Source organism: Parasteatoda tepidariorum, chromosome 5 (assembly GCF_043381705.1).
Source record: "Parasteatoda tepidariorum isolate YZ-2023 chromosome 5, CAS_Ptep_4.0, whole genome shotgun sequence".
NCBI lineage: Eukaryota > Metazoa > Arthropoda > Arachnida > Araneae > Theridiidae > Parasteatoda > Parasteatoda tepidariorum.
The window spans coordinates 32,912,035-33,013,362 of NC_092208.1; the positions used below are offsets into that span (position 1 = coordinate 32,912,035).

The following is a 101,328-nucleotide window of genomic DNA, read 5'->3' on the forward strand; positions in this document are numbered from 1 at the left end:
CAGCCATGTTTGTTTCAAAAAGTGTCGGAGTCGGACAAAACGGGACACTTGTGAGTTGGATAAAACGGGATAGAGTTTTTTATGTCCCGTTTTATCCACCTATTTATTTGTTGGATTATTACCTTTTAAAATAGCCATATATTAATGTAGGCCTAGGCTTTTTAAACAACTTATTTATATTAGCTATATATATTTTTGAAAAATTTAGTCTTTTTATATAGTAATGCAAAATTTGTTTATTAACGTTCATTATTAAGCATTTAATTTTCGACTCTAGGATTTCACATCTTTCTTTAGAACTAATTGTAATGTATTTCTCTGATGAAGACTTGAGCTTTTTTATGTATAAACAATATTATTAATATATTTGCATTATTTATAATTTTATATTTATATATATGCAAAAATTTAAACATTGTAAACCCTATCCCGTTTTATCCAACCCAGGTATGCTAAAACGGGATATGTAAGAGTTTCGAAATAAATTTTTTTTTCTATTTCACAGTCAGTAAAATTAGTTTAAAATATGTTTTTTGTGTGCTTCGATAAATGTTGTAGCTACAAAAAAATAATGTATGGTTTTCCTGAACAAATATTCCGTAATAAATATGAACAATAATGGTATCCCGTTTTATCCAACTCTCCCCTACAACGCTTTTTTTAAGCAAAGCGAAAAATTTTACTCAATTTTGATTACTGATTCTGAACATGAATTTCAAACCATGAATTAATATTTAAGTATATCATTCAATCAGGCATTTAATGGTCATTAATTTTTGGATTTGTAAAACAATTGTGTATGGCGAATTCTTTAGTTGCTATAAGGCGAAAACTATATAAATGCCAAAATTTTAGCAGTGTTTTAACTCTCAAAAGCTTAACTCACTTCAGAAATCTACACCAACACATATTATTCCTATTTTATTCCTATTTGGGATTCCCAAGGTGAAGTAAAATCATTTCTAGCTTTCTAAGAATTTGTACAATCCAAAGGTCTAATTTAAGTGGGCAAACAAATAGAAAAACAAAGTAAAATAATATTTTCAAGAGATTAATTTCGACAAAATTTTTGTTCATCACATAGTGAACTCTGGTTCTCAAGTGAATAATATATAACCAGTTTTTATACCACTATTTTAATTCTTACAGTTTTACAAATGGTTTACGCACTGTTATAATTTCCATTCTGAAATTACGTTAAAACACCAGCAGCAGCAAAATAAACATCCAACTAACCGCAAGTTTACGGTAATCTTTTTTTATCTAAGTGGTTTTGAAACCGTTTACAACTAATACGGTTAAAAAAAACATAAAAACAAAGCTAGATGTTTTTTTAAACCGTTTACAGCTAGTATGGTTACAAAACTAAAAAAAACGAAATTCACCTCCTGGCGCCATCTATCGTGAGCATTGGAAAATATTAGACATTTTTTGTCAAGCAAATTTACGGTGCTATCATCTATCCGTTAATGAGAGTATCGCATTCTAACAGACCAGAGTCACAAATCGGGAATGCAGGACACTGAAAACTCTTCATGTCTTGAAGGGAATGGACGAAATATTGTGTTGACCCCGCTCTGACAGTGAATGAATGAAAGATTGGCCCTATCGGCTATAATATTTTCCCATCCGGAAGGGAACAATTAGCTTTATTACATTGACCTAGTTGATGCGATAAAATCCTGGTTGTTTAATCATATTCGGTAAAATCTGCTAATAAGTGGTTTTTCTCAGAGTTAACAATTTGAATTCTCTCTTATTAGGATTAATTTCATGTTTCGTTTTAATATGGTAAAATAACAATTAAACCAATTGTCTTTTATCATTTTATCAGAGAAACAGTGTAACTAACAGTATAACGTTTAAAAAACCTTAAAAAAAACTTTAAACGTGCGTTTTTTCTTCATTTACACAGCCTTGAAACAAAATATTTAGCCCAATACTTAACTTCAATATTAAAAATACATTTATTATTACAAAACCTATTATCATGTCTACATTTATTAATTAGACATTCTCTTCTTCGTTTTTATACCTCACATTCCTCATTCATTAATTCACGTAATTTCATAATAAATATATGTATATCTTCTAATACCACAGTAAACAGATGCATTTCTTGTGCTTTTTTCTTTTACTTCCACAATAAAAAATATATTTAATTTATTGTGTGCTTTGAAAAAGTTGACATATATTTAAAGCATTTTGCATAAAAGTGTAAATTTAAAAGAATAAAACATATAACGCATTCTATTCCATTTAACTAAAAAAGTGTTTTAAAAAATCATAATGTCCTTCACTTTAAAAAAGAAAAAGATGCGTATAATTTTCCAAACGAATTCTCTCATTTAACGCATCATGAACTACTGGCTTGTTCTTTTATTAGATTTTTCAAACTATGTTTTTGTATTTTTTTTTTAAATGAACAACACAGGAATTTAATAAACCTGAACTTTTTTTCTATTCTCGATAAACATTGAATTTTTTTTGACTGCTGTTCTTTCTTGTGGTTGTCAAATTTTTATTTAAAATATCTTTTTTATTATTGAAAGTATTGTTGTACAATGAAAATAATAGCTTTTTATTCAATAATTAGGTTTAATATTAGACTGAATTGCTTATAATTTAAAATATAATGTGTATATCGATTTTTTTTTTGTAAAGGTCGAATCATATTAAACATCATATTCGTCCTTTATGTTAATATAAAAAAGTCAATAAGATCTAAAACGAAAATGCAAGTCAAAAGGAAAAAAAACAATACACAATTTTAAAATGTATCAAATATCAGACAAAAGCTAAAAGCAAATGCACCGAAACAAATCTTAACGAAATAGGCAGATAATTATAATCTTTGTTACAAATTTTTGATGTTTCAGATGAACATTCTGGTGAAGATTCTGATTAAAATTCTGATAAAAATACCTTACTGCATTTCTGGTAAAAAAAAATTATGGTTTTTGTTAATAAAACCAAAATATAAGGAATTTAAACCATTCTCTTAGAACTTTTTCCGCTCATATCATATAATTTTACTGAAAATTTCGGATTTTTCGAGAGTACATAGCTATTAATACCATACATTTAGTAATAAACTTTGAAACTGAAAAGTAAATTTAACTGAATAAATAGTTTTCATACCATGCTCTGAGCTATAATGATAAAATTACGAAATGTTACTAAATTTACCAAATTTTTCTGCATATTATAACACAATACTTTATTGCTTAATTTTCCATAATCATTACTAAAACACTTCGGTAAAAATTACGGATATTTTTGGTGTTTCCAAGTCAATGGGAACTGGAAATCTACCACTGTAACTTTTACCAAATTGTGGTAGTTTTGACCATGCATTTTTCCTTAGTGCTACTTACCACCAAGGTTCATCTTCGTAGCATTTTAATTTTGAACCCAATCCAGAAGGCAAGGGAACTCCCGCAGTGGACTGATCGTTAAGACACGGTTCCCAGCAGATCACCGAAGTCAAGCATCACTGGCTGCGGTCAGTGTGCTGGTGGGTGACCACTTGGATCAGTCTGCGTAGGGACCGAGGGTGTGCGGTATTGGTCCTCGTTAAACTGTGCTACCNCGGTTCACCTCATTGGGAGGCAGATGCTCTTTCCCCTGAACCACCACGGTTCCGATAGCCTAGAAGAATTAAGATGAACTGAATTTCATTATCGTTGCTTTTTATCAAACTCGCAGTGGATGAGACTCCAAGGAGAGCAACGCCCCCTTCTCACTATCTTCTGTCAGTCCTGTATGCCCTATAGTTTGAGACTTTAATGTCATGTGTCCTTCAGTGATAACCTTTAAGTTACTTGTACCAAACAAGCCAAAAAAAATGGCGTTTGTCTTATGGTGTAAATAGAACAGTATTCATTTCTATGTGTACTTTTGAATGGCAGCATGAATGTTATTCAGCAATTATTAAAGAATTGGTTTCGGCATCAATGATTCAAGGGCTTCAAAATATGCGGAGATGAAATATTTTGATATTGTTAGAATTTTATTCATTTTCAAACTTTCAAATGGTTTATTACTTCAATTATTATAAATGGATGCGTTTAGCCCAATACTAATTAAAATATTTTTATCGGGTACACTACATGCAAAAAAACTGGGAAATCAAATTTTTGAGATTTTGAAGAATGACGATTCACTATAATTAAAGTTACATATTGCAAAATATAATTTATTTTTCAAATAAACTCTTTTTAATATTTCTTACAAATAGATGCAAACAAATATTTGCATCTATTGCATTCATTCATTAAATTAGTCTTTTTAATTGATATTTTTTGCATCAAGTTTAAGATATATTCCGCCACATTTAATTTAAACTAGATAATTAAACAGCTAAAGGTCAGATCACGGTTTATATTTCTTTCCTCGGTTCATTTAGAAAAGTTATCAATTTACCCGCTCAACCCATTAGAGGCTTAGTTGAAGCATTAAATGGAAAAATACTCATGAGAATTTAACTCTCATTCATTCTCATTTAGAAGCTTTTCCCATGGGGTACTCATGGGTTAATAGATAGGAAACTTCAAAACACTTCCCTTCTACATATTATTAGAGAAAACTATTATAATATATTTTTCATATATTACAATAATTATACATTTATACACTTTTTTTCCAAATAAAATAGCATTTAGTTTGTATTTTGAAAATAAATTACTAATTAAACATTTACAATCTTTATGGTAGTCAGAAAATACACAAAGCTCTTTTTAAATTAATTGATCGTTATTCTTTGCTTTCAAATAAATTATAAATTGTAATTAGAAGCATAGACTAAAATTATAATTATGTAATATAATAAATATATTATTATGCATTACAATAAAAAATATAAAAACGTATAATAAATATGAAATTTCAGTAATTATTTGCTAGGCTGTAGCAAAGAAAATGCATTTGAAAGCAAATATCCCTATTCATTTTTTTTTACAATAATAAATGGGTATTATAATTTTCTGTTATTTCAAAAATTAATAGTCAACTGTCGAAATAAGCGTATATTTTAAAATGGCATTGTCCCTTCTTGATATTTTTAAAAAATTCCTTCTTCGATATAAATATTAATGTATACTTCTTTAATATATTTACTTTAATTTTGTAACAATGCACGAACACAAAAATTCTGGTAAAATTACTATACTGTATGGTAATAACATTTCTGGTAAAAAAAAAAAACAGTAATAAATTTGGTTAAAGCAAAATATACGGTATTTAAACCATTCATTTAGTAATTTTTTCGTTTATATTGTATCGGTTTACAGGTTATTTTAGTTTTTACAATAATAGCTCTTACTACCACACATTTAGTAAATAAAAAAAACTGAAAAAAAAACTGAAAGGTTTATTTAAATTTATGAATGATTTTTATGCCATGCTCTAGGGCTTGATCATAAAATTATAACATTTTATAGTATATTTTAAAAACATATTTCATTGTTAGTTTTAGCAAAGCGCTTCGGTAAAAATTACTGAGACGTTTGGTTTTACCATAGAGCCAGAAGCACGGCAAATTTTAACATATTCTGGTAGTATTGAGCATACTTTTTTCTTACTGTAACTCTATGTTATAGTTTACAGTTATCTCAAATATTATTTAATTCCGTAAAAATGAAAATGTATTTTTATATGAAGCCATTAATCATAAATTTTACACTATTTTATATATATATATATATACTGTGATTTAATTCTATTTTCTCAAAGGTATTGTTATATTGCAAAAATTAAAATATACATTTTGAAACTGAAATACCAATCGGAAACTTAGCCATCATTTCAGTATTCTGAAAGTAAATTCTCTTTTAAATTTTAATATAGTTTTGTTTTTTTTAATAAATAATCAATAGTATAATTAGTATTCAATATAAAAAAAATCTTTGTTATGCTGCAAACATAAAAATGCAAATTGAAACTTAGCTAATAATTTGAATATTTATTATATTTTTACTGTCCTGAAATTTTTTTCTCAATTAAGCATTTTAAAAATTTATTCACTTCTTGCTATATTGAAAATTAAAATTTTTTCTGTAGTATGAGTTAGTTCAGTATTTAAGTAAATCTAATATTAATATGTTTTCTGTTACCTCAATTATGCCATGTTAATGAAATTCGAGTCATTCTGTCAATATAATGTTAAGTTTTTTGTAGTTTTGTTTATGTTGTTGGTATAATTTGATATTATTCGATTATATGTACTTAACTTTAGAACAAAGTCATAATAAACTTCTAAGTATTTCGTTGTACTTTTGACAATATCTTTGCTTATAATCAAAAACCTCCGAATACCTAAACGTATAAAAACAAATTGGCTAATCTTTAAAAAAATATTGATTACAAAATGTTGACGACGACTGTAAAATAAAGAGACAGGTTGAAATGCAGTATTCAAGGGTCAAAAACGTGAATGATAATGAAAAGAAATGGCAGCTTTCATGGTAATTAATCAATGTTTACCCTCTGAGCTTCAACACTAAGTAGAAATTGTTGTTTCCTATCTGTAATTCACAGACAAAGTCATATTCCCTGAACAATCAATAACTATTTTCAACGGGTGCTTTGCCTTCTTTTTCATAGGTACTTTATCTCCCCAAATGCTCTTGGAAAGTTTGTGGAACATTCTTTTTTCTTCTTTTTTATCCCTTGGGGTGTTCCGCGCCTTATCGACTCTTGTTTATTTTGTGTGGGTGTAATGGAAGGAAGAAATTGTTGGTGTATGGATTTTTGTAAAAAGGAGAGAAGCTGGATCTTCCCAACGAATAGAATTAATTGGAAAAAAAAGGTAAAATTCATAACTTAATCATTTCATCTATCGTTCAAGATATAATATATTATACTGAAATAATAAAAGAGAAAATGAAGGATTCAATTATTTTGTTAAGGCTTGATATCATTTTATTTGCTATTCAGGTGTCATTAATTATTTTATTTTAGTCTTAAAGTTGAATAAATTTATACTTTGAGGGAGTGAAAAACTTTGAAAGGAATTGTTTTGCCTTGTAAGAATAAATAACTAAGCACAAAGAGAGTGAAAAAAATAACTTTCTAGAAAAGTGTTTGCCGATTTTCGATACTTGGCACAAGTATATGGACACAAACGAGTCTTTTTTTCATTAAAATTATTGAAAATGAATAGAAAATATTCAATAACGATGAAATTCCGGAAACTACAGCTTTATGAAAACTTGGAAAAAATTGTCAGAGTTTTGTTTATCCCATCCACTGCATTCTCCACAATTTTGACCAATTAGATCATAACATACACCTTAATTGTCAGACTTTATGTCTTTAGACGAGATTAAAACACGCAAAGAAACATTTTTTCCCGAGAAAACCCTGAAAGGTCTCAAAAAGACAGAATTTTCAAGTTGAGGGAAATATAGAGAAGTATTGTGAAACGTAATAGCTCTTGCATAATTCTATAAATAGAAGAGAGTATTGTACTTCGGCGTAAATGTTTGTACCACCTAGTATAGAAATTCCGTATTCAGTAAATGTTGTTGATAAATGTGGGAATAAATATTATCCGCTGTGTGACAACAGGCATGTGAAAAAGAAATTTTTCTGATATTTTCGCTGCTGGGTATCTTTTCAGTTGATTTGATTGGACAATAAAACCCTATAGTACTCTGCGTTTCAAAAAAGAACTAGGGTAATTAAGTGCCAAAATTTTCTCACTTAAAAAAATCAAGAGAAATAGCTTCTTTTTTGTTAGGAAAATCAAGCTAAATAAGCACCTTTTTGCAAATTCGACTAATTTCAGTAATCGAGATCAATTATTGTGTGTGCTTCGAAGCGGCAAGCATCCAACTATCGAAGAAAGGCTTGTTGGTATTGACAAGTGGCATTTGTAGCTGAAACAACAAACATTAATATATATATTTTTCTATAAACAACTGCTACTTAAAAAAGTAGAAAAATATCTTCGGCCTAAATATTTAAATTTTTGAAATATTTGAATTGTCTTACATTTGTTTTTACTTAAGATAATACAGGCTACTTGACAACTTCATTAAAAATAGCATATAACAAAATATAAATTATAATAAATTATTCAATGAGTAAAGGAATGTTACAAACAAATTAGCGACGATTAAAATTAGTGTTATATATAATGGTGGTCCAAGGTGCAATATTTGAATTATTTCATAAGCATTATTCGCTCACAAAAAATGCTTGTGCAATACTAACAAAAATTCTAAGTGATTGGGATTATCAAATTTGTAGAAAAAAAAATAAAAAGAGAAAATTAGCTCAAGGTAAGCTCAAAATTAAAATTAGCTCATATCAAATAATTAATGTGCATAACGTCTATTTCCTTCTAAAACTCGATTTAATATTATAAAAATCGCAGTAGCCCTATATTACGCTCACTCTAGTGAACGTATTTTATATTAATTTTTGATGAACTAAACTGGGAGTGATATCTGCTCTTTCTGGTAGCTTTAAAACACCCAAGCATATCAAATAATTATACAATTAAAATGAGCAATTAAGAATAATACTCAGAAAAAATATTGATCTCTGCAATAACGGAGAAAAAAAATCCGGTAAAATTTCCGTATTGTATAGTAATGACAATTCTAATAGAAAAAAAGAAGAAAAAAAAAGAAACAAATATAATTTTGGAATCAACAAACAAAATATGCGGTATTTAAACATCATTCATTCGGTAACATTTTCTTTCATATAGTCATGGTTTAAAGTAAATTCTGGATTTCTAAATTACAGTTCTTATTACCATAAATTTATGTATAAAAAAACCTGAAAAGTAAGTTTAATCGATTAAAAGGTTTTATGGTATGTTCTAAGGTATCATGTTTAAATTACCAAATTTTACAGCATTTTCCGAATTGCATCACATATTATAAAGCCATATTCTGCACTTAATTTAACCGATATCATTACCACAGAGCTTCGATAATGATTTCAAAGTCCCATATTGACGTTTCCATATTGAGCCTGAATTCTTATAATTTTGATCAGCATTCTGGCAGTTTTGACCTTGCATTTTCCCTGAGTGTTAAAATTGAAACCATTTTCTAAACACTGCGGTACTCTTACTACAGTAAACGTAAAACTAAATAAATTCTTTCGACGAACAAAAAGTTTAAAATATTGTTTATGATGTTCTATAGCTTAAAACGCCAAAGAGTACATTAAATAAATATATCAATAAAATATATTATTATGAATAATTCACAAAAATCGATATTTTACCTACAGAAAAAAAATATTATTTTCTAAGTAATTCTAAGTTCTTCTCTAAATAGAGAAAACGAAACTTTTTTTCCGAACTAAAAGGGAGAAAATATATGTTCTTTTCTACTATCCGATAGTTTGAAATAGCAAAGTATATCAAACTATTATGTCATTAAAACTTACTATATTAGATTATTCACAAAAATAAAAATTTTACCTATACTATCCCAAAAATACATATTAGGGATGTGTATACAAATGTCAACGAAATTAAATATATTACTTAACCTGTTCAACCGAATACCTACCTCGATTCTATTCCGTATGGAGGGCATTGATGTTTAATTAAAGTACTGCCTCATTCGCACGATGCTTAATTAAAATCCCGTAATATCCTCGCGCTGATTGACATTTTATCCTGGATATCTACTGTGAGCCAATGGCAATTCGGCTCAAAGTTATCCGAAACATGTTTCGACACTTATCTCTAGGACTAGTTTGAACTCGTTTGATCATTTAGCAGAATGAATTAAAGGTCCATTTACATATTTCTGATCATAGCAATGGAATATATTTTGAACATTACTGATGAGATTAATATGATTTATTTCATACGGAATTATGAGTGGTTAGTAAGAGTTCTTTTTTAGGCATATTTCTTCTGTGATTTTTGTAATAAATAATCTAGTTTACAATTGTTTCCTACTTCCTAAACAAAAGTGATTTGAAATATAAAGCGTTTTAATTTTCAAGTCACTTTTGTTTCTTTCTATTCACTCCTGGCAAGTCTTGAAATTTGGCGCTTATTTTTTGAGTACTTGAAACATGTCGACTGTTATATCTAATTTGTATATTTTTGAAGCGAATGAAGTTTTAATCAAGCAAAATATACGATATTTAAACCATTCATTTAGTAAACTTTCTGCTCATATGGTAACGGTTTAATAAAAATTCTGGTTTCCAAAATTATAGTTCCGGATCTTTCTCAGGGATAACATTAATTTACCACAGTTAAAAAAACATTAAAACAGGAAAGTAATAACTAAGATATTCCAATTTATTTATTTTTAACTCTGAGTTATCGTTTAATATCTTGAAAGGAAGAGAAATCAGTATCATTAAATTTAATTCGAATTCAGTGACTTTGTTATTGTTTCCAACAGATTTCCCCACCAGGACACATTTTCTCATGCTTAGTAGTAATTACAAGACTGAAGAGAACATTCAAACAAATAAATGTTTTTCATGCCATGATTTAAAGTATCATCCTGAAATTGCCAAATGTTACCAATATTTACCTTTTTTTCTACCTATTACATATATGGTCAAAAAAACATTTATATGCTAAAAAACATAGTTTTTTGTTAATTTTATCAAAATCATTAACAAAGGGTTTCAGTAAAAATTACCGAGATTTTGGTGTTCCTATAAATCTAGAAACATGTTAAATTTTACTATATTCTATTCTGGTAGTTTTGCCCATACTTTTTCTTCTCAGTAAACTAATTAATAAATTAAAGAAATTTTTATCCACATTTTTGAATCAAAATCCTTACTTTTTTGCATCCACGAATGAAATAAAATGAGTATAATATTAGTAGTTTGAAACATTATAATTATTATAAACATTTATAAAGATAAATGCTTATAATAATAGTTTATAATGTATAACTGCATGTTCCTTTTTAACTAACAAAAAACATATTTTAAATTCATTATTCAAACCAGTATCAGTTGACCTTAAGTTTCTAAGGAACTTACTGATTTCACTACATTGGAAAATCTCTTATTTACAAACATTATATATATATGTAACATAAAAAGCTTCTATTAATCTTTTATGTTAGTTTCTTTGCTATGAAACAACTCCTACTTTATTACTAATTAATTATTCAAATCGAAATACTTTCTGACACTTTTAATAGCTACATCCTGTTTCTAATTCTATTTTTGGCCCAACTATGCATAAATTTAAATAAAGATCTTTTTTCCTTAAGCCGTGGGAATCACTCGAGCAAGCTCATTAACAAATAGTAATTTCTAAGATTTCCCTTTATTCTCTAAATAGAGACATTTTCGGATTATTTGCAAGATTTTCCCTACCAGAAAGACTGATCCTGAATGGAGTTAACATCACTTTTCGCTGGTCTTCCATAAGAACATGATCTAAATAAAATACATCTGATTTCATTAAAATCCTGTGTCTGTTTCCCTGCTCGGTCCGACTGCATCATTTTACATATATATATATATATATAATTGTAGCGTATCTACCACTTCAAAAATACAATTCCAATTCNTATATATATATACTCGCTAATATTAGGTTTGTAAACAACTTAATTTTATTGGTCGTAAATTTACTTAATACAAATGAGATAAATTTTCTCAATTCTTTTTTTTGTTGAAAATATATCTCTTAAAAGGAAAATTTCCTTTTCGCTAGCATATTTTTAGTAAATCTAAAATACTCTATTTAGATAGGAAATTAAATAGTTAATTAAACTCTTTGCTATCATATCCTTAACCTTATAACAAATTGTCACAATCTCACGAACCACTCCCTTCATTTCACCACGTGACGTGATTTGTGGGCGGTCGTAGACCCGATACGGGTCGCATTCATTTCATCGACAATCACTTCATCGACAGACCATTTCATCGACTAGGTCATTTCGTCGACAGGCCGTTTCATCGACAGGGTCATTTCGTCGACAAGTCATTTCGTCGACAGGCATTTCATCGACAAGTCATTTCGTCGACAGGCCATTTCGCCGACAGGGTCGTTTCATTGACAGGGTAATTTCGTCGACAGGGTAATTTCGTCGACAGGGTAATTTCGGTCAGGGTAACATTTCGTCGACAACATTTCATCGACAGGATTATTTCGTCGAATGGGCCATTTCGTCGACAGCGTCATTTCGTCGACAGGGTCATTTCGTTTACTGGGTCATTTCATCGACAAGTCATTTCGCCGACAGGGTCATTTCGTCGACAGGTCATTTCGTCGACAGGTCATTTCGTCGACAGGGTCATTTCGTCGTAATTTCGTTGACAATATTAAGAAAAGGTTATTTCGTAGGCAAAGTCATGCGTAAATTTGAAACTAGTTTTATGATTTTTTACACTAGACGTTATGCCTCTTGCATTTCTTTGTAATTTAGTATATTTCTAATGAAATTTTTTAAACCTAGCCTGATGCAAAATCTTAATAGTATATTGAAGTCGCCAGGAAAGAAGCATTTTATTTGAAATTTGCCTACTCCTTTATTCACACCACGTTTCAAAAAAGAAACATTAATTGTATTTTACACATTTAAGTTGTATCACAATTTTTTTCTAGTCATATTTAACTCATTTATTTCTGAGATTAATTTTCAATGTACATTTTTGTAGATTATCATGGCGAAAGCAATTGCAATAACTATTGTGATTCATTCTTGATGTAGGGAGTGAATGACGGGTGAAATTAGGAAGGAAAAAAAGACAGCATATAATGATTCTATGAGATAATGAAACCATGTGGTCGATAGGTAATTTCAATGATAAGGTCTTTTCATTAACTGGCAATTTCAGCTGCAAAAATTCTATGTCGATAAAAAGAAAATTATACTTATATAATCCCGCCCCCCTATTGAGTAATACTCATTAATACAGTTTAAAATCTTGTCAAAAAAAAAGTAAAGGAACAAACTTGTACAATGATAACAATGGTTGTGATTACAAAGAATTTGATCCGAAAAACACAAATTTTTTAGATAGTTAGTTAGTAAAATTACTTCTTGTTTTATAAAAAAATTATATATTCCCTGTGTTTATATATTTATTTTTTCAAGCTCGGTTGATTTTCTTTTCATATGCAAGTAATCGTTAATTTTGTTACTATTGACATATTAATAAAATTTCAATATTTATATATTTTCTCTATAAAAATATCGATATAGGAAAAAACAAACTAAGTTGTATGAGTGGCTGTTGCGAACGTTGGCGAGCGAAGTAAGGAAGGGGCGGAACTTCCTATAGTATTATAAAAATCTTGAAAAATATGCATGTGGGAAAAAATAAAATGAAAATCCAACTTGGAAAACATATTGAGAAATATTGTTGATAAAAATTTTTGTTCTAACCCTCTTCCTCATGTCTTTGTCAGTTATGCTGCTGAAGAGGGAAGTTTCAGACAATTCTTGTGAAATTTAAATGAAATATTATTTGAAACAAAAATCTTATTCTCACATTTCCAGTTTATTTTATTTTTTATTTAATTAATTATTTATAACGTTTTAATGTTTAATACATAGTTTAATATGTATTTTATCCTATGTGTTCCCCCAAACATTTATAAGTTCTCTTACCTTATAAAATAAACTTTGTTAAATTACAAAAAAAAGAAGAAAAAACTCACAATGACTCCACATCCTCGGTATGCGATGCAAAAGAAATGATGTAAGAAATGGTTCCAAATCAGAGCAGGGGAGGAAACCTGTCTAATTGGTTTTTATGATTTAAAGCATTTGGAAAAAAAACGATACTTATTGCGATACAACAAATAAATTGACTTGTGAGTTTATAATTGAGGAGAGTTATCCATATGCATCTGAATTTATTCTCATTAATGTTTAATTAAAATAAGATTAGCAAACTTATTTTTTTACTCAAATATTAAAATGTTTTTCGTTTCGATTTGTCAGAGAATAAAAATGTATTTATATTAATAAAATTTGCAATGAAAGTACATATTTTAAAGAGTCTAGATCGCTAAAGAAAGTCCTTTAAAAAGTGTAATCGGAAATGGAAATGTTTTTAAAAATCATGTTTGATATGTGTACTGAAAAAGAAAAAGAAATGTTAATTTTTGTCATCGAAACGAAAAAAGTCAAATTTTGAATGTTGATAGAAGTTTATTGGAAATTTTGCCCATGTTGTTTTTGCTATGCGTGAAAATTTTTATAAATTTTTTTCTCTCTTGTAGTCCACTGAACAAACTTGATATTTTAAAAATATATAATTTTTTTATTTTCATTTTTTCTACATTTTAGTTTTGAGCCTCGTGACTTGTTCAGGCCGAAAATAATCAAAATTTTGATTGGCGATAAGTTGTGTTAATAGTGGTCAGGAAGCGTTAGAAAATTGTGTTTTCAACCTGTACAGAAAATCAGTTCAAAATTTGAGCAATTAAACTAGTCAGAAATTGGTCAAATTTTAATTGCAAGATTTTTCTTTTCTTTTTTGTAGAGTAAGAGTTATTTATTCCTACGTTTAAGTTCCAGCTTTGATTTTTTGTTCATTTTCTTCTAAACAAAATGTGTCGAATTTAAATCGTGCAAATAAAAAATGAATTAATTAATCATTTATTTATTACTATTATTATTCTTTTTAACTTATACTATTAGTATTTAATTATAATAATAACGGTATAATTCAATAATAGAATAATTTAATAGTATTAGATTACAATTTAATAATCAATACTATTATTGAATTCACTATTCATAGAAAAAACATATTTTGTGAAGAGCAAACACTAACACGCTTGCAACGTTACGCCCGTGTTTCTAAACATTTTTGGTAAGGTGAGTAGCACTTTAAATATTGTAAGAGTCTACAACCGCCTCGGTAAATATCTAAACATCATGTTTGCGTTCCCATAGTTCTTCGAACACTCGAATAGTGGTAACTAAGACTAAGTTCGATTGTTCGAATAAGCATATTCCTGTCCTAATGTTAAAGATGCTGAATAAAAAGTTTAAAATTGCTATTTAAGTGAACATTAAGAAATTACTACTCTACTATAAAAAAACCTAGAATTTTTCTTTTACTTAGGCACATATAATTATTAGGTCTATGATCATTTTCATTTCTGTGAGAATTCGAGTGAAGTCTATGTTTCTGTTAAAATGTATGTAGAAATGTTGAAAATTTTTGCAGCAATAAATTTATCTTTTCCCTCCTTGAAATAGTGCCTAAATTTTCATTGTAATATATTTTTATTACTTTTAATTCTAAGAATATCTTATTTTATTAAGTTGATTCAATATTGAAAATAATTTGATTGCTATATTAACTGTTAATAACCATAAGGAATTTTACTTTGGTATAAAAATTAAATAATAGCATTTTTCGAATTAATAATAAAAATATTTAGATTAAATCTCTAAAATAGATTCAGAATTACGCATGACACTATCAACGAAATGACCCTGTCGACGAAATGATTTGTAGACGAAATGACCCTGTCGATGAAATGACCCTGTCAACGAAATGACCCTGTCGATGAAATGACCCTGTTTACGAAAAGACGTGGCGATGAAATGATCCTGTCGATGAATAGACCCTGTTTACGAAATGACTTGTCGACGAAATGACCCTGTCGAGGAAACGGCCTGTTGACGAAAGGACCCTGTCGACGTAATGATCCTGTCGATCAAATGACCCTGTCGACGACATGACCCTGTCGATGAAATGACACTGTCGGCGAAATGACCCTGTCGACGAAATGACCCTGTCGATGAAATGACCCTGTCGACGAAATGACCTGTCGAGGAAATGACCTGTCGACGAAATGACCCTGTCGACAAAATTACTTGTCGACGAAATGACCCTGTCGATGAAATGACCCTGTTGACGAAATGGCCTCTCGACGAAACAACTCTGTCGAGGAAACGGCCTGTCGACGAAATGAACCAGACCCCCTTGATTCAGATTGCAAAAATAATATGCACAGCGTTTTCATACACAATTAAGCATGCGCATCATTTTTTGCTAATGTACGAAATCTCAATAAGTATAGCTGTCGGTGACTTCACGTGCGAAAGATAACTCTGACGGTATTGATCACAATATTACGTCACCGATGAATAACGTCGCCTATAACCATCGTTATATTTTCCTTGCTGATAATTATTTTAAACTTGATATTTGCTGAAGACTTGAAATTTAAGCTATATCTTGAGACTATATTTTAAAATATCGATTACACTTTGTTTAAAAAAATCGACTTCATGAGATATTTTTTTATATAGCTATCTACTTTACTTGTCAACAAACACATAACTGCAACATCAAAACAAAAATTAAAGAAAGAATAAAGTAGCATTAAATGTTGTATGTTGAGAATTATAAGCACGAAGAAATTCTAAAATGAGAAAGAGAAACCTATTTTTCATTCTTTTATCCAATGTATCATTTTTCAGAAAAAGTAATGGAAATATAAATGAGCTACGTGACAAAATAAGTGTAAAAAGAATTGTTCGTAATATGAGTTTTCGCGTATCAGCGGAATTTTCTAGCCATTTTAGGATGTGAAATGAAACCCAGACTTTGGGAGCTATTTATTTGAAAAAATATGTATGATATATAATTTTTTCCGAAATTGCATTCCATTTTCGGAAATACATCATTGGTAGTAAAATGATCCCATTTTCAGGAGGGAAAGATTTTTTTCGATTGTTTTTTATTTAAAAACACAAAACGTATCCGTTTCTGAAATGAAATAAAAAATTGCGTAAAAAGAAACATCATATTAATGATAATAATAATATTTATTAATAAAAAAACTGTTTTAAAAAATACTTTGAACAAAATTGACTAAAATTCATACAAAATATCGAACTCAGTGTGCATTTATGATGACATAATCAATTTTTCTCAGGAGTTCGAAATATTTTATCTTAATAGTTCAATAAGCTGCATGGAAATTATTTTATTAATTAGCATTTAGAAACTCGAGTTTTTTAATAAATTATATTGATTCTCTCTTAATTTTAAAATTATGTTAATTTTTTTACCACAACTACTGGGCACTTCCCTTTCTCGTTATTGCTCGTCAATCCGCAGACTACAAGTTTTGAGTTAGCACTTTCTTATTTCATATTAGTCTTGTTACACAGCTTTTATGCTTCTATGCTCTATTTCAAGTATACAAAATAAGCATATATATATATATATATATATATATGCTTATTTTGTATACTTGAAATAGAGCATAGAAGCATAAAAGCTGTGTAACAAGACTAATATGAAATAAGAAAGTGCTAACTCAAAACTTGTAGTCTGCGGATTGACGAGCAATAACGAGAAAGGGAAGTGCCCAGTAGTTGTGGTAAAAAAATTAACATAATTTTAAAATTAAGAGAGAATCAATATAATTTATTAAAAAACTCGAGTTTCTAAATGCTAATTAATAAAATAATTTCCATGCAGCTTATTGAACTTTTAAGATAAAATATTTCGAACTCTTGAGAAAAATTGATTATGTCATCATAAATGCACATTGAGTTCGATATTTTGTATGAATTTTAGTCAATTTTGTTCAAAGTATTTTTTAAAACAGTTTTTTTATTAATAAATATTATTATTATCATTAATATGATGTTTCTTTTTACGCAATTTTTTATTTCATTTCAGAAACGGATACGTTTTGTGTTTTTAAATAAAAAACAATCGAAAAAAATCTTTCCCTCCTGAAAATGGGATCATTTTACTACCAATGATGTATTTCCGAAAATGGAATGCAATTTCGGAAAAAATTATATATCATACATATTTTTTCAAATAAATAGCTCCCAAAGTCTGGGTTTCATTTCACATCATAAAATGGCTAGAAAATTCCGCTGATACGCGAAAACTCATATTACGAACAATTCTTTTTACACTTATTTTGTCACGTAGCTCATTTATATTTCCATTACTTTTTCTGAAAAATGATACATTGGATAAAAGAATGAAAAATAGGTTTCTCTTTCTCATTTTAAAATTTCTTCGTGCTTATAATTCTCAACATACAACATTTAATGCTACTTTATTCTTTCTTTAATTTTTGTTTTGATGTTGCAGTTATGTGTTTGTTGACAAGTAAAGTAGATAGCTATATAAAAAAATATCTCATGAAGTCGATTTTTTTAAACAAAGTGTAATCGATATTTTAAAATATAGTCTCAAGATATAGCTTAAATAAGGAGATTCATCCAAAGCATAGACCCTNAAAGCGATACTGAATATAATGTTAACTGTTCGCCTTTCTACAATGAAGCACTTCTTTTTGAAGGATGTAAGACCAGAAAAGAAATTCTTTGTTACCTACTATATTTTTGTTAAAATTAAATCCCAGTTATTTTAATCTCACTTTTTTTCTTCAAATAACTTAATATTATTTTCCATTGCTGTTGAAAATTTATTTATTTTACTCGAGATCATTATTTAGTTAGCTCGCTTCTTAAAATAAGTTGAAAATAATAGTATAAGAAAATAGTAGAAGAAATAAAATAAATAGCAAAAAACAAATAGCAATAGTTGATGTTGGCAGATATAAATCTTACTAAAGAAATCTTAATACAGATTGGAATTTATTAAAATATGAAAATTAGTTTCAAGAGAAATAAACACTGTTGCCAACTTGAACTGTTTTAATGAAATTCATTTCGCAAATAGGGAAAAGTGGGGCAGGACCGGGCAATTAATATTAGAAGGCCTGCTCGAGCTTAAATGTTCGACTTAGAAACAGTTAGAATTAATCAAGATAATCACTGTTTACTTATATACAATATGCCATTCCTGAAAAATCATAAATGTATTGCTTCATTTTAGAATTCCCCTTTAAAAATATTTAAATAAGACTGCTTTACCCTACTAGTAGGATAAGACCAGGTGCATGCATAAAATAAATGGAAAATTTAAAAATATTAGAATTTCAGGGAAAAAATAGTAGGCATCTTCATTTAATATAATGATATAAGAATATTATAAATGTACAGTGCGCCAAAAAAATGAACTACGCAGAATAACCTTTTATCTAATTATCGGATTTTTAGTAGTACTAGGCTGGGACTCAATCTTAAGGGTTCGAGGGGGGGTGCTTTAAATACGCAAATAAATAAGTGCGGACGAAATTTTTAGTTACAAAATCTGACACAAAAACGAGCTTCTTCTAAAGAAACGCATTTTTTTTTATTTTTATAATGGATCCCCCAAAATATCGAATTTTCGAATATTTAAAATTTGATTTCTTAAGATATATTCAGTGCCATAGATTATTTTGCTAAAATAATCTATTGTGCCATCTACAATTACTTATTCTAAAATGATGTAAGAAATTGTATACCACACAAGTAAAAAAGTTAAGTAAAGTAATAAATAATTACTAAAATGCACTTTTTGCTGGGAATTATCATTGGAAAAACGAATTTTATAATTGAGGGCATTTTTTTAATTCGCTTATAAAGCGCCCTATGGCGAAATACAAAAAATAAAATTAATATTAAAGGGTCTATGCTTTGGATGAATCTCCTTACCAAACTATGGCTGCCATATTTCTCAGATTTGCGTCTACCCCTTATATTTTGGGAATCAGAAATCTGAATCCGGCAAAAAAAAGGTATTCTTATTCAGAGTAAATACGCTTTTGTGTGTGATTTCTTAACTTAAAATATCGACTGCTCTTAATAATTAGTATATTTGAGGTCACCCACTTGAACCATGAACATTGAGTCATTGATTTTTGGGTCACTGTACTTCATATTTGATGTGATTATCGTCTACCTCATCTGCAATGTAACTGTCATGGGCCTAGTAAAACAATTCGAAAATATATGAATATAACGTAAGCATTTGATGTAACTCATGTGTTCTCTTATTGTCTATATCAGAAGAAATACCACTAAAGAATTTAGTTTTTTTACTACTGTTTTTATCACCCCGTTATTCCTCATATACTTCTCTTCTTGGTTTGATATTGAAAAGGTTTTTATGACCGTCATGACCAATAAACAATAAATAAGGATAGTTCTTAAAACAAAAGAGCATTAGTGATTTGACGTAGTAGAACAAACATATCTAATTAAACTGCACGTTCCGTATTACTATAAGTTTAAATTTTTCTTTCAAGTACAATCGATTGCTTTTCATTTTGTTACGATTAATGTAGCAAAACTCTCTTAAATAAAATTAAAATAACTATATATTTCATTGAAATAATTATATTTATGTTTTATTTGTTTATAAAAACTATATTTAATTATGTCTTTTATGATATATTTTAATATATTAATATGAAGCAATGAAAATAATGAGAAGCAGTCACGGGATTTGGTGAGCGAAGCGATCAAGCAACCATTATTTTATATTATATATGTAGTTATTCAAATATGTCATAAACAAAAATGTACAACTAGATAGTAGAATCAATACCACATAATCTTCCTTCTACTGTACAATTTTTGACAGCAAAGCGTAATAAATTATCTGGAATCGAGGGACAATTTAATAAAAAGTCTGATTTACTATCAGATTTCGGCCTTGCTATGATAGAAAAATATGGAATTTATTCTATTTTCTTGATTATTCTACCATTTATGTTTTATTGCTACGCATCAGAAAAAGACTGAATGGATGAAGAAGAAAAAACTAATGATCACTATTGATGGTTTTATTATGCAATGTAAATTAAAACTTATTTTTTCAAGCACTATTCGAGCTGACTGATATATATATATAATGCAGTTAAGTCATTTTACTAACACATGTGACAGTAGTAGTTAAGGATTTATTTATCTGTGCATGTTTGCATGCTTTGTTTTTCATATTTTAACTTCTTCTTTTCTTTCTTCTTATATTAGTATGCAGTACTTTATGGTTTTGTTGAGCTCTAATTATGATTTTTTTAAAAGTGGACAAAAATCTCACAGAAGTGGCATGAGTCAGGTTTAGATTGCCTTTCTGAAGGATGTTTGTCTGATCGGGTTGCATTTTTTTTCGGTCGGTACGTAACGGTACGAATTTAGTGTCTCCGTCAATGTCCTATGCAGTGAAGTCTACACACAGTTGGTTAATCTGGTACGTTTACGTGGGTAAGCATAGTGTGAACTGTAGAAGATTACTACCAAAATTGACACAGAAGTACGAGAAAACAGTGCGTGCATGCCACCGAATGTCGGGCCATCAATCATCGGATCTTCAGTAAAGACGAATCTGTTGTCGGCGGTCAGCAATAGATCGTAAGTAAGACTCTAGTGAAAAAAATTAAATTATTTTCTGTATGCTTCTATCTTAGTTTTTTTTTTCAGCAGAAATAACGCGTGACAATTGTTATGGCAACTAGAGGGAGAAAACTTCTTCCTAAATTCTTTCTTTATACAAGTGAGCATGCCACTTATCATGTTTACTTTTAGTGGCTCAAATGTATACACTGTGGAAAAATTGCAGTGCATTTTAACACTGAAAATAGTAAAACTAAGGGCAAGTCTTTGTGTTTTGCTGCACCATTTCCCTGCAACTACTTTACGCCAAAACGGATGTAGTGGAACATTAAGGATAGCTGTTGTAATCTTACAGCAAAGATAATTCCATTGCACTTCTTTTGGTGCAAAGTAGTTGTCACCGGATTTAAGGTTCAGTAGCTCTATACTTTGTAAAAATGAGATATAATACAAACAAGAATCAAAAAAGTTATTTTTATGATCGAGTTAACAAGAAGAGTAATTTATTTAGAAATGCAAGCAAGTGGCGATTCTTGAAATAAAATTGGATTGCAAAACAAGCCTGTGTGCAGCACAAGGAAACACTAAAATAAATCCTAATTAGGCTTAGTAAAACAGTAGCTGATAGAATTATATTAAGAATAATTTAATATGATTGGCAGATAAATTGTCAATGGTCATTTTGAGAACATAATTATCTTCATCAAAGAGCAACCTTATATCTTCTCATTTTCGATAATAAACAGTTTACTGACAGTTTTCACACGTACACCATTTTTTAGGCGAAAATAATTCATAAGTGTTGTAAATGCGCTTGAGTTTTATATAAGCATTCCTCATTTTTGGTGTGTCCCGCAGTGGACTGATCGTTAAGACAGGGTTCCCAGCAGATCACCGAAGTCAAGCATCACTGGCTACGGTCAGTGTGCGGGTGGGTGACCACTTGGATCAGTCTGCGTAGGGACCGAGGGTGTGCGGTATTGGTCCTCGTTAAACTGTGCTACCGTAAAGTGCTCGACTTCACGCGCAGGTTGTCGGGCTACCGAAGCGGGGGTGCCATCCCTTCCGCAGAGGATCAAAATTGTGATGGCATGTCTTCGGATCATCCTCCGGGATGTTTCCCAGACCGTCGCCAATAGCCCATTGTGCAGCTCTAGTGCGACGTAAAGTAACAACAACAACAACAACATTTTTGGTGTTTAGATTAGATTATCAAAGTGTATATGATCGCTTCATTTGGATAAAACTTGATATGTAGTATTTTCATTTGCACGATTTCTTTTCAACACCTAATTCGAAGAGGTAGTACACTACAGTTTTTACATTGTATAAAGAATTAAAACCATGCCATAATTTGACATGTCCCTTACCCTTGAATCCAGCATCCTTTGAGAGTCATCACTTTGAGTAATGAAGTTACAGTGATATTTTTAACTGAATGAAATTAAAAATTACACTATAAGTACATGCAATAGGTACATAAACTACTGTAAGCACATACAATTTCATGATTTTAATAACAATTTCAGATATAAAATTTTATTCTACATCCAATATAATCAGGACTTATAAAAAATATATAAGCTATAGTTAGTTGACAATATAGTTGTAACAATATTTTAAATTTCATTTCAAATTGAATGTTAATTTAGCTTAAAATGAATTGTCAACACGTGAAGAATACCCAATTAGATTTAAAAAATATTTACGAATTTACATTAAAACTCTATAGAAAATACGACATTATTAAACTTTATTTTGTTACACAGGATAAATTGTTATAACCTCGCTATAAGAAACAATATGCAATCCTTTTTGTCCATATTTTACTGAATAAAGTTTTCTCCAGTGTTCAAAGAATACAAATTAAGGGTGGTGATTAGGTATAACCCTATTGACAGAATCTTGATACGATTCTACGCTGGAGCCACTAGAATTCTCATATATATTTTTAAAAAGAAAAGTAGTTTCTCATGTAATTCCCATGCATGATAAATTTTGCAGTCAATATATGTTTATTTTAAGTAAATTAATCTCTAAATTCTCGTTTAATGGCAATGGAACCTTATAAAATATCAAAAAAATAAACCTCAGTTGTCGGTTTTCTAATTAATTTAACAGTTCATTAAATCTTAATTGAATTTAGGCTTATTTTAAATATTCCTTCTCCATTGTGGCTGGTGTTAATGCATTTATTCTGCACACATGCACCACGTCAGCTGTTATTAACCCCTAGAATGGTCTGTTGAGGAAATTACTTCTCCATGACTAAATTTATTGAGCATATTTTTTTTCTTTAGAAATTAGCTAATTAGTTTCGATTAGCAATTTTTTGAATAAATCTTTGAAAATGGTTGATAGACAAATTGTTATCTAATCACAAAAATAAACATTCAAGAATTCTATTTAAAATTTCACCAAAATATTTTTCATTTACTTGTGTGCAGTAAAAATTTCATAGTAAGGATTAATATGAAAATTTGTAATAACATAAGATAATTATATTATTAGTGAAACATGTAAATTGTTATATCAATAATTATGATAACAAATATGCTTTTTGTTTTCATTCATTGTAAAATGCCGTTGTCATGTATATANTATAATTTAATCATTAAAAGAATCGGTTTTAGGTCAATTTAAATGTTTATCTTGTATAGAAATCGTTTTCTAAATCTCTTAGTCCAAGTTGAAAAAGTGTATTTTAGTTAATAAATATATTTTGGTTAAAATGCTATATAATATCGTATAAATTTAGTCTGAATTTACATTAACTTCAAATTTAATTAAATTAGTATCAGTTTCAGCAATAAATAGTAGAAATTTTGTTTTAAAATAAAACTTTAAGTTATAAAGAATAACTCATTGAACTCTCTGAAAAGGTTAGTTTTGTTCAAAGAATAACCAATATTTTATTCATTTATTTTGATAATGCTTAGTGGAAGTTTTATTACATTTATTTATTTTGAACCTTACTTGAAATAGTGCCTAGCAACTTTTGATTTGAAAAATACAAAATAAACAATAAATTCGAATGAACGGAAACTACGCAGATTTTATTTCAGATAAGACAGATTCCATTTAACTTTTAACTTTCCTAAGAACTCTAGCAAGCAAAATCTCTACCTTCAAATAAAATCTCTACGGCATAAACTTGACATATATTATGCTGAAATGAAAGAAATGTAAGCAAATTGCATTCGTTAGAAAAGTTTTATAAACAGTTTAACTATTAGCATTTAAGTTTAACTATGTAGTTAAGTTTTGAATTTCCAGATGCTAAATATATTTCATACATGGAAAATGTATAGAAAGTTTATTGCACTAAGTTAATGACTATGGAGTTAAACTTCGAATTTTGATATACTCAAAGAAATTTGAATTTGAAAAATGTGTACAAATTCGTTTACACTAAGTAAATGACTTGGAATCAAAGGTTTAAATTTCCAGACACTCAAAGTACTCCTCATACGGAAAATGTATATAAAACTGTGGTTACACTAATTTGAAAAAGAAACATACTTTAATAAAACAAGCAGTCCATTTTCAAATGAAAAGTTTTTTTTGTACAAATGGTTGTGATTATTTTTTTAATGTTTTAATTGAAAAAAATAATGAAATTATAATCTATAGAAACTAGCTAGGATATAAAATTGCAATATAATAATCGCCATAGGTTTAACTACTATTTATAGCACGTTCAACACTTTCATGCCTTAATTCTTCAACATAATTAAATTTAAAAAAATCGATTGCAATATCAAAAAAAAATTTCTTTTCTTTTAATCTTAGTCAAAGATGACTAAACACAATAGAATAATACATTTCTGTTCATTGATTGAAAAAAACTAAGAATTGAGCTCTTACAAAATGTCCCAATATTCTGAGCTTTTTCTTTAAATTTATGACATATTCAACAATTTTATGTTTTTGACAATAGAAAAAGAATTGTTAGGAAAAGCATTTTCAAAACAACCAGTATCTTTTGAAAACTGTTCAGTTTAAAAAAATAGAAATAAATCATAAAGGAATTTTTGAAACATTTCTTTCTTGATTTTAAGATTGACTGTATCAATTTTCTAGTTACAAGAAAGATCTAAAAAGCATTCAATCATTTTTGTGAACAGATTCGAAGTAATTTTTTTACAATTTAGAAAAGAAAACTAATAAGCAAATTTAACACACGAGAATAATACCAAGGAAGCAACTTCATAAGATATGAAGTATCGATTTCTGGGCAAAAAAATTTATTCTGATGCTTGTCCAGCAAACCAAGTGATTCGTTGAAAAATTTTTTTAGTAAGCAAAATATTGCATAATTGCAGTCTCAAACTAATGAATGAAAAGTATTTTTTTAGTAAGATGAAACAGTTTTTTTGTTGAATAAATACACAAAAACTTATTTAGAATAATTTGTAACATAAATAACGAATAAATAGTATTAATCAAATTACTAAAAAAAAGAGAACAATGAAATAAATGTACTAATTAGATTTAAGGGAAGGCACTATTCTGAAATATTCCAAAAATCAATTTTGACCCTGATTCTGAATTATTGGATCAAGTAAATCAATAGCGAGAAAATAGCCATATTGTATCATTCAATGACGCTTAAAAGAATTGTCCAGAATTATCACGCTCACCATGACTTAAATTTGAAGGCACTGTCCAAGGAAGAACGACTTTGAAATCATAAACGGTGCAAAAGTAATATAGAGACATATGGACTATGGAACGGAGGGCTCATAATTTCTAGATAAATTTCTGAAGTTTTTTTGTTGTTTCAGTTGAGGAATTCCAGTATTGTTGTGAAACAAAATAGCACCACGAAACTAGCACGTTTCAATTCTATTGCTTTTCAGGTCTCCATTAAATTTTCCAGATTCGCACAGATTATTGACTCTACCAGGAAATTGAAAAAAAAAAAACAGAGACAATAAAATTATCAATATATAGTTTCTCGAGTTCCTCAGTTTTAGATTGATCGCAAAAACAAGTCATTGATCTGAAATATTGGTGATAAATAAGCAGTTATGGTAAATAAAATTTTTAGACTATCCTTCATAATGTTAGTCGTTTTTTGGGAGTTTTTAAGGAGAATAAAATGCAATACACGGTTACTAAAGCACTTGTGTTTAAAATTCTTGGGAGAATAAAACTATTGATCTGTACTATTAAATATAAATTACTAATTGAGCATCATATTTATACTAAACAGAAGTATAGAAGACTATTTTAGATCAAATTATAATGAAGTGATAAAATCTAATTCAATTCCTAAGAATCTTAACAATTTTTCTGAATTACCTTAAAGGAAAAAATTATCATTACACAGTTTACCATATTTTAAAATATATTCAGATACGTTAAATGTGCCTAAGCTTTTATCCATTGCATGTTGTTTGAAAAATTGGGGAAAACAGATCCCACTGTAAGATACCGCTCACTAACCCACTGACTGCCAGGATATAAATTGTTTTTTCTTTGCATAAAATAGTTATTTTTTTTCAAAAGTTGAAAGTATTTATTTAAACAGTACACGTAAAAAAAATTTAGTATGATTAACGTACCGTAAAGTAATGGCATTTTTTTAGATACACAATTATAATACTTGTGAAGAAAACCAATATACGGTATTTAAACCATTCATTTGCTAATTTTTCAACTCATACGGCAACGGTTTTTCGGAAATCCTTGTTTTCAAAATTACGCTTTTTATTACCATACATTTTGCAAAAAATACAAAACTGAAAATTAAATTTAACATTGCCATTCACTTTATCTAAGGTATCATATGAAAATTACCAAATTTTATCCCATTTATAAGATTTCATCATACATTACAAAACCATATTTCATTGTTGATTTTCAAAAATCATTTCCAAAGCATTTCGGTAAAAATTACCAACGTGATCGGTATACCTATAGAGCCAGAACACGGTTTACCATGATATGGTACTTTTGAACATGCTTTTTCTCACGTGTTAAAGCGAACTAATTATGGCAAAATAGCTGCAAGATGAAAATACGGTCCAATTGATTATTGTGTAATGTGGTATGCTTAAAATGCTCATTAATGGATATAATCAGCAATCTCAATAAGAAATACCTGAGTACTTCTTACATACATGCTCCGCGCCCAATCATTTTCCTTAAGAGATTTTATTAAGATCTACTCTACCACTAAGAGACACTTTCAGTTTTTGACATATGTTTTAAATTTCTCAAAAAATACTTCGAGGTGACGTTAGAGACGTTTAGATCAGTTAACTTCTCATACTTATGAAAACAGTTTGAACACTTAGACTTATGAAAACAGCTTTCCGAAATTTGAGGGACGGGAAATAAATTAGAAATGATTAAATAATGTCTTTGAACACACTGTGCCAGGAGCGTGCGAAGTATTATTTTCTTCATAATTATGCAGTGAATCGTATTTAGTAGTTAATGCAAAAAGTCCAATTTGAATGTCTTGAGCGATTTTTTAAGTAGCTTTTGTACTTTTTACAAGGAAAGTTTTATATGATAGGAGTTTTTTTTTCACAAATAGCATATATTGCTATTAAACTAGATTTCACAATAATGACACCTGCATTACGGTCGTGTATCAAACCCCATGTTTTCTTTCCTTATACAATCACATTTTGGTGCACAGGCGATTATTGAAAGGCTGTTATTGAATTTGCAAACGGAAATGTGCATACTCATATGATACAAAATTAAATTTCCGGAAATCCCACTTTTCTTCTGAGATTTCTTCCAAAGTTTAAAAAAGCAACTTAAAAACAATTTTTGAATTTTTTTAAATCTACAAGATATTCAAATCGTACTTTTTTAATTATCAAATATGATGTACAATGAAGTTAAGAACTTTTTTATGCTTTCCACGCATGCGCAATATGAGAGAAATTCATTAATTATTCATATCTCATACAAATTAAAATTCTCTTAATTCTCTTTATTTTCTGTCTTAAATGCTACTTAATTCATTTTGGCACTTTCGTGTTAACCAGGGTCACAGGCAAATACAACAGTTTTTAGTATGTGAGGCCATTTTTTAAAACAAAATACAACAGACACGTATAAAAATTTACTTTCAACTCGCTAAAAGAAATGTACCATTATTTATATTCCCTTTATGTAAATACCGAATATCCCAATGAATATTCTAAACGACTACATAATAGCACCCATTACATAACTATCCAGCATCATTAGATTTGTCACTAAATAGAAATCGAAAAAGCATAACTCCATCCAAATCTCTATACTTACGTCATCTTATTTCATCGTTATCATATATATTCTTTCTTTCTCAGACATTTCTATCATTTTATTAAGCATTTATTTATTCGTTCCTTCTGTTATGTTTCATCGTTGCTCTTATATTATGGCTTTGTCTTCATTTGTTCTTATTACTATCGGAAAAACTATGTGCATCGTAATAAGTATTTCGCCGTATACTTTTGGGATTTCTGGCAAATCCTTACTGTTGAAACCATACAAATAGATAGTAAGGAAAATTGTTCCTAAAATACACTAATTTGGCAGTTATAATAGATCGTTATCCGCAGTTTCTTTTCCGTTTTTTTTTTCAGTCTGAAAATTTTCCTTCCTTTTCTGTTTCATTTGTAATTTGTTTAAAACTCTTACAACTATTCTGAAGGAAATTTTTTTATTTGGATTGTATTTATCCTCTAACTAAATTGGTTTTACTATAATGTGTATTATATAAAACTAGGGTACCCCAATTCTTCCTCGCTGCACTCGTCAGCTACTTCAACTTCATTCGTATTTACTTGTGGGATGGTTTTTGATTCAAACTAGTTTCGCTCGATCATTGGATAGTTAGGTATTTTAGACATGTATTCATGATTGTTGTATAATTTTGAGAATATTAAAAGGAAGTTCCAAAAATACACAACATTTACCTCCTGTGAAACCTTAAATTTATAAACCTTTCATTCAATATATATGCCTTTTGATTTAATTTATAAGCTTTTGATTTAATTTGGGTGCGCAAAAGCGGACACCAAAAAAAAAAAAAAAAAAAAAAAAAAAAAAAAAAAAATGGTCACCCAAAATGACATTTGATCTTATGACTGTATTTTACTAAGACTCAGTACTAAGACTCAGTCTTTAGGGTTAGAGGGCCAATTGATGTATGCCAATAATTTATTGCAAACAATATTTTAAACTACAAAATCAGACACAAAACTAAACTTTCTTTGAATCAGCGAGACTTTTTTACAACTGATTTAGATTCGTGACTCTCAAACTATAAGGGTATCTGGAATCTGTAAAAAGTGTCGCAATAATTTAAGAAGTAGTGAACTTAATCTTAAATTAACTTTTTTGGGTATTTCAACTCATCTCCGGAATAATAGAAAAAAAAAATTTTTCTTCACAAAATCACAAAACTTGTTTTATCTGAGGATGATTCCACGAGAAATTTTTTGTTATTTAATTTATTAATGGTCAAAAATTTCATACCAATTCAATACAACCAATTTTATATTACGAACTGAAAATGCGTAGGGTATTGGTTGAACAGTTCTTAAGAAATGAAGATAAAAATGTTTGTAATTTATCGTTTTAAATTACGAAGTAATTATAATATAATAATTCAATTATATATATAATATACGTATAAATATTTATATGTACCTTAAATTTCAAAATTTTTTAACAACCATTAAAAAATAATTAAAAATAACTAGAAATAATACATAATTATTAAAACGTATTTTTCACATGGATTAATGTGTTTCATAATCAAGTGTATTTTTTTAAAGCTATAGCATAATATTCACAGAGTAAAATGGTCATAAAGGACACCAAAATTTCCCCTCTCTTCTGCGTTATTGGGCCTTACCTCAACTGTCGAAAGGGTGGTTTGAGGAAAATCTGATACAATTTTAAAAGCCCTTTTTACCCTAATCTAATAAAGCAGCTCCTTCATTTTTCATATTTTTTGAAAATTATTAAGCTTTCCAATAATACTATATTATCAAAAATCTGTCAAGTACATTAACTAGATTATCACGTTGAGTACAGATTTGTATAGTACATTAACTAGATTATCATGTTAAGTACAGATTTGAAAAGTACATTAATTAGATTATCATGTTAAGTACTGATTTGTAAAGTACATTAACTAGATGAGCAGTTATCAAGAAAAAACATTAACTAAAACTTTGACTTAATGGCCAGGACAAACTTAAGTCCCAAATGGCCAGGACAGATGCCTCGTAACTATTCATACCATATGCCTCAGATAACGGTTACCCCCAACCTCATATTTTGAGTGTCAAGAATTTAAATCAATCGGAAAAAATTCATATTTTATCATTGAAAGAAAGCTTTGTGTCTAATGTCGTAGATTTAGTTTTATTATGAACGGCAAAATTTCCTCTTGAAAATCCCATCATTAGATGCATTTCAATACATTTTGAAAATGAGATTGGAAAAAAATAAATCATAGAAGTTTTCCTACTGTTGTATCTCTAAATTTCAATGTTTAGAGATAGTTATAAGTCCTTTATTCCAATGTAAACTTGTAAAGCATATAAAAACCTAATAATAGGGTTAGAAAATGAGAAATAAAAAACATTGTAACAAAGCAGATACAATTCCAGGTAGATTACCAGAATTAAAAAGCTTAGATCGATGGGTCATGTATTTTTGACTGATCTCCGTCGATAAACCATATCTTTCTTCCAGTTATTTATGAAGTATTATTAAAATTTAAATATAGCTCTATATTTACATGCTATGCCCTGGTGGCTAAAGGGATAGAGCGCTCACCCCCCAACAGAGTAATCCAGGTTCAATCACAGCGATGACTTGGCGATGCGAATTCCACATCCGGCTCTAACTAAACATACGATATCTTTTACAAACAATGGAAAGCTATTTGAAATGTCAATGAAAATCACTGAAGAGAGCTTAAGTTCTCAGTGCGGAGGAAGAAAAAGAAATTGTGGAGAAACGTCGCCAAGTCTGATAACCATTTCATTATTTTATCTATCGCAACCCAGCTGTTTCGGACAATTTTGAACCCATTGACGTAACTCTATAACTAAGAGTTATATATCAGAAGCTCTAAAGTAAACGTAATGAATTTCAGAAATTGCAAGGTTCAATTAAATGTGAACGTGCGGAATTTTTTTTAGATTAAAAAAAAACACACACACATGCAATTGGAGATATCCGAAAAACATTGACAGGAAATAACGTCCTGAAAATAAGAAAAAGAAAAATACTAAAACGAAATTAAAGTTGAAGTAGTGACATACATGGTAGCTTATTCAGGGGATATTACAAAGACATTACCGTAAGCAACCATATATATATAGCATAATAAATAAAAACAAAAAAGCACGATGAAAATCAACAAGGAAAAATTACAGAACAATGAAAAAAGGCGAAAATTAAAAATAATAATAAAAATAAAATAACAAAAAACCGGAAAAAAGAAATGGACAAAAAATTGAGCACTTCTCCCACTACTGTGTTGATATATTTTGCTTTGGCCATATTGATGCAATATTAGAAAGCACTCTTTTTTGCGGATATAATTGTGTGAGCTGGTAAATAGATGTCTTTTATTTTCCGGATTTTTAAATTGTCCATTTCTTTGCCTGTTTTCTCCGGAGTTTCGTTATTTATATATATATATATATATATATACAGTTTANTGATATGCAGTATTCCATGAGGAAATGTTAAGCATATCCTTATTGATGTCCATACCTGTCAAACTAATTTAATATAGCATAAGACCAACTGTTTAGCGGAACACGTTTAATTCAAATCGTTGCGTGCATGATTTAGTTTAAAGGCACGCCTTCCATTTGCATTGAACGAAACGCATACATTAACCGGGTAAATCATTAAACTAAATTATGTTTTCCGATTCTTTATTCATTAGCAGCTAGATGTAGATTACTCTTAGATATCAAAAAGCTAATGGCATGCATTTTACGGATTTTGATTCCGAGAATTCTCTGTGCTCATAACACATTGTTCAAATGAATTTCCTAAATAAATGCACTCCCTGACTTTAAGTAATGAATTAGGAGAGTCGGGCTTATATATTTCATAGTTAGAAACAAATATTTTAAATAACATGCTAATTTAAGAGTAGTTTTAAGCAATTTTATTTCCTAAGAAATGGATAGTTATAAAATATATCTATATTTTCTCACGTTTTTGTTTTACATAAATGTCTAAATTAAAAACACACACAGTAATTAAATTGAAATAAATTCATTCTAAAACATTTTTTATGTCACACAAGTTCGTTAAATTCAAACTAAGCGTGTTTATTTCTATTTGGCTAAAACACCTTATGCGTATTATGTTACACACACTATTTGTATTAAAATATACATTATATTATACACTATATATGAGTGATACGTGAACAAAGGTTCCCAGACATACATATGTGACCCAGACATACATACGTTGTGCGTGATGACCTCCTTTTGGAGGCATCATTTCAATACGTATTTATTCTTAATGATACAAATTTATATTAAACTGTGATATGTAGTTCAAATTAACTATTGTACTTATGTATTATATTATATTATTATAGTATTATATTATATTGTATTATTATATTATATTAATATATTATATTATTATATGTAGTATATTATTTTGTGAGATGTTCAGTTACAATATCAATATTGCAAAACAAGGTTCATACTGAACTAAAAAAAATGCATGGCATATTTCCTAGCATTTAAATTAAATTATTATCACATTGAATTTTTTCTCAATGAATAAAAATCAGAAATACTGTCGGTTACATTCTTATTACAGAAACTTGAATTGAGCGCAGAATAATATCAATTTTTATGACTTCATATACATCTACCTAACATATTAGCTAAGAATTTTTAAGCTGTTACATGGTTGCCAAACGTTTTTATATTATTAAAGTTTGTTATTTTTTCCTTTAACACGTTTGAAAGCTTGAGTCTAAGATTAAAAGAGCTTTAGCAATAAAATTCACAGCATTTTTTATATTTTCAAAAATAAAATATTTTTATAGAGCTAAACACTTAGCTATACTTTTTTGGTGTACAACAAATGATTTGCAATTTGAAAAATTAAGTCAATTAAAGTTTGCTTAGATAGCGGTTCCCAATCGGAAAGCAATGTTTTATCCAAACACTTGAAGATGCTAAGATAGTGACGATTCCTGTAAATGAAACTTTTTATATATANGTCCCGTGCCTTGCTATGCACGTATAATGTTATTTTTTGTGGATATAGTGAACCAAAAAAGCGAGAAAGTTGGATATAATGAACTTTTTTCTGTCTTCGACTGATTTTTTTCTTCATTTTTTTGTAATAATTTTGAAATTTCTTCTTCAAAATTAAAACATACACCGATTTTTAAAACCATCTATAGAGGGGAATATAGCGATAAACATTTTTTCTTGTTTGCATCTTTTATCTCACTTTCCCATCCCTAAACAAACCAAGCAGATGTTTCCAACCCAGGGCAGATGATGGTGCACCTGTAAGGTGTCAGTGGGATCAATATGCATTTTCTGTCAGAGCGAATGAGGTATTATTGGTCACCACTAATATGTGTTGATAAGGCCCTCACTTCAACTCCTTTTTGCTTTCAGTTCAGTTTAAAAAAGCCTGTAAACAAGTTTCTCAAATTTAAGTATGGCGAGCAGTAAACGTACAAGTAAAACGTTCTTTATTGATGATAAAATGGGCGTAATCAGAAAAATTGGAAATGGATGCAATCAATCTGATATTTGCAGAGAATATAAACTATCCAAATCTACAGCTTGTAACATATGAAAAAATAGGCAGTTAATAATTTCTGCTCAAGAAAAAAATTTAGATGCCAGAAAAAAGTTGAGAAAAGCAGATCACAGGGATGTTGAAGAAGCATTTCTGAAGTGGTTCAGCATTAGAAGAAGCCGCAATCTCCAGTATCTAAACAAATGTCGATGGATTTGCTAAACGATTTTATGAGACTACTTTCATGTGCTAAAATGGCAGGTTAGACAGGTTTATAAAGCAGAATAACAGAAATTCAGGAAAAATTATCTGAGAGTCGGGAAGTGTTTCCATATCTGATGTTGAGGATTGCTCATCAGCTAGTGATTACAAAATCTTTTTTTGTGCGCAAGAATAATAATAAAAAAGTAACACATTTTTGGCTACTACATAATATTTTTCAGTCATTTATTTGAATAATGTGTAATAAAAGGGAGGATTTAAGGAACCATTAGTTAAATTGCCTGCATAACGGATATAGTGAACTCCCGGTTATAGTGAAGGTTCACTATAGCGGGGTTTGACTGTATTATATTATTATATTATATTATATTATCATATTATATTATTATATTATATTATTATATGTATTATATTATTTTGTGAGATGTTCAGTTACAATGTCAACATTGCGAAACAAAGTTCATAGTGAGCTAAAAATATGCATGGCATATTTCCTAGCATTAAATTATTATCACATTAGATTTGTTCTCAATGAATAAAAATCAGAAATATTATCGGTTACCTTCCTATTACAGAAACTTGAATTGAGTGCAGAATAATATCTATTTTTATGACTTCATATACATCTGCCTAACACATTAGCAAAGAATTTTTAAATTGTTACATGGTTGCCAAACGCTCTTATATTATTAAAATTTGCGATTACTTTTTTTTTCACCAGCACGTTTGAAAGCTTGAGTCTAAGATTAAAAGAGCTGTGGCAATAAAATTCACAGTATTTTTTATATTTTCAAAAATAAAATATTTTTATGGAGCTAAAAATTTAGCTATACTTTTTTGGTGTACAATAAATTGTTTACAATTTGAAAAATAAAGTCAATTAAAGCTTGCTTAGATAGTGGTTCTCAAGCGGAAAGCAATGTTTTATCGAAATTCTTAATGATGCTAAGATAGTGACGATTCCTGTAAATGAAGCTTTTCCAAATATATATATATATTCTAAAACAAATTTTATTTATATAATAAACTATATAATATTATTTATATAATTTCCATAACCTGATGCATGGCTTGAATTATAATGTCTATGTCTCTATTAACTTTAATTTAGGTATTTAAATAAATAAAAATCCAAATAGGCACATTTTCTAAACAGTGAAATAAATTCATTTCATATAAAATAGGAAAAAAGTTCCATGTTAGAGGAATGCTCTATAAGTTGAATTTACATTTTCAAGATATTGTTCACTCAAATCTATTTTACGATATATTTCATACTAGCATATATGCCAGCATATATTCTAGTTGTTTTAATTCGAAAGCTATTTCCGTTATTCGGGAAATTTTACTTTAAGGAAGTAACATTAAAAGTACAGGCTAATGAAGTTTGACGTTCAATTTATTTGATTTATGCTAAGGCTAACGTCTTTGCAAAACTTATCGCTTCTACTTGTAAAAAAAATTATTTCTACATTTAAATAGATAATAAACAGTTAACCTCCATTTATTAAACACTTTTAATGGGAATGTGAACTGTGGTGTTCGTCATGAATGCAGATTGAATGTAGAAATAAGATTAGTAATACTATTAGTATTACAATATTTTTGTAGAACAAATATTTTAACGTTATGGACAATTCTTTTATTAACTTATTAAGTATTAGTATATAGTAAGATTTTATACATTAATATATCTAAACAGTTTCCTTAGTATTGATTTTTAAACATCGCATCAATAATTTAGTAATTTACCTTAAGTACCGAATAGCTAAAATCACGAAATGAAATTTAAAAAATAAAAGGAATGTATATACACATTCAACAAATCAAATTCACTTTGTACAAGTATAAATTTAATTCCTCTAATTCAATTTGTTACAAAGTAGCGAACGATGCAAATTTCAAAATGACACATTTGAATCGTACGCTTAGAAAGAATGCATTTCCAGAGTGAAGTAATTAAAAAAAAAACTTCTTTCTTCTCTTATAATGAGACTATAAAGCTAGTGAGATTAAAACTATGCTTTATATTTTAGGTGTTATTTTTCTTTTCAATTATTTTTATGAAAGTACTTTCATTAGTATTCCTTAAAGATCCTATTTTTGCAGAATAACTATTAGTGTTTTTTCATAACTCTCAGACGATAAATAATCTATCTAACTTATTTTTCGTATGCGATAATTCAAACGTTTAAAAAAATTTATTTATTTATTTTATATTAGAAAACGATAAATAATTAAAAACGATAATTTCGGTGCCTTTTTTCAAGCGAGGTACTTTAAACTTTGTGTAGAACTGTTTATTTTTACAACTTAATAGAAATTGAGTCAAATTTACCAAAAACTTTAGATAACTTCCCAATACATTCAGGAAATAATAAGGAATAAGATTTTTACAGATATATTTTGTAAAATTTAGAATACCTTTTTTAGAAATCCAGATGAATTGTAAGTATGCTAATAATCATTTATTTTCAAACGTGCATTTTCAAAAAATGTATTTTTATTTTGATATTTTTATAAGCTGCATTAAATATAGTTGCTTCGAAATTGATGAATTCGTCATGCTTGGTAACTTCAATTTCTATCAATTGTTCTTTTTGACACTGTAAATTTAGATGATTTTGATAGAAGAAAATTTTCTCTTAAAGCATTTTATATGTGCTGTACTATGATTTGTATGTAATAAACAAATGAGTGATATTTTAAGGCCTCAATGAATGAGGTCGATCTTATTTTATTTATAACAGAAATTTATTTCAGGATATAAATTTAATATTTGATAAATTCCATTGATTAGCTGTCAAAGTTCCAATGATTTGGAATTATTTGAAGAAAAAAAAAAAAAAAGAATGATCTTGTAATTAATGTGTAAAATAATTTTACAGCGTTCTAACTAGATGGCAGCACGACTTTTTCATACTTAATGGAAGATACTAATTTGAATTACTTTTTGTATCATTTTGAAAGGGAAAAAAAATTATATTGACAGTAACATAAAAGTTTTAAGTATACTAAATTTATAAAAAGTTCTTAATTTTTCCATTTAGTTACTGGATGTCCTTTTATAAGAGTATCATGTCTTATAAAAATTAATATTAGTTTTTTTGTGAACTTTTTTTCTGTCATTCAATTATTTTGTTTGTCAACAAGTTTTTGTTTATATTTGTGGTGTTAAAACTGTGATTAAAATGAAATAAATATTTTATTTTTATTTTTGGAAATGAGAAATAATTTCTGTAGGTTGTTTTTTCCAATTTTATTTCGATTTTGTTGTAGATAAAACAACTCTGTATGTTTAAAAATCTTCTTTTTATTTAAACCCCTATAATCTTATTCTATTAAGAAAATTTCAGTATTTTTAAAAAGAAAAATAAATTAACGAAATTGTTTGCGAACTAAACTGAATTATGATTTCTCTTATCTTTTTAGTAAAAGAGATGTCGCCACTACTGTGAACACACTACAAATATAATTCAGTAGCTTGTAAATGGGCTGCTGTTTTATTTTCAATCCAGATATTCATATATTTCAAATATTGTTAAGAACAGCTGAGTCCTTCCTGGATATATTTAACCTTTTTCTAGATTTTTTTTTCAAAAAAAGGAAATGTTTCTAGTTTTTTTCATTTAGTTACTTAGTACTTTTTTAAGAGTGTTGTTGAAAGAAAATTAATGTACGTTTGAAATACGAAAAAAAAAAATAGTCTTTATGATTTTGTTGTGAATTGAAGAAAAGAGAAAACTTTCCCGCTCCTTTTGTTAAATATCTCCCTATTATTATAAATATATATTATTATTTTACATTAGTGAACTTCAGACAATGTCTAAAATTGATTTCATGTAAAATAGGTTATAATTTAATGTGAATGGGTTAGAATTTATTGTAAATTGGTTATAATTTAATAGGTTATAATTCATGCTTTGATATTTTGATTCTCTAAGACAAATTGATTACCGTAATCATAACTAGATTATGAAAAACCCTGCTAGAAAAACCATAACTAGATTATGATTATTATTACTCATAGGAAAGTTGAAATTAGGAAAAATTTGGTTTTCGAATGAATATATACCTTCATGTAAATTCATGTAAACAATTTAAAAATCAAAGTACATCCAATATTTTCATTCTTTATGCTAAATTATTACAAACGAAACTGATAAAGGGATCTTAATATTTTTTTTCTTTCAAAAGTAAAATTCTAGTTAAAGGATTTTTAGAAATCATAAGACTTTTCTTTTTTTATATTAGCTTGATATACTGTATATTACATTATGCAGAATATTTTTTCTAAATTTATTAAAGAAAAATCTTTATTCCATGTGCAGGGTGTTTCGTTTTAAAAATACAGTCTCTCTTAAGAAAATTAAATAAAAAAGTTTATTCGTAACATTTTTAAATAAAATTTGAATTTTTAGAATCTTGGTCAGGATAAAATAAAAAAAATCTACGAATTAAAAGTAGATAAGTAATATTATTACTTATTATCTTTTCACAATAGGTTTTTCAAACCAACAAGACTGATGAATGCTCATAAAGTCGATGTTTATTCATAGATTTTTCTCACAATTGAACATATACAACGCATTTTGCATGTAAATTACAGTCAAGGCCATGTAATCCAAACACAGCATTGAAAGCATACCAGTCTCGCGATTACGATTCTATCAGTTTTCAGTAGCTTCTGGAAACATTTTGGTGCATAATTATATGTATATCTCTAGATGCAATTCCTTATAGGAACGCTACACCACGGGAGAAACCGATCATGGTAAATTCTTTTTCTCCAGTACATAAATAATTAAAAAACTTAGGTATAGGCAAAGAGTCAACCATGAAGTTTATGATGCGTTTTTTTTTTTTTTAAAGTCAAAATGTGAACAAATGATATCAAGGTTAGACTTGATTACACAATAGAGAAATAATCTAGTAATAATTTGTTTGCAATTTGATGTTTTGAAAACTTGTTAGCATTTGAAACTTTATGGCTTTATCTAGGCGCATCCGAAGTAACTTTTCTGTAAACTTTAAATTTAAAATTGTAATATATAATTTAAAATTGTAATATATATAAATACTGTTACATTGAAAATGTAACAGTATTTGTCAGGAAAATTTTCTCCAGCGGTATAGCGCTCGCTTAGACTAATGCTCGAATAAAAATTGAAAACTTCGCAAACGTACTTGAACTAGGAAGAAACAAAAACGTTTACCAAAACTGTCGGATCGTTAATGAGGTAGGAGGATTAAAAACGTCAAAATAAATTGATTGCGAGATCTAATTGTTGCCATTCAACTCCGTTCTCGTGCTATCAAACTGGTTTCGTTTTTTACTGTCCATTTTTTCTCACTGATTATTCATTTAACTGCGATAGCATTTTGATACTTTTTTCTAGCCTAAATGTAATAGCTAGCTCTAAATAGCCTGGTTTTTTGTTCTGTATTGACCAAAAAAGAGCCTGTCTCAAGAAAAGGTTTATCACCAAAAAAAAAGCCTATCACTGGCCTGTAAGGAGCCTGTCACTATAGGATATTCCATATACACAGTGGATATGATAATCACCTTCCCAACGCAATGGTAACCTAACAAACCATATTGTTCAATAAACAGGTGTTTCGAAATATTAGCCATAGGATAGAAATATAGTAGTTCAATAGTCAGGGAAAAAATATGAATAATTTATTTTTAAATATTTTAGATAGGGAAGGAAGAAATGAATTTGAAATTATTCCTTTTTTGAATTTGAAATGATTTTCAAGAAAGCTGTAACAAATTAATATTTTTTTAAAAAGTACTTGATGAATCGTGTCTTAAAGTATGGTAAGAACATAAAAGGCAAAATGTCTATTTTAAAATATTAATTGGTTAGATATATATCAATAAATAATTTTTAGAGATAACATTTTAAAATTTGTTTTTCTTCACTTGCACCAGGATATAGTTAAAAAAGGAGACTCTTGCTATATATTTTACCCATGGGGTTTTTGTTCGCGTTGGTATGTAAATTTCCTTCAATCAATTAAAATGTTTTGATGAAATATCCATTTAATCGGAAGCGTAGTTAAATCATATCATTTATAAAATAACCTACATGAAATATTTTAAATTTGTTTTCGTTGTTGTATGCCATTAAGGCAAGGAGTGCAATTGTTCTTGTTTTCCAGTGACGCCCTCTATGGTCAAGAATTCGACTTCTGCCACAGCCATACGTCACACCCTTTTATAGGGTGAACCCATGGGCGGATTGTGAATTTGTGGGGCCCTGGGCTGAAACTACTTAGGGGCCCTAATAGCCATTTTGTCAAAAAACTGCTTTCTATAGTGATGTAGATAAGTATATAGAAAAAAATAGGACAATAAAATAATTTTATTTATTTATGCATACAAACAGCAACTGTGCAACATTATTGAAAAAGAAATTGACAGGTTACGTGTAGTTATGTTATATAAATTATGAAGTAACCTTTCTGCATTTTGGTGCTGCAAATTACTTTATTTGCTCATCACATTGTAAGTCCTTCGTTAAATCACAATTTATGGATAGAATTGATAAATGATTTAGTCGATGGTTCGACATTGTTGTCCTATATTTGCTTTCTATATATGACATCCTGGAGAAAGAGCGCTCCGCTTCACAGCTAGTGATTGGCAAAGTTAAAAAGATCTTTAAGATAGTATGGCAATTTAAGAAAACATCAACAAGTTTCTTTTCATAAATTAGCATAAAAGTTTCACTGCAAGAGGTGTAAGACTCTGGCTTAGACTGAAGTAAATAAGATTTTAACTGAATGCACTCAGTCACTAAATGCTCGTCTACGTCATCTGGATAACAATCAACAATATTACGTGCACTTTCCAGATCTATGTTTTCCATATTTTTGTCTTGCAAATTCATTAAAAATTTGAATTTCTTGCTATACATCTCATAGACTTGGCTCCTTTTATCTAAATCCATTATCAGCTTATCCAACGTAAGGTTTAGCGTGTCTCTTTTAAATTTTTCTGCTCCGTATACTGAGAATTTATCTGTAGACTTATCTGAAAATTTTGGAGCAATGCCTCTCTTGTTTATGTCATTGTAGTCTATTCCCACACTAGTACTTAATTTTTTAGCTTTCTCTTCGTATTCCTTTAGCTTCTGATCTGATTGGTGCCTTATGTTGCTTCTTTTAATGACACAATTAACTTGTTGCCTTCACAAATATCTAAACCAGGGCTCTGTATTTTTTTATTAACTAAATTAAATCTCCCCAAAAATTTTCCCCATAAAATAATCAAAATTGCAGTATCGAGTTCCACCATTTTATTAAATAAATTACGTGCCTCTTTCCGGAAATCATCTTTCTCATCCTAATTTTCGCTGAAACTGTCGAAAATTTTCATAATGTCATCATAATTACTTTTCAAAGCTTTGACAGCATCATAGTTACAAGACTATCTGGTCTGGCTTAAACTTTTTAACGTAAATTTGAGTTTTGTTTCTCGATTTAACAGTTCCCACCTATGGGTCGAAGTAGAAAAGAAAACGTATATTTTTTGCACTGCTCCAAAAGAGTTCACAATTTCAGTTGCAACCCTAACAGATTCTTCACCAATTAGGTTAAGGGAAAGCGCAGCACATGGCACGTAATCCGCGAATTTATTTTTTTGTTTTAGTAGTGCTTGTACACCATTGTAGTGACCCACCATATTAGCAGCGTTGTCATAAGATTGTCCCCTACAATTATCCAGTAGTAGTCCATTTGTTTCTAAAAAGTCTTGTAAAATATTAAATAAATGTAAGTCAGTATGAGAACTAATTAATTATCTGTCGTCCCATAATCTCAATTATTTCCTCACATACATTTTTAGATAAGTATGATATTATCGGTTTTGGTCGCAGCTCTCGTTGTTCAATGTGTTCACGAATGAATGGATCAAGCTCTGCCAATATCTCCAGAGCACCCATAAAATTACCATTATGTGGAAAACCAAATACTTCCTCGGAACCTCTAAAATGCTAAGCTCCTTATACTAAAAAAATTGACCACTGCAATAACCCCTTTTAGGAAATTGTGATTCTGTTTCTTTTCTTAATTGCTTCTGAAGCTGCTTGTCTAAGACAGATCTATTTTCCTTTCGTGTCAAACACATTAACACTGATTTCTTATGTTCATTAGAATTTTCTAAACAAATTCCTATGCGTTTCCAATCAGAAAATCCGGTTGTGTATTGAGAAGGGATTTTAGAAAAAAGTTTGCAAGTCAAACAAAAAACAGTACAGTCGATGTAACATTGTTCTTCACATCACATTTTAATACTTTGTAATGAGTGCAGTAATTCAAAAATTATCATTAAAAATAGATTAAAAAGTTCATTTAGTATCAAAAAAATACATTAAAAACAAAAAAAAACATGATTTATAATTCTTTTTACTTACCAACTAAGAGCAGGAAATCTATTCTTATACAGATTATGTATTTTCAATTATAAGTAAAATAAGAGAAAGGTCCGGTTTTTATAACTTTTAAGTTATCGTTTATTAGTAAACTAAACAAGTTTGTTACTTTGACAGCGAGAACAGATGTGCGGCGGCGCGGTGTAATAGACGCGAAAAAATACACTGACCAAAAACAAGCCAAAGCAAGCGTTCCTTTCGAAGACGCGCACATGCATGGGTTGATTGATCTCAGGGTCGCCAACCTTATAATGTTTTTTTTAGTATTAGATATTTTTTTAATTCAAAATATAACCTAGTGTTTTCAGTGGGGACTGGGGCCCTTTGTATCCACGGGGCCCTGGGCTGCAGCCCAAAAAGCCCTTAAGTAGATCCGCCCCTGGGTGAACCCGTTCATATATCCATTTATTCATCCACAGATCGTAATTTTGATCTGAATCAGAGAACGATCAATCTTTAATTCTGTACCGTTGGAGGTATAGTTTGTTATGGGAACATTAAGGATTTTGTGAGCCGACAGATTTAACGTGCACCAGTCGCCTTTTACTGCACGGGAAGTCTTCGGCTGGATGGATTCGAACTCCCGTTCTCAATAACGGGAGTCGAGTGTTCTGCTAACCAGGCTATCTTGGCCATTTTTTTCCTTTTATCAAGCTTTTGTTACAACCATCGGCAAACATTTAAGGAAAAATTTATTTTTAACTTCTTAGTCTTAAACATGCCTGTGTTACTCTGTATATACCTACCTAAAAACAATAAAAAGTTTGCAAAAATATGAATGAATGAATGAAAAGTGTAAAAATTAATGTTAGAACTGGACTATTGATAGTATACTAACTAGATTTACTAGTATAAAAATATTTAGAAACTAAATGAGTTGTTCATTATTGACTTCTACTCTTAAAGCGTATGCAAAACTCTATCATGCTTTCAAATGTTGCCGAATTTGAAAACTATTGCTGTAAAAATATTTTTTGTCTAAGATAGAGTTTGATGTGCCTCTTTTATAATTATGAAACAGCAGAATTGAATTGGAAATTTAAAATGATTGAAATTACGCCATCTTTTTAATATTCTCGATAAAACCATTTTAATCTCGATTGCGATCAGGCTGATCGTCAAAGAATTTTGCTGTTCTTCACTGTGATTATTGAGTTAAATGTTACTTTTACTCCAACGTGAGCTCCAAGTCGACAGTCTTGATTTTTTTTTAAAAATTTTTCTTTATTCTGAATTACGTTCTAAATTCCTCTTTGGACTTTCCACACAGAAAAGTTCAATAGTTCTTCATAATGATGTATTAAAAAAAATTTTTTAGCAAAATTTCAGTTTTTACAGCTTTTTTTCTTTAAGATACCGAAAAATGTTAATTTTTTTTTATTAATATGAGCATTTTTTCTATCAATAACATTTGCTACCCAAATCTATGATTCAAATTTATCAATTTAACATGTATTTCCTTTGAAGTGCATTCATGTGGTAATTGCTGTTCTACTAAACTTTTATTTTACTCAACTTGATCAATTTGCAGTTTTCTTTTTTTTTCTTTCATAAAAAGTGTGATTATTCTTTTTTAAAGTCATTTTCATAATTATGTTAATTTAATAACTTTTTTTTCAGTTCTCTACTATTCATTGTTTTCCTTGCACAATAAATTTCGAGCAATTTTAGCGAATTCAAATTTCTTAACACTTGATCAAAAAATACTAACAAGTATTTCCAGGTGAGCAAAACAAATGCAAGAAGTGTACTTTTTACCTAATATGGGTAGGTTATTATGTGGCTTGGTTTCCAGAAAGATAAGCTTCTGAGCTGGACACAGATAATTACACGACTAAACAGTCAGAATGACCTCAGTCAGTATGGAGTCAGAATGACCTCAAATTAAGCATGAGTAACATTTTGAATTCAATAATTCAATGAGTATTAATTATAATGTGATGCTACGAATATGCATCACACAGTTCCTATTTTTTTATATAATTTAAGTTCCAGAAAATACAGCTTTTTCTCCACTAACCCATTTCGCAATAATTCATTAAATAAGTTTCTCTTATAAACACTTAAAATGCTTGATCGTTGTTCTTGAAATAGATCACAGCACACATAATAAATATTAATTAATGAGAAACAAAGTTAACAATAGAATTAAACGGAAAAGAATATTTAAATCGTCGTAAAAAGGCAAGCTTACCACATTGTGTAGGGCACTAAAATTACTCGCTAAACGTCACAATAGGCAAAAATTATTTAAATTTAAATATCCTCTTTTATTACGATAGTTAAATAATCGATTCTATTCTGTAATGAATGACGAATACACTTTACTCACTTTTAACCCTCAATCAATCCTTCCATTTTCTAAGCATTTCTCTTTTGCTTTAAAAAAAATTAATTAATTAATAAAAAAAATTCTAAAACTGATATTTTCTATTTATTATCAACATCACCTAACCATGGTCAAACACATTTTTAGCTCTCTACCTTAAAATGGCCATAGTAGGAATGCCACGTAATTTTGAACTTGATCAGACGACGTGGATAGTGCCTGAGCTTGTACATCTGTTTTTTAAAATGAATCAGTGGCTACGAGGCATTAGTATACAGAGATCTTCTGTTATAAGATGTTCAGTAATGGTGCAAATAAGGCCGGGATAGCCTGGTTGGTAGGGCGCTGAGCCCATATCCAAGAGTCCGTGGGTTCGATCCCAGCCGGCCGAAGACTCCCCCTGTAGTAAATGGTGACTGAAGCCCGTTGAATCTGTCGACTCACAAAGTCCTCCATGTTCCCATAACAAATCATTCCTCTAGGGGTACTGATCCATCAGTATCCTTGTCTTCTGGATTGGCTCTAAATTGCAAGGCTAAGGAGTTGAACATTAGTAGTCGTAAGCCCAAAATTGGGTGGGCTGTTCAACGACGGATATAAAGAAAAATAAAATTGTGCAAATAGTGCCACGATGGCTCAGAGATCCAATGAATAACCCAGGTTCGAATCCCAGCGTTGGCTGGTTGATACGCATTCTTTTTCCGGCTCACAACGACGACAGTGCTGAAGTAAAATATCCTCAATGGTAGATGAATCATGGGTTAGACTTCCTCTACCATCGGACTTACCGAAGGAGGTTTCTTTCCAATTTTACGCAAATGTGAATTGATTTCATCAAAAAATCCTCCACAAGGCCTAGTTCGTGATATAGGAGTTCCCTTGTCTTCTGAAATGGGTTCAAAAGTACAAGCCTACGGAGTTAAACCTTAATAATCGTGTACTCAACCGACTGTCCAATGCGGGCTGTAAAACAAAATAAAAATCACACAAATAAAAGATGACTCCTATATCATCAGCAAATACCTTTTTTAAATGTATGCCTAAAACCTAGTATTTGAACAGAAAATTTTCTCCACAATAAATGCGAAAGAACATCATCAATAATACTTTATGAATATTTTTAATTATGTAGCAGTATTGTCTGCATTTCTATCTTTTCAATCGAAGGGAATCATATTTATTCCATCTGAGTACATAATACCTGCACGTGTTTCTCATTAAATAAGAAATACCATCCCCGCTCGAACAACTATCGAAGCATATCCTTAATAATTCCTCGCAGGGGCAGTGTTCCGAAAGATAGATCCAAAACAAGGACGCAATCCCGGATCGCTGCTCCATATCATGTCCCGCAATAAGGATGGCATTTGTCCTAATCTCATCGGTATGTCCACACTCGCTGCTGCTTTGTTTCGCTCCCAAATGAGATTTCTCTGACACTAATGTTAATTGCAGCCTCCGGGTACGCCCCCCGATACCACAGCATACCACTTTTATTGAGATTCCTTCATCCTTTTCCCTAGGTAATTACCGGGATTTCTCTTTTACTCCTGGAATCGGGATCATCAGAAAAGCTCTCATCGCAGTCCGAAATCGAACACTTTCTCTACAATAATTGATGTATCGATTGCGTTTGACTCCTGGTTTTTCCGACGAATTTGAAAAAAAGATTTTGAAGGCGTTATGTTTGTACTTTTAGAATCAATAGGATTTTTTATATCACAACTACAAAAGTTGCTATAAAGTATTAAGTTTCTGTCGAAAATAAGAAACATTTATTTTGCGTTGATTATCAGGGTTTTTGTTGTCTATTTCTCAAAAGTAGAAAATTTTGCAAAAAATGTCAAAAGTTAAAAATCTTTTTAACTTTTTTTTCTTCAAATTTTTCAAAAATTTTTTAATTTGACTCTTGCAAATCGAGGCGAAGTGAAGAGAATATACCTAGCTATTTGATTTAAATTAAATTTGGTTGGATAACTGTAAGCGACGTAACTCTTGTGTTGAACCAGATTGGTTTCTGAATCGATAAATGTCACGATTTACCTAAAATGACATCACTAGCAAATATCCAATTAAAATGATTTCTGCAGTTTCTTAGTACAAATTATTTAAGCAGAGAAATAAATCAGAAAATATTATGATTATATTATATCGAAAATTAATCTCTTAGCATTAAAACATGGTTATACTATCACTTTAATAATTATTTCAGTAAATATAATTTTTGTCGCTGATATTTTTAAGCTATTAGTTATTGAAGTAGACAAGAGACATTTGTATTACTCAACAGTTTTATTTTTTGCTGTCTTCTTCTAAAAAGCAGGAAACTTAGTAGTGAAAAAACTCTTTTTTCTAGAATTTTCTTTAAAATTTTGCAGTAAACTTTTAGGTAAATTGACCACTTCAGAAAATTTGTAAAAATTATTTTACCCGAGAGCTAAATGATAAAATATATTGATTATATTGACTCAAAAAACAATCTTTCATCATCAAAACATGATTTTAATAATTATTTAGGTTAATAATTTATTCCGTTTTAAAATAATATTTTCAACGTTTAACATTGATAGTTTAATGTATGTTTACAGTTGGGTACTTGCTACTCAACAAGAATTGAAGTGATCATACCAAGCCAGCTGATTTTAAACAGATTAAACTGGATGCGTGTAAGCGACGTCATGTATGAGTGTGATGGCTGATTGGCTTTTGAATCGACAAATGCCACGATTTACCATGATGTCACTTGCAGTTATCCAATTTAAAAAGGATCTTACTAATAGCTGAATTATTATTTAGAGCACTCAAACGCATATTTTCATAAATTGTTCAACACATTCGCACTTATTATTCTTATTGCATTATAAAATATTCTACTTTAAAAATTGACAAAAAATATCTTAAAAAATCACTTATTCGACTTGCTAATAAATAAATAAATGTTGTAGTTTTGTATGTCATGATGCATGGTGTTCACATGCGTTTTATACGGAAATCGAACAGTATAATGTAAATTAAAATAATATTTATGTTACCAATTTAACACAAATTTTTCTACAATAATGATTCAATAAGATACACTTGAAAAATAATCGTATTCTAACATTCTTTGATACTGTCAGTCTGTTAGTAATTGTTTAAACAAATTAATATTACACATAGTTTCAAGAATTGATAATTGAATTTTGAACTATTTCGGACCAATTTCTATAAAATTCTTTGAATTTGTCGACGTTGGAATCGAGTTTGACATGTCTGCCCTATGAATGAAAAATAGAAGAAATTTTTAAATTGAAATTCTAAATTTAAATTTCTAAAAGAAATTTTTTTTAATTGAAATTTTTTTAATTCAAATTTTAAATTGAAATTTTTAAAAGAAATTTTTTTAAATTGAAATTTCTTTTTTTATTTGTTTTATTAAACACACATACCTGTGTTTAACTCATATTTTATTTTTCAGACGGCTGTAATGAATCACAAACCTGAAAATAAAACTGACGATTGCAAGAATGAAGTAGAGACGGGACTAATGTATTACGTTCAAAGAATCAAATTAGCTGTGGCTATTGCAATAATTCAATCAACTCCAAGCGATAAAGATCCTCAACAATATGCTCTACACTTACAGCAGCAGTTTTGCAATGATATAACTGAATGGAAAGATAAATATCGACTCTTAGAGGACAAAGTGCTGGAATTAAATGAGAAATTAACAACAGCAAAACTGCAATTCAAGACCAATGAAGCATGTTTGGGATTTGATGATTGTAAGTGTTTAAATTAAATGCCAAGAGATTTTTAGTTATGAAACATTCATAGCTAAGACTTATAATAGCAGTCATGTTACCGGGATATTAATAATTGAGATTTATAATTATAATCATGTGTCCAAGAGATTATAAGGTATATTTTTATAAGCAATTCATTTCTAATTAAATAATCCTAAGAAAGTGAAGTGCTAATATATTGCCTGATTAAACACTTCATTCGCTTCAAAAATATATAAAGCGGAAATAACAGTCAACATGTTTCGAGTAAAATGTTTGTCAACACTCAAGCGTGAGAGTCTTGAAAATGGATTTGAAATATGTCTATTGTTATTTCCCTTTTATGTATTTTTAAAGTGAATGACGAATTTAACGAAGTAAATCATTGTTATTTTCTGTAATATAAATACAGTTTCCTAATAATCATGCAAGAAATATTTTCCTTAATGTGAATATCTTATAACCGTGTTTAAATAAATGAACTACGAATACCAGTGCATAAACAAAGGTTTTTGTTTTAAAAAGAATATTATTTCACCCTTTTGGTGTAAGGGATTTAATCTTCGCTCACAACAGCTTGGGTAGATTTATGATTTACTTTGTGACAGGCTCAGTATCCCAATTAAATGCACTTTCTCAGATCGCATCTAAATGGCTCAGAATATTTCGAATGTAATATTTCCGTGGATTGTAAAGATAAAATATTTAACTATTTTCTTAATATTAAACTGAGGGTTCAAAGGCCAAAAGACTTCAATAGCCGTGTGGTGTACCGTCCCTTCGAATTTGATGTTGAACAACCTCAACAATTGTGTAAAAGAACACCTTTTTTTTAAGGTTAACACAATATCGAGCTTTCATATACAATTTAATGGGTGTGATTTAATCTAAAACGCTAATAATGGGAAAAGTTTACTTTAAGCTCACACACATTCATAGCACAAGTAAAAATTTTTCGCTTCCAAAATGCTGGCGCATTTTGTATATCGCCTGTAGATAGCTTGGTTTACAATAAAATTCAAGTTTGCAAGAATTCATTGCTGTCTTCAATTATTGGTAAAGAGTTGTTCTTGATCTTTATAGAAAGATAGTTTACCTTTGAAATATGTGTGTAATAAAGGTAACTAGATTTAAAGTTACTATAAACTGTATAAAAAATTTCATAATGTCTAATTTCTATTCGTCTACGGTTCTGTTAAACCTAGTTTTAATTCATCGTAATATTTCCTCTGTGCTAGGCTTTTCTTTTATTTACAAACTAAATTTGTTTCAAGAATTAGTATGCATCCTAAATTAATGATTCTTACTTTTTAGAAATAGCTATATACTGATTCATGTATGCATCTTAAGTTACTGTAATTTTAAATATTTGTGTCACTGATTAAAAAAATAGTAGCAGCTACTATTTCGTCCTTTTACGCAACTATTTCTTCAAACCAAGTAGTGCATTCTTGGATTGTGCAAGAACATTCTTGGTAACTCACTACTTCAGGAACTATTATTGGTTCTAAGCACTTCAGTGTAAAGGAGTTTCCACCACTTTTGGTGTTGTATTAAAACTTTTTTCTGTATATCACCATCTGCTCGCTGACCTAGAGTGTATTCGGAGCATCAAGAAGGAATAATCCTAGACAGTTGTAAATATTTCATTAGTGTTTCTGAAGAGTGACGTTAACATTACATTAGTTACATTACATTGAGTAAGATGGACATTGGGATGGTTCTCTCTCTCTCTGTTATTGTGTTAAATATTACTTTTCTCCTAAAATCGATGCACTAACGCACGAATTAATTTTTGTACTTTATAAAATTTTTCATAGTTTACTAAGTAAATAATGTAAAGTAATGTGGCCACAAATTCGGAAAAAAATCCGAAGAAATTGGAGTAATAAGATAAATTTGTCAATGGAAAAATTTAATTTGTTTCGAAACTATTTAAGGTGGAAAAAAATCGACATCTTTCGAGAGCTGGAAACAATTCACTCAAGAACATAAATGTGAAAAATTAAACAAAAAAAAACCGCTGTAGCTACTTTTCTAACTTATAAAATACTTTCAAAATCTTAAATATAGAATCTCATCTATTCCTTTAAGATAGCCGTCGTGGATCAAGGGATAGAGTGCTCTCCACCCAAGGAACCGACCTTGGTACGAATCCCAGCATTGGCTGGTCAATACGAATATTACACCAGGCTCGCACCGACTACAGTACGGAGGAAGCATATCCTCAGTGTTGGATGGATCATGGGGTCGAGCCTCCTTGCTGTCAGAATAACCGTGGGTGGTTTTCCTGATTTTTCTCTCCATGTGACGCAGATGCTGTTTAGTTCAGTCAAAAAATGCTTAACGAAGGAGTTTCTCCCCATACTTGATACAGGAGTTTCTTTATCTTCTGGATTGGGTTCAAAATTACAAGGCTACGTTACTTAGTTATTTGAATCGGTAGTCATAAACTCAAAATTTGGTAGGCTGTTGAATAATGGTTGCAATATTTTTGTAAATCTTAATCTCTGAAATATATACATTTTAAACTTTCTTCCACATTATTTCAAGGGCTGAGTTTTCACGAAGTCCTACTAAATTCATAAATTTCTTGTTTGAACTTAAAGTTATTATTTATACAATAAAATGCAAATCATGATGGGAGCTGTCCATTAAAAAACTATTTTGTGATTTTCTTTAGGTAGTAACATTTTTGATGTTCCTGATACGGCTGATCCAGACATCGTTTCATATTCCATGGAATCTAAGATAAGGAATAACATGCAGTTTGTAAGTAACTTCATAATGTTGAATTCTTCAGCTGCATGTCAAAGTTTATGTAATGAAGATGTCGAAGTTTCAAGCGATGTTATTTTGAAGTCAGTAACTAATTTACTTGAAATGCTGAAAAATGAAGAGAGTTTCAAATTGGACGGAAATTTTGCAAAGCGTGCCATTACGAACATCCACAGACTTCTGACGATTCACCAGGAAGGATTTAGCGATGCAATTACTAAGATGTGCCTGTCTTTTGTTGATGATTTATTACTTGATATTTATCAGACCACCGAAATCAATAAGGTGTGCTTTAAATTGTTTTAATATAATTAATAATTTTGTATTATTTTTATAGGGTATAAATATAAAAGCGTTACTTGTTAACAGTCACTTCTGCGAACAATAATTAATACTATAGTTTTAAGTATTAACCACTGTACTCGGATATATAGTTAAGGAATATTCAAAATTTGTTGATCATTAGCTAGTTTTTAAACTGTTAGTCACATTTATGAGTATGAAACAAAAGTTAGAATTGCCCTTTCGAACTTAAAAAATTACTTATTTTAGAATAATATTTTAAAATAATACATTCCAAATATGTTCAATAATGTTTATATCTGAGAGTGGATCCAAGAGCACTCTTCTGAATTTAGACACTTCCGCTGGCCACCAAAATCCCCGGGATTCATGGTGTCAGTTATCTCCAGCGCTACTTCACACATTGATCGAATCCATGCCACGTCGTGTTTCGGCACTTCTGCGTACTCGCGGGGGCCCTACACGATATTAGGCAGGTATACCAGTTTTTTTTTGGCTCTTCAGTGTATATAATACATATATATATATATANNNTACTTATATATATATATATATATATTTAAATGCTACTTCGCTTTGCCATTTAGATATCTTTAAATTTAGGAAACATAACTCATTATTTTTGCTTTTCCTGAACTCATTTTTTATTTTAATACTTCTTACCTTTTAAATATTTCTTCTCAAGATCTTTAATTTGGAATAAAAAGCGATCATCGTATTAATAACCTTTTTACACTTTTATGTATCTCACACTTACTTCAAAATTATTTATTTGGTTTTCTAAAGTTTTTATCTTCGGTTTTTTTGTAAAGAATTTTCACAATTCCTAAGTGAATGCGAATATTATTCAGGGCAGTCTGAATTGCTTTGAAAGTTAACACTTAGCTTAGGCCCAATATCGATATCGAGTGTTGTTTTTTTTTCTTTTTTAATTCCTTGAGGAGTCGTTTAACCACCGTGATAGTGAATTTGCATTGAGGGAAAAGGAGATAAAACTAAACAAATTAGTTTTTAGACCAATGAGGTGATGATTTTTTGGATAATTTTTTATTCTGAATCGATTGAAATTAAAACCAATTCCATTGAATAAATATTTTACAATTTATGTTGTTTTCTTATGAGAAAAAGTGCAATCTGTTACTTTTACCGCGTCTAATGCTCCTGTTTTGGAAAGTAAGGCTATTAATTCTTAAGAATATTTTTCCTCTAAATTGTATGAAATATAAACCCAGTTGTATGAAAAATAAATCAAATTATTTTGATGCTAAAAAGGCTTCATGTATGGAAATACGAAGGAAAAATTATTTTTCGATGCACAAAACCGTTATACCTTTTTTTCAAACCATTAGTTTCATAAATTCAAAGAGTTTTCCTTTTACAGGCAAATGAACAGCACCATCGAAGCACTTTGATTCAGATTGTCGCAAAACATCGGAGTTTGACAATATCAGTTCTTTGCAGGCTTCTTCGAGAAATAACTGTGTATTCTGATATTTTAGAAAACATAATAGGTAAGGAAAACGATAATTTTTTGCCAAGTTTAAACGCTGAAAATTCATATTTTGTTCTGCAATCAGCAGAAGGAGTAATGGGTATTTTAAAAAAGCAGAATAGCTCAATAAATGTCTTAAAAATTCCAGATGCCTTGCTTACAGAGTGGCAAATCACTACTGAAAAATCTTTGGATGGGCTGGGAATGCATTTTCCAACATTTTCAATTTATACTTGGCATATTAAATCATTGTTAGAATCCATTATTTGCTGCGGTTTTGAAATAAATTAAAATATGCTGTTAGAATATTGCAAAGAACAATTATTGTAATATATATAATTTAGTTTAGAACTTCATTTGAATTTGCTTTTGTTTCACTTGGTGCATTATACATTTGGTAGAACTTATATTTAATTTTATAACCGTTATAAATGTTTACAAATGAAAAATCATAAGGTCTTATAAAGTTATTTTATATATATCTGAAACGCAATCTTCAATACATTATATTATAACCTTTGAATGTGTTTTGTTTATGTTCTTACTTTTGCAAGATAAAATGTTGCTGTTTATGCTCCAGACTTCCAGTTCTATGAATACACTTTGGTATTCTGTTCATGCATTAGACCGTTGTTATATCTATTATTAGTTGAGACCTTAAAAGTAACTAAATGATTCTCTTGAAATATTTCAATAAATTCTGGAATGCTTCATTTAGGAGATCTGTAAAAAATTGCCCTTCTATTATTAACGCCAATAATGCTTAATTAATTTTGGTAATAGGTAACAATTCAAATATTAAAATAAACTATGAACTAAATAAAAAAATTAATGGAGAAAAGGTACTTATTCATTTAGGTGACCCGTAAAAAAATCGCCTTTCTATTAAAAACGCCACTGATGCATAATTAATTTTGGTAATAGGTAACTATTGAAAAAAATAATAAGCCGAAATGTACTAAAAAGATTATTGAAGAAATGGTATTAATCTATTTGAAAGAAGCGTTAAAAATCACCATTCTGTTTTTATGCTAATGATGCTTAATTTTGTTAAAAGGTGCGTATTAAAATAAAAAAATGAGCTGAATGAATGATAGACAAAATTAAAATAAAATTTAAAGTATTTGTCTGTCAAAAATAACTGATGTGTGACCCTTTTGTTTCAAGCAAAACATGTAATAAAGTAGTTTCAAACATTTTCTAGTATTCCACTATCAATAATTTCAAATGCTGAACAATTGTGTTCTTGTTCAACATTTTTGATATTCATGGTTCATTGGAAGAAATGTTGGGCACCTAACTCAAATCGAAACCACATGCAGTAAGCTCTAGGAATCTTGGTAGTCAAGTGGTTAATGGTAAATCACTAAACACTACAGGCACTGTTAATGAACTACTGAAGATGAAAGAAACAGAACCGAAATGCATTTGTGCAGTATTAGAAATCATTGAAAGTGGGAAAGTACAAAACACACAGAACAAACTAGGTTACCAATTAGATATTTAACATAAAAGAAGAGTCATATTTGGAATTGACACTGAGAAAAACCGCATACATCTGCTTCTAATTTTTAAATCCATTATTGTAATATGTATAATAATTTGAAAAAATATAAATAGTGAAAGTCTGGTTTATTTGTTTTAACCCAGTATGAAAATATAAAACTAAGTTTAACACACACAATTACAATATTTTTTTAAAAGTTAAAATAGTGATACTTTTTGTTTAAAAAATCATCAACACATCAATAAAATTAGTAAATTAAGTAACAGTTTATTCTAAAGTCAATGCTCAATATAATTACTCTAGTGAACTAACCAAAAATGGACATTATAATGTATTTAGAATCTATTTGAAATGTTTATTTTTGCACTAGAAAGACTGAACATTGCTATCTACCTAGAAAGCTTGAAAGGGCAAGTTTTACCTTTCACAGATCAATTAGATCAATTAGGCATTTAAAATCTTAAAATATAATCTCAATTAGGTGAATAAAAAACATATTATAGACTTAATCATCGAAATTTCATGGTAATTTGTTAGATTTAGTTAACGAAAACACTGGCTTTCAATTAGACATATATATTAATTTTTTATGCAGGTTGAGTTTTCTTTTCTCCATAAATAATAATTATAGATATGTTTAAAAAAATTTATTTTTTTAATGAAACTGAGATACCTTATCTATACCAAGGGTTACCCTGTACCCAAAATTATCTACCTACCAAAGTAACTAAGATTCCACACTGGCTCCTCCCCTCATACTAGGTATAAGGTTCTACATACTTTTCTATAAGGTTAAGACGTAAGTAAGTAAATTAATACTTAAATTGGATCAAATTATGAAAGTCAGAAATACTGAACCCTTTCAGTAAGTTATTTCTCGAATTATAGAACAACAATAAACGAAAGAGGCCTGATATGCCCTATCCGTCTTCTTACTGTTAATATGCTCTGTTTGTATTTGATACACAAAATCCTTGGTAGATCCTGCTATTGAGTGTATTAATGAAAGAAATTGAATTTCACATATGAAATATGACTGCGAATCAAAAGATTCATTGTCGTATTTTTTTCGAAAATAATAACACTCCTTTCACGGTTAATAATAATAATAATAATAATAATAATAATAATAAACAAAACATAAATGGGTAAACCCAATAAATATAATTAAGCTACACATTCAGACCAAAAAAAATCAAACTAAAACCTCAGAAAAAAATAATAATTTGACTGTTACTCTTCTTGTAAGGCCTAACTCTTTATTCTCCCCCTTGATACCTTTCTAATCAAATTTGCTAAAATACAATCTTTCGCAAAGAACTTAGTGTCTATTTACATTACCGCTCAAAACTCCAATTTAAAGGTGATTTCCTGATATATATATTATTTTAATTGCAGTTATAAGGTTTGAAGTAATAATATTTTTATAAGGTTTAAGGTAGCAGTATATCTTTTTGAGTTTTTTTTCTTAGAGGGTTTTAAGTATATAAATTTAGCGTAATAGTTTAATTTTAATAAGTTAATTGATTTTTAACCTGGTAAGTTCAGGGTCTAGTTAGGGTTAGAGATAATGGATGGATGTCTTGCTAAGGTCGAGTGGGAAAAAATATTGTTTGTAACTTGCCACTCCAGCCAAAACCATATTCCTGATGCCTTTTGAGGAGTAAAGGATGGGGGGGGTTATGCGCTGGCATTGTATTTCCAATAATAGTCATATCATACTTATAATATTCATACCAAGGTTCTAATGTATAACTGTTTTTTTCTTCAATAATGCTTGTAATCCTTTTTTTTTCTTCTTCAATGTGTCTACTTTATATTTAAGGAATTCTATTATTTATTGTTGTATTGAAAGAAACTGAATTTTAATTTTGAAATAGGCATTTAAATATATTGAATTAATTTTGAATAAGTAAAGAATTGGTAAGTTTTTACATCTATTGAGAGCATTTCTCTTTCAATATATTCTGTTCACATTTGGTATATTCAGTTCTTAGTACATTCTTCTATTAGTTGTGGTGTTATGAAAAAAATTTATATGCATTATTAACATGATAATGTTTTAGAACAAACGTTTTGGATATAATTTGGAATAATTTATTTCAAGTCGTCCATTTATGTTCAATTATCTATTTTTTTTTGTTCTGGTATATAAATAAATAAATTAGCATAATAAGTCTAATTATATCAATGAACTCTATCATTATGTTTAAATATGCTTGAAATGCAATTTTTCAAAATGCACTTTTTTGCAAAGCACATTAAACCATTTTTATATCTAAATAATATAAGTAGCATTGAAATAAATTAAAATATACTCTTGAACTGTGAAAATGAATTTCATTTTGCAAATTTATAATTTAAAACTAACGTTCCTTACGTTATTTTAAAATCCTTACAATTTAATTATAATAAATATTACGAAATGTAAAATAAAAGTTTTTTACTCAATATATTGGTGACTGGGTGATTCTCACCTTTTACTCTAATTTTTCCATAACTGCACAGAATTTTTTTTTGTCATTGAATTTATTGGTTACTTTATTTTTTATCATTGAAGTTTATTAACTAATTAATTCCCTTACTGCTATCTTTTAAAAATAGGATTTATCAGGTTTTAACAAATATATATAAATTTAAAAATGTTTATTGAGTTTCAGAGAGTTATTTTCACGGCATGTCAGCTACGATATTTTTATTAATTAATTGCTGTAGAACTAGATACACATTTTTCTCTGTCAAATTGTTTTGCTTCTAAATTATATTAAAAGAATTTTTGGAATATTAGAACAAGGTATTATTTAATAATATTTCGCCGAAATAAATTTCTCAATTAATACTTTTTAATACTTTGCATGTCATACAGAAACGGGCCACTTATTTTTATTTCTCTATAACCGACATCAATTGCATTTAGCGTTAATTACTTTTGTTTAAATGAATGTTTGGTAAGAAATTTCGTTAAAATAAATCTTCCAGTAAGAACAGAAAAGACAGTTTGAGACTTTCAAAAATATTTTAAAAGGGGACTGAGAAAGATGCATGAGCAAAACTACCAGAATATGGTTAAGTTTACTTTGTTTCTGAGTCTATGGGAGCATCAAAAAAATTGAAAAATTTTACCTATGTGCTTTGGGCAATGATTTTGATTAAATTTATCAAAAAATATCGTTAAAATATGTTATAAAATTTAGTATATGTGGCTAAATTTGATGATTTTATTATGATTTCTTAGAGCATGACATGAAGACCATATATTCGATTAAATTTAGCTCTATATTTCCTCTTTTCAGTTTTAATTTTTTTACTTAATGTTTGTTAAGAAGGACTAAAAATTTTTTTCCGTCATTCCATTACCATATGAATGAAAAACTTACCAAATGAATGGCTTATAAATGCCAGATATTTTGGCTTTACTGCCAGAATTAAGTATATTTTACCAAAAATAATATTACCATACAATAAGGTAATGTTACCACATTTTTTCCCAGCCAGTAATTTTTATGTGTTGTCATTTTTGGGTTTTCTTTCAATCATTAATAGTATAAACTACACTATTTTTATTAATAGTATAAACTCAAAAATTTACTCTTGGAAGTTAATGAAACTAACAAACATTATGGTGTACATAATAATGCGAAAAATAACATAAAAAGTATTAACAAGACAATTAAGGTGTTACAGAAATTAGTATACATATGAAATGAATAAATCAGATGCGTCAGTTTGGAATAGAAAAAGTATGATCAGAATGGAGTATGATCAGATTTAGCTGCCCTACGGCCCATATAAAGCGATAGGTAATCCTTCAAATTATGTGGTCTACCAGTTCTGTTTCTTGAAAAACAGTTGCAAGTGTGGCAAGGGTCTGAAGAAGAGGATTGAGAGCAGCTAAACATCTTTTTAAAACTATTCAAACATGCTCGAAATTAATCAAGTCAAGTGATTGAGCTGGTGATTTTCCTCTCCATGCACCGCAAATGCGGTTTAGTTCCATCAAAAAAGTCTTCCGCGAAGGCAAATTTCTCCCAATACTTGATTCAGGAGTTCCCTTGTCTTCTGGATCGGGGTACAAAATAACAAGGCAACGAAGCTGAACGAAGCTAGTATTCGTAAGTTCAAAACTGGGACGGTTTTAAATCTTCCGGTGGCTGCTGTTAGAGAGAATATGAACTGGCTCTGAGTTATTGCAAGTTCGTATTCTTATTTGGCAACTTATTCAAATTTCATCGGGGTTGGCTTATTTTCGGGAGAGTTATTGCTATTTTGTAATTTTTCCTTTATTTATAATAACCAGTGAATATTATTCAGTCAAAGCTCTTACAAAAAAATTCGTTGTTAATAACACAAAATAAAAGTGTTTGACTTGAAAATAGAAAAACATGGAATTTAAAGTTATAAAATGTCATTATCCTGGCTGTCATTTCTCTGCCACTTGAATGCCAGAAAATATTTGCAAACTGAATAGTGTTATAAATCTCCCTGATATTAAGCATTAATTAGATTAATGATCCTTTAAAAAAATAATATTTTCACTTGTTTTTTTTCCAAGGTGCCACATTTTCCGAGAACTAATTCCGAGAATTTAGCATTTTTTAAGAATTTAGCATAATACACAGATTGTACTAAAATTTTTTAATAAAAATTTCAGAGCATTGAAAGGGATTAATGCTATAAAGCAAAACTTATAAAATAATAAGACATGCAAAATATATAGAAAAGTTTATTTAACATAGTTGATTGTTGTCTGCATATAGACGCATTACATGGCAGTTTTAATTATAAATTTTTTCCCCGATTCTATCAGGTAAAAAGGCACTTATTTAGATTTGTAAAGCTATTAAATTCTTTAAGAAAATGCGCTAGTAGACACGAGACTATTTTTTTATGATTCTTTCTCTTTTTTTTAAATTTAATATTTAGCATTTGTGTTTTTTTTTCTTGCTCTAATAAAGCTCTTCATTTTTTGTACGGTTCCCAGTGCATTATTGCAAGTTGAATAAAACAAATATCATTTTCATTTTTGAACAAGAATATCCTAATTATTAATAGCTTTATAAATATATTTTTGTGCCTACCTTTCATTAAATATATATATCCACACACACTTTTTTGAAACTGTTTTGAATGAAATGAAATAAAACTGAAAAGAAGACATTTTTATTCTCGCAAACTAAAAAAAGAAAAAAAGAAAAAGAAAAATCATAAATAAATAAAGTCATATTCTCTTAAATAAGCACTGTTATCAAAAATGCAATAAAACTCTTTGTGAGCATTACTAAATACTTTTATATGGGAAGACGAAATACTTTTCCTAAGAGAAAGAACATACTGCATTTTCATATTCTTTCTAATGAATATTCAAAGAACGTGCAAGACAAAAGCATGGACGAAGAAGTATCCTTAAACTGCTTTATTTACTAATTATATTTCGTGTTTCTTCCGCCACCGCAGAATCCCGCAGATTTCTTCTGCCATCAAATGGAGGTTTAACTTTGATGAAATCCTGGATAGTAGGAATAATACGAAGCGCCTTAGAGATTTTGTTCTGTAATTATATGAGAGCGATAGGAATGTGCAGAACACGAATATATTTAATGCTCTTTTCTGATTTAGCATATTAGATTTAGAGAAAACTTCTAGGAAATTACGTGAGGGGACGTGCACTGAGCAATGGAATGAGCGCGTATAATTAATTCAAGTAAACAAAAATGGATTATGAATTCGTGATAAATGAAATGTTAGAATTGGAGTTGTGCTTTAAACCAAATAAATAGTGTGATATATGCGGATATAAAATAAAAAAGGTTGAGCCAAAATATGCTGTTAAGCTGAAATATTTAAAAAAAACCAATGACATATAAAAAAAAACAAATTTAATATTCATGTCTCATTATTATACACTATTAAAAAAATGTCTCGGAAAAAAGGTTAAAGAATAATTTATTTAGTTTGCTCCTCTTGCAAAGATAAAATTTTGTTGTTGTTGTAGTTTCTAATGCTACTTGCCACACTAGCAAGCCTGTTTGGTGAAACCGAGCAAATTTAAGGCAGAGGGTGCGTTTCTTGTTTTTCAGTGGAGCCATCTACGGCTAAGAATTCGTCTTCAACCACACACACGTCACACCCGTTTATAGGGCGGACCCATTCATACATCCACTCATTCATCCACAGATTGTAATTCTTGACCTGGATCAGAGAACGATCGATCTCCAATCCAGTACCCCCAGAGGTATTGATTTATTATGGGAACATGATGGACTTTGCGACTCGACAGATTTAACGCGCATTAGTCACCGGTCGGCAGAGTTCGAACCCACGAACTCTCTGACATGCGCCCGCTGCCCTACTGACCAGGCTATCCCGGCCAGATAAAATTTTTAAAATACGTAGTAGGTATCCCAATTACATGATCTACAGGCTTTTAATTTCGGATTGTTAATTTTTCAACGATTCATTAAAACTGAGACATAATATTATGTATGAAATAAGATATCGAATAATGGAAAGGATAATTTTCAAATATTGACCATTGACCTTTATGTATGAAAGTGGTTTAATATCATTGTACTATCGGAGATTCGTGGCATTGGTGTTGTTAGCATAAGTCTAAGACTTCAAAACCTTTCCAAAAAGAAAGTGTCCAACAGTTTTAAATACCATGATCTGAGCTGACAATTTTCATCACCAAAAAGAGAAATTAAATGACTTGAAAATGTGGATGACAGTGTTATAAATATTGTCTAATTAAATAAGTTTTTTTTTCTTCAAAAAAGTAATTTTTATTTAATGTTTTTTTCCTCATCTGTGCTTATTCTTTTGCACATGCTTTACCCCACTATTTCAAAGATCTTTTTTTATCGATATAAATGATATATTTTTTTCCCTTTCTTCATTTACTTAAGAATGCAGTTTTCTAATTCTAGCTAAATCAATAATTATAAAAGTTTTTTAACGCCTTAAACTGTAATTATTTAACCTGGATGAACATGCTTTTTAACCACGTAAAAACACAAAGTTATACTTTCGAATAAAAAAAAAGTTTTTTTCAGGTCATTTAACATCGCAGCCATAAATCTAATAGCCTGTCTTGCTAAAAGTTTATGTAAGTAAATCCAGAAAATGGAAGTCCTAATTACTTATATAGTTATGCAAGCGTAAAGTTGTTCAGTGAGTTTCACAAAGCGTAACTAATTCAATTTTTTGCTACATTTGGGCAATTTTCTTCTTTAGTTTTTCTTAAAAACAAATATTTTTGCTTTTATGATCTCTGTAGAAGTTCTAGAAATCTCGAGTGGTTTGAAAAAGTTAAGTAAATTCCTTGTATAAAGAAAGTATTCTGATTACTCTAAGCGAAAATTAAAAAAAAAATAAGTACAGACAAAATTAAAAACGGCTCCAGCTAAATGCTTTCAATATAGTAATAAGATTTTTCAAATTTTAGTTTAAATCTTGATTTTTACTGTGGGATACTAATCATTGACAGCTAAAAAAATATCAATAGAATTATGTAAGAAATAAATAACAAAACTAAAAAAACTTGTGAGCACTATTACGGTTTTGCAATGTTTCCTACTTTCAGTGTTTAATAATTCGAAATTAAACTACGGTAGAAATTACCGACACTTCTTACCGTAAAATCCACCTTTTCCGAAACATGTTACGAAACAAAAAAAAGTAATCTGATATACCGTAATTTTTACAGTAATAGTATTTGGAGTGATTCGGAGATTTTTTAGTAAATGTTACTGTAAAAATTACGCATATTTTACAGTAAAAATGGATTTTACGGTAAAATAAATATTGCGGATGATGCACATAAAGTGCGGTATTTTTTTACAGTTATTTGATCTGAAAATTTTTACAATGAAGGAACTGTAATAAAGGTCAAGTTAATGATGAAATTTAGAAAATATGGTAAAAAATTTTTTAATGATTTTTCTGTTAGTATTTTGAGACCCATAGAACAATAGAAAACTTTTAAAGTAACTCAAATAAAAACAAAATTAAAATATAAAAGGAATTGAACAATTTTTAAAATATAATACACAATTTAAGTTGACTATAAGAGATCTTTTTAAATTGTTTTAATATACTATTCAACTGATTTAGGATATTGTTCAATTGCTTAGCTTTGGGCATGAACAATTAATTAGAATAACATAAGATAGATTACACATTATAAATCATCCTTGTAGAATGACTTTTTCTGAATTTTTTTTAATGATCCTTAAATATTAATGTTTGCGAAAAAACTTTATTTGAAAGAAGATGAGAATTTTTCGCAAAAAGCTTTAGATTCACGCATGAATATTTAATTTCATAGTTTCTAAGCGGATAAGTTATGGCGAAATTTGCCTACTCACATTTTTGACTGACGGTTTTGAAAATACATTTCTTTTTAGAAGCAGTATATGTGTGATTCTTTAAAAAGTGTCAAACTCAAGAAGGGTAAAAAATGATTTACTAAAGTATTTTTTTAAATAATTTCATAAACTTTACATATATTTGATGAAGCAAAAATTTATTATTTTAATTTGGTGAAGGGAAAGTGTAACTACTGTGCTTTTTTAGAATTTCTTAATTGTTTGTTGAAAATTTATTTCAAAATATAATTAAATAATATATAAACCTTCTGCTGTACAAAATATTAAAATATAAATATTTATTTTTATGACAATCTCAATTAGTACAGCAAAATTTTCCGACGAAACTGTATATTTTATTGCAATTTATTACCTTTATTCAACAAAAAAGTTTTATTAACTAAATTTATTCATGATTCATAAATTACAACTAGCATTTTAGTCAAATAAATTTTTAAAAAATATAACTTTTATGAATTCAAGATACATATAAAAAATATTTCTTTGATGATTACGGGCTTTGATGATTACAACTGGTACGCACGGGAGTTACCAAGAAAAAAATCGAATCAACTATTGAAACATAACAATTAAAATACAAAAAGTCAATTAAAATATCATTAAAACACAACTAGGATCAATTAACAAACATAAAACTTTATAATTTAGTAAAGATTATTATAATAGAGTGTAGTATAGAGTGTAGTAGAATATTATAATAGAGTGTACTCTACTACTTCGTGCCCCAAATCATCGTAAAAAATTTAACGTTTACGTTTTAAGTTTTCATTGTATCACTGCACTGTTTGAAATTTCACAAAAAATGGCTACATAACAATTTATTTAATTGTTATTTTACCATATTCAAACAAAACAGTCAAATAAACATGAATGTATTCAAACTTTTAACTGGGACAAATACTGTTTATTAACTGATTTCAACTAAAACGGTTAAACAGCCACAATTTTAACACACCAACTAAATCCACCTTAGTGAAATCACTTAGTTGCTAGCAGTACATCTTATAAACGAGAGGGCTAATCTGTTAATCTCATGTCCCACAGAACAGGGTTTCGTGTTCCAAATTTGACACCATAATATTTCCCCCCTTTCCTTCAAAACATGAAAAGATTCAGTGACATGCATTCCTCGATTTGGGATCCTAGGCTATTAGAATACGATACTCTCGTTCACGCATAGATGGCAGCACCATAAAATAACTGATATATGTCCACTTAAATTTCTTTTTTATGGTTTTAAAACCATGCTAGTTAATAAATAGTAAAAAAGCTATAAAAGTAAAAAATATACTTTACTGCAAACTTAATGGTTAATTGGATGGACAGACTGCTGCCGTTTATTTTACCATAACTTAGAATGAAAATTCTATCAAAGTACTTACAAGGACACACTTTACAGAAGAAAAAAAATAATAAAGCTTTTTTCATTGTTTCTTTGATGCGATTTCATATTTAAAAAGCAAAGTGTAGGGGAGAGTGGGATCAATTGTAACATTTTTTACTTAACTATTTTTAACTAACAAAAAATCCAACATATTATTAGTACTAATTGACAGACGAGTAAAGTAGACTATCTGCTGCTACTAGAAAAAAAAATACCTTATTTTAAATGTTATTATATCAGTAATTAACAATTTTTGACAGTCGTGCACTTGTTACAATTGTCCCCACTTACGGGGTCAATTGTAACAGTTCATAAATTCAACTAAAACATAGTTAATTGTACATATTATCATAGTTGTGATATATATTTTTTATTGATCAAAATAGTAGTGATATTTTAGGAGTAAAAATAATAATGAGCAGAGACCTTTTAACTTTAAGGGGTTAAAAATTTTAATTTATGCTGTGAAAGGTGACAAATAAAATAATGCACATGCAACATAATATAAATGATATAGAAAACTATTGGGGGTTCTTAAAGAGTTAAGTAAGGGTTTGTAAACATAAGATTATTTATTTTCAGCTGTTACATTCGTCCCTTTACTTATTGTTACAATCGTCCCCAAGACGCCATTTCAGCTTCATTTGTTTAAAACAATGCTAGTTAATTAACAAAACTAATCTTTTTTTTTTGAAATGTTAATTAAGGTGTCCACTTACATATTCGGTTAATAATTTTTATTTGTTTAAACAAAATTACTTTGTTACAATATAATATTCTAATACCAAAAAAAGTACTTAGGTAGCATGAAAATATCCTTTGTGGTGTAAATCTTTCAAAAGTACATAAAAATGGTTGCCAGCAGGGGTGTACATGTAGATTTATTAAATACACCTTGTGCGCCACCTAGGAACCACATCTAGAACCCGACACTCGAAATTTTTGCTCTGTTACAATTGTACCCTGTTACAATTGACCCCACTCTCCCCTACAGTAGGATTTGAAACAATGAAGCGAGAAAATAATTTTTATCACAAAAAATGCAAAGTTCCATGGTGCGAATGCTTCTAATTATAATTATAAGTGACCGTAAAATCACTATTTACCAGGACAAATTTCAGAAACACAGTAAACGATATCATTTTAAAGTGTGACGCTTGTAGAATATATTAATCTCAAGAAATGCAAATTTTCACGGTTGAAAGCATTTTTAATATTGTATTTCATTTGCCAATATTAATACTACATATCTTTTTCAGTATTATTTGTCAATATTAACACTACGAGTACATATACATTTTCTTGAGAAAAAAATTTGTTTGCTACTTTCATTAAAATTTACAATTTAGAAGTAGAGTCAGTTTAAATTACTATTTTGTGACACAAAGTGTAACTATTTATTTCAAAAAGCTGAACGCTTTGCGATGTGCAAATATTCTTAATATATTTTTTCAGTGTCACGTGTATCATTACATAATAAAATACTTTTTCTCAAATATCGCACTCAATTTTTATTGCCATTTTTAAATAAAAATACATTTCAGAAAGAAAAAAAATATGTGAAGCAGTCTGGTTTCTTAGGACAAGCGCCTTATCTGGGCGTCAGAGGAAAGTTGGCGTAGAGCTGACTCCAAAAAAATACTTTTTTGTTAGCTCAGCGTGAGCAGTCGGTCAAACGCAGACATTATCTCTCATTGCGCATGCGTTAATAACGTAAACAAATATTTATTTTGAATTTGTATTGATTTTGTTATTGTCGACCAGTGTTTTAGAGAACAAATAATGACTTTGTCCAAGAAAAAACACATTATAGCTGAGCTAAATGAAGAGTGCTATGTTTAATGAAGAAGCTATGTTTAATGTCAAAATCAACATCTTGGCTGACTTTTATGTGCTGTTGGATGTTGTCCGCCATTGCTTCTGTGGTTAACGTCACGCCGTAATCCAACTGCAGTTGAGTTGAACGGCAATTGTAGTTCAAGATGAGCGTTCGATGACGTATACTATCAAACTCACAAATGGACCAATCAGAGGTTAGCGCTGATTTCCAGCTGACGGCGTCCTGTCCTAAGAAACCAGGCCTTTTAACCAAAAATATATAAGGTTTGGCTATGGAAATACTTTGAAATTTCTTGTTGATATGGATACAAAATTATTTTTGTAAAAAAAAAAAAAAGAACTTTTCATTTAAACATATATTACACAGAGAAAAAAAATTCAGATTTACCGTAAAATAAGATGACATTTCTGGTAGAATTAAAAAACATACAGCTGGTACTAAAAATTAACGGACACAGTATTTGAACGATTCATTTCGTAATCTTTTCGTTCATATGGTGACCGTTTACCGGAAATTCAGTTTTTCAAAATTACGGTACTTATTACCACATATTTAGTAAAAGAATACAAATAGGAAAAATAAATTTAACTGAATAAATGGTTTTCAAACCGTGCACTACGGTATCATGATAAAATTATCAAAATTTTATTACATATTATATATTATTACGTTGACCTTCGCTTCGGACTTTTAAAAGTAACATATTGTCTAATTACATTAATACAATTACACACGGAGAAAAAAATCTTGTCAAATTACCATACTTGTATACAAATGACATTTCTGGCAAAAAAATAAACGAACATAATTTTGATTCTGATAATAAAACTAAAATATACAATCTCTCATTTATTAACAGTACACAGTAACTGTTCACTCATTCCTGTACCAGTTTACCGAAAATTCTAGTTTTAATAATTATAGTTCATATTACCACAAATTTATTAAAAATAACAAACTGAAAAGTTCCCCAACAAATGGATTTATTTATATTTTAAGTTATGATAAAATTGCCAAATTTTATTCCATTAACTGCCAACAGCATAGGGACAGAAACACATTATATTTTACTACATTTTGATAGTTTTGACTGCATTTTTCTTCAGTGCAGAATAAGTATGCATCAATACATTATGGTTAATGAGTTGGTTATAAGATTAACGTGTTTAAAATTCAGCATCTAATTTTCTATAACTTAAATTATCTAAATTTACTGTATTAGAGTTTTATTTATATTCCTCTAAACATTCCTTTTTCTTTTAATTTTCTCCCTTTACGTATAAACAATTTAAAAAAATATATATTTTAAACTATCAGCAAAAACTTCTTCTGCAGTTTTAAATTTTATCTACTACTAGAAGAGAAGCTAATAGAAGTGCATTAAAATTCAAGTGAAGATAATAAAAATGAAAAGACAATGAACAAAAAAAGCTAAGTGCCATAAAATTCCTTTTCTGAACTTATTAAAAAAAGAATTGTGAAGAACTTAACCCACTATTTTCAAATTACCCTAGAACAAAAGCAATTAACGGGAGCAAACAAAATCAACTCTAGGAAACAAAAATGACTCCATGCAAAATACTTTTTTTCAGATCACGGTCTTAAATTTTTAGAATTTTTTTTAGGAACATTAAGTTGTTATAAGTGAACTTCTTTATGGAACAACTGTTCTTCTTTCTTAGACTTTCCTTATCTTTTTTTTCTATTTCTGTAGAAGATACGGGAGGTAAGGTAATGCAGTGAATTGTTAGCTTAAATTTCATACAATTCTTTCTGAAAATATATTTTTTTTTAGGGTATTTCTTTTTTCTCCCTTTTTTTTTTCATTGATGTTCTAACATTTTCTTAAAGAATTCATTTAAGCTTTTGATTTAGAATTGGGCAAATATAATGGTTTTATTTTCTTTTAACATTTGTTTTAAAGTTGATATTTGACGAAATGCATAAATAATTGAAATGGTATTTTTTATTAAATTTTGACTTTTTACTGATATATAAACTGGCAAAATGGCGATATTCAACTTTATATGCTAACAAAAGGCATCCTTTCTTGTTTCTTTAAAGAATCGAATTCCAATTTTCTTGATTTCTCAAATTTCTTTTACTCTTATTTATTAAATTGTTTCAAAAATTTAAAGATAGAACAAATAAATTATATTTGCTGATAAAAAATAGGGACTGTAGGCTTAAAAAAATCAGTGGCTAATATGAAACTGTTTAATTTGTTTAAAGAAGTGTAAGATCGGAAAAAAATGCTTCGAACTTTAGGCAAATACCAAAAGCTTCTCGCAAAAAAATTGTATAGTTTCATTGGTCAAATGTATTTAAATCCTAATCAATTCGCTCGATAACTATGTTTTTTAAATAATAAAGTTTAAGACCGATATAAATTTTCGTAGTTTTAGTAGTAGTTTAAAATTTTTGTTTAGAAATTCAGTTGGTAGTGCAGATTGCATGGTATTAAAACTTTATCCCTAAAGCTAATCCATTATATTTATTTCTGGGTAATTTATTTCTAAAAAATATAGTTCATTTTACTTATTTAAATGAAGATTTTATTTAGTACATTTTATTTTGTTAAGGTAATTTTAATTAAATATATTTGCTGTACATAGATAAACAATTAGGGTGAACTGAAAAAAAGTATTTTAGGAATGTGTCTTTTTTATAATATTACACTGTTGTATGTTAACATCATCCTTGATTGGGAAAAAAATAAAATTAATAAATCTTTAATTCTTTAGATTACGCAAATTACAAAAATTTTATCAAAAGGCGAAGAAAAAGCATCAATTTGTATTATTTTTTCTTTGAAATGCAAATATTATATTTTGTTCTAAATATTGACATACTTTCTTTAAATACTCTTTCTTTATACATACTTAAAAGATATACATTCTAAAACAGTTGCTTGGTCAAGCATATGTCACAATATTTCACAAAATTAGTCAAAATTTGACTTTTGAGCTTTTTTTGATATATCTCAGAGTATTCTATTTATAGTCCAGTTTTACTACTTTAAAATAAACGTTCACTATGTATCTTTTTGCTTATAATGCAATTATAATTCACTGCATTAACAGCCCTCAAATCTGACAATCCGGAAGTTAAGATGGGCCAAAAAATTTATATTTTTGATGAGAGACATTCAATAGCAAGAAAAAATGCGTCTTTAGTTCACGTTTGACCTTCAAAGTTCGAGACAAATGTAATGAAAAAAGTCAAATTAAATTTTTTTTTATTGAAATACAAAAATAACGTTTTTTTCCAATGTCACTTTCCAATGTTGTTTTGATATCGTAAAATCTGTAAAGTTTTCAGAAATTAAGTCAAGCGTGTGATTTATTTAGGCTTTTTCCCCCATTGCAGTTTTTCTTATTTTATTTTTCAGTTTTACAATTTTTCAATGTATGTGCACTGTAGAGCTCTTCGCATAGTATCAACTTTAATTTGTCACATTAACAACCCAGAATTTGTTACGTGGGGGGTATCTGCACTCTGATCCCCCCCCCTTCTCTTCCCATCCACCATTTGCAATACATTTACAATAACAGTATGCTTTTAAGAATTTAAGAATAAGTTTCTGCTTTTCTATTAAAGTTTGAAGTTAAATGTATGACTCAATTTTGGAATTGATGATCGCGAGTATAACGTTGTTCCTACAAATCCAATGCAGCGTCTTCCCCAAATACCTTTTCAGCATATTCACTCACCAGTTGCACAACTATTTAAACAGCCTCTTTCATGAGAAATCTGAGAATTTAAATTTCGTCAGAAGTTTGATTTCTAGAAAAGACAATATGTTCTTATTGGTCACATTTCCCGTTGTTAGAAGTTGGAGAAAGTAAACACGTTGACCAAACAATAGACTCCTCATAGTTTGTAGCTTCAAAATTTAATATTGCCTCGTGCCTTCTGTAGGCAAATTCCCTAACGTATTGTCTGTAGTCTATTATCATTGCCAATAACAAGTTTTCGGAACTAGCAAAATAGGCATTTCTGAGAATCACTTGATCTGTGATTTTTAGAAGATCATCAGAGAAATGTCTTGTAGACTGTATGACTTTTAATAACTATGCAGATCCAAGTTTCACAGATTTTTTTTTTATATTGAACCATAATGGTGCATTAGTTTTACATGTATAACTTGCAAGCATCTTCATCTCCTTTGGCTTAGTTTGGGGAATATATAGCCGCAGTACACAGAAATCACTCGTTGACCAACATGAATGATTTAGAAAGCCTGTATATTCGACAACACAATGGTCGCATTTTCTTTCAGATCCCTGCGATTATCTTTCTTTTATGCACTGAGAAAATCCCATAAATACGTTTGGTCATTACTTAAGTCAGAATGACGTAAAAACTGTATACCTTACAATTCAAAATAAGTCCTAGACAGTAAAAATCCAATTATTAGATCAAGACATATTTAGGGTAGTCCATTTTTTAGAACACTGTACAATCGTTTAGTAAGTAAAAAAAAAATTTAAATTCAGCACTATGCTCGAACCTTTTTGTGATTTTGTTTCATTTTAGAACTTCTATGTTGGAAGTATTTTTGAAGGATAGTTTTTTTTAATTAATAGTTAAAAAAAAGCTTGTTTAAAACTCAAAGCGTTTAAGTAAATTATATGTAAACGCAGATTTACATTTGAAAAAAGACTAAAACGCCTGAAACTTAAATTGGAAAAAAAACTAAACACTGAAGCGTTTTTTCATTAAAAATTTTCAGACTTTTTTTCTATTACATTTTTCTTAAGGCTATAAGTTATTAAAAAGCATATTTTTTTGAAAGGATTTTTTTATTTTTTTCCCGTTTATTCTCTGGACACCTTCATACGCATGCAAATGACAAGTAAAGAAAAATGGATATGGTAAGTAGTTAGCTTAATTCCGTGCAATATTCCAGGAAAACATTTTATATGAATTTGAGAGTTATTTTTCCTTCTCTTCTTTCTTCTTGATAGCTTTAGAAATTTCTGAAAAATATCTTTTTGTAAATAGCTTGATTTTGCTTTTTGAAAAAAAATAGACTTTTGATTTTTAACTTTGATCGGGGCTTACATTTTTTTTTATCATTATTTAAAACTTTATTACATTTTCAAAGCATTATCACAGCATTTAAAATTGAGGAAAGTAAACTGAAATAAGTATCAGTTTTTCAAACAAGAATTCATTTTTAATTAAGAATTTTAGTTTACCAAATGGAAAATATTATAAAGAAAGTAGAAATCGCAATATTGCAATCTCTAGATGGCAATCACTAGCTTTAATGGGTATAAGTATAGAAATTGTACTTTTCCTATGTGAAAATCGTTGTTGTTGGTGTTGTAGTAGGCCATTGAGTCACTGGGGGTGCGATTGCTCTTATTTTCCAGTGACGCCATTTGTGGCTAAGAATTCGACTTCTGCCTCATCCATACGTCAAACCCGTTTATAGAGTGAACCATTCATACATCCATTCTTTCATTCACACATCGCAATTTTGACCTCAACAAGAGAATGATCAATCTCCAGTACCTCCAGCACCCAGTAACCCATCCAGTACCCCCAGAGGTGTAAGTTGTTATGGGAACATGGAGGACTTTGTGACCGACAGATTTAACGTGCACCAGTCATCATTTACTACACGGGGAGTCTTTAGCTGGCAGGATTTGAACTCCCGTTCACGCGACTAATAACTCTAACTCTAATTTAGGTAATTTACTGTACGGATTAGGTTTTTTTAAAAAAAAGGTGAGTATTACAATTTGCCACTTTAACTACAGCAATGAGAGCAGAGCTATAATTTTTCATCGTTTTTATCGCCATTTTTGAGAGCTCTGAACTCAATGGGATGCCTGCAAGTGACGCAATTTAAATACCTTGATCCTGATCGGCATTTGTTTACGTGAACAACTGTTCTCTCCATTCTATTTCAAGCAAGACAAGCCCGTCATGTATCGAATTCTCTTAAGTGACATATTCTATATTCTTTCACGAAGATTCCTTCATAAAATTTTCACTTCCTTTACTATGATGTTACTTAACACAAGGACAGGCCTGAAGTCATGTGGAACATAAATAAACAAATTATGCGTTGCAATTACTAGGTACACAAAATAAAAATATTTCTCAGTTTCAATAAAATACCAAAACAGACAATAAATCTAAGTTAAATAAAAGAAGTTGAAGAGAAAGATCGATTTTAACAAATTAGATGCGCTATACCGCGTTGTTTTTAATTGACTTCACGTTATTTAACATTCTAACTTACGTGGAGATACTTAGCTCAACTGTAACACGCCATCTTGTTTATAAACGACCATCTGGCGCTGAGGTCATAGGTCACGTGTCTGAGTATCAGTGATTGTCTTCTTCGATAGTTGAAAGTACCCAATTTCAAATATAAAATGCCTTTTCCGTTCAATCTAACGGTATGCTCTCCAGAAGGTCTTATGTCAGAAAAGATTCCGAATAATCACCCTGTGACTCCTTGCTTTCAAAGAAAGTCACCCTGTCGATATAATCAACCTCTTTTCACAGTTAAGAAAAGAAACTTTTATAGACTGTCGGATTATCAATCTCTTCTCACTCAAAGGGCATACCTGCCAACTTTTACGCATTTGGCGTAAAATTTTATTTTAATATTTAAAGTGGTAGTAAATATATACTATTTTTTCTTTTATAAACTTAATTTTTAAATGATTTTGATCACCACTATTTTTAAAAAACTTACGCATTTATATTAATATGAGGCTACTTTCAACGATTTCAGCTCAAGCTTTTTCAATTACAACGTGTTTCGTTGCTTAATATTGAAATTTTCATTCCATTTTAATACCACTGGGAAAAATCGTAATTGAAGGGATTAAAAGTTGGCTGGTATGAAAGGGACTTCAGTTTAAAATACGATTATTTTAAAGCCTGATGTTAAATATATACATCAAAAGCTATTTAAAAATTTAAAGCTATTTATTTTAAAATTATTAGTAATACGATAACTATGCAAAATTATTAAATAATAACCGATTTTTGTTACTACTTCAGTTTATCAATTTTGAGAAAGGAAATGAAGGCAATGTTTATGAATCTTACATTAATCAATTTTAAATAAACTCCTCTCTTTTTCACAAAGCATAATTAACTTTATATCTCATGAATAAACGTCAATTTAAAGAGGCGGATGATGATTATGAACGGAAGTGTGTTTTGTAGCATGAAAGAAAAACTAAATTGCTCCTAATTTATCACAGTTTAAAGGAAATTAATAAATAAAACTTATAAAGTTGCAGCAAACTTAAAATTTTCTTAAAAAATGAAAAGTGAAAGAAAATTCTAATCATTAATCTTTCTTGTTAAAAAAGTTTAAAAGGATGTTTATGACTGAAATCCTGAGAATGAGTTCTAAGAACTGCAATATCTCCAAAACGCTGCCTGAAACATTATTCTGAAAGGCGTGCTTTTTCTTAATGTTATTTAGTTTAAAGAATAATTTTCCGAACTGAAATTTTCTACATGGTTTTGTGTGAAGTATAAATGAGATTTAAAATATTTTTAGTAACAGAAACCTATACAGATTAGTAATTAATGAAGAATAATATTTTTAACTATTTTTAAATAAATGTAAGATGATTAATGTTTTAATATTCACTAGAAAAAAATCCTTTTTGAATTTTACGAAATAAATAAATTTCTTTTCATTTATTTTATATCTGAAAAAGAAAAGGAAAACTGTAAGAAGAAAGAAAAAAACTGAATAATTAAGTTTTAAAAAAAATTAATTGACATTTTTTTCTGTTCATTGTTGTACTTTCAAGTTTTTTTATAAAGCAAAGCAAATTAAACTTCAGACAGAACAGTTAAAACAGCTGTTCTTACTTTTTTTGTAGAAAATTAACCATCTCTTTAGTTGCAATACACGCTGTATGAGAATCTATATAATATATTTCTCTTACACGGCGACAAAAAAAAGCCTTATTACAACTCATCGAATGGCAACGCTAGAAAATCGACCAATGATTGCCTCTAAAAATGTAACATGCCAAATCTAGCTGAGATGGCTCAACATATAGCGCTTTTAAAAACGGAAACTGAAATAACCAGAGAGAGCATAAGCTAGGCAGAAGTGAGTAGTCTTTGTCGATAGATTTCTATTTTAGTATTTTGTCGAAAGCGCTTTTTTCACGAATTTATATATTACGAATTTATTTGACGATTTTTGATTTATATCAAAAATTTATTTGTTTTACTAAAATATATTTGTTTATGCAGGTTTTCCTATTGCAATTCACTTATTTCAATTTTTAATAGACTTAATTATAGCCAAAATTTTAACCTTTTTAAAGAGATATCAGTTTTAGAAATTTTATCTTAAGATTTTATACTATAGCACATTTCTAATATTCTTAACGAATTACATGTCATTTATTTGAATTCAAATTTATTTCAATGACTTAGTATTTACTAAAAGGATGTAATTTTTTTTTTAGAAAAAAGTTGTTATATGGATTTGATTGATTGTTTTGAATTCTTAGAATTTCGTGCATTTGCAATGAACCTAAGTTAGTAGCGAGCGAAGCGAGCTTGGTTTGCGAAGCAAACCATATAAGATTGCGTAGCAATTTTCGGGGGTTGGTGCGCGTTAGCGAGCAGAGGGCGCAGCCCTCTAGTACTCATATAATATACACACTACAATAATGAAAATTTAAAAAAAGCTTATAGCTATTTTTAAAAAAAGCACTTAGATATAATAAGTTGTAAAATATAAATGTAAAGAAAAATTTAAGGCTTCCCAAAACGGCAGTTTGAGGTTGACATGAGTAAACAATATACCTGAGGTAGAATATCTGCTTTTGTTTTCTACCAAATCTTAAACTTCTTCAATACTTCACCTCATCAATAAACTTCAATGTCAACTTCATTTACCCCTCATAAAATCAACCTCATGTATAGCTCAGTAATACTTTCAGGTCAGATTGGGGGAAATTATTCACACCTCAAATATACACTGGTGTGCAAAACTTAAGCAACAAGTGGTTCTGTGGCCACAGGTCCCCAACAAAGTATAAGATAGCCATGAAATTGCAGTATAATATGCACGTAATTCAGTAGAAAGATTATTTGTATGCAAATTTTAGAAGTAAAACGTCGTAGGTGATGTAAGTGTACGTAAACCTTGTGGGTCGGCGCGTGCAAATCAAAGCTGTGATAAAAGGATGAAGAGCACCGGAGTTAAAGACATTCGCTGCAAGTGCAAGTGATTTGTTTTGTGAAACATGTCTTCAAGAAATCATTTAGACGACTTTACTCGAGGAAGAATGATTGGGAAACTTGAGGAGGGGCGTAGTGTGACCAGTGTCGCCGAAGAGTTCGGGATCAACAAAAGTGTTGTTTTTCGTGCTAGGAATGCCTTTAAAACTACTGGTACAGCTGTTCGGAAGGTTGGTGGTGGCCGTCCAAGGAAAACAACACCAAGAGATGACCGTTGCATTGTCCTCCAGGCGAAAAGAAACCGTTTTCAGTCAGCGAGCGCCATATCTCAGCAACTGTGCACAGCCACAGGACGACAAGTATCAAGATTTACAGTGGCCAGACGCCTCCACAAAGGTGGCTTATTTGCTAGACGTCCTGAACGCTGCATACCTTTAAAAGTTAGCCATCGGCGGCACCGTTTAGAGTGGTGCAGAGAACACGAAACCTAGACACCTCATCAATGGAGTCGCGTCATGATAGTCAACATAATTTCTAAGAATTACGTTTAAATAAGATAAAAAAAAAAACAACTGCCAAATTATGTCTATTTTAATCAGGATCTTTGAAAACTTTGCAAAACCTTTTCTGATTTAAAAAACTATTAAAAGGTTATTATCGTCTGCATATTGTTTATTGAAATTTTATTAGCTTATGCTGAGCTGATTGCATTAAGTTAGATTTCAATCAGCCTCAAAATATCCTCAAATGTGAATAAAACAACTCCATACACATTGATTATATACCTTGGGAGAAAATCTCAAAACAACAATAGAATTAATTAATTTCTAAGTGATAAATTAATAATCAGTTAATAAAATTTCAATTTAACAACAAAGCGGAAGCAGGAAAAATTCCCAATGCTAATTCTAACACTGATTCGAATATTGATCGTTGATTGATTCAAATATTAACATCCCATAAGTGTTAATAGTTAGCTTTAGAAGCAGTGGAGTTCACCTTCTAATGAAGTGAACCAGGTTCGGTACCCAGAGTTCCGGCTGGTACAAATTCCGTATCCGGCTTGCCCCGACCACAGTGCTGACGCAAAATAGCTTCAGTGGTAGGCGGATCATAGGTTAGAATTCTTTTGCCATCAGGTTGACCTTGGCTGGTTTAGTAGTTTTCTTCTCCATGTAGCTCAAAAGTGGGTTAGTTCCAGCAAAAAGTCCTCCACGAGGGTAGCAAATCCAGGAACTCCCTTGTCTTCTGGATAAAATTACAAGGTTATGAAGTTGAACATTATTGTTGTTAAACCCAAAAAAATGGATTGGCAGTTTCAACGATGGTTAAAAAATAAAACATAATAGCGGTTTTAACATTTAATGGGCTACTATTGAGTGAAAGAAAACAAAATGAATAAAAAAAGTACACCTGCACAAGTTTAATAGAAATAAAAAGTCATGTCACCTCACAGTTTGGAGCCTCGGAAACTATCATTTCACGTTAGAATGTTCCTGGCAAATGTTTTATGCTGATTCAACCTTGCAAAAAATAGTTTATCTTACATAAACTGACAAAACACTAAATGTAGGATAACAAAATATTCCGTGTATATCTTTGTGGTTATTGTTATTTGCAATTTTTTTTATGTTCTATTCACAGTCGTAAAGTAAAAAAACCACTTTTCTTATAAAATTTCACTTAAAAGAAAAAGAACAGTTTATTTTTATTTATCCGATAAAGTAGGTTTATTTAAACATTTATAACTTTAAAAGTATTCTAACCCACTTTTATTTAATCTATTATCGCGTTAATAAAGGTAATATCATTTTGAACCGAAGTGTGCTTAACTGAAACTATAAAATTTTGAATTTTTCAAATTACGTGAACGTAATCCTATCGTCTAGACGCTATTGTCATTAATCCTATCCAAATGGTTAGTAAAGATGAAACTTTTATGGGTCACGTCTTTAGAACGAGCGGGATTTGTAGACGTAGACGCCCTACAAAGTGCTATACCTCCTATAAATCGATGGTGCTATTAAATAAGAAACAAATGAGAAAAAAATATATATATAATATGGTAAAGATTGAATATTAATAGCTAGTAATAAATCTTGATTTACTGTTTGGGTAGTTTATCACAAACACAAGAATTATTTATAAGCTATTATTGTTACATGGCAAAAAATGCTTCCTGAAAAAAAAAACATTTTGCAGATGATCAAAATAGACTCAATATTTTTTAACGATGGTAAATTTATAAGTGATCATATAAATGTAATTCTTGGAGCTGTTAGGAAGCATTACATATGTCAATTTAAAAAAAGAAATTTTTATTTTAAACATATTTACAGTCTTGAACTGTTAGCTACGTTTAATCTTTCATTTTGGTTTTAATAAATAAGTATAAATCATTACTCGTAAGAGCTAGTTGAAAAAAAAAAAACTAGGAACTAGTGAAATAATCAATAAAATCTTTAACTATATTTATCTTTTGTAGTATTTATTGATAAACTATATGGATCATTAATATTGATAAAGTGTAATAAAATTACTGATAATTATATTCCATTTACAAAAACTATGTTGATAACTATCTTCTTAACTTTAATGTATTTTTTGAGTCTTAAAAATGATAAAATGAAAAAAACAACAACAATCCTGATTCTAATAATCATTTTAAAATTCTCACAATTCTCTCTTTAAACTAAGAATGCAGTAAAAAATTAACTACGGAAACCTTTGTTATTGGAACACATAGTTAACTGACATTAACTCCAAAGCGTGTTTTTATTTATAAATTTTTTATAAGCGTATTTAGCTTCCCCTTAGAAAATTTTTGTCAGAAATATCTTCAAAAGGAAATTCGCTGCGGTCAGTAGAAGAAGTGCGTTCAAAAAATGATGAGGAGATGGTCTATCCCTTTGTGAGGAGAACGTCTCTCCTCCTCACTAAATGAATACTTGTACAAATAATTTTGAAAAAAAAATATGAAAACTTTACATCCATGAAGAAGATACTAAATCACTTCGTTTATCTTTTGAAACTTCAACTTCCTTCTGAATTATGCACTGTACATATTTAACATCTCTCTACAGAGCCATAATTTCACGTATGATAAAATATTAAACTGAGCAGACCACACACCTTATTAAAATGAGCCCTGTTATACTACTGACTTTAAAACTCTTGCTTATGAATGTATTCAAAGAACTGGGCTTTTTACAGCACAAACCGCAAGTATACACACATCATTTATCACAGCCTTTAATTGTTTCGGGAAAATGATACTGCCTGCATCATATCCTCGAAAACCTTTTACATTTTCATGCTTTTCTGCTTAAAATTCTCTTCACATTTTTCTGATGGCTATACACTATCTACCAATAAGTATTTGGACACCTATGCAAATGACTATATCTGCGGTCCTGAGATACGTCACGCCCTCCGCCGGTATATATCGTGTAGGGAACAACATCGGCATTAGTCCCATGCAAGATGCACACTGCACTATTTTGGATGACAATGTGCTTCTTACGTTGTGGCAGTTTTGCGGGATGGACTCCTGTTATGTCCAGCACAACAATGCCTGCTGTCATGTAGCGAGGGTCACCAAGGCTTGGTATGGTGCCAATGGGGTTAATCGAATGGACTGGCCTGCTCAGAGACCAGACCTGAACCCTATCGAAAGCCTCTGGGACGAGTTGGATGGCCGAACTAAGGGGTGCACTACCCATCCAAAATTGGTGAAGGAACTTACATGTCTTCTCCACGCTGAGTGGAAGAAATTACCACTAGCCGTTACACAAGGATTTGTGGAAAGTATGTCCCGGAGGATTCACGATGTAATTGCCTCTCGTGGAGGCTCCAAAAACAATTGATTATAAATAAAGTTTGTTTTTCCTTTCAATCACACGTGTCCAAAAACTTATTGGTAGATAGTGTATTATGTACATCTTGTGGTAATTTCAATGGGTCCAAAAATTTCAGTGATTTGATGAGTTTAATGTAATCTCACCTTTTTACCAGTTTTTACTATAACATGAGAAACTGACTACGTGACTGCAGGTTTCCATCAAGACGCTTAAGGAACTAACAAGAATTGGATCTTTAATTTTACTTCAATAGTGTAGCTTGATGTCTTTAAAACTTATTTGATTTTATATACCATCTTCTGTTTCATTAAAGATTAGAATGTCTTCCATGACACCATGCCTCCCTTTCAGCGCCATTGATTTCATTACACGCATTTAGTGAGCAGTACATTTTTGTGGTATTGGTAGCATCATATCATGTTTTGGAAGACCATTAGAATAATATGTAAGTTATGTAAGGCTATCATGAAAAATTCTTTAATTATACAAATAAGCTGCTTCTGTAAGTCTTAGTTTTAAATCTGTAAACTTTGCTTACTCTTTTGAATTTCGAAACAGGTCTTCTTGGGAACTAGAAAAGTGTTTGTACAGTGGGGCATATTTTCTTAATACTGCTGACACAACTCGTAGATTTGAAGTTAACCCATCGAGCACGCGATATTCTTCGAATAAAAGATCCTTTGCAAGTCAAGTTTTCTTACATATTCCTTTTTTTTCAGATGAAGCATTATATCAAACAAGGTTTAGAGTTTGTTAGACAACATTGAAAATTATTGATTCTTGATAATTCATGAGCGATAGAATCCTCTACTAACTCTAGTTTATGATTTGACTAGCGCCATGCTACTAAGTCAGGATACTTTTCAGAAACTCGGCAACTACTCCGTTGATTTTTCCCATGCTGTTTTCCAATCATATTTGAGGCTGTTTTCCAATCATATTGATGTTGTTTATAAAATCTTATTTAATGCTATTTTTAAACCATATATGATGCTAAATAAACAATCTCAAGAAGCTGAAGCGGTAAGATATTATCTGATGAAAATTTCATTCACTTCAGAAATCCTTAGTTGTTTATTTCTGAAGTGAATGAAGTTTTCATCATGCAACATATTTGACACCGTTTTTCAAGCATATTTGACATTTCTTTCCAATCATATTTGATGCTAATTTCCAAACATATTTATGTTGTTTTCATAGCCCATGTAATGATTTTTTACAATAATATTTGATGCTGTTTTCTAATAATATTTAAAGCTAAAGAAGCAATCTAAAGAAACTGAAGTGGTGAGATATTACTTGATACAAATTTTATTTACTTCAGAAATTCTTTTTTATTTTGCATTCTGAAGTGAATGACGTTTCCATCAGGTTTCATATTTGATGCTGTTTTCCAATCATGTTGATGAATTGAATCAGTGTGGGTTTTAGTAGCTTTAGGAAGTAAGAAGGGAATAGAAGAGATAGAGGGGGATAAGTAGTGGAAAGAGAAGTGAAAAAATAGTGGAAATAGTGAAAAAATAGGAGGATCCATCAATCCGTTTCTTCAACACTTCTAGAACTGTGCATATCTACATTAAATAGGTCATTTTTCAGAGTATCAAGTAGTGGTTTTGTTCGCTGGTGAAGTTATTTGCTTCATAAAATAAAAGTTTAATGTTGTTTTATCCAACTTTTCATTATGACTATTACACTCACACCAAAAAATACGTAAATATTTTCTATTTTTATGTTAGAGAAAACAAGAAAGCTATTTGTTTTTCTAACCGTTTTAAATGCTTGGTTGCTTTTCCATTAATGTTTTTCCATGTTATTGGAGACAAATGAGTGTATTGTCAAGTAAATTATGCTTTAGTTTTTTCTTTATTTCCTACCATTTTTCTTGTTATTTTACTTTCTTCCAAGCTAAGATGCATATTAATATAAAAGAAATGCGCAGTTAAATCCTTTAATTATGAAAGAGAGTTATTGCATTTTAAATATCGAATAAAATCTGTTTGATAAAATATCGCAGTTTTCTTTTCCACTTTACTGTTATAATGGAATTTATAATATGATAGAATTAAATAAACAGGAGTAAATGAAAATAAGACAAAAACACTTCTTGCTGATAGCCAAGCAGAAATCTAAGCTATAGATATAGAATTGATCAGTAAAATTTATGTTCCTACACAAATGCGCAGATTAAAAGAAAAGTTTCAAAATGCTTTCAAAAATTTAAGCAATCCATTTTTAATTCAATGAATTTTATTGATTTCATTTTTATTATCGAAAAAGACTTAACCTTTAAAACAATAAACGGCAGAGAAGTTTCTTTCATGTGATAGATAGAATATCGAACAGCAGTAAGAAAAATGAGACTGGAGTACTAAATTATGAACCATAGGGTGGTGTCGACAACTAATATTTTTTCTTTCAATGTTGCAAAAGGATACTGCAGCCTGTTGGAGGAAAGATACTAAAAAAAATCATAATAATAACGTCACAATGAACCATCCTTAAATAGTATATTTCATTGTGCAGTTCAGTTTGACCCTAAATGGATTTCAAAAGGAAGCATGTTATGTTTTGTTTGCGAGAAAAATATAATATCATACTGCAAACAATACAGGGGAATCGGGTTAAACAAATCTTGCGAATGAATGAATATCATTGAAATCTAATTCAGAAAACAATGAAATCTGCTTTTAATACAGAATTACACTCTCTGTAGGACCAAACTGCTATATTGCATCGAAATTAAAACAAAACCCTTTAATTTTAGTGTCCAGTAATAGGAATAAATTAAAAACTATTATCTCTATAATACTATTTAGAATGTCTGAAATAGGTTCAGGTGCCAATTAATTCTAAATATTGAAGTCGTGCTTTAGTTACATATTAGGGGTATGCATATATTTTCCATACATATCTTCACTTCCCATATGTTATCGCTTTTCGCTTTCCCTTGTAAACTCGGAGCATGAAAACTTGTGAATAGGGGAGAAGAGTTATATATTGCAAGGCACATTATATACAATAAGCGTGTTATAGGCTTATTTGGAACAAGTTTCCTGCACGTGTCAACAGAGAAAATTCAGTTGAACAATATATTATCTGAAATGACCTACAATAATAACTAATGCTCAGATAATGTTTCGTATAAAATATATTGGAATTGTTGCAAAACAAATTACAATAAGCAAAACAAATTTCAATGTGCAAAGCTTAATTTTCGAATTGTTAATGATAGATTGCATTTATGTATGCTATGACAAATTAATGAGAATGATATTTTGATTAAAAATAAAGTGGATATCTCTTTTCTCTATGTAGTTGAATTGCTATTTTAAATGCTATTATTTTTCATTTGACTACTTAAATCAAAGGATTATTTAATGAGAAAAAGTTACACATCATTTCTTTTCATCTTTATTAAGTTTTCAGGCAAAAACTCACTTACGCTCTAATATATATAATCTTGTAAATAAATTACTTTAGTTGCAACTGAAAAAGTTTGGTTTTATTTTCGTTGCTATACTTAATTTTAGGTACCGCAGTGGACTGATCGTTACGGCACGGTTCCGAGCAGATCACCGAAGTCAAGCATCACTGGCTACGGTCAGTGCGCGGGTGGGTGACCACTTGGATCAGTCTGCGTAAGGACAGAGTATGTGCGGTATTGGTCCTCGTTAAACTGTTCTACCGTAAAGTGCTCGACTTCGCGTGCAGGTCGTCGAACTACCGAAGCGGGAGTGCCATTCCCTCTGCAGAGGATCAAAATTGTGATGGCGTGTCTTCGTATCATTCTCAGGGGTGTTTCCCAGACCGTCACCAATATAACTTTAGTCTGAGAAGTTACATGAAAGTACTCAGAGATGGGTATCATTAAGCAACAGGGACTAAATAATTGATAAGAGAATTAAGTGGAAACTCTTCACCTTTCAAATAAATGGTAGAAATATGTGCATGTGTGGTGTTCTTGCTGGAAGATGATAAACAGTTCACTATTAACGATAAATGATTCTAGGTTGGAAACAGAGTGATGGAAAATAAAAGTTTAGCCCAGCTCAACTTCAATATTTATCCAGCCTCAAGAGGCTAAGAGGCCATTCTTACTGCATATGTTTCCTCTATTTAAGTGAGCAATGTTTTGGAACAGCATGAAAGAGAAAATCACGCACATGCATGCGATATTATATGCGTATTGGATACAGAGAAAATGGCCCCTAAGTGCCATTAATAAGTTTTTGCCACAATTCCTTCTTTTTCAGGGAATGTTTGCGTAGGCCTCAATAATTTCAGCAAGTCATTTGTGTTGTCACTAAGGCACCCCAATTCAGTTCTGTGTCATATCATTATAGAGTTAAATTGTGGCTGATTTAAATTTTGTGAAATCAAATCTCGAACGGGAAATATGGTGCTGTTAGTTATTCGAGTGGTGATATCAACCTCAAGAGATAGAGTATTAAAGTGTCGGATGGTGATGAGTAGTGCTGAGACTTCATCATAAATGCCTGTAATATTCTGGTGTATTGATTGAGGAGGGGAGGAAATGAAAACTCTTCTTTTAAAGGAATTTATGAAACATGTGGTGCCCTCTTTCGAAGCAGAGTACCTTAGCCACTAGAGAAATTAACTGCTAAGCCAAACTGTATATGACTGTAAAAGTTCGAAATCTGGAAAATTCTAGGTTTTCTTGATAAAACCTAGTACTTACAAAAGTGCCTTTGCATCTCCTATAGGGTTTTCACAAAGGTTTGGTCCCTTCTAAGATTTACCGCAATGACTTGGTAAAATACAAAAACTGAATCATATTAATGGCATACAGCAAACTTTTATTTACTAACTGGCGTCACAGGAAATTCAAGTCATGTTACAATTTTTTTTTAAAAATTATCCATAAAATGTTATAATTTTTCAAATGATCTGTGGATGTACGGCTCTCTCTATCAAAAAAGCTGTATTGTTCAAAAAGCTTATTAAATTATTTTTCCAAGTTTCTTTTTTCCTACAGAAATAATCTCATCATCCAAAAAGGAAAACTATTCTTATACTTAGTTTCTGCAAAAGTATTGCTAATATATATGAATGGTGACATTCAAAATATTTCTACATAATTTCTAAATTAAATATAGACTCCTTATAAATGAAAAAAAATATAAGAATGATATCATTTTTTGCTGGATTATGTAGTTAATTATAAATCAAAAGTTTAACCTTAAATATCTCTTACAAGTTCCGTACAACTGGATAATGTAAAAAAATAAATAAATATACAAATAAAAATGCTCATACCTATTTAATTGTACATTTGTAGGAAATCACTGAAATGACATAGAATAGTGCGAGTCTTTCATATTTTTAAATGCTTTATAAATTTCACGAAAAATGTCTTTTTATCTCTTAACTCATTATTTTAATCTTACTAACTATTGAAACCATAGCTACTCAAAGGACTATAACATATAACGTATTTATGTTTCTCTTTTGTCACATGAAACTATTTCCATTTAAGGAAACTAATTACAACTGATTTACTTAGTTATTAATTATATAGCTACTTAGAGACATCTGTTTTCATGACTATGCCGAATTCCTTAATTTAATTAATGTCCTTGGACTATAATTATCTAGATAATGAGGGCTTTTTTTCTTTTATTATTTTGAGTTAATTAGGAAACCTAAAACTGGTAACATAGTGGGAAGATTCATCCTAATGTCTCAGAATAAGGCTAAAGGAGATGCTTTATTTAAAAATAAAGAAAACTGAGGACATTAGACTATTTTAAATATTTTTACAATTTTAATATTTTAAATAAATTTCTGTCATTATAAGAGAATAAAAGATTTATCAAAATTGTGAAAAGGTGTGTCAAAATAGCTTTGAAGCAAATATATTCTAATTTAAAAAACCCCATGCAATCAGTATTGAGTATATAGTGACATGCTCAAAAGAGTCATTGACTGTATATTATAACATTTGAGAAAGGTTATAATAATATATGGCCAATTATTTATATTATTCAACTCTCCCCTGCAAATTATACCCATTTCTCTCAAAAAAGACAAACGCATACAGAGAAGACTAGGAGAGTTTTCTGGTATCATGGTATCATTGTATAGTGACATAAAACTTTCTGTCAAAAGAATACATTACGTGCTATTAGATTTATTAAGAAAGCATATATATATATATATATATATATATATATATATAAAGGGAGGAAGAAAGAGAGAGTTTATAACTTTTTTTATATTGACATTTTTTTTTTAGATTTATCGCAAGAAAGCAATTAAACAGAAAAATTTAAATTCTTCGGTAATCAAGGACCAGACAAATACGTTCCAAACTAATTAGCATATTCAACAAATATTTTCGGCCAATGAATAATTTGTCAATATTTAACTATCTTGTCTTCGTTCATCTTCCTTATCTTCAACATCTTCTTTTCGATACTCTTATTCTTCGGGCATCCAGTTTGATACTTTTATCCCTTTGACATGAACAACTCCAAAGTTCAATGAATAATAAAACAGGATATGTAAGATTGAATAGAAAAGAAAGGGAAAAGGAAAAAAAAATTGGAAACCTTACTGTTAAATCAATCACGATAAAGAAGATAAGACCGTGAGAGAAGCTACTATTTTCTGTAATTTCTTGTCCTAACTATTAACCAGTATACTTTATAAGAAAAGAAATAGTTTTGAAATACTTCTTTTAGATCCTTATTTGTAACTTTAAACAGTGAGTAGTTGAAAATAAATAATGACTCTACAAATCAAATTAAGAAATAATGTCTATAATAATTTATGTGAAAAATAGCAAGTATAGAATTAAAAAAATATCTGTACTAATTTTTTTATTTTGCATCAGAAGCAACATTAAGACATGGATTTTAAATAATGTTTTAAGCAACTACGTTTTTAAGCAACAATAAATCATATATTTTGTATGGTAAGGAATAGATAAAGATTTTATTTGGTAGGGAATAAATATTTTATTCCGTAATTAAAAGCCATGGTATTTCTCGAGGAGTTTTATATGATAAAAGCTGATGTTAAGAATATTGTGACATCTCATTGAAATATAGGTATATGTAATTTTTAAAATGATGCGAAGCAATGCAATGTCAATTATTTTATTATAAAATTAGCTTTGAATAGCTAATTCTATTCTAAGTTTAAGACTACCGATATTCAAATCCGTAGTCTCGTTAATTTGAATCCAGCCCAGAAAAAGATGAACTCCTGGATCGAATATTTTGGCCAAGTAGTCTTAATAGAGGAATGTTTGATGCAGCTAGCCTGCATTTACGTAACATAGAGAGGAAAACCTCGAAGACCCCGGCCAACAGCAAGAAGGATTCTAACTCACGATCCATCAATCACTGAAGATATTTTTTTAGCAATGTGATCGTTGTGAGTTGGGAGCAAAATTTGCATGAACCTACCACCCCTGGAATTCGAACTTGAGTCACCTCATTTGAAGGTTTTCTGGTTTCTTAAGCAGAGATCAGTTAAGTGTTAATTATTATCTCTTTTCATTTTTCTTTGATTTTGTAGTTTATTAAGACACTCCATATTAAACACTGACCGTCGTGAAAATGAGTATCTTTTTGTAACCTTGCAATAAAACCCAGCAGAACAAGAAAAAGATGAGAAAGAGAACTGCTCATCAAATAAAAAAGCGATTTGATCACATTTCATCGCAACAAACCCCAACTAATCAAGTTGTTTATACGAACATAATTTTTTATTTTATTCTCGAGGTTAATTTCTTTCATTTTAACTATCACTTCTAAAACAGAATATTAAAACAAAATTGGCAGTAGTTTTAAATTGGATAACTGCAAATGACGTCACATCGTAGGCAAATTGTGGCATCTGTCAATTCAAAAGCCAATTAGGTTCACCACGCCACTAGCATGACGTCGCTTACAAGTATCCAATTGAAACTGATTTAAATCACTTGACTCTCAAATAATAAAATTGTTCGCGTAGTGAAGTATTAAACTTAAACATTTTAATTATAATTTAAAAATAACTTCCTAGAACTGATAAATAATCGAAGTAATCTAAACATAGTTTTTTTAGTGCAACAAAATTTTTGGGGAATCTTATGAAATTGTTCTATATCTTTACATTGGAAACATTTCAAACTCTCTAAAAATAAATGAGATTTTTATCCCTAATGAAAAACATCCATTTTTAAAATATTTAATTAAATATTAAAAATACGCGTTTTGAAAGATTGAGTAGATCGCTCTGTGTGCTTTATTTAAATATTCTTCTTTAATTACATTTTTGATTGACGAAAAACTGAATTAAAATTGGTAATTGGGTTAGTAGAAAACTACTTATTTGAGGAATTATTTAAACAGCAAATATATATCCATCTGCTTTTATTCCACAAATATTTCAATTTAAAGCAGAATTAAATAAAAATATTAAAAAAACAGAAACAAATCTCATTTTAAAAGAAATCAAATTTCAATTTGCTTGGGTAATTCACGTTTTGGAATAAAGTAAGATTGACATTAATTGAAAATTCCATTTTGATAAAAATTTATGAGTTTAGTTTTCTAAAGAAAAACAGTGACTATTTTCTTTAAATATAACGTAAAGATCTCTGAATAAGACTTTAGTTTGTTACAGAAATCTGGTTTCATGCATTAGAATATCTTAAATAATTTCTCCAAAAATTTTGTCCTTGAAATAGCCAATTTTACAACTAGAAACTGAGTGAATTTTTTTCTCATTAATTTAATTTTATTCTTCCCAATTAAGAAAAAAATAATGTATTTGAGCATTGAGAATTTAAGCTGGTATTTCTCAAATCTCTGAAGATTACTAACTAATATGTATAAGGTACCACTGGTAAACTGGTACTCCACATTTTGAAAAATAAAGTCGAGGGCAGTAAACAAATATGTTAAAAATGCATCAGATTTCAAAAGATCCGAACATTTAATTATTTTTTTAAACAAGTCCTTTATTTCTATATTTTCTGAGCCCTTTATAAGTTCGTAAATTTTCTAGCGGAGACTTGTATTCTGCATTCTAAAAGATGATATTTAGAGCATACAAATGGAATAACCTACGAAAAACTTAAATTGAGTTTTTGAAACTTTTATCAGATTTAATTCGAACATTTGGGGTAATTCAGTGGTAATAAGTTAAAAATATTTTCAAATTCAAATACTTGTAACGGTTGTATAAGGGCGTCATATAAATCATTTAGTCATTTTTTTTACATTGTAGAAAAACGTGTCAAAAATGTTGCAGACCTCATATATCGAAATTTTCACAATTGGTTGGTCTTTCTTGAAATAGTTTTATGGTTTTTTTAAAAGCAAGAATGGTTTTTTCATGCATGATATGATTAATTATTTTCATTTTTCACATCATGCATGAAGTAGTAAAGAAAATAATGAATTACGGATGTTGCATAATGGAGCGTCTTAAATTCTGTAACACTAAAAAAATTATTAAAACTTGCAATCTATTTAATAGTTATTTACAGGACATAAAATGACTTTCTTGAACTAAGTTTTTAAGAATATAAAAAAGTAAATTTTACAGGGCAACGAGAAATAACCGGGACATGGCTTAAAACCAATATCTATCCATCGATCCATCTATGCATCTAGCACAATAAAGACAAAAAGGATAAAAACAAAGAGAAAAAACGAAGAAAATTAAGCAAATTAATAAGATTTATATACTTTGCATAAGTTACAAGCATATAAAATTCATAAAATAAGTTGAAAATATGGAGGAAACATGGAAAATATAATAAAGATTAATGAAGAGAGGAGAAGTCAGTACAATAAGACATTTTCAAAAATATTTAAAACAAAACACTGAAAAGATAATCCAGTCATCAGTACATATATATTGAAGAATTTCGTATTTAACAAATTATTGAGTTTGCCAAAATCTTCTTTATAAGACTAAAATTTCAACTCACAACATTCTGAATTGTGCGAACTATAAAGAATTTATAGCTCAACCTTACAAGAAAACTTATTTTTGCACGGATATTTAACTCATGCATGTTAATGGCAAGTTGAAATTTTGTACATCAAGACGAAATAATCGAAAAACTACTTTAAGAAACTGCGATTTGAGTTGAAAAAAAGCACTTTTCGAGTAACAATGCTACTATTCAAGAATTAATCAGATTAACATAAAAGTGTTGTTTTCACTGAATAGAAATAAGAATGAAACTTTAATTCTGTACCATGACCCCCATTATAATTAAATTTCATAAATATTATAATTCAAATTTTAATGCAGAAGCTTTTATACAAAAATTAAAATTTCGTAAAAGGCCTACTACTTGCGGAGTCTTTGAATGACTAAGTCTATCGAAGTCACTTAGTGTTGAGATTTTCTTTCGCGCTAACTTTACAGCAGTTTTATCAGTTTCAGACTTTTCAAAATAAACAGCTTAAATTTTTACTAAAGTTGTTCGGAAGAAAATTAGGAATATAAAATAAATTTTAAATTAGTTCGCTAAAAAAGTAGTCTGCAGTTCTATGGTATTGTATGAAAATTATTGAATTATTAAGGGCTGGCATTGCATTTAAGCTAATGAATTCAGAGAGAGGGGGGGGGAGTAGCTTGGAAATTAAGCGATACGAAGTCAAAATATCAGATTTAAACAGCTACAGCTGTAACTAAAATAGAAAGCAGGAACTTACTCAGATGCATGTTCCGTTTTAAAAATTGATTAAAAAAGGCCAAGTACCAGGAAAGATGCAAAATACTGTTTATTAAGTTAATGTACATATTAAATTCAAACTACATAGTATAAAAGTGTGCTGGAATGTTCGAAATTTAGGACTACACGAGTTTACTGGAAAAATATAATCCAAATCTTCACAGCTTTGCTTAGTAAACAAACAATTCGTATAAAAATACTTTACATAGAATATACAGCTTTCATATAATCCGTTCAGAAATACAAATCATATTGATACTCTTGCTAATCTTCTCAGCCAGTTGAGTGGGCTTGTCTGCAACAGAGAAATGAGAAGCTTCAGGGAGCGGTTGTAGCTCTGCATTTGGAAAATGCTCCTTCAGAGATCTCTCCTCTGCATTTCTGGAAGAAAAAAAAAGATTAGTACAGGGACAAAATTTCAAAATCAGTAACGTTATTTTTTTTATCATTTCTAAGATCATAAAATAGAAGTACCAGTCTAATTAAAGATGAACAAAAAGTTAAGAGAAAAGTAAATAAAGCCTAATGGTAAGGGATTCAAAGCTGCCACACAGTATCACATATTAAGTTTAATTCTGTTAACCATTTAGAGAGTTGAAGCCCTGAAAAAAGTGCAAGAAAATGACACGAGTAGTCTGCTTCTAACTCAGAGATCGCGATTTCCCTTCTGTTTGAAAATAAACTATACTTCATTGCTGTAACAGTTTAAACAAATAGTAAACAAAAAAAATCTTTGCTAACTTTTGATCTAATTATCAGACCTCCATGTTACAGGACTCAATTTAATGGTTTGAGGGGGGTGACTCAAACATGTTAATTACAGCATAATATATTTTAAATTCCGAAACCACACAAGAGCATACTTTCTCTGAATAAAGACCTTTTTAGACTAAGATTTGACCTAGCCCCACATATGGGGTAGCCAAAATCTAGGAAATATGATCCCCATAGTTTGGTCAAGAGTGCAGTTCAAAGTTTAGACCCCTTGATGATTTACTGTTTACAGAAAATTGAAAATTTCCTATTTATAAAATTAGGTCATCCAAGGATAATTCAGCGCTAAAGTTTAAATATATATTAATAATCTAAGAATTGTGATGTATATAATTTTTACATCATTTTAAAAAATATTTAATTTTATACGGCGAAATTTTTTGAGCAGTTTGAGATTTCAAATATAAGACATCTACAAAATTCTTTTTATCAAGAACTTCAGATTCCGCTCAAGTTTTGTAACTTACCATTCAAAATAACGTGTTTCAAAATTTAAAAATTAATACCTTACAATTAAAAATCTTTGATTACAAAATATATTTACTAAACCTTTTTGCACATAATTACCTTTGGGGTAACTAATATATTTAACTTAAGCTAATTGAAAAATATTTGCTCAGAGATACGGCAAAATATGTAAAAAATAAAACATTAATGGGTCCGAACTTAGGACTGTTCGTTTGACTGGACTAAGCAAGTGGGGGGTTATTTCCCAGATACCGGCTTAACTTTACTATGAAACTCCTAACAATTTCAAAAATTTGTTAAACACTCGTAAAATATTGATGGAATTTTATTATTTACAAAACTTCGATATCTTATAACAGAAACGAAAAAACTAAAATATGCCACATCATTTTTATAATTTCAAAGTACAAATGTTTTGCTAGTTTAAATCGAAGTGCAAAAACATATCTTGAAATATTGTGAGAAATTACAATGTCGGAATTTTAAAAATACATACTTTGGGATATACTCTTATACTTTGGATTGTATACTTCATTTATCATTGATTTTTTAGTTCGCAATATCACAAAACACTAGTTAAAGTTATTCTTTTAAGTTAGCAATTTAAAGAACGTTATATATAAAATTTTAAAGAGTAAAGATTTAAAACATTAAATAGTCAATTAAGTTTTCTATATCATGGGTATTAAAAACTTTGAGTGAGAGATTCACGAATTTGATATAAAAAATTCGCTTGCGAAACTAAATCTATTTAAGTTTTAAAACAGAATGTGACTAGCATTTTATAATTATTAAAATGAAGACTAACATTCTATAATGAGATGCAGTGCCATAGAGGAAAGAAGCAAGTCCATTGTATGTTCCAATGTAATCTTCGGGCTCCTTCTTAAGTTCGTCGAGAGCCTTAACTAGAGCTGGAGTGTTGTATTGTGGCTCCCATCCATTTTCTGTCTTCTTATAACTAAATTTTCCTTGCTTGTAGGACTCCTTTTCGTTATTTTCTTGCTGTAAATGAAACGGTATTCCGTGATACATGAATGCAGTTAAGTACTTCATAGAAAAAGTAGAAATAATGTATAGAATTTTATGCCAATTAAGTTCCTCCTACCGGAAAAAAGGAGCTAAATTATATAATAGTATCGATTAAAACGTTTATTTGGTGAAAATGGATATGAAATTTTAAAACAAGTTGACAAGTTCCAATCGCCCATAAATAAGAGCCCATTCAAGAGTTACCAGACGTGAATGAGGAACAAAAATTTGCGCTTGAAACATTGCTTCTACTTTTGAAGCCAATGCAGTATATTTAATCCTTGCAGGTCATGATCTAAAGTAAACTTAAAAAATGGTCACAAAGCAGAAAATTTGGGAATTCAAACAATAAGAGATCTCTAATTTGTTTAAAAATTAATCATATCCGATCGTAAAGGAATCTCCTTAAATTCTTCGAGTATTATTCTACTTTATAATTTTATTGTTGTTTACGTATGCCTGTTAAGGCAGAGGGGTGAGATTGTTCTTGTTTTTCCAGTGGCGCCATCTATGGAAGAATTAGACTTCTACCCCACTCATACGTCACACCCGTTTATAGGGCGGACCCATTCATCCACAGATCGTAATTTTGACCTGAATCAGAGAACGATCAATCTCCTATCCAGTACCCTCAAAGGTATTGATTTGTTATGGGAACATAGAGGACTTTGCGACTCGACAGATTTAACGTGCACCAGTCACCATTTACTCCACGTGGGAGTCCTCGGCCAGCGAGGTTCGAACCCACGAACATGGGCCCAGCGCCCTACCGGCCAGGCCATAATTTTATTCTTACAAGGAGTTTACAAAAAAAATTACGCCGGTAAAAATAGCATAATTATTTCAACAGAGTGTTGCGAGGACTATTCTTCAAAAATCCAAAATTTGACACGCCATGTACTAGTGCGTTTAAAAACATTTATATTTACATTGGTTGAGACTTCACCGAAGGTATATATAATGTATTTTTCCTTAAGAAATAAAAACTTATAACCTCGTAGGTAAATTTTCAATAAAGGAAGACTAAAGACTAAGAGCTTTATCCTAAGAGTTGAATGTTCGCTACAACTATGGGTAAACAAAATGCTAAGGCAATGAGGTAAACTCAACGTGTTTAGTTTTAAACAGTAAGTATAGTTCGTATCTTAACCATGAGATTATAAATTTCATGTATATAATTGATACTAGAACCTTAAAAACAATTATAGGCCGGAGACTTAATTGTACAGTTTGTAATAGCCGAAAACAAATTTTACTAAACCGAATTTCGGGTTTGCATTTGAGACTAAGAAATAGTTTTAAATTAAATTATCAAAAGTTAAAGCATAGCTCGAGGAACACGCACTTATCTAACATCACAGGCTCTTCTATGTAATCGGAGCAAGGACAGATGTTCTCACATAATATTGCATACAGAATTTGAAAGAGTGTATATTATGTTAAAAAATTCCCTCGCATCTTGTAAAGAGCTTTTAATGTAGGATTTGTTGCAGAATTCGGCATTGTGGGAAAAAATCTATTTAAACTTATGTTTTTAATATAAAGAGGACAGTAAGGCGTCAAAAAATATGTTTGAAAGATTGACAGCAGGCGATTGACATTAAGAAAGACGGAAGCATAAAATACTTAATCTGATTTAGGAAACTGGACGGAACTAAAGTGTTAGAAGTCCAATGATACATCTTTTTTAAAGGTTTGATGTACTATAGATAATTACTAGTTAACTTCGGATTACGACAAATTTCATCAAGGTGTTAAATTACTCAATTAATAGCAATTCAAAGCGTTCACTAATATTTATCACCTCAGTCTCATTCTAAAACTACTAGTTTAAAGTTAAACTAATCTGCAACATGGGAAGTAATGCCAGCATACAACTTTAAATATAGCAAACATTTCTGTTTAAGAGATGGCATTAGTTTGATCTAATGTTTTTTAAGCGAATTTACCTCAGCCAAGTATTCGTGCCAAGAAGAGATTAGTAGTGATTTATTTCTGCTCGTTTTTCTTTCGGAAATTATCGGAACAGTTGATTCTTGAATAAGGTGAATTATTAAAATACAATCTGATAGTGATATTTAGAGTAAATTGACACGTAAAGTAGAACTTACAAACTGCAGATTTTTGTAGAGATTCTCGACACTTATTCTAGTCACATCCTCTTCTGGAGTTTCTTTGGGAAGTTCTCGAACGCATTTAGTCCATTCTGTTACGAAGTCTTTAACACGGTCAATGAGATAATCTGGCACTCTTTTGGCATACATTTCTACAATGATCACCTTTTCGAAGCTATTGGGCTAAAGAGGAAAAAGCAGTTTTAGTAACAGTTCAAAGTATTGTAAAACAAATGCACTTTAAACTTCTGGTTAAAAAAAGTGCATTTAAATCCTTTCTGAAGGATAAATCCTTAAGCAACTATTACTGAATAGTTTCCAGAGAGTTTATATAATGATACAAAGAGTACATCAAAGAGAGTATATAATGATACAGATTTGTCAAACTCATGCCAGAAACTTAAAATTTAAACACAGGAATTGAACTGAAGATTACTAGAAACACGCAACATTAGACCAGTAGTTACAACAGAAAACATGAACCGTAACTTCTTATTTGGGTTTAATTGGAAGACAAAATTCTGAAAACTGTACCAACTGTAATTTTAGGTCAGTAGAACGTTCATTTTTTTTATTTTAATACTAAGCTTATAATTACTCAATTAAAATATTTTATAACGATTGCAAATGAGAAGCAAAAAGTAGCTTTAATTTCAAGTTTTACTTATTCGTTTAAATAAAAAATCTCAGTTGAAATATACTATAAAATTATTTTTAATCCCCTAAGATACGTGCATTTTAAATGAAGGAACAGCACATTCAGAATTTCACAACACAGTAAGATTCTTTATAAAAGTTGCAGGGACTCAATTTACATGAAATAAATAGTAGACTAAAACTAAAGCCACAACTTTAGCACACTCAAAGTTTAGTAAGAACCGCAGAAGATCTATAGAAATGTATAGCTCTGATTGACTTTTTAGAATCTGTATATTACTGCTGCTGGATTTAACTTTTGAAATAAACTTCAGCTCCTTCTCAATGACTAAACTCACCCCTCAGCTAAAATAAAAACCATAAAAAGTACTGTTACAAGGCAGTAACTTATTAAACTGCTTTGAACGATTATTGAATATCCACTTTTGTGAGACTAGCAGATAAAACACTGCACTAGAGATTTCTATTCATATTCGATTCAAAATCCTTTGAATTTTGATCGGTCAATGTTGTCACTTATCAGTTTGAGTTTCATGAATATGAAATAACGAAACACTTCAGTTGAGAAAAAGTCTTTTTGAACTACCGTGTATTAGTTTTGTAAATAGTCATTGTTTATCCAAATCATTTTAAGTTTACATTATATATAGATAACAAAGATTAATTTCGCGCAAAAATTTATCTCACTAATTCTTGCACTTTTAAAATTCAGTTAAAGCATATTAAAATGAAAATCAGGAAAATAAGAGACCCAGAGAATTCTCAGGTAAAGAGTATCTGTTAAATTTAAAAAGAACTGTCCGAACATATATAAAATCTAAATACAATTTCAAAAAGAATAAATGGAAATTTATTTTTTTTAATACAGAAAAATTTCATCTAAAAAGGTAATTTCTCTTATAATCCTACATTTTCTCACAATGAAGCATAATTCTAAACGATGTCACATAATCAGATGCTTGTTTTTGCTTTTGCATGGAAACATTCAAAAAATTTAACTATGAATAAAAATTAATGTTTACCTCCTTCAAAGCAGCACTAATGGCAGTCATTCCGCCCATATCATGGCCCACTAGAACAAATTGTTCTGGAATTTCTTTCTCGCTTGTTTTAAAGTCTTTTTTAATTTTATCCATAACCCAGAAAAGATCATCAACGTTGAATTTGAAATTTGACTCATCTGTGTGAGAACTGGCACCATGGTTTCTGGCATCGTAAGTATAAACCTGAAAAATAAAACAATACGCTCTCAAGTTCAGCGGGACAAAATAAGTAATGTATTGTTTGAATAAATATTACTTCACAACTTTGTAATGATGATTAGCTGTAAATCACGTGCCACAAAACGTCAGAAAGATCGCTTTAAACCTCGTAGCAATTTTAAGCGTTATCTAAGCGAATCTAATGAATTTCACTAGTTTTGCCAATAAGTCTTTTTGAACAAACATTCTGAAAATACCTAAACCAAAAGCCTTGTCTTTAAGCTTTTCTAAAGCTATAAATGCATATTTTTTTGCAATCTGAAATTTTGATATATATCATAGTTAGAAAGTNAAAAATATAATAATGTTTTTTTGTTTTAAATTCTGTAAAAGCAAGTGTGCTTTTTATTTTCACTTACTTTTGTTTTTACTATAATAAAGGTAAAGAAAATCCTAGTTTGGATTAGTTTGGTCATTTTATCTTGCAAGAATTTTAAATTAGCTTAGTGTGCTAATACTTTTTTTGTCAACTGTATATCATAGTTAGAAAGTGCTCAGCATGCATAACGTATGTTTAATTTCTAGAAACCTTTAGAAACGTAATAGTGTATATGACAGTACTGATGACAGTAACGTACAAAAACCTGTTTAAATGAGGTAACGTTTAAAAATTTAACCCATCCTAGAGTTAACTTAGGAATGTTCAGTAAAAATGCAATTTCTCTCAAAAATCCTTAAAAAGTTGCGAAAAAACAAGAGTAACATTTAACCCTACCTTGTCCCCAAACTTACTAGAATTTCTTCAAAACATTAGGTTGATCTGTCTCGTTTCAAATTCTGTCAGTGGTATGAACTACAATGGATATATACTACAATGTTATATACTACAATGCATTACTATATTTTTGATTTGAAAAATATTAGACGGATGCATAGAGTTTTCCTCAATGATAACTCTAAATATTTGAATAACTTTTTAAAGTATATATTTTACCATTTTAAGATTGCAAATAAAGATTCACCCTAGGAAAATCATTTTGAAACAGACTGTCCTATGGATTGCAAAACAGATAAGAGATTAGAATTTAAAATATAAATTTATTACAAGGACTGTTGGTAGGACTACTTAATCGAAAGTCTTATCCTATATATACCGGAGTTTTGATTTAGCAAGATACGATACAATTACCCTATAATACATAGAATTTAAAACACTTCATTAAAATTTAGTTAAAATTGTAGAAGATCTTAAATACTAAAACCAAGCGTATGGAACATTAAAGTTGAAAGCACTCACATTTTTTACATTGAAACTAAACAATCCGGTATAATTTTGGAGGCTAACCAAATAAACTGCTTTCTAGCATTGTAATATCCAATTTTTGGGTTAATTTCAGTCTAGTAGTTAGATTTTTTTGTTTGTAAAAAAATTTAGTAAGATAGTACAGACACAATATGTATATATTAAATTTTAAAGAGATGCAAGTGTTTTTAAAGAATAAAAGTGATTTCGTTTATTTAATAGTTTAGATATGTTTTTCAAAAGATACACAACTTTGATAGTTGCGATTAATTTATCAAATGCCATAAATTTGAAAGTAAATTGCTTTAGCAAGTTTTAATTCTTTGCAAAACAGGCAAGAAAGTAAGTATTTTTGTACCAATATTGAAATTACAATAAAAACTAATAGTAAAAGGTGAATTTTATTAAATATTAGTTTGAGTGAAAAACAAATCTTTCAAGAGTAGTTTCCATTTTAATCATCTGGAACCAAAACTTAAGACCCAGACGATTCAAAAATGTATTAGCTATTTAAACTCTAGTATGAAATTTACTACAGGTAAAACTGAATTTTATGTAAATAAACTGACAATTCTAAAAACTCTTACTCACCCTTCTTCCGGTGTAATTAGCTACCGCTTGAGGTATGTTTGTCCAAATTTCCTTAGAGCACAGCATAGCATGCAGAAAAATTACTGGATTTTTATTGTCTTTTATTCCTCCAGCTGGATTAACAAATGTCGTTTCTATGTGATGAAAACTTACGCTTCTGTGTTTATGAAAAAGTAAAAGGATTACTATGGATTATTAATGAAAAGTCAAGATAGTGACAAGAAAAACTGCATTTAAGTGACATTTTACAAGAATATGTTTTCTACTGCAAGTTTAATAAGGTATTTGGTTAATAAAACTAATAGCAATATTAAATTTACAGAAAAGTTAAGTGCATATTAAAGCTTATAAATTTAACAGCTTAAGGCAATTAGATTTTAGCAAGTTTTACTTTTAAAGTAGAATTTAAGATTTATATTCATAAATCATAGCATAGCTCCACGGAACTAAAATTAAAATTTGACAAATATATGTGGCGGAAAGATAATTCTTTAGTTTGAGACAAAGTTTAGTATTTTTTTACGATTATTTTTTTAGAATTCTATTAAATTTCAAATTTAAATAACTACTGATCTTGAAGATTGCTCAGAGAAATAGGTTAATTATTGCTTTTCATAAAAGATATGCATCAATAAAAATAGTTCACGGTATAAACAATGCATTACTAATAATTGAACTAATACTCCTTCTTTCAAAAACAGTTTCAAGTTTAAGGAAGTTAAGCACCGTAAATACTTCCCAGAATGATGAATTAAATTCGCAGCATTCCTTTACAAACAACGCATTAAACACTCTTTTCCAGACGAATCCGTTTCAAACTTAACATATACAGCAATATCAAAAACACAAGTAGATAATAAATTAGTATTAAAATTTAAAACAATCATGGCATGAGAAAATTTACCTAGCCATTCTTCCAAATTGAAAGCTTCCACTATGTTTAAAAATAAATAAAAACTTACTGTAATTTGACAAACGTTTTACCCACGACTTTTATACCAAAGAAGGCATTCCAAAGATGACGTTTCTTAACTGAAGTTGGAGTCATTAATTTATTGAGTGAAAAATTTTGCTAGAATATCGCTCAGGCACCTGATTTCTGACGTCCTGAGCGATGCACTTCAGTAGAGTAGTGGTAAAAGTAGCAATATGATGCGTTTGCCGATAGTCCTAAGACCATGTGTTTAGAGTTCTTGATGTCTCGCAAGTGGACTGATCGTTAAGACACGGTTCCCAGCAGATCACCAAAGTCAAGCATCACTGGCTACGGTCAGTGTGCGGGTGGGTGATCACTTAGATCAGTCTGCGTATGGACCGCGGCTGTGCGGTATTGGTCCTCGTTAAACTGTGCTACCGTAAAGTGCTCGACTTCGCGTGCAGGTCGTCGGGCTACCGAAGCGGGGGTGCCATCCCCTCCGCAGAGGATCAAAATTGTGATGGCATGTATTCGGATCATCCTCCGGGATGTTTCCCAGACCGTCGCTAATAGCCCATTGTGCTGCTCTAGTGCGACGTAAATTAACAACAACAACAACAACATTAGAGTCCTTGATAATTACAATTTAGTAGGTTTAAAACCACTTACTTTCAGAACTAGAAATATATACAACATTTGAGATTTCTATGTTCAAAACAAAAAGATTGATTTGTTGATTGATTAATTTGTTCATTTACGTCGCACTAGAGCTGCATAATGGGCTATTGGCGACGGTCTGGGAAACATCCCTGAGGATGATCCGAAGACATACCATCACAATTTTGATCCTCTGCAGAGGGGACTTACAAAAAGAAATAAAATTTTAAAAATTAACATGAAATTTAAAGTAGAATAGCAGGAATTTCAGAAAAAATCATGACGAGAGAAAGGGAAAACGTTGGAGCCACTTAAGACAAGGGGTATTCTTTTCGCAAAAGGTATTCGCAAGGGGTATTCTTTTCGCGAAAATTCTTTTCGCATGAAGGTAGAGAGTTCGATTCGAAAATTTTGTAAGTTTCTTAAGCTTTATTTATCCGATTTATTTACTTGTTTTTAATTTTACAAGAATGGTAAGCCATTGGAGCTCAAGTTATAATTTATGTATAAAAATGATGAGAAATTAAGATTTATTCAGGATTGCAGCGAAAATCCAATTCCCCATCTCCCCGTTTTAAGAAATTTGAAAAAACTCAATACACCTCCGAATTTCGGAATCGAATTTTTTTTAAAAATTATATTCCTATATATACGACGCATATTTTGATCAAATTCTCTGAGATCTCCAACTTCAGAGTTCAGATATAAAATCTTTTTTGCTATCCCAACTTCCATCCATTCTGAGAAATCTAAATCTAGTGCTATACTTGTGTACATCTTTTTAATGCAATTATTACTACAGTTGTTACCTCAAATCCACCTTCATCATAGGTGCTAAAGAGCTAATTATATTACATAAATATATTAAAATATAATGCAAAAAACATTACATGCAATAATCGAGAGCTAAACTAGATATTGTCTTTTCGATGAACGCTCTGGAGAATCGGGGTAGTAGATCCGATTCCCTAGTAGTATTTTATGGTTTTTCAGTGATTTCTTTCCTTAAATTTACCTATATGCTCTTCAAATTGCGAAGAGCAATATGTTTTGGTTTAAAATATCAATATTGATTGAATTATTTTTTTTCTCAAATATAAAGTCAGCAAGTAATGAAAAAGAATAAAATTAATGACAAAAGACAGCACAAACCATGGGAGAGGAAATATCTAGTGCTTAGAAGATATTTAAAACTGCCACCTTTTTTTAAACACTCAAAATGTGAAATAGGACACACCAGCACCCAAAATCATAGAAATTATCAAAGGTCTTGAAGTTTAAACGAGGGAGTCATAAGTTCATACTCTGGGAGCATTTAATCTCGTATGGTAGTCGAAATTTCCAAAACTCTAAATTTGAGTCGAAACTCTGACTATCTTTATAGACTGTCAGGGATAATCAAGCAACACTGTCCTAGAATTTATTGC

General features: G+C 29.6%; 2 protein-coding genes across 3 annotated transcripts; one reads left to right on the top strand and one right to left on the bottom strand.

The window, feature by feature from the left end:
• Positions 1 to 20,763: 20,763 nt before the first annotated feature.
• LOC122270122 (meiosis-specific protein MEI4-like) lies at positions 20,764 to 80,317 on the top strand. 2 transcript variants are annotated; one of them, XM_071181259.1, is made up of 5 exons: positions 20,764 to 21,215; positions 48,427 to 48,733; positions 51,417 to 51,796; positions 53,196 to 53,325; positions 80,199 to 80,317. In XM_071181259.1, the coding sequence occupies exons 2-5, from the start codon at positions 48,436 to 48,438 to the stop codon at positions 80,234 to 80,236; spliced, it is 846 nt and encodes a 281-aa protein (XP_071037360.1). In that variant the 5' UTR covers positions 20,764 to 21,215; positions 48,427 to 48,435; the 3' UTR covers positions 80,237 to 80,317. The 2 variants fall into 2 exon arrangements, with proteins under 2 accessions (XP_071037360.1, XP_071037359.1); XM_071181258.1 differs by lacking the exon at positions 80,199 to 80,317 and having other exon boundaries at positions 53,196 to 57,000.
• Positions 80,318 to 90,219: 9,902 nt separating this feature from the next.
• Positions 90,220 to 99,248, bottom strand: LOC107450788 (uncharacterized; the record flags this gene model as incomplete). Its single annotated transcript, XM_016066687.3, is given in 6 exon segments — positions 90,220 to 90,568; positions 92,238 to 92,434; positions 94,573 to 94,758; positions 96,255 to 96,458; positions 98,329 to 98,485; positions 99,233 to 99,248. Coding segments are annotated over 6 exon segments (920 nt in total), but the record flags the coding sequence as incomplete, so codon positions are not given.
• Positions 99,249 to 101,328: the final 2,080 nt, after the last annotated feature.

Excerpts from the sequence above, each read along its gene's own strand:
- LOC122270122 (XM_071181258.1), top strand. The coding sequence starts at position 48,436 with ATGAATCACAAACCTGAAAATAAAACTGACGATTGCAAGAATGAAGTA. Across the intron at positions 48,734-51,416 it reads ATGTTTGGGATTTGATGATT|GTAGTAACATTTTTGATGTT; the intron begins GTAAGTGTTTAA and ends GATTTTCTTTAG. Across the intron at positions 51,797-53,195 it reads AGACCACCGAAATCAATAAG|GCAAATGAACAGCACCATCG; the intron begins GTGTGCTTTAAA and ends TTCCTTTTACAG.